This window comes from Loxodonta africana, chromosome 22, assembly GCF_030014295.1.
Source record: "Loxodonta africana isolate mLoxAfr1 chromosome 22, mLoxAfr1.hap2, whole genome shotgun sequence".
Classification (NCBI taxonomy): domain Eukaryota; kingdom Metazoa; phylum Chordata; class Mammalia; order Proboscidea; family Elephantidae; genus Loxodonta; species Loxodonta africana.
Genome location: NC_087363.1, coordinates 32,307,771 through 32,430,920, shown reverse-complemented (window position 1 = coordinate 32,430,920; position 123,150 = coordinate 32,307,771). Strand labels below are relative to the sequence as shown.

Sequence of the window (123,150 nt, the reverse complement as noted above, 5' to 3'; positions counted from 1 at the left end):
CTTCTCATGTCTGTGGCCCTACTTTGCTTGTACCACCCCTGTCCAGAAGCATCCTCTGTCTCCCCCACATGGCAAATCCTATCCCTCAAGGGCTTCAACCTCAGAGTTCCCCACTATTTCAGGGTCCCCAGGGCTCTCTCTTTCTGTCATCCTGGGAAACGGACTCACTGCTGGTCTCCTCTCAAGCCTTAGCTGCTGCCAGTCTAGTGGAGATGGCTACCCTATGGGCACTCTGCTCCCATCCCCACCGTTGCACCTCATGGCTATCCCACCCTGAGTGTGAATGGGCCAAGTTCTCGATGCCCCAAGTACAGCTGTGACCAGGCCGCAACTTTTAACAAAACCTTCTCAAAGGTCCAGGAAAAACTTAGAACTCCTACTACACATGGCCGGTCTCAAGCCCTGAAGCCCAGATCACATCCAGGTTCCTTAGAAGACAATTCTTTCACCTATTTTCTCTCCTGCTTCCACATGGCAGGCACCAGCTCCCCATCCCCCTAGCAGTATTCCTAGTGTGTTCAGTCCCAATTCTTGTTGCCCACAGCAGAGAAAAAAATACATTCTTCTTTTCACCTTAGAGCCCCTGTGCTCTATCGCAGATTGACCTTCCACCATGGTGACCGATGGTGGAGATGACCACCTCTTCAATAGGAAACTTTCTCCTATCTGTAGGGGGATAGACTCCCCTTAAAGCAGTGTGGTCACATCAGAACATGTTAGGCCAGCATCACCCATTTCCCCAAGATCAAGTGGTTTGGTCTTTAACAGCCCCAGGATCAGAGCACCAACAGTGCAGAGTGGGTTAATTTAGCCTGGTGTAGTGGTCAAAGCACTCAGCTGCTAACCCAAAGATTGGCAGTTGGAATTCACCTGCTGCTCCCTGGGAGAAAGATGTGGCAGTCTGCTATTCCATAAAGATTTACAGCACTGGAAGCCTTATGGGGCAGTTCTACTCTGTCCTATAGGGTTGCTATGAGTCGGAATCAACTTGAAGGTAAAGGGTTGGGAGGCTAGCTTCTTTTCATGGTGCTCCCACCACAAGGTGAAGAGCCTATATGATGTCTTTGAGTGTCAGCCCTGGCTTCCCTGTAAACAACTGTTCATGGCAGAAAAGTAGGCAGCAACTCAAACACAGGGTCATCTAAGCCCCAATAAAGCCAAAAAAGGTTTTTCTCCCTCTCTTCAGACATACACACAAAGAGCTTGGTTTTACCCAGGGGATCCATTACAACTGAACTTGAGACATCTTACTTAGGTGTACAAAACTGGACTCCTGGCTTTCTCTCTCCCCACTTTAAGAATTATCTGCAAAGTATAAAGTAAGGAGCACAGACTACTAGTTATCTCCCAATTTTCATTTTTGTGTCCCCTTCGTTCTTAAATCATGTTGTTGTTAGGTGCTGTTGAGTCAATTTTGACTCATCATAACCCCTTGTGACATAGTAGAGCTGTCCCATAGGGTTTTTTTTGGCTGTAATCTTTAAGGAAGCAGATTGCTAGTTCCTTCTCTTGTGGAGCACCTGGATGGGTTCGAATTGCTAACTTTTTGTTTAGGGCCTGAATGCTTAACCACTGTGCCATCAGGGCACCTTTCTTAAGTCATACAACCCCCACATTTTCCCTGGGCACTAAATTTCCCAGCTTATTTTGCAGTGAGGTATGGTCATGTGACCAAGTCAGTGGAAGTGCGTGGGAAAGACACGTGCAACTTTTGAGACAATCTCTTTAAAGGGGGGATCACGCTGTCATGCTCCCCTTTTTTCTCCCCTTGGGCTGGCTGGAATCCGAGCTGACAGATATGGTGGGAGCCTTTTCTAACCATGCAGACGAGGGAACACTCGGGGTAAGAAAGCAACACACAGAGAGGAAGCTCATCGCCCACATCATGGAGTTGTATAGCAACTCACCATCAGGCTATTCTACAAGAGAAATAAACTTGTATCACTGTCTTTTTTGTAATTTTTAAATGCATTTATAATATCTTATCATGCTAACAAAAGAGTTTAAAGCAGTTTACAAGTATAATAAGCAAAATTAAAATATGGGGGAGTGAATAGTGGCAAAGAAGAGTAAGGTAGATAAGATCAGGAGTGGATTGGTATACCCAAACTGCATGCTATGAAATTTTATACCCTTCTAAAGTTGGACCACAATTTAGCTCAGAGCTCTCTAGCAGCCAAGAGTGAGAGAGAAACCTGATCAGCGACCTAATTCACAATGTCAATATGATAGAAGCAAACCAGCATTTCTGGAGGACAACTGTTCCTAGTAGAGACAGATTTGTCTTAGCGGTCCTTATTAAAAACAGTTTATGGGGTAATGACCACTGTCTTACACTACCTCATAGCAGAATGGGAAATTGCACACAGCTGTTTCTTATGACCTTCCCCCAGCATGGGCTGATGACACAGTAAACCACAATCAGTACAAGCTGTTATAATGGAGTGTGAAGTGTGAGTGTGTGTAGTGGGGACGGACGCATGCTGTGGTCCAGGCCTGTAGCACTCTGCAGATCTGCCTTATCCAAATGTGATGAGATGGAGAACACAGAACTTACCAGAAGCCCTTTAGCAGGAGCCTTGTCTTTCTTCAGAAGAAATGTCCTGATGTGGTAAAATTGGGCTCGGTGGGGATGTTCAGTACCAAAAAAAGATGGTTACAGAATTGCTCTACGTAATAAAGGGAGGAGGAATTCAAAGTCTGTATAGGAGGGAGATGGCGAAGGGATGGCGTGGGATCTGGTGCTAGGGGGAAAGAGGAGAGAGGGAAACTCAGTGGCCAAGTGTTCCAGGTCTCCTTGCTCTAAGAAAGTATAGAATGTTGACAGTGACCATGGCACAGGGAAGACAGCTCTGGGGAATCTTGTGTCAGCACTTGGATGTTCTTCACTGGAAATGACACATTACTTCTGCTTCCAACCAATTGGCCCAGTCTAGTAGTTCACCCAATCACAGGGCGCTAAAAAACCTAGTCTTCCATGTGCCTAGAAGGAGGGAAAAGAGAATATCAATGGCAGCAATTATGACTACCCCAACAAAGGCTCTCAGCTCTGATCAGGAAAGTTTTTTTTTTTTTTTTTTCTTTAATTACTAAGAAACAGGTCATTTCCATACCTGTGGTGTGCCCTGGAGCATAGAAAATGATGGAAAGCTTTCTAATTCTTTCTACAAAACTACACAGTTACAGCTCTAGTGCCAAACTTGACAAACGCTGCACAAAACCAAAACTATAGATCAGACACAAAAATGGCAAGGTAAGGAATCGGTAGCTACATTCTCAGTAAGAGGAGGGACATCTTTGTCTGATATCACCACTATTTCTTAACTGTATCAGAGGTTTTGGCCAATGTTCTAGAGCAGGGAATAAGTACAAGCATCGCAAAAGCAGGGACCAAATTATCATTATTTGCAGAAAATATCAAGACGTACGTAGATACCCTGGTGATAAGGCTGCAGAATAATTGTATCTCAAAATCTTTCTAAAAAGCCATTTGTCAATAAGAATCAAGAGCATTTGATCCAGAAATAGTACTTCTAAGTTTTTTCCTAAGGAATTAATTAAGAGTGGGGACTGTAGGGTCGCTATGCGTCAGAATCGACTCAGTGGCAATGGGTTTGGTTTGGCTTGGGAATTGTAGGAGTCATCAGTGCTGCTCATCAATACCTGGTTCTGCACTTGATGGTCCTTTTGTGGTTGGGTGGGACCACATGACCAATTCTAGCCAACGAGGTGTGAGGGGAAGTGAAATACAGCTCTTCAGGGTTAAGGCATTTAATTGCTGGAGCAGGATCCTTTTCCTCTCCATCACGGTAAGCAGCCATCTTTGGGAAGACACTGCTCCGCCAGCCTGGGACCCTGTCTGGCGACAATGAGTAGAGCCCCCTGCTAACCCACACTGAGTATGTGATAGGAGCAAGAAATACATCACTATTGTTAAAAAGCTGCTGAGATTTCAGGGTTGTTTGTTGACACAGTTTATCTGACTGTTACAGTGGCCATACAGCTCTTGTGGATTGAGACAGTGGCCGCAACAACAGGCTCAAGCATAACAACGATTTTAAAGATGGCGCAGGACTGGGCAGTGTTTTGTTCTGTTGTGTACTGGGTCGCTATGAATCGGAACTGACTCAGCGGCACCTAACAACAGCAATAACAATAGGCGTAATTTATAATATTAAAATTTTCGAACAAACAAAATATCAAACAGTAAGGAAAGAGATAAATCAATAATTCTCCACTCTCTCCATTCCAATATCTTCGTTTCATGACAAATACTTTATATTACCCTGTTTATGTCCTCTAATGAAATTCGTAGATCATATTACCAACCTGTTACACATAATCTAAGTGAAATCAATATATTATGCTAACTTTAATACTTTAATATACATAAGAAATAAAGGGCAGGAACTTTTAAATAAAACAACATGTACTTTGTTGTGGAAGCTCTGGGATCAACCCAGGCAGGCTGGCCCTGAAGCAGTTACTTGAACTCAAGCTTTCTCCTCAGTCACCATAGATCCAAGGACAGAGGTGAGGGCTTTTCAAGGCTGTGGTGGGGGAGCGTGTGCCTTTGGCCCTGCCCCACATTCAGGAATGGCTCTAAACAGAGACTCTGAAAGTCAACGCAAATGAGGTGGTGCAGGGAGTTGAGATGTGATTTTCAACCTAGAAGGAGAATGATGCACATTTTACATTTAAATCTCTGTTCTTTCCTTACAGCATACCCAATGATTTAATATTTTTAAAACATCTTGCACAATTACATCACGATATATCTTTAATCATTAATATGCTCCATGCAAATATTTAAAATATTCCACACATTTTGGTAAGCCATTTTGGCATTTTTGTTTTGTTTTGTTTTAATATACTGTTGTTGCTGTTGTTGGGTGCCACTGAGTTGGTTCCGACTCACAGCAACCTTATGTACAACAAAACAAAACATTGCCTGGTCCTGCACCATCCTCACAATCGTTTTTATGCGTTGAACCCATTGCTGCAGCCACTCTGTTAATTATTATGAATATACTGTTAGCCTCAAAACATGGAAGTGGCCTAGCCTCCCCTGAATTTTGAGAGCCCCTGGGGAGAATGATCACATTTTACAGGTAAGGCAACTGAAGCTCTGCCTACTCACAGCTTTGTGTCGGTGGCTGACTCTAAATATCTTCCCCTTTTGCCAGCGGTTCCTCAAAGTGAAGTCAGCAAAACCTGCCAGATATATTTAGCTACGGGGTCAGTCATCTCAGTCACTTGAAGGCCTGTGGCCCTGTGGGGATTTCACAGCAGCCTGGGGTGTGCTGTGAATACGGGGACTGGGAGGCACTGTCTTGCTGGGTCACCAGAAACTGGGCGTGGACATTCATGCTGTTCATCTGTCCTTTGCGGAACAGCGCCTCCTACAGGCCCGTGCCTGGCCAGGTGGGCTCCTGGAAGCTGGACCTGTTGCTCCTGACATTCCTACCTGAGGGAGAACAAGACGCTTCACCGAGGCGCACCTGGGTTCCACACAGCTTTGCTGGCCCTCTACGTCCTGCTCACACTCTTTACAAAGAAAGAAAAGTCCGTCCCTTGCTATTATCATTAGGAAATCTGGGAGTGGAGAGAGGAAGTTTACCCACTGAGGCAGGGAAGTCCCTGGCCTTCCAAGCCCAGCACTGTTGGACCTTCACTGATAGGCAAGCCTCGGTTTTCTCATCGGAAAATGGGAATCGTAATGCCTGCTCTGCTTGCTTCCAGGCCTGTCATGATGAAATTATATCATAGATGTGAGCATGTATATAAGGCCCTAGTAAAACACAAAGGAGTAGTTCCACTAAGCTCTTGGCTGTGCTCTTGCAAATTGCAGATGGGTTCCTAACGATATTGTTGTCCTCTTTCCCGGTACCTCTCAGCCAGGATGTGACCAGGAGGCGGTGGTCTGGGCCCAGGGAGGCCTGTTCCACTTCGAGGCCTGGATTTTCTCTACCTGCCTATGGTCTGCTAGCGCTCCTTGCAGTGCTCCAGGATGGGACCCACTGATGAGACAGTCAAACAATAGTAGCTGGCCACTCCTCGGCATCCGTGTGTGCAAGAGTGAAGGCGTGATGGCAGCCTTTGTATTCCAGGTAAACAGGCTTGGGGTGAGCACCAAACAAGGGGGCAGTGCTGTCGGCAGGCCCTGTGTGACCTTGAAACATCTTTGGAGTTATCGGAGACCACATCGGCATGCCTTGGAATTTTGGTGTTTCATATGTAAATTTGATATTATAAATTTAATATCGAAAAGCATATAGTTCATAGCAGTTGTCTTTTTGTTTTTATTTTGCTGCTGTTGAGAATATGCACAGAACATATACCAATTCAACAATTTCTACATGCACAATTCAGTGCCATTGATTATATTCTTTGAGTTGTGCAACCATTCTCACCCTCCTTTTCTGAGTTGTTCCTCCCCCATTAACATAAACCCACTGCCCCCTAAGGTTCCTATCTAACTTTTCAAGTTGCTGTTGTCAATTTGATCCCATATAGATAGTTCCTAAAAGAGCATAATGCTCAAGGCAGATTTTTTTTACTAATTAAGTTGAATTATTGTTTGGTTTTAAGAAGACTTTTGGGGATATTTCTGGTTTAAGGTTTAAAGATTATCTCAGGGCAATAATTTCAGGGGTTCATCCAACCTTCATAGCTTCAGGAAGTCTGGAATCCATGAGAATTTTAAATTGTGTTTTGCATTTTCCCCCTTTTGGTCAAGATTCTTCTGTGGAATCTTTGACCAAAATCTTCAGTAATAGTAGCCGGGTATGTCTTACTCCCCTAGTACTGCTATAACAGAAATACCACAAGTGGATGGCTTTAACAAAAAGAAGTTTATTGTCTCACAGTCAAGCAGGCTACAAGTCCAAATTCAGGGCGCTGGGTTCAGGGGTCAAAAGGACGCGCTCTGCTCCCAGTGCTGCTTTCTTGGTGGTATAAGGTCCCCAACTCTCTGCTTGCTTTCTTTTTGTTTTATCTCTTGAGAGATAAAAGGTGGTGCAGACCACACCCCAGGGAAACTCCCTTTACCTTGGATCACAGAGGTAACCTGAGTAAGGGTGGTGTTACAATCCCATCATAATCCTCTCAACATAAAATTACAATCACAAAATTGAGGACAACCACACAATACTGGGAATCATGGCCTAACCAAGTTGATACACACATTTTTGGGGAACATAATTCAATACATGACGGAGTACCATCTAGTTCTTCTGGTCTCATGGCAAAGGAGGTAGTTGTTCATGGAGGCAATTAGCCATGCATTCCATCTCCTACTCCTACTTCTGACTCTCCTTCTTCCTCTGTTGCTCCAGGCGAATAAAGACCAAATGCTGTGCTTTGGATGCCCACTTGCAAGCTTTTAAGACCCCAGGCACTATGCATGGAACTAGGAGGTAGAACAGAAGCACTAAACATAATATTAGGACAATTATCTGGGATGTCCCATGAAGCTCTATCGTATTGATTAAGGGTAGGATTTCACAATTGATTATTGTAATTGCTGTCAATAAGTTGTACACCTGTCAGAAGCTGAACTGGCAAAAGTTGTGTGAAAGATATATTTACAATGACAAAAAATGTAGATACTTCCAAATTCATTCTATGAAGACAGCATAACACTGATACCAAAACCAGGCAAAGACATCACAAAAAAAAAATTTACCCAATGCAATGGATCTTTTGATTTCTTGACTGCTGCTTCCATGGCTGTTGATTGTGGATCCAAGTAAAATGAAATCCTTGACAACTTCAATCCTTTCTCCATTTATCATGATGTTGCTCACTGGTCCAGTTGTGAGGACTTTCGTTTTCTTTATGTTGAGGTGCAAGCCATACTGAAGGCTGTGGACTTTAGAGAGGCTGAAAACATTTCCCTCGAGAACAGGAATGAGACAAGGATATCCTTTATTGCTACTCCTAATTAACATTGTGCTGGAAGTCCTAGCTAGAGCAATAATGCAAGAAAAAGAAATGAAGGGCATCTAAATTGTCAAGGAAAAAGTAAAACTATCCTTATTCGCAGATGATATGACACTATACACAGAGAACCCTAAAGACTCCACAAGGTAACTACTGGAACTAATAGAAAGATTCAGCAGAGCGGCAGGATACAAGATAAACATACAAAAATCAGTTGTATTGCTATACATCACTAAAGAGAACTATGAAAAGGAAATCAGGAAAGTAATACCATTTATAATAGCCCCTAAAAAATAAAATACTTAGGAATAAATCTAACCAGGGACATAAAAGGCCTATACAAAGAAAACTACAAAACATTTATGGAAAAGCATACCATTCTCATGGATAGGTAGATTCAACATTGTGAAAATGTCAATGCTACCCAAAGCAATCTACAAATACAATGCAATCCTGATCTGAATACGAACAGCATTCTTTAACAAGACGGAAAAACTTATCAGTAACTTTACATGGAAAGGAAACAGGTCCTGGATAAGTAAGGCATTATTGAAGAAAAAGAACAAACTAGGAGGCCTTGCACTACTTGACTTCAGAACCTACTACACAGCTACGGTAGTCAAAACAGCATGGTAAAACTAAATAAACCTATAAAGAAGAGAGTGAAGAGGTAATGGAAAAACTCCCAGCAACAACAACAAAAAGCCCTGGCCCTGAGTTCACTGGAGAATTTTACCAAACTTTTAGAGAAGAGTTAACACCAGTACTACTAAAGGTATTTCAGAGCATAGAAAAGGATGGAACACTCCCGAACTCACACTATAAAGCCAGCATAACCCTGATGCCAAAACCAAGTAAAGACACCACAAAAAAAGAAAATTACAGACCAATATCCCTCATGAACATAAATGCAAAAATCTTCAACACAATTCTAGCCAACAGAATTAAACAACATACCAAAAAAAAATTCACCATGACCAAGTGGGATTCATACCAGGTATGCAAGGACGGTTCAACATTAGAAAAACAATCAATGTAATCCATCACATAAATAAAACAACAGATAAGAACCACATGATCAATTTTCTGCATCAATTGATGCCGAAAAGCATTTGACAAAGTCCAAAACCCATTCATGATAAAAACTCTCAGCGAAATAGGAATAGAAGGGAAATTCTTCAGCATAATAAAGGGCATTTATACAAGGCCAACAGCCAACATCACCCTAAACGGAGAGAGTCTGAAAGCATTCCCCTTGAGAACAGGAAACAGACAAGGATGCCCTTTATCACCACTCTTATTCAACATTGTCCTGGAGTTCCTGGTCAAAGCAATACAGCAAGTAAAACAAATAAAAGGCATCCAAATTGGTAAGGAAGAAGTAAAAGTATCCCTATTTGCAGATGATATGATTTTATGCACAGAAAACTCCAAAGAATCCACAAGAAAACTACTGGAACTAATAGAAGACTTCAGCAAAGTATCAGGATACAAGACAAATGTACAAAATTCAGTTGGATTCCTCTACACCAACAAAAAGAACTTCGAAGAGGAAATCACCAAATCAATACCAATTACAATAGTCCCTTAGGAGATAAAATTGTTATTGTTGTTAGGTGCCTTCAAGTCAGTTCTGATTCATGGCGACACTACGCACTACAGAAGGAAACACTGCCCGGTCCTGTGCCATCCTCACAATTTTTGCTATGTTTGAGCCCATTGTTGCAGCCACTGTGTCAATCCATCTCATTGAGGATCTTCCTCTTTTTTGCTGACCCTCTACTTTATCAAGCATGATGTCCTTCTCCAGGTACTAATCCCTCCTGATAACATGTCCAAAGTATGTGAGACAAAGTCTCGCCATCCTTGCTTCTAAGAGACGTTCTGGTTGTACTTTTTCCAAGACAGATTTGTTCGTCCTTTTGGCAGTCCATGGTATACTCAATATTCTTTGCCAACACCACGATTCAAAGGCATCAATTCTTCTTTGGTATTTCTTATTCATTGTCCAGTTTTTGAATGCATATGAGGTGACTGAAAACACCACGGCTTGGGCCAAGTGCACCTTAGTCCTCAAGATGACATCTTTGCTTTTTTAACACTTTAAAGAGATCTCTTGCAGCCAATTTACCCGATGCAACACGTCGTTTGACTTCTTGACTGCTGCTTCCGTGGATGTTGATCGTGGATCTAAGTAAAATGAAATCCTTGGTAACATCAATCTTTTCTCCATTTATCATGAGGTTGCTTATTGATCCAGTTGTGAGGATTTTTGTTTTCCTTATGTTGAGGTGTAATCCATACTGAAGGGCATGGTCTTTGATCTTCAGCAGTAAGTGCTTCAAGTCCTCTTCACTTTCAGCAGGCAAGGTTGTGCCATCTGCATAATGCAGGTTGTTAATGAGTCTCCCTCCAATCTTGATGCCCTCTTCTTCATATAGTCCAGCTTCTTGGGTTATCTGCTCAGCATACAGATTAAATAGGTATGGTGAAAGGATACAACCCGATGAACACCTTTCCTGACTTTAAACTACACAGTGTCCCCTTGTTCTCGTCAATTAACTGCCTCTTGATCCATGTACAGATTCCTCATGAGTACAATTAAGTGTTCTGGAATTCCCATTCTTGGCAGTGTTATCCATGATTAGTTATGATCCACACAGTTGAATGCCTTTGCATAGTCAATAAAACTCAGGTAAACATCTTTCTGGTATTCTTGGCTTTCAGCCAGGATCCATCTGACATCAGCAGTGATATCCCTGGTTCCACATTCTCTTCTAAACCTGGCTTAAATTTCCGGTAGTTCCCTGTTGATGTACTGCTGCAGCCGCTTTTGAATGATATTCAGCAAAATTTTGTTTGCATGTGATATTAATGATACCAAACCCAGTGCCATCGAGTTGATTCTGACTCATAGCGACCCTATAGGACAGAGTAGAACTGCCCCATAGAGTTTCCAAGGAGCGCTTGGCGGATTCGAACTGCCGACGCTTTGGTTAGCAGCTGTAGTACTTAACCACTACGCCATTAGGATATTAATGATATTATTCAATATTTCCACATCTGGTTAGATCACCTTTCTTGGGAATAGGCATAAATATGGATCTCTTCCAGTCTGTTGGCCCGGTAACTGTCTTCCAAATTTCTTGGCATAGACAAGTGAGCACTTCCAGCACTGCATCCATTTGTTGAAATATCTCAACTGTTATTTTGTCAATTCCCGGAGCCTTGTTTTTTGCCAATGCCTTTTTTTTTTTTCAGTACAGGCTGGACTTCTTCCTTCAGTACCATTGGTTCCTGATCATATGTTACCTTCTGAAATGGTTAAATGTCAACCAGCACTTTTTGGTATAGTGACCCCGTGTATTCTTTCCATCTTCTTTTGATCCTTCCCGTGTTGTTTAATATTTTCCCTGTAGAATCCTTCACTATTGCAACTTGAGGCTTGAATTTTTCTTCAGCTCTTTCAGCTTGAGAAATGCTAAGTGTGTTCTTCCTTTTGGTTTTTTATCTCCAGTTCTTTGCACATGTCATAATATTTTACTTTGTCTTCTTGAGCTACCCTTTGACGTCTTCTGTTCGGCTCTTTTACATCATCATTTCTTCCTTTTGCTTTAGCTATTCAACCTTCAAGAGCAAGTTTCAGAGTCTCTTCTGACATCTATTTTGGTCTTTTCTTTCTCTCTTGTCTTTTTAATGACTTCTTGCTTTCTTCATGTATGATGTCCTTGATGTCATTCCACAGCTTGTCTGGCCTTTGGTCTTTAGTGTTCAACGCGTCAAATCTATTCTTGAGATGGTCTCTAAATTCAGGTGGGATATACTCAAGGTCGTACTTTGGCTCTTGTGGACTTGTTCTAATTTTCTTTAGTTTCAACTTGAACTTGTATATGAGTAATTGATGGTCTGATCCAAAGTCGGCCCTGCCTTGTTCTGACTCATGTTCATTGCAGCATTTTTACAATAGCAAAAAGACATAAACAACTTAAGTGTTCACCAACAGATGAATGGATAAAAAAACTATGGTACACATACACAATGGAATAATACACAAGGATAAAGAACAATGATGAATCTGCAAAACATCTCACAACATGGATTAATCTGGAGGGCATTATGCTGAGCGAAATAAATCAATCACAAAAGGACAAATACTGTATGAGACCACTATTCTAAAAACACGTGAAAATGTTTCCACACACAAGGAAACAATCTTTGTCAAGGAAGGGGATGGGTAGGGAGGGAAAAACACTAACTAGATAGTAAGTGGTAACTTGGGTGAGGAGTAGGATGGTACACAATACTGGGGAAGTCAGCATAACTTGACCAAGGCAAAGTCATAGAAGCTTCACAGACACATCCAAATGGTCTGAGAGACCGAGTTACTGGGCCGAAAGCTGGGGACCATGCTCTTGGGGGACATCTAACTTAAATGGCATAACATAGTCTATAAAGAAAATGTTCTATATCTGACTGTGGTGAGTAGCAACGGCAATATTAAAAGCCTTTGAGCAGCCATCTAAGATACATCTACTGATTCCATCCCGCTAGAGCAAAGGAGAATGAAAAAGACAAAAGACACGAGGAAAAGATTAGTCCAAAGGACTAATGTACCACAACTACTACAACCTCCACCAAACTGAGCTCAGAACAACTGGATGGTGCCTGGTTGTCACCACCAACGGCTCTAGCAGGGATCAGAATAGAGGGCCCTGGACAGAGCTGGAGAAAAATGTAGAGCAAAATTTAAATTCACACACACACAAAAAAGACCAGGCTTGCTGACAGAGACTGGAGAAACCCTGAGAGTATGGTCCCCGGACACCCTTTTAACTCAGTACTGAAGTCACTCCTGAGGTTCACCCTTCAGCCAAAGACTAGACATGTCTATAGGGCCAACAGCAACAAGTGTGAGGGACGTGCTTCGTAGTTCAATCATGTATACAAGACTAGTGGGCACGCCAGCCCAAAAGCAAAGACAGGAAGGCAGGAAAGAACAGGAAAACTGAACAAATGGAAACAGGGAACTGGAGTGACGAAGCGGAGAGTGTTGACACGTCAAGGGGTTGGCAAGCAATGTCACAAAACAATTTGTGTATTAACTGTTTAATGAGAAACTAATTTGCTATGTAAACTTTCACCTAAATCACACAAAAAAATCTGAAAAACAAAACAAAATGTAGCTGTTGAGGCTGCTTCTATACAACCAAATGCCTCAGGGATTTGGTTCCTTGCTTTGGAGGTTTAGGGTCATGGTAGTCATATTTTAAGTAGAACATTGGATTAACCAGAGCCTTTCCCTTTTTAAGTTCTCATTCATTCATTCAAGCATTCATTGATTCACCTCTTGAAGAGAGGCATTGGTGTAGTGGAAACAGTCTGGTCTTTAGACTCTTAAGAGTTCGAATTACACTCCACCCCTCAGTGGCTCTGTGACTTATGGTGAGGTAAATAACTCTTTAGAATCTCAGTTCCTCACACATACAAAGGGCCCACAAATATTCCCTCAGACAGTTGCCAGGAGGCAGAGCAGAAAGCACAGGGCCCAGCCCAGAGTGGGTGCCTGAAAGTCACACTTTTTCTTTCAATCACCGCATTTATTCACTTATTCATGTGATCAGCGAATGCCTATGGAATGTGGTGGAGGTCCCTGCCAGCACTCCACCCTTACTGCAGCCTTTCAGCTTCCAGGCACACCTGCCCAACCCCAGTCGCCAGGACTTGAAATGATTCCAGTGGGAGCTTTCTCTAGCTGTTGGGTCTTGCTTAGCCCGCGATGCTGGAAGGGCCAGGGAACTCATGTCTCCTGGCAGCAGCCCTCAACTAAAGGCTGAATGAAGGGTTAGTGGTAAACACCTGGCTCTCTTCCCCTTCAGGTGGGATCACTCCGCGGTGTGTTCTACACTGTCTGCCAGGGGTCCCCAGTGGGATTGGCTTCCAGTGCCCACAATGGCCATTTGCTCCATAATGAAGTTTATCAGCTCCTTCCCTTCCCTGTCTCACTTCCTCACCCCTCTAGCAGTGTTTTCTGGGATCACCTCCCAAACAAACTACAGTCAATCCTCGTTATTCATGGATTCCATATTTGCAAATTTGCTTAAATTTATTTGCAGCCCCAAAATCTATACTCGCAGCTTTTTCTTGGTCATTTGTGGACGTGTGCAGGATGGTGAAAATCTGAGTCGTCCTGCGCGCACATTCTCAGCTGAGGTTGAACAAAGTGACTCTCTGCCTTCTTTCAGCTCTCATCCTGTAAGCCAGTGTCCTTTTCTTGGTCTATTTACTGCCCAGTCTTTTGCATTTTTATGCTTTTTCTTGGTGATTTCAATGTTTAAAATGGCCCCCAAGCATAGTGCTGAAGTGCTGTATAGTGTTCCTAAGCACGAGAAGGCTGCAATGTGCCTTATGGGGAAAATACGTACACTACATAATTTTCATTCAGGCAAGAGTTATAATGCCGTTGGCCATGAGTTCAATTAATCAACATTACATATTAAATAAGGTGTCTTCAAGCAGAAACATACTTAGAAAATATTTTGTATTGATCGGTTGACAATGTTGTACCCAGAAGCTCACAGGAGCAATGGTTTAGTATTTGCTATTTCAGTGTTCACAGGGACTTTATAGGTCATAACCACCACAGATAACGAGACTCCACTGTACTTGTACTGGAATTCTTGTCTCAAGGGCTGCTTCGGGGACAAAAGATCTGGGGGGATAACCTAAAGCAAGTGTCTACCATGTGTTAGCTATGTGCTGGAGATGCAGAGGTGGTGGGACCGAGTCACTTCCTTGGGGTGTGCATAGTCAGAGGCAAAGAAATCTAAAATACCTATTCTAATATAGCAAAATGGTGGGAATTAAAAGTGTTACGGGAGTTGAGAGAAAGGATGCCGAAGGGGTCTGTTTAAGACTTCTCAGAGGACAGTAATTTCGAGCAAGGTCTTAATGGAGGCACCGGAATGAGGGCGAGTCTCTGCGGACACCAGTGTGTGAGGAACCGAGCTCCCTGACAGGCCGTGGGCTCTGGATGGCTGGTTGACTTGTGACTTACTCTGTAGGGTCAGTCAGGAAGGGTCAAGGCCACGCCTGTCCACTCTGGGACAGGCCACCACACTCAGGGCAGATGAGGCTTGGTCAGCCAGTTGACCCCAAGGCCTCTGCCGGAGAGGGTGCCTGTGTTTCTCTGAGGAGCAGAAGGAGGTGTGAAGGGGCTGGGCCGACGCCTGGGTGGGTCTGGTGCACCAAGCTGAAGGCTATTTGGAAGAGACAGAGCCTGGCCAAAGCGCAGGATGGGTCTGCTATGCAGAATGACATTGGGAAGCCGGAGCAAACTGAGGAAAAGCATGGGCAGTGAGGCCCACGAGGATGCCCACTTGGCTTAGTGGACAGGCCCTTTCCCAATGGTCTGACCCAGACCCTGGAATCGTCCTTCCGCTAGTGATTTGTTTCATCGAGATTTCAATACTAACAATAAACAAGCTAGCAGCAAACGTTTATTGAGCTCTCACCATCTGTGAGGCACTGTGCTAAGGGCCTGACATGGACCGTCTCATGTAGTCCTCATTCCCATGATGTTATCCCCACTTTACAGAACTCTGCAGCGCAATGGCTTTCTCAAGGTCAGCTTGCCTAACACTTCACTCCCTAACACTGCATGAAACTTCATCATTTACAGGTGTCTTGTGTGTATATCGTATCTGTAGTTTACCTCCAAAAGCTGCAGCTTAGAGAAGCAAAGTGACTAGCACAGTGGTTCTTTGCAAAAGCTGTCAGTGCTTAGCCTGCAGCCAGTCCTTTGTGCTCCTGGGACTGGCTAATGCCTACAGGTAAGGGGAGGGTTTTCAGGACTGGCACACACTGCCTGCCATTTCCCAAGGTTTCGTGGAATGGACCCCGTATCCAGGGGAGGATTATCCAAAAGGCAAGGCTTACTTTGCTTACCAGGTCATTTGCAGTGAACAATTTCACATTTTTTCACCACATCAAAGAGTCTGGCATGGCTGGCATCTGTCTGTCTCCCAACCCTATAGCATCTTCCTATAGAATCAAAGCCTCTTTTCAAATTTATAATCCCTGACAGGGGCAGATGACCCAGTAAGCCAGGTAAGTATGGGCTTACTTATGCTTACTTACTCATCTGTAGTGAACAATTTCACATCTTTGATGTGGTAAAACCCATGTAAAATTGTTGACTATAGATAATATAGTAAACAAGGTAAGCACAATGCTTACCTTGCCTATTGGATAATCCATCCCTGCCTGTATATGGGCATGGAGGTTCCATTCAGATCTTAGCTGAGGCTGCCCCTTATAGAGAGTTCCTACATTCTCCAAGGGCCATACCGCTCTATTATTGAGACCAACTGCTAGTTGCCCTTTATTATTTTTTTGTATTATTATTTATATACTTTTGCTGGTTTATTTATTTTTTTTTGCATTAGAGTTAAGAAAACGAAATGTTTCTTGTACCCATAACTCTGTTGAGACCAGACAGGCCCACCTCAAAATGTACAGAGCCCAGGCCAAGGGTACAAATGGAGGCCCATGAACCATGTGTCTAAATGTTTTAAAATTATAAATTTTAAAATTTATAAATTATAAATCAAACCAACAAACTGTAACATACAGCTCATTCTATTCTCTTGCCTCCTTAACATCTTGGAAGGCCAGGTTCAAATTTAGAATTTTGAGGCTCCTTGGAGTTCCATGGGGCCGTGTGGGAAGAGACAGTCAGCGTCCCTCACCCTGTTCATCTTCATCTTCTGCGTGAGAGGCCCGCACACGCTCCAGAACCAGGCTCGAAGCTGGAGCATGGTCAAGAAAGATTAAGGCAGGGCAGCTGGCTCCCAGTGGATAGGACCCCTCATTCTGTGGGGAAGCTCAAGCTGGAGGAAGGCCAGAATGCAACCCCCTAAAGCCCAGGGGTTTCGGGAGGTATTAGGGCAAAGTTGGAACTAGATACAGATCAAGAAGGCTGTACACTTACAGAAAAACACGGTAAGGCACTTGTGTGTGTGTGTATGTTCCTTGGTGGTCCTTGTTGGAGCTGAATGTCTAGTATTCAAAGTTGTCTTTTGTTGAAATCATATAGTCCAGTGTTTCACTAAGTCTTGTTAGATACCTGGCCTGCATTTGCACCTAACTCTTTGGCCCTGCTCGGCTCTCCTCCATTCGGACCCAGGCTCTGGCTGTGCGAGCAGGCTTCTAGCATAACCCTGGAGGTGGACTTTGCATGAGGTCTCCTGCTTCCAAAATCTCTCCACATCTTTGGATTCTGGGCAGAACACACCAACTGTCAAAAGACATTTTTGAGTCAGTCATAGATAATTGAACTGACTGGGTCTCAGATTTGAATTGAAAGAATTTTTGTTAATTTTGTTAGGTATGATAATTCTTAAGAAAACAGACCTTATTGATTAGACAAACATACTGAAGCACTGAAAGATAAAATGATGCGTCTGCTGGGATGTGCTTTAAAATTGGGTAAGGAGGAAGAGTCTGTGTGTGGAGGGGGACAAGGGAAATACAAGTGAAAAAAAGTGACAAAAACTGGCTGATGGCGGGGTGGGGGGAGGCATTTTACTATTCTCTTTACTTTGTATACTAAAAACCCTTGGTGGCGTAGTGGTTAAGTGCTATGGCTGCTAACAGAAAAGGTTGGCAGTTCAAATCCACCAGGCACTCCTTGGAATTTCTATCAGGCTCTACTCTGTCCTATAGGGTCACTATGAGTCAGAATTGGACAGGCAAAGGGTTTGGTTTTGTTTTGGTTTACTTTGTATGTTTGAACATTTCCATAACAAAAAGTTTAACAACAAATTCTCACCCAACACTCATCATGGAAACTATTAAGCACCAACTAATGCTTTTTTTTTTAATGCCAGGCATCTGGGCATTAGGAATCTCTGGTCTTTACCATAACTCATAACCCATTGCCGTCGAGTCAATCGCAACTCATAGCGACCCTATAGGACAGAGTAGAACTGTCCCGTAGAGTTTCCAAGGAGCGCCTCGTGGATTTGAACTGCCGACCTTTTGGTTAGCAGCTGTAGCACTTAACCACTACAACACCAGGGTTTCCAACTTTACACAACTCCTTAAAGAAGGCATAGTTTCCTCCTTCATAAAATCGGCATGAGATCCTCTCCCAAAGGGTTGTTGTGAGAATTTAGTGCAACAACGGATGGAAGGAGCTAGCACGCGCTCAGTAAAGGCTCCTTGTATTGAGTCTCCAAACCCGTACCCGTGGCCGTCGAGTCCATTCCGACTCACAGAGACCCTATAGGACAAAGTAGAACTGCCCCAGTGGGGTTTTCCAAGAATCGGCTGATGGATTCCAATTGCCCACTTTTTGGCGGCCGAGCTCTTAACCACTGTGCCACCAGGGCCCCAACTGAGTCATAAAACCAAAAAACCAAACCCACTGCCGTCGAGTCGATTTCGACTCATAGCGACCCTACAGGACAGAGTAGAACTGCCCCACAGAGTTAAAGCCAAGTTAAATCTAGTCGGGAGATGCAATGTGACAGCGGCTGTCGCCTCCTACAAGGCTCCCAGCTCTTCTCCCTGAGGGTGGTGTCTGAGCTCCAGGTTTTCAGCTTACTCCGGGGTGGGACTGACTGACCTTCACATGGCACCGCCTCTCCCGTTCCCCTGGGTGCGGGCTCCGACCGCCCCTCTCCTCAGAGGTCTCTCTCTTCCGGGCACAGACCCCAGAAACGGCGGCGCGTGGCCAGCGGCCCTGAGGGAGCGGCGACTCCGCCCCAACGCCCTCGCCTGGCTCGGCGGGCTGGGACAGGGTACGGCGCGGGAGTCGGGGGTGGGACTAGGTGGGACGTCCCGGCCCCTTCCTGCTTCCTCCCAGAGCCCGCCGGGGCTGCCCCTGAGCGCCGCCTCCGCAGCCGCCCTCGGTCCTCGGCGCCGGAGCCCGAGGACCGGCCGGATCCCGCCTTCCCGGCTGGGACCAGACAGGATTCGGGTAAGCGCGACCCTTTCCGCCTGGATGGTGGGGGGCGCGCCGGGGCGGGCCTGGGGGTGGCCGGGATGGGGCAGGACCCGGGAGCGGCGGGGGCGCCCTGGAGGGAACCCGGGGTGGGGTCTGTACGGAGAGGGATTGGGGCGGCTGGGGGAGGGGGAGTAGAGCGGCAGAGTGGTGGAGGTCTGGGGGGGGGGTCCGAGCCTGGGGGAGGGGTCCGAGCCTGGGGGTGGGGTCCGAGCCTGGGGGAGGGGTCCGAGCCTGGGGGAGTCGACGCGGCGGGCTGGCGGGAAGAATGGGGAGGCGGGGGGAAGTGGCCAGCGCAGAGGCTCGGGGGGTGGCTGGCAGGGGGCGCTAGGGGCAAGGGGCGGGGTGGTGCCGGGGGTCTTTGGCTGGACGCACCCTAGCCTTTCATCTACCAGAGGAGCACGGACAGCCCTATGGACCCCCAAAAGGGACCCCCGCCCTTTAGGTAGCTCCAGGACTTGCTCTCCCAAACCGGGGTTTCTGGACTTAACTGACCTGCGCGTTCATCCCCTCCCTTACCTATTCATTTCAAAACCACCGCACACCAGGGCCACGGTTTATGTGTGGGTGTCACACACGTGACCTGTTCACCTCCTCTCTCCCTTACGGTCTGCCTGTAGCCCCTCATCACCCCAAGGAACATTCGCTGCCGTAGATGGAGGTCCCTGCAAATCCGTGCCGCGGGCTCAGCAAATTTGCTCAGGGGGTGAACTTAGGAGAAAGCCTCCAGTGAAAAAACCTACTGGGATGCAAGTAGGGGGTCCTTATCAGAGTCCCACACATCCCGCCAGCCAGGAGAGACCTGGGATAAACTAAAAAAAACCAAACCCGTTGCCGTGGAGTCATTTCTAACGCATAGGGACCCATTAAAATTGAATCCCCTATGGAAGTCTTCCAAACCAGGGCTCTCAAATTGTGGTTCTGGTACAGCAGCGTCTGCATGCCTGAGACCTTGCTAGAAATGCAGGTTCCCCGTCTCACCCAGACCTACTGAATCAGACACGATAACTAGTCGTCCTGGTGATTTGCATGCAGGCTATAGGTTAAGGAACCCTATTCTAAAACATGGGAGCATGAAGAGTCTGAACCGGGGGTGGGGACAGGTGAGGTGCCCTTTGAAGTAGTAATATGACTCCCACCTTAGAGATGAAGCAGTGGAGACTCAGAAATTGTAAGTAACTTTTCCAAGGTCACCCAGCAAGGAAGGGAGGAGCTGGAAGTCATGCCTCGGAATAGGAGTGACCCCTGTGGTGAGGAGGCCCAGACCTCTGAGGCCCCTGAGCAGAGACAAGTGTTTCCAGACTCTCAGCTTGCCCACCCCACTGCACAGTCGGGAACTGCCCTGCACCCCAGCTTTTGGGTGAGCACTGGTCTGTGTGAAGTGCTAGGGACAAGGACAGACCCAGTGTGTAAGGACGGAGCAGGGAGGACCTACCTCACCCTTGACTACTGGCCGTGTGCCTGGGCACATGTCCAGCCTTCCCTGTTGGTCCCTCATCAGTTTTATGGGGATGGACGCTCCTGCCAGGGACCTGGCATTCCAGCTGGCTCTGGCTGGTGGCCCAAGGTGGGCCAGGGTCCATCCTGTTGTCCTTCCCAGCCCCTCTCGAGCCTGGGTGTGAGGGAGGGTCTCCGGGCATACCACTCTAGAGCAGGTTCTCAACCTCGGAACTGTTGGCATTTGGGGGCTGGAGAAGTTTTTGTAGTGGGAGGTGGAGGGGTGGGCTGTCCCCTAGCACCCCCTCCCGGCTGTGAGAATCAAAAGTGTCTCCAGACGTTGCCAAATGTCCTCAGAGAGAAGGTAGCCCCAGTTGAGAAGACTGCTCCAGAGGTAACGCTTTCAGTGTTCAGCCTGTCTCCTCCCTGTGGGTTAAGGCTTTCCTTCGTCCACAGCCCACACTTGCCAGAGGAAGACCCTCCAGCTGGTGCTTTTCTTCAGAGGCTTGGCTTGCTCATTTGTACTGATGTTTAATGATACAGGTATGAACACATCCTCCTTATAAGCCACTCAGTGTTACAGCGAAGTGGACGGTGCCTTTGACCACTGTCCACTGGGATGTAAGATCCCTGCTGACCTACTGGCTGGACCTCTGTCCCGGGGACTCCCCTCCCTCTCCAGAGGTATCCCCTGGCAGACCTTTTCCTCTGGGTTTGCTTACGTGTCTCCTGAAGGTGGGCCGTAGAACAGAATTGTTGGGGCCATCCTGCAGTGCTCTCCTCACTCAGCGATTTCTCTCGGGGACACAGTGCCCCACCTCATTCCTTTGTCTGGATCACAGTGTGGACAGCAGCAGAGCTAAGCACTGGGTGTTCCCATTTGCCGCCCCGTGCCAGGCAAAGCAGCTGTGGAAGCTCGTGGGCCTGCTCCGTGTGCACATGTGCGTGTCATCACACAGCCACTGCCTTGTCGGGGCTTTTAGAGACTGGGTCATCACTGGAGGCATCCAGCCACATGCCCACAAGACGTGTGAGGCGCATTTCTCTCTGCCTTTTCAGCCACTTAGTAACACCGACGTTTTCATCTGGGGCCCGTCTGATGGGTGAATGGGGCCTTTCACAGTTGGCTTTAGTTTCATTTCCCTGGCCCTGGAAAGATGACTGTTCCCTTCTATGTATGGGACATCTGCGCTTCTCCTCTGTTCCGTGCCTGCTTATGGCCTTTGCCTGTTTCTTTGCTGGGTTTTTTTTTTCCTTGTTGGTTGTCTGTTCTACATGTTCCAAATATGTTCTCATTGGCTTTTGCTTGTCTTTTAATTTTTTATAGAACTTTTATCATACAGAATATTTAAGCTTTGATGTAGTCAAATTCATCATTTTTTTCTCTCTGCCTTTGCATGTAACATATATGGTGTTTTGTTTTCTTGTTTTGAAGAGCTTCCCTACCCCAACTTTTAGGGCCTTAAATCCTTGGTTTAGGGGCAAAAATCCTTCTGACAGACCACTTTCCTGGCTGCTTAGGCAAACCAAGCCATGTCCGATTGACACGGGAGACACAGAGCACCCCTCTGTTCTGTCAGTAGGGTGCCGGTATCTGGGCACTGCATGTAGAGACACTGTCTCCCTTTTGAACTTTGTGAACACCTAATTCATTACTTTAATGGAGTTACTGAGCAAGCAGTCTTTTTTAAAGATCTCCAAGAGCCACTGTGGTTACAGCCCATTTACACGGTTAATAAATCATAAACAGATTTAACAAATGCCGCAAACATTTAGATGTTGACTGCGTGTGTATATTTAATCAAATTCTTCTGAATATTTATTTAAAACTATAATGTATCTGATTTTTTGTGGTGTTTTAAATGGGCACACAGTATTATAATGGTTACGAAAGGAATCAGTTCATTTACACCAAAATGGGTTATAAAACCCAAATATCATGGATATGAATTTATATAGTCATTATCTTCATTACTCTTCCCAGTGGTTTTCCTAGAGTGTAAGTACTTTCACTACTGTTTTTGCACCTTCTTAGGGTTTCAGGATTCTCACCAGATCTAAGAGGAAAGAAGTAACGGTCTCGGGCCAACAGAGATAGTAAGAGGAACTGGGCTATCCAGGGATTGCTTCTTGGTTGGGAAATAGGGCCAGGTCATGCATTGCAAAGTGACTCCGATCTCTGTGTCATTGGGCTGAGCCCTGTTTTATCACAAAATTTTCATTGCTATGCCATGAGACCCTTAGGTTTGTGTGTTTTTTTTTTTTCATAATTTATTTTTGTTGTTGAGAATACACACAGCAGAACATACACCAGTTCAATAATTTCTGCATGTACAATTCAGTGACGTTGAGTATATTCTTTAGTTGTGCAGCAATTCTCATCCTCCTTTTTTCCTCCTCCATTAACATAAGCTTACTGGCCCCTAAATTTTCTATCTAATCTTTCAAGTTGCTGTTGTCAATTGATCCCATGTAGATTGATCTTAAAAGAGCACAGTACTCCAGGCTAATTTCTTTACTAGTTAAGCTAAACTATTGTTTGGTTTTGAGAAGCCTTCAGGGAATATTTTAAAGTGCAAGGTTTAAAGATTATCTCAGAGTAAAGTTTCAGGAGTTCATCCAGCCTCCACGGCTCCAGGAAATCTGGATTCCATGAGAATTCGAGATGCTGGTCTGCATTTTTCCCCTTTTGATCAGGAGTCTTCTATGCAATCTTTGATCAAAATGTTCAGTAATGGTAGCCAACCACCATCCGGTTCTTGCCTCATGGCCAAGGAGGCGGTTGTTCATGAAGGCACTTAGCCACACATTCCATAACCTCCTCCTAGTCCTAACTCTCCTTCTTCCTCTGTTGTCCCAGGTGATGTAGACCAATTGTTGTGCCTTGGATGGCTGCTTTCAAGCTTTTAAGACCCCAGGTATTATACAACGAACTTGGAGGTAGAACAGAAGCACTAAACATATTATTAGGCCAATAAACTGGGATGTCCCATGAAACCATGACCCTAAACCTCTAAACCAAGGAAGGTTAATGTCTTTCTTATGGATTTTATTATTATTATTATTTAATTTTGAGACTTGTAGTCTTTCTCAGCAATGGGGAAGTCCTTCCATTTTGCTTGGCTGGCAGCACCAAGCTCCTTGTCCTGACTTTACAATGCAGTGACCTGGTTTCCTGGTATATTTGGAAACTCATTTGTGTCTTACCTGAATCTCAGTGCAATCAGTAGGGTGACCCAGAGGGTCCATTCCTTTGAGGATGAGGGGTTGAGTATGTCATGATGTCTCTCTAATTGGATAGTTCTTGGAAAACATTTTTGGATCCTCTTTTTAATTGGTTATTTTGTCTGACCACCTGTGCTATTCGGCAGCTGAACCTTCTTTGTGCTTGGTTATTCCTTGACTGTAGTTGTTAATCGAGCCTCTATGCTCTTGGCACAACTCCTACTTTTTCCAGTACTGTGTTGACTTGCTCACACATTTTTGTTCACTCTTTTCTGCACGCACAAATCACTTCTTCATGAAGTGACGTGGTATAATTGCATTAACAAAAGACCTGGCTGTGGAGTCAAAACTTCTACCTGTTAAATACAACAAAGAAAGATTTCTACGATAGGATATATTTAATTCTGTATTGATTTTAATTCATGATTGAGTTTGTATGCTGTTTAATTTTATTCATTCTTTATTGATTTTTATACACCCTAATATTAACTTTAACTTTTCTCTTTTGATACCATAATGAACTCATGGTCTTTTATAGATTCAGCCTGTAAAATGATAATTATACTGTATTTAGTGTTGTTTGATTCTTGAATAGTCATTGTTTGACAATGGTGGTCTACTTAAATTTTGCTCCTTTGTCATTTTGGAGCCCTGGTGGCGAAGTGTTTAAGAGCTCAACTGCTAACCAAAAGGTTGGCAGTTTGAATCCACCTTGGAAACCCTGTGGGGCAGTTCTACTCTATCCTATAAGGTTGCTATGAGTGGCAATTGACTTGGTGGCAACGGGGCTTGTTGACATTTTAGCCCCTGCTCTGACACCTTTGAATGCATCTTGTCTTCTGGCAGCAACAGAATATTCCAAAGCCATTTTAATATTTTTTTCTACCCCAGTTTATGGAGTCCATTATCCTAGTGTTAGAGAGAAAAATCTGGGTGCCAAGGTTCGTGGGCCACCCCCATGATGGGGAGATGGCCTGCTGCTATGGACTACTTTTAGAAGTGGGAGAGCTGGAAAACATGTTTTTCAAGGTTAGAGTTCATATTGATTTTTATCACTTCGATATCATGTACCCAACTTTCCTTCGAGCATATGACTGCATCGGTAACTAAGATTTTTCTCCCACATCGACAGTCTTTAGTTCTGTATGCTTTTCCAAACCCAGAGAAAAGTGGATTCAACTGTTACAGAATCACAAAATGGGAATATATTAGTTATCGTTTGGTGCCTAACCCAGTGCTCCAGAACTTAGGGATTTAACACAACACTGATTTATCATTTATCAATATTCTCTGGGTTACCAGGGTGATTCTTCAGCTCCACAGGGGCCACTCATGGGCCCTGGTTCGTTTAGTTTAGTGGGGAAAGCAAGAGAGTGATCTTTAAAAGCAGAGTATATTCTCATGTCACTGTCCAGCTTAGAACCCTCAATGCTGTCCCACATCACACTTGGGATAAAATCCACACTCCTTACTCACCCGGGAGGCCCTTCCTGAGGGGCACTGCTTGCTCTCTGCCCCATCTCCTGCTGTGCTCGTTCCCTGTCTTTGTGTCCCAGGTGTGCCAGCCTCTTTGCCTTTTCTTCCTCAAGGGAAGGAACTTGTTCCTGCCCCAGAGCTTGTGTACTTACTTGCAGCTTCCTCTGCCCGGACAGGTCTCCCCAAACTTTTGCACAGTTGCCTCCTTTTTTGCTGATTACGGTTCAGTAAAAATGTCACCCACTCCTTAAGGGCCATCTTTGATGGCCCATCCAAACCATTCCCTCCAGCCTCCCCAGATGGTGAATTCACTGTGTTAGTGTTCTTCATACTTGCCTTTCTGTTGTTTATTTATTTGTTTACTTGATTACTTCTATTTCTGCCTCTACAAAAAACCTGGTGCCGTCGAGTTGATTCCGACTCATAGTGACCCTATTGGACAGAGTAGAACTGCCCCATAGAGTTTCCAAGGAGCGCCGGGCGGATTCGAACTGGTGACCCTTTGGTTAGCAGCTGTAGCACTTAACCACTACGCCACCAGGGTTTCCTTTCTGCCTCTAGAGTGTAAATTTCCTGAAAAGCAGGGCATTTAATCTGTCTTGCTTTTCACTGTATTGTTGGTGCCTAGAACATGCCCAGCACAAAAGAAAAGAATAAGACATTATTTGCTAAGTAAATGATGAATCAGTGATTCTGAGTATATAGAGAAGGCCACTGCTAGTTTTGTCTGTAAATTTTAATTGCTTTAAAAAATACAATGGAAAGGAAAGAGGCCCCGATAAACAAAGCATTACTGAAGAAACAGCAAAGTAGGAGGCCTCACACTACCTGATCTCAGAACCTACCATATAGCCACAGTATTTGAAACAGCCTGGTACTAGTACAATGACAGACACATAGACCACTGGACAGAATCAAGAACCCAGATGTAAATCCATCCACCTATGGTCAGCTGATTTTTGACCAAGGACCAAATTTCATTAAATGGGGAAAAGACAGTCTTTTTAACAAATTGTGCTGGCAAAACTAAATGCCTATCTGTAAAAAAAGAAACAGGACCCATACCTCACACCATACAAAAAACTAACTCAAAATGGATCAAAGACCTAAATATAAAATCCGAAATGATAAAGATCATGGAAGAAGAAGTAGGGACAATGCTAGGGCCCTAATACATGGCATAAATACAATACAAACCATAACTAACAATGCACAAACACCGGAAGATAACTGGGAGCTCCTAAAAATTAAATCCTTATGCTCATCAAAAAAATAAAAAAAGAACAGAGACAGAATGGGGAAGAATTTTTGTCTATGACATATCTGACAAGGGTCTAATCATAATCTCTAAAATGTATAAAATACTTCAATACCTCAACAACAAAAAGACAAATAATCCAACTTAAAAATGAGCAAAAGATATGAACAGACACTTCACCAAAGACCATTCAGGTGGCTGCTAACAGACACATGAGGAAATGCTTGTGATCATTAACCATTAAAACAAACAAAAAAACACATTGTCATGGAGTCGATTCTGACTCATAGTGACCCTAAGAGAAATGGAAATCAAAACTACAGTGAGATAACCACCTCACCCCAACATTACTGGTACTAATCAAAAAAACAGAAGATAACAAATGTTGGAGAGGTTGTGGGGAGATTGGATCTCTTATGCATTGCTGCTGGGAATGCAAAATGGTACAACCACTATGGAAAACAATATGGCACTTCCTTAAAAAGCTAGAAAAAGAAATACCATACTATCCAGCAATCCTGCTCCTAGGAATATATACTAGAGAAATAAGAGTCCTTACACAAATAAACATATGCACAGCCATGTTCATTGCAGCACTATTAGCAATAGCAAAAAGATGGAAACAACCTAAGTGCCCATCAACAGATGAGTGAATAAACAAATTATGGTACATACACACAATGGAATACTATGCAACAATAAAGAACAATGATGAATTCGGAAAACATCTCAGAACATGGATGAATTTGGAAGATATCATGCAAAGTGAAATAAGTCACTCACAAAAGGAAAAATACTGTATGAATGAGACCACTATTATAAAACCTCAAGAAAAGGTTCACACATAGAAAAAAACAATGTTTGATGGTTACGAGGAGGGGAAGGGTGGGAAGAGAAATCACTAACTAGATAGTAAACAAGTGTTAACTCTGGTGAAGGGAAAGACAACACAGATGTAGGGGAAGTCAGCACAACTTGACCAAGGCAAAGTTGTAGAAGCTTCCTAGACACATCCAGACACCTCGAGGGACCGAGTTACTGGGGCTGAGGGCTGGGGACCATAGTCTCAGGGGACAGCTAGGTCAATTGGCATAACAGTTTATAAAGAAAATATTCTACACCCTACTTTGGTGGGGAGCGTCTAGGGTCTTAAAAGCTTGCGAGCAGCCATCTAAGATACATCTCTTGGTCCCATCCCATCCAGAACAAAAGAGAATGAAGAAAACCGAACACACAAGGAAATATTAGTCCCAAAGGCTAATGAACTACATGGACCACAGCCTCCACCAGCCTGAGCCCAAAAGAACTAGATGGTGCCTAGCTGCCACCACTCACTGCTCTGACAGGGATCACAATAGAGGGTTCTGGACAGAGCAGGAGAAAAATGTAGAATAAAATTCAAATTCACAAAAAGACCGGACTTACTGGTCTGACAGAGACTGGAGAAACCCCTGAGACTATGGCTCCCAGACACCCTGCAAATCCAGCTAACCCAGAACTAAAGCCTCCTCCAAAGTCCATCTTTCAGCCAAAGTTTAGACAGGTCTATAAAACAAACAATAATACACGTGAGGAACATGTTTCTTAGTTCAATCAAGTATATGAGACCAAATGGCAACACCTGCTCATAAGCAAAGACAAGAAGGCAGGAATGGACAAGAAAACTGGGCGAATGGACACGGAGAACCCAGAGTTTAAAAGGGGAGAGTGCTGACACATTGTGGGGATTGCAACCAATGGCAGAAAACAATTTGTGTATAAATTTTTGAATGAGTAATTCACGCTGTGAACTTTCACCTAAAGCACAATAAAATAAATATGCAAAAAATAGTGCACATTCATTGGGGAAAAGTCCAAACAATATAGAAGTGTATAAAATGAAAAGAATTGTATATTCATGTCTTCCCCACCCAAAGTAATCCTTTCTCCTACATTGACTGGCTTGGTACATGGTGGGGACTTCTTATGAGAAGGAAGAGGTGGGAGAGACAGAATTGGAAGAATCGGGAGTTCTGTATTAGCCTTGTGATATTCGAGATGCCTCTTAGATGCCCGAGTCAGCATTTGGTTGTCCAAACCTGGATCTTGGGTGAGGTCAGAGCTGGAGATATAAATAGGAGGCAACGGCACATTGTTGTCCACAGGACTCGATGAGAACATCAAGTGATGGGTTGTAGACAGAAGAGAGATGAGGGCAGGGTCTGGAGCATGCCAACGTTTGGAGGGCAGAGGAAGAAGCAGAGAAAGAGCTGCCAGTGAGGTAGGAGGAAAACGAGGTGACCGTGGCATGTGGAAACCCAAAAAGGGCTGCCAGATAAAATATAGGGTGCCCAGTTAAATTTGAATCTTAGATAAACAACAGACAATACGCTTAGCATAAATATGTCCCATTGCTGATTCTGGCAACCCTAAGCCAGAAGAAGGACTCTCAAGGAGATCCACATGGATGAAAATCAACCAGGGCACCAGTCACATAAACCTTTTTTTTTAGGATGCCAGACACAAGATGGCTCCAAAAGAACTTCTAACTTGGGGAAAGAGAGTGGGAAGTTTTATGTTGTTATTGTTTGCTGTCGAGTTGATTCCGACTCATGTCGTTGTTAGGTGCTGTTGAGTCGACTCCGACTCATAGGGACCTTATGAACAACAGAACGAAACACTGCCCGGTCTCATGCCATTACAACAATCGTTATACTTGAGCCCATTATTGCAGCCATTGTGTCAACCCATCTCGTTGAGGGTCTTTGTCTTTTTGATGACCCTCCACCAAGCATGGTGTCCTTCTCAAGGGACTGGTCCCTTCTGATAACATGTCCAAAGTATGTGAGACGAAGTCTTGGCATCCTCACTTCTAATGAGCATTCCGACTGTACTTTCCAAGACAGATTTGTTCATTCTTCTGGCAGTTCATGGCATATTCAGTATTCTTCGCCAACACCATAATTCAAAGGCATCAATTCTTTGGTCTTCCTTATTCATTGTTCAGCTTTTACATGCATATGAGATGATTGAAAATGCCATGGCTTGGATCAGGCATACCTTAGTCCTTAAAATGACATCTTTGCTTTTTAACACTTTAATAGATCTTTTGCAGCAAATTTGCCCAGTGCAGTGTGTCGTTTGATTTCTTGACTGACGCTTCCATGGCCATTGATTACGGATCCAGGTAAAATGAAACCTTTGACAACTTCAGTATTTTCTCCATTTATCATGATATTCTTATTGGTTCAGTTGTGAGAATTTCGGTTTTCTTTATACCAAGGTGTATCCTATATTGAAGGCTGTGGTCTTTTATCTTCATCAGTGAGTGCTTCAAGTCCTCTTCACTTTCAGCAAACAAAGTTGTGTCTTCTGCATATTGCAGGTTGTTAATAAGTCCTCCTACAAACCTAATGCCCTGTCCTTCTTCATACAGTCCAGCTTCTTGGACTGATTGAATAAGTATGATGAAAGGATATAACCCTGATGCATGCTTTTCTTGACTTTAAACCACGAAGTATCCCCTTGTTCTGTTCGAACGACTACCTCTTTGTCTAAGTACAGGTTCCTCATGAACACAACCAAGTGTTCAGGAATTCCCATTCTTTGCAATGTTATCCATAATTTGTTATGATCCACACAGTCAAATGCCTTTGCAATAAAACACAGGTAAACATCTTTCTGGTATTTTCTGCTTTCAGTCAGGATCCATCTGACATCAGCAATGATATCCCTTCATTCCAAGTCCTCTTCTAAATCCAGCTTGAATTTTCGGTAGTTCCCTGTCGATACACTGCTGCAACTGCTTTTGAATGATCTTCAGCAAAATTTTATGTGTGTGATATTAAAGATATTGTTTGATAATTTCTGCATTCTGTTGGATCGCCTTTCTTTGGAATGGGTACAAATATGGATCTCTTCCAGTTGGTTGGCCAAGTAGTTGCCTTCCACATTTCTTGGCACAGACAAGTGAGCACTTCCAGTGCTGCATCTATTTGTTGAAACATCTCAATCGGTATTCGATCAATTCCTGGAGCCTTGTTTTTCGCCAATGCCTTCAATGCAGCTTGAACCTCTTCCTTTAGTACTGACTCACAGTGACCCTATATAGTGGAGTAGAACTGCCCCATGAGGTTTTCTTGGCTGTAATCTTTATGCAAGCAGATCACTAGGTCTTCGTCTTGTGGAACCCCTGGGTGGGTTCACAGCCAAGTGCTTAACCACTGCGCCACCGGGGAGATACAGGCCAAAACTCACCTAGAGGAGGGTGGCCCAAGTACAGCTAATTTTAAAAACAGGAACAGAAGGGTTGCTCTTATGGATTAGCAGCCACTGCAGGTAGTCTGGACTTTATCCCCACCCATTAACCCATTGCCCTTGAGTCCAGAGGGATAAAAAGGAACTGGAGCTAAAGTCACTGCAGGAGGGGCTAGGGGAGAGCAGCTGGGGGTGGGGGGTGGGGACAAGGAGGTGAGAAGGCCACAGTGAGAATTTCTCAATCTCAAGTCCTTCAGAGTCTTTCACAACTTTAATGAGTTTTTCTGAGAAGTATACTAAGATCAGGAGAGGGAAAGCATTCAGGGTGGCCTTATGTAGGTCGTTGCTGACATTGGCAAGAGCAGTTTCTATAGAGAGGAGTGACAAAATGTGAGTTTAAGAGATTTCAGGGCTGATCAAGGAAAACGACATGCCCATGAGATGGCAGTGTTGCACAACAAGCCATTTATTGGGGCCATGTGTTGGCAAGGGAAACCCTGGTGAAGTAGTGGTTAAGAGCTATGGCTGCTAACCAAAAGGTCGGCAGTTCAAATCCACCTGGTGCTCCTTGTAAACCCTATGGGGCAGTTTTAGTCTGTCTTATAGGGTCGCTATGAGTCAGAATCGACTCGACGGCAACGGGTTTGGGTTTTTTTTTTATTTTGGTTTTGGTGTCAGCAGGAGCCCTGGTGTTGCAGTTGTTATGAGCTTGGCTGCTGACCATAAGGTTGGCAGTTCGAATCCACCAGCCACTCCTTGGAAACCCTATGGGTCAGTTCTTCTCTGTCCTATAGGGTCGCTAAGTCAGAACTGACTCCATGGCAATGGGTTTTTTGTTTTTTAATGTGTTGACAGGTTTTGCACACCGAGGAGATCCCTCACAGCAAAAGAGTCTCCAGAGACAGGAAAGGCACTCTCCAAAGACTCCAGGGGACCACCAGAAGGGGAAGAAAGCAAGGGAACTCCCTGGGGAGAGGACAAGTGGAGGGGGGAGGCTTATGTGTCTGGGTAATGTTGCTCAACAGTGAGATGGGGAGTCTTTGGGTCAGAGAGCTCAGAAGGGCAGCAGCGGCTTAACGTCTTTATCACTGCAGAGTTTGCCTTATCTATGGCTACCAGTTGTTGGGCAGAGTTTCTCTAGATATGCAAAGCAGGCAAGCTTTAAATAGCTAAAATCAGCTTATTTAGGATACTTTTTAAAGCAATTGGATGTCTCCGAATTTGAGTTGGGCACTGGCTGCAGGCTCTTTTAGGCTAAAGGGCTCCAGCCTGCTATGAAGAAATAAACAACCAGGGACCAATACACAGAGGCCATCTTTGGCTCATTTATATGGCACAGAGCCTGATTGAGAGGGGTTGGGGGTGGGGTCATAGAGACATTTGGGACAATTCTTTCTATAATTTTGCTATAAAGAGGAGGAGAGAAACCAGGCAAGAGCTAGAAGGTAGCTTGAGGTCAACCAAGTTTTTTAAAGAGTCAGACCCCAGATCTGCCATTCTGGTAGAGGGGAGGAGCCGAGGAGGCAGGAGGGTGGAGACCCTTGTGGGTGTGAGTCCTTGGGAAGGCAGAGGTGGGCTCTGGGCACAGGGGAGGGCTGGTGCTCCGGAGCTTCTGTAACCCTCCGCTTCCTCTTCTGTATAACAGGGTGATCATAGTAAGACTTTGTTATCGTTGTTGCTAGTTGCTGTCTAGTCCATTCCAACTCATGGCAACCCCATGTGTGCAGAGTAGAACTATGCTCCACAGAGTTTTCAAGACTGTGACTTTCAGAAACAGTTTGCCAGGCCTAATTTCCAAGGTGCCTCCAGGTGGGTTTGAACCACCAACCTTTTGGCTTGTAGTCAAAATGCTTAACTGTTTGTACCACTTAATGGGGATTTTCAAGGATTAAATGAGATAAAGGAGCTCTGCTTGGATAATTGGTAGCTGTATCTATTATTTTTTTAAAGAGATTAAGGATAGGACACTGCCAGGGACCTAGGATCCCCTACCCCTGTTCTGCTAAGCACACTCCCTCCCTGTGGGTTCCAGGGGAGCTGTATGGAGAGGCAGAGTGGGACTTAGAGAACATGCTGGTAGCTCTCCATGGCACTGGCTACTTCCAGTGGTGCTGGTGTTGAATCGTGCTGTTGCAGAGGAGCCCTCTCCCCCCCCACTTCTTCTCCCTCTGTTACCCACATCCCCACTACGGTTAGGCCATAGTGCTTGTGACTCAGGTTACCAGCACTGCTGAGGCAAATGTGGCAGGAATTTAAAGAAAGTGGTTGGCTCTCCCAAGCAGACAAGCAAGAGGGCTGGGGCAAGAAGGCCATGAGGAAGGTGCAGCATGGGTTCCTGTAAATATGTCCCAGTGAATGGCTTGGACCTTGGCCAGTCAGGTGAGCAGCAGCTCCTGCTTTCAGGATCATGGTGGCAGGTGGGGGCAGGAGGAAGGGGTACTGGTGTGGCAAGGACAGATACCTTTTGCCCCTGTTATTGGACTGCTCTAAGTTCTTTAGGTCCCTGGGTGATGTAAGTGGTTTGCCATTGCCAGCTAAACTAAAGGTTACCAATTTTGAACCCACTCAGCAGCTGTGCGGTAGAACTTGGCAATCTGCTTTTGTAAAGATTACAGCCAAGGAAATTCTATGGGGCAGCTCTACTGTAGCACAGGGCGCTGCCATGAGGTGGAATCAACTCAACAGCAATGGGTTTTTCTTTCTTTTTTTTTTTTGGCAAGTCGTTTAGGAAGGTGGGAGTCACATCAGAATAAGTAATTGTCATCTTTGTTTTTGTTGGTTTATTGCCTGTTTCAATAAACCTAATCCTGCCTTGGCTCATATTCTTCAGACTGGGTGGCTGGGGACAGTTGCTGTACCTTCAAGGACCTCTCCTAAAGACTTGAGGCTTCTCCTCTATATTCCTCTTACTCCTGCACATTTGGGCTTTCCTCACAGGCTGCAAGTCTCCTTTGCTGACTTGACAAACCTGCTCCTCACAATACAATGCTCTTACGCCAATGAGAAACAACAGCTGGCCCGCGGGGTAGGTCTGGTGACTTCCACCTACCTGCTGCTACAAGTTAATGCATGTGGTAACATATCCCTGCTGAGTTCTTTCCTCCACTCCTCCTGAATCTGGAAATCCTGTGGGGCGAGAGGTGGGGGTGGATTTTATTAGGGTGGGTAGAGTAAGCCCCCCACCTCATTCCTTGCCTGAAAAGTTCTGAGATCAGCTCGAAAATAAGACGGGAAGGCATAATCATTATATCTATACTCAAATAGAGGATAGGAGGGTATATACATTTTATTATATAAAGAAACAGGATCCAGAACACTGATTTTTTTTTTTTTTAATTAAAATGTGTGTGTAAACATTGGAAAGATATACACTAAACTTAGCATTAGTTACTTGGGGGTAGTGAAATTATTGACTATTTAAACATATTTGAGAAGCCCTCATGGCACAATGGTTAAGTACTCAGCTGCTAACTGAAAAGTCGGTAGTTTGAACCCACCAGCTGCTCTGCAGGACAGCGATTTTGCTCCCATAAAGATTATAGCCTAGGAAACCCTATGAGACAGCTCTGTTCTGTCCTGTAGGGTCACTATGAGTCAGAATCGACTCAATGACACACGATAACAAAATGCTTTTCTGTATTGTCTGAGTTACGTTTCTCGTGAACATATATTACTTTTGTAATCAGAAAAAATTCATTTTTATTTTGAAAAGAGAAGTAAGTCGGAGTGGTCCATCAGTAGAGTAAATGAATTGATGGTAGTATGTTTATGCAGTTGACTTCTATACAACAATAAAATAAAGTGAATTCAGTAGCGTGGCTGAGTCTCAGAAGCATAATGTTGAGTGAAAGAAACCAGATATGAAAAGAAGATATAGAGTGTGATTACACTGATCTAAATTACACGGTAAGCAAAACTCAACTATATTGTTTAGTGCTGCGCACAGAGTTAGTAAAACTAAAGAAGGAAGAACAAACTGAGGACATAATTACCTCTGAAGACAGGACAGAGGTCACCTCTGGTGGGGAGGAGGGGTTGTTATCTGGAACTGGCTCAGAGGGTTTTGGGAGGCTGGTCCTCTTCTACTTCTTAACCTTAGTGGATTATGAGGGTGTTCACTTTAAAATTATCAATTTTTTTGAGCGTATACCAAATATGGCTTTAATAAAAACAAAAATGGGCAATAACAGTGTTGAAAAAGATGCGGTGTAATTAGAATCCTCATACATTGTTGGTGGGAATGTAAAATGGTATTGTCACTTTGGAAAAAAAAAGTTACTCAAAAAGTTAAACATAAGTCAACACAACTGCACTAAAGCAAAAGCAAAGAAGTTTCCTGAATAAACTGAACTCTTCAAAGGCCATCATAGCAGGGGCGGGGGTTTGAGGACCATGGTTTCAGGGGACGTCTGCGTCAACTGGCAAAATAAAATCTGTTAAGAAAACATTCCGCATCCAACTTTGGAGAGTGGCGTCTGGGGTCTTAAGCGCTAGCAAGCGGCCATCTAAGATGCATCAATTGGTCTCAACCCACCTGGAGAAGAAGAACACCAGAGACACAAGGTAATTATGAGCCTAAGAGACAGGACCACATAAACCAGAGACAACATCAGCCTGAGGCCAGAAGAACTAGATGGTGCCTGGCCACAACCGATGACTACCCTGACAGGGAACACAACAGAGAACCCCTGAGGGAGCAGGAGAGCAGTGGAATGCAGACCCCAAATTCTCATAAAAAGACCAGGCTTAATGGTCAGACTGGGACTAGAAGGACCCTGGAGGCCATGGTCCCCACACCTTCTGTTAGCCCGAGACAGGAACCATTCCCAAAGCCAACTCTTCAGGTAGGGGTTGCACTGGAATAAGGGATGGAAAATGATACTGGTGAAGAGCGACCTTCTTGGATCAAGTAGACTATGTTGGCATCTCCTGTCTAGAGGGAAGATGAGAGGGCACAAGGAGCCAGAAGCTACCCTAATAGACACGAGGAGACAGTGGAGGGAAGAATTGTGCTCTCTCATTAGAGGGAGAGCAATTAGGAGTGTATAGCAAGGTGTATGTAAATTTTTGTATGAGAGACTGACCTGGTTTGTAAACTTTCACTTAAAGCACAATAAAAATTAATTAAAAAAAAAAAAGTTAGACATAGAGTTGCCTGTGTGACCCATCTTTTCTACTCTTGGGTATATACCCAAGATAACTGAAAGCATATATTCACACAAAAATTTACACATGGATGTTCATAGCAGTTTTATTCAAAATAGCCAAAAAGCGGGTACAACCCGAATGTCAATTAACTAATGAATGGATAAACAAAAGTGGCATATCCATATAATAGAATGTTAAAAAATCGGCCATAAAACAAATGAAGCACTGATACACACTACAACATGGATGAAACTGAAAACATTATGCTAAAGTGGTATCTCAATGTGGTTTTGTTTTACATTTTTCTGATGACTAACGTTGAAGCGTGTGCTTACTGGCCATTTGTATATTTTCTTTGTAGAAATGTCTATTCAAGTCCTTTGCTAATTTTTATATTGAGTTGTCTTTTTATTGTTGATCAGTGTTATTTATATATTCTGGGTGGACAGATAGACCAACTGCCAGATAACTATCATCTGGTTGACTCTAGATCATGGCGACCTTATGTTCAACAGAACAAAACATTGCGCAGTTCTGCATCATCACAATTGCTGGCATGTTTGAGGATTACACTCCTTTTGTTAAATTTATTTCTATTTTATTCTTCTTGATGCTATTCAAAATAGTTGTTTTCTTAATTTCATTTTTGGATTGTTCATTGCTGGTCTATAGAAATAAACTGGTTTTTGTGTGTTGATCGTGTGTCTTCCAACCTTGCTTAACTCATTTATTAGTTCTAAGGTTATTGTTTTGTTTTGGTTTTTTGTTTGTTTGGGTGTGTGTATTAGGATTTCCTGTGTACAAAATCATGTCATCTCTGAATCCAGATAGTTTTACTTCTTCCTTTCCAATCTGGATGCCTTTTTTTTTTCTTTCCCTTGCTTAATTGTCCTACCTAGAATTTCCTGTACAATGTTGAATAGAAGTGGTGAGATTGGACACCTCTATCTTTTCCTAATCTTAAGCAGAAAGCTTTCAGTCTCTCATTATTAAGTATGATGCCAGCTGTGGGTTTTTAGGAGATGCCCTTATTCAGATTGAAGAAATTCCCTTCATAATCTGTTGAGTAATTTTATCATGAAAGGGTATTGGATTTTGTCAAATGCTTTGCATCTATTCAGATGATCATTGTCCCCCCATTTTTCTATTAGTATCATGTATTACATTGATTGCTTTTCCTGTGTTGAGCCAGACTTGCATTCCTGGAATGAATCCAACTCAGTCATGTTGCATAAGCCTTTTTATAAGTTGCTGCTGGATTTGGCTTGTTAGCATTTTGTTGAGGATTTTTGTGTCTGTATTCATAAAGGACATTGGTCTATAGTTTTCTTGTGATATCTTTGTCTGGTTTTTGTATCAGGGGAATATTGGCCTCATAGAACAAGTTGTGAAATGTTCCCTCCTCTTCTATTTATTGGGAAAGTATATGAAGAATTGGTGTTAATTCTTCTTTAAACATGTGGTAGACTTCACCAGTAAAGCCATCTGGTCTTGGGCTTCTCTTTGTGGAAAGTTTGTTGGTTAGTAATTCATGCTCTTTCATTGTTATAGGTCTATTCAACCTTCTGCTTTTTCTTAAATCAGTCTTGGTAGTGTGTGTGTTTCTAGAACACTGTTCATTTCATCTGTTTTCTAATTTGTTGGTATACATTAATTCATAGTATTCCCTTATAATAATTTTTTTTTTTTGTAATTTTGGTAGTAATGTACCCTCTTTCGTTTCTAATTTAAGTAACTTGTCTCCTCTTTCTCTTTCTTACTGATTATAGGTAGTCCCCGACTTACAATTTAATTGTTTTAAAAAAGCGATTATATCATTTTCTGTCCTGTAATTGAAGAGTTTAAACCATTTACGTTTAATACAATTACTCATAAAAATTTATGCCTGCCATTTTGCTATATGTCTTATGCCTTTTTTTGTTCCTCAATTCCTCTATTACTGCCTTCTTTTGTGTCAAATATTTATTTTCTATTGTGTCATTTTGATTCCTTTGTCATTTCTTTTACTATATATTTTTGGGTTATTTCCTTAGCGGTTACCCTGAGAATTACAATTAGTATCTCAGTTTGTAACAACCTAGTTTGGATTATAACAACTTAATTTCACTAGTATATGAAAACTTTGCTTCTTTATGGTTTCATTTCCTCCCCTTTTGTGCTCTTATTGTCAAACAAATTACATCTTTAAACATTGGGCACCCACCAACACAGATTTATAGTTATTGCTTTATGCAATTGTCATTTAAATTAGATAAGAGAAAAAAGAGTTGCTAACAAAAAAATATATTTACACCCACTAACCAGCTGCTGTGAGTCAATTCCGGTTCATAGTGACCCTATAGGACAGGGTAGAACTGCCCCAATGGGTTTCCAAGGCTGTAATCTTTATGGAAGCAGACTTCCATATCTTTCTACCACGGAGCGGCTGGTGGGTTCAAACTCCAAACTCTTGGTTAGCAGTCAAGTGTTTTAAACTCTGTGCCACCAGAGCTTCTAACAAAAAATACATTTGTACTGTCTTTAACATTTACCTATATAGTTACATTCACTGATGCTCTTTATTTCTTTGTATGGATTCAAGTTACTGTCTAGGGTATTTTCAGCCTAGAGGACCCCCTTTAGTGTTTCCTGTAGGGCAGGTCTGCTAGTGACAAATTCTTGTCAGTTTTTGTTTATCTGGGAACATCTTAATTTCACCTTCATTTTTGAAGAATAGTTTTGGTGGATATAGAATTCTTGGTTGATGTTTTTGTTCTTTCAGTACTTTGAATATGTCATCCCATTGTCTTCCGGGCTCCATGATTTCTGGTGAGAAATGAGCTATTAATCTTATTGAGGATCCTTGTATGTGATGAGTCACTTCTCCCTTGCTGCTTTCATGGTTCTCTCCTTGTCTTTGTTTTTTTTTTTTTTTTTTTTTAACAGTTTGATTATAATGTGTCTAGGTGTGGATTTCTTTGAGTTTCTCCTACTTGGACTTTGTTGAGATTCTTTGACATGTAAATGAATGTATTTCATCAAATTTGGAAAATTTTCATCCATTATTTCCTGAAATGTTCTTTCTGTCCCTTTTTCTCTCTCTCTTCTCCTTTTGCATATGTTGATATGCTTGATGGTGTCCCACAAAACCCTGAAACCCTGTTCATTTTTCTTCATTCTTTTTTTTCTTTCTGTTCCTCAGATTGTCTAATCTCAGTTGTCTTCAAGTTCACCAATTCTTTATTCTCTCTGCTGAAAACGTATGTTGAACACCTCTAGTGAACTTTTCGTTTTAATTAGTGTACTTTTCAACTCCAATTTTTTAATTTGTTTTTTTAAAACAATTTTTTTCTTTATTGTTATTCTTTATTTTGTGAGACATTTTCTTCCACTTTCCTTTAGTTCTTTATACATGACTGATGCTTTCAGTTTTTTGGACATATTTAAAATATAAAGTTTTTGTCCAGTCAGTCCAATGACTGGGCTTTCTCAAGGACAGTTTCTATTAATTGTTTTGTTCTGTTTCCAGTGTATGGGCCATATTTTCTTGTTTTTTAGTATGTCACATATTTTTGTTGTTGTTGAAAACAACATAATGTAGAAACTCTGGATCTCTGGTCCCTCCTCTCCAGGGTTTGCTTTTGTTGTTGCTTTTGGTAATTATTGTTGTTTGTTTGTTTAGTAACTTTTCTGGACTTGTTCTTTAAAGTCTGTATTCTCTGTTGTTCATGGCCATTAAAGTCTCTCCTTAGTGGTCAACTAATGAGACTTCCTTGAACACCATTCCTGAAAGCAGTAAATCTCCTAGTTTTGCTGAGGGGCTCCTTGTGCTTGCTGGGGCACACTTTCAGTGCTCTGTCAGGCAGTTAACAATATGCCTTAGCCTTCACTTCCTGCTTGTGCAGAGCCTCTAGATCAGCCAGACATGAGATCTTAGGGCCTTCTCAGGTCTTTCCTGAGCATGTTCACAACCCACTGGGTATGGGCGCAGCCCCACACATGTATGTGACCTTCTAGATACCCAGGAATGTGTGGGAGCTTTTCAAAACCCCCTGTGGACATCTCATTCTCCAGCTTTTCCTTTGGGGCTTTTTGGTTAGTCTATTTTTAACTCCAGCTATTCAAATCCTCCAGGCGCTCCTTGGAAGCTCAATGGGGCAGTTCTACTCTGTCCTATAGGGTCGCTATGAGTCGGAATCGACTTGACGGCAGTCGGAATCAACTTGATGGCACTGGGTTTTTGGGTGGTGGGCCTTAAGCAACTGTGAAGTCAAACATTTACCTATATAATTGTTTATAACAAACATCCTCGGGGGAAAAAGCTTTTTGCACTTTGAAAACTCCAAGTCAGGTCAAATGCAAACATTTTAGCAGGTGAGGTCTTCCAGTGACACGCCAGACAGATCAAATTGCAGTTCTTTGGGAATAAGGTACTGAAGGGGCTCCAACTCTATTCTGGTCTCTTCAGTCTACTGGCTTTCACTGCAATTGCGGACTGTTAATTTTCAAGGCCACCACAAATCTTAAGAACAGGGAATGGGACTAGGACAAGTTAAAATGCCACAGAACTCCATGTTCTTACTGAGATTCAACAGTTTTTCTTGAATAAATACTTCCCAGGTTGCTTCAAGACTTTGCTGAATTTCCAGACTTCTGAAAAAGTTGATTCTGACAATTTTCACCAGTTTTCATGTTTTTATAGAGGAGAGAATTTTCAAAGGTCTTTACTGTGCCATTTTTGCTGACTTCTGATTCATACTTGTTTAATGCTCTTGTCAGTATGTACAGTTTTTCTCACACACGTGCAAATTAAATTACAAAACTATTGTAACTTGAGGTTGCGGGAGGCCGTGCAGAGCAGGAGCTGAGTAAGGGCTGTGGGTGGGCCTGAATGATGCCAGCCTCTGGCTGGACAGAAAGGCCTGAGGGGTTACAGGGTATAGGCCCCATAGGAGTCTTTTCTACAACTCCTGTTGCTTTGTGTCTCCTAGGTTATAGTTGCCAGAAGCTTAGCTGTGCTGAGATGGATAGGGCAGAGACTCGGCAGCGGAGGCTGGAAGGCTTTGATAAGCCAGAGGAGCTTGGGCTGCCACACACCCAGAGCCCAGGAAGATCCATTGCAGCCTCAGAAGACGGACCTTGGAGTATTCCTGACAGCCAATGGGTGACTCCCAAGCAACTTGGGACTGAGCCCAGCAAAGAGACCACCTTATCCATTGGTGTTCAGGTGACACTGCCCTTCCTGTTTGCAGGCCTGGGGCTGTCTATGGCTGGCGTGCTTTTGAACTATTTCCAGGTAACAGGGAACTAAATGGGGATGGTTGTGGTAGGGAACTTGTCCAATGTCAGCATAAAAAGTGGGCAGCCACACATTGGGTCCAGCTTAAGAGACACAAGGAAGGGCCTCCTCTCCCAAAATATCATTTTTCTCTGTATTGGGCAGGCTTCTCTTAGTTACTGGTGGCAGAGATGAAACTTAACCAAATTTAAGCTTAAATAGACAATTTATTAGGTTAAATAATTGAAATATGTGAGGGGTAGATTTCAGGCTTAGCATGATCCAGGTGCTTAAATGGTAACAAGGTACTGGCTCTTCTCTCTCAGCCCTGTTTCATTTTCAACCAAGTTTGCTCTACCTCGTGGGGAGGGTGGCCCTTGGCAGTCAATCCTTAGTGCAAGTGCTCTTAGAAGAAAAGAGAGACCTCTTTGTCAATATCCATGTCACTCTCCAAAAATTGACCTTGATCTACTCCTCTGAGTTCAGGTGTCTACTGCTGTCCCAATCACTGTTTCCTGAGGGATGACATTCTCTGCTTGGCCGTCCTGCGTCATGCTGTCATCAGTCTCTGAGAGGAGGCAGGGCCCATCAGAATCCTGTCGGTTGAGGAACTAGGAGTTACCCTTCAGAAAATTTACAAATGTACCATACTATTATTCTACTAATAGAGCCCCATCCCTTTCATCACAGCATTCTTCAGACGTCCTCTCTCGAAAGGGACACTCCACAAGAATAGTTTAAGCCATTACCAGCCCCATCTTTCCTGTTAATTGATAACTGGCTGAGAACAAAGACAGTCAGGAGAAGTAGGACTGATGGAGGAGAAATGTGAAGTCCAGCAGCTCTTCTTCTCTGACTCAGTCATTGGTATGGAGGCCTCAGAGTGATGGAGTTCCCCTGTGCCCTTGGTGGGGAACTTAAGCCACACACCTCACTGACTTGGAACCAGTCAGGGTTTGAGTCAGGTTCTGCCATTTAGTATCTGTAAGACTGGTGGTTTAATTTTTTTTTAAGTCAACATTTAAAATCAAGAGATTTCATGTAAAAATCTGAATTCCTATTTTCTCTTGAAAGATTGGTAAATCTTGCAGCATTGGGCCCACATTCCCTCCTGGCTACAGTCAATGGGAGCTGCTTCCTATAGGTGGCTCTGCTCTCTCTCTCTCTGCGGTTTCCCACAGCCCCCACCACTCGCCCTGTCGCATCATCCCACTTCATGCAGTTACCTGTCTGACTCCTGACCCAGACACCCCAGCCGGCCAGTTCCTCAGAGTCACAGTCTCCATTGGCTGCCACCTCAGCTCTGTTCCCCAGGTCCCACTTGAGCCTTGTCCAACACCAGAATGGCTCTCTCAAATCATCACGCCTGATATCCCTCTCTGATTTAGCCCCACTCCCCATATTTGATCTCTGTGGCCCCCAGAACCCTCACCCCTCTCCTTCCTCCCGGAAGCCTCCCATCCTTCTTCAACTCATGGTCAGTCATCATGCTGTGATCATAAGAGCACCTCCAAGTCCCAAGGGCTCTGCATCCCACGGATTTCCTCTTCCCCATCCTCACTGCCACCTCTCGCCCCAGCCCCCTCACCACCCTCCTTAGTTCTGGTCTCACTTCCTGCAGTCCCTTCTCTACACCAGTGATTTTCAGAAAGTTTGTTTCATTGAGTGTTGCTATCAGTAAAACACCTTTGAGCATGTAGCTGCTCTACATGCGCCCACACACAACTGATTCACACACACACTATACATTAGTTTATGATTTACATATATCTCACACATTGATTTATACACATACTTTTTTTTATTAGTTTAGGAACTATATATGCTTACACATTTCTATATGTATATACACACATACACGCACATACACACACATATTCATTTATAAATAACATGTTGAGAAACAGTGTAATGTATTGGTTTAGACCCCAGATTCCACAGCCAGACTGATTGGTTTTGGTTCCCACCTTTGTTGCTTGCACAAGTTAATTTCTATTTCCCAGTTTCCTCGTCTGTAAATTAGAATGATAGGTTGTTAAGAGGACTATCAGGTCGTTAAGAGGACCGAGTGAGGTAATACATGGACAATGCTTATAACAGTGCCTGGCACATAGGCAGCTTTGCTCAGTAAGAGTTAACTGCTATTATTGTTGCCATTGATATTAAGTCACATGTACTGCTGTGCCAGTTCTTAAGAATTTACAGAAAAATGGCAATTAAGGCAGATAACAAACAGCGATGTTCTAGCATTTCTTGCTTGTGTCCTCATTGAATTGTCTTGTCCCAGCATCAGTTGGTATGCACCCCACATGGGAGATCCTCGCTCTTGCACAGTGTCAGGGGACGTCTCCATCAAGTGTGAAAATCTGTCGATTTCTATCTGTGGAATAATATTCAAACTCCTAAAACCAGCATCCAAGCCATCTGGGCCTGCTGCATGGCTGTGTCAGTTAGGATGGTTCAAGCCACAACAGAAAACCAGAACTAAAGTGGATTACGTAAGAAGGAATATGTTATCTCCCCCTGCAAAAAAAAAAAAAGTCCGGGATGGGGGATTGCAAGGTTGGAAAGTGATGTCATCACCAGCCCAGTGATCACCAAGGATGCAGACATTTCCACATTCCTACATGTCATCTGCCATGGGACAGCTTTGTCCTCATGGCCACAGGGTGGATGCTGCAGGTGTTAGGTCCAGAAGGAGAAGAGTGGACCATTTTTTCTGTTTTCTCCTTCTTAAGCACAAGGGCAACTTCCCTATTAGCCCCTAACCTTGTACTGACCAGATTTGAGGCACATTCCCCTCTCACCCAGATACTGACAAGGGGATTAGAATGGCCATAGGAATTTACCCTTGAGCCTAGAAGAGGGTCCCCTGTCCCAATGGGTTGATTCCTATGTGAACTGGGTCTGTAAGGAAGAATGAAAAGTGACCAGCAGAATCTGCTACACTGGGTTGGCCTACTTCCACGACCACCTCTTTCATTGCCCTGCTTACCTGGCTTAGCTTCACCTATGTGTTTACTTCACTTAGCTGTCCTCCCCATACGTGTCTTCTCCTCACCACCCTGTCTGGACCCAGTTTGAGTCGCCTTCTGTCATCCTTTTAACTCTTTCCAGTCAGCTCTTTTTCGCAGCCTTTCCAAGGCACCACCCAAGTCAGCCTTTCGCCTTCCTCCAGGGCATTGCTCAGACAGCCAGTGTAGTGTTTGCTATTGCCTATTGCCACATGTGTTTATCTGACTTTCTCCTCGGTTTGAATGTGCACTCCCTGTGAGTACAAGGCTACACTTTTTACAATTTTTTTTTTCTGGAAAAGGCAAAACATTTGTATGGTTTAGTGTTCAAAGAGCTCACAAGGGTGCACAGGATGAAGACATCTCACTGTTCCTATCCCCAGGCTCCATGGTTCTACCCAGAGGCAACCAATGTGACCCAGATGGTTGTGCTGTCTCCTAAAGACGTTTTATGAATGTACAAGCAAGTATCTATATCTCTATGTTTCTATATATCCTCCCATCTTTTTACACAAGCCATGGCCTATGCTAACTGTTGTGCACCTTGATTTTTTCACTTAACAATGTATCTTAGAGGTTATTCTTTGTAGACACACTGAGAACTTTCCTTTTTTAGTGTTTGTTCAGTATTCCGTTGTACGGATGCACCAAAATTTATTTAGCCATTCCCCTTCTGATGTACTTTTAAGCTTATCAGCTGGAAGTAGCTATTACTAACAAATGTTCCAATGAATCTTGACAAGTCATTTTACACAGGTCTGAGTAATTGTTGCAAGTAGAATTGCCGGATCAAAGGGTATGTGCATTTGTGATTTCAATACCGGTAAACCAGTTGTTGCTGAGTCGATTCTGGCTACCCCATGTGTGTCAGAGTAGAACTGTGCTCCATAGGGTTTTCAGTGGCTGTGATCTTTTGGCAGTAGATTGCCATGCTTTTCTTCTGAGGCACCTCTGGGTGGACTCAAACCACCAATCTTTCAGTTAGTAGCCAAGTGTTTAACTGTTTGCGCCACACAGGGACTCCTGTGATTTCAAAAGGCATTGCCAAATTGCCTACCATAGGGGTCAAACCAGTTGCACTCCCTCCAAGGTCATTGGAATACCTGTTTCCCAACACTCATCAACACTGTTTATTTTAATCTTTCACAATCTGATAGACAGAAAGTGGTATTTCATTGTATTTGTTTCCATTGCAGTGTAATGAATTATCCCAAAACTCAGCAGCTTAAAACAGTGCAGCTTATTACCTCACGGTTTCTGTGCGTCAAGAATCCGGGCACGGTTTCACTGCTTCAGGGTCTCTCATGAAACGGCAGTTGAGGCGTCTTCCAAACTCACTCACATAGTTATTAGCAGATTCAGCTCCTGGTGGACTTTTGGCCTGAGAGCCTCAGTTTCTGCCCGGAGACCACCCTCAGTACTCCTCCAGCATGGCAGCTTGCTTCGTCAAAGTGTGCAGTCTGCCGGCAAGGCAGAAGTCACAACCTTTTGTAACCTAATCTCAGAAGTGACATCCAATCACCTTTGCTTCTGTTGGTTAGAAGCAAGTCACAGGGTCCATCTGACACTTTAAAGGGTAGGCATTGCACAAAAGCCTGAACAAGAGGTGGTGATCATGGAGACATCTTTGAGGGCTGCCTGCATCATTCCTGGTAGTGTAACTGGCATTCCTTATTACAAGTGAGGGAAATTGAGTATCTTTTGATATTTCTGTTCATATTGTTTGCCATTTCAATGGGTTGGGTGTTCTTACTGATATATAGATGCTCTTTATATATTAGGAAAATTTGCCCTTTAATTGGAAATGTTTTCAGTTTTTCCATTTATCTTTTAACTTTGCTTTTGTTGTTTTTTTTTTTTTGCTGTGCATATATTTTTTATGCAGTCATACTAATAATCTTTCTTTTAAGACTCTGAGTCTGTGTCCTCCTTGAAACAGAAGCTACTTCTTATGTAGTTCTCTACCCCCTGAGTGCCCAGCACAGGCAGCACAGTCCATGTATTAGTTTTTTATTGCTGAATAAGAAATTACCAAAAACAGCACTTAAAACAACACCTCTTTATTAGCCTACAGTTTTTGTGGGTCAGAATCCAGATATGACATGCCTGGACTCGCTGCTCAGGGTCTTGAAGCTCAAATCAAAGTGTTGGCTGGGCTGAATTCTCTTCTGGAGGCTCTGGGGGAAAATCCACTTTCTGTTCATATTGTTTCCATGTTCTTGTTGTTGGCAGGATTCAGTCCCTGTGGTTGTATTCCTTGTGGTTTTAGAATTGAGGTCCCTGTTTCCTTGCTGGCTATCATCAAGCCCTTAGCTTCTAGAGACCACCATATTTCTTACCATGCATCCCTTCCATCTACAAAGCCAGTATGAGAAATTTTCGTATTATCCAATGCCTCTCATGCTCTGACTACAGGAAGAGTCCCTTCACTTTAAGGGCTCACCTGATTAGGTCAGGCCCACCCAGGATAATCTCCCTTTTTTAATGTCCAGCAGATTTACTTGTTGGAATGTATGGAGCATGTAAGAATGCCAAAAGTTCCCAGAAAAGAGAAAACCAGGAGTTCAGTGGCCAGGAATCCTGGACCCTGTGTGGGTGGGATGGAGATGAGCAAAATGTGAACATCCTAAGAAAAAGAGGGAGGGTCTTCAGGCAGGGAGCAAAAGACAGGGAGCAGCCTAGAAAGGCTAGGAGGGTTGGCTGGAGGAGAGCAGGGAGGGAGCTGGAGAACACTGAGTAAAGAGAGGCAAGAGTGGATTGGCTGACGCAGGAGGAAATGAGGCCAACCTGTGGAAGGCTGGCTGGGTGTCTTTTCTTTCTGTTTGCACATTCTGTCTGTTTATTCATTCACTCAGCATATACTTACTGTATGTGTGCTGCAGGCCAGGCATGGTGCTAGACCCTGTGGTGATCATAGCAGACAGGCTCTGCTTTCACAGTCGTGTGTGGAGACACAGAGGTAAACACATCGATAAATGTGCAGTCGCAACATGGGCTATGAAGGAGACAGAGCAGGATGATGTGCTGGAGCGAATATGGGAGAGCTGCCTTGGGGAGGAGCCCGAGGAGGCCTCGAAGAGGAGCGTGGAACCCAAGGAGGAGTGTGGAACCCCAGGAAGAGTTTGGAACCTGAGTGTGGAGCCCGAGGAAGAGTTTGGAACCTGAGGAGGCCTTCCTGAGGACGGTGGAGCCTGAGGAGAAGTGTAGAGCACAAAGAGGAGCGTTGAGTTCAAGACGGCCTCCCTGAGGAGCGTGGAGCCCCACGTTCTGAAGGCAGGAGCAACTTCCCAGGAGCAGGCAGGGCTTTGGACAAGAACAGTCATTGTTGTCAGATCCTGCTAGTCTAGATCAGAAGCAGAAAAAATGAAGACCCTTTCTAGTTATTGAAAATTGAATTGCCTGCCCTTGAGACCTCAGCAGGTTGGGGAAGAACTCAGACTTTTAAGAATGACCATTTGTCTCAAAAGCAGCCCAGGCTCAAGCTGACCCTGTGAAAAGAATAGGAGACCGTTTGGAAACTGTGCTCTTAGGGAAAATAACCAACCCCCTTGAAGAGTCAGAAATGAGAGCTAGGGGTGGCGATGTGCATTTCCGAGCCCTCTAGATATCTAGAGATCAGTGGCTCTGATGCCCAAGCCCCAATCTTAAGGATTTGAATTTACCTGGTCTGTGGCCAGGGCTGCATTTTGCAGAAGCTCCCCAGGTGGTTCTGGTGAGTGTAATGGGGGGGAAACCACTGATCTGGTCCTCCCCTAAGTTTGTGGGGTTATGAGGGTTAGAGGCCCAGAGAGGGCAGGTCCTTGTCCAAGGTCACCTGTAAACCACCTGACACCTGACCAGTACAGCCTTGGGATCTAGTTCAAGCTCTTTGAGATTTTCCACTGTGCTACTGAACTAGTTTTAAAATCACATTCTTGATTTTCTGGATTGTGACCCAATAAGCTGTGTTGACATATTTTGTTCTCAGTTGCACAGGACAGTAATTTCTCTCACATAATCACATTTTTTGGGGGGGTGACTTTTTTTTTAATGGTTATGAAAGCAAATAATCAATGCACAGAAAATTATAAAACAAAAATTACCTGTAATCCCACCATGCACAGGTAACCACTTTTAGCATGCTGGTATATATCCCTCTGTACTTTTCACTGCGTGTGTGTGTGTGTGTGTGTGTGTGTGAATGTGATATGGGGGAGTGTGTGTATGTGTGATGCATGTATGTGTGTGTAAGCATGTGTATATGTGTGTGAGTATGTACTTGTCTGGTGCCATCAAGTTGGTTCCAACTCATAGCGACCCTGTGTACAACAGAATGAAACACTGCCCGGTCCTGCACCATCCTCATGATCCTGTAAGTGTATATGTATGTGTATGTTTATATATGTGTGTATGTGTATGTGAGTGAATATATACATGTATATGTGTGGGAGTATGTATATGACCCTATGTGTGTTATCTTTATTTCTCTTTCAATTTGATGGTCGAGAAACATTTTTGTAATGATTTGTCACCTGCTTAATCAGGAACCTCTTTCTAAGTGAGGTTACACAAATGATTGACCTGTTTCCATATCTCCTGTACTGATGAGAACGGCTCAGGAGTCCAGTGTATGATTATACATTATGTTACGTTTGACCACATTTAAAACTATGAAGAAATTGCTGTAGGTGCTGAAGCCAGAAAAAAATGATCACTTGCTTGCGGGCCTCTCCAGTTGTGTGCCTTGGGAATGGGCATCTCGCTACACCAGTTCAGCATCCAGAAAAATTGGGTGAGTTGAGAGGGCTTCTGTCTCAGATGACCTGCCTTAAACCAATTAATGTCTGCAACACTTCCCAGACACTCGCCGTTTCTGTTGGCTTGCCACTGCTTTGCACAAACTAATCCAAACCATGGTTGACAGGCAGTAGCAGGGCTTGGTAGATCAGGGGGAGGGGTGGGGGCGGGCCAGGAAGTGGATCGACAGGAGGTGCAGTGGAGAGGACCTGGGGTGGGACTCAGGAGTTGAAGTCTCAATCCTGCTTCTGATTAACTTGCAATGTGATATTGGGCAAACCCTCCTAGGAGTATTTTGAAGGTTTGGTGATTTACTGAATATGAAAGGGCTTTGAGAAGCATGAACTGCTGAGCACAAATGGAAATAAAGAGGACTCATTCATTCATTCATCGTTTTCAGGTTGTTGAATATTGTGTGTATTTGACCCTTCTGTATGCTCTCATCATTCCTTGGGGTTTCCTTCAAGCACATATCATGCATGGGTCATAGTTACATTTTCATTTTTATGATTATCTGCTACACTGGAAAATTCTAAACATGTCTGTTTGACTCACAAGTGTACCCCAGCATTTAGAACAGAAACTGGCACTAAGCGTTAATATGTGGAGTAAATCAGTTTTCCTTCCTTAGAAGGTTTCAGCAATGAGCCAGATAGACTGTCCTCAAGAGGAACATGCTCTAGGGTGGGAGAATAGATACAGGTGTGATAAGTGCTTTTGTTAGGCGAAAGTGGGACTTATTTTCTATTTACAATAGCATCTAAGAGAAGAAAATACCTAGTAATAAATTCACCCAGGAGTGTGAAAGACTTATAAAATGGAAATTATAAAACACTGCTGAAAGAGACTAAAGAAGACCTAAAGAGATGGCAAGGTATTCCGTGCTCATGAATTAGAAGACTTAATATAGTCAAATGCTAGTACTGCCCAGTCCTGATCAAAATTACAACAGCATTCTTTATGGAAATCAAAAAGCTAATCCTCAGTTTTATATGGAAATAATACAAGAGACCCCAAATAGCCAAAGCAGTTTAGAAGAACAAAGTAGGAGGCCTCACACTTGGAATAGAGTTGAAAATCCAGAAATAAATCCAGACATCTATGGTCAATTCATTTCTGACAAGGGAGCCAAGTACATCCAATAAGTAAGAAAAAGACTTTTCAACAAATGATGCTGTCAAAACTGGATTTCCGCATGTAAGAAAATGAAACAAGATCCATACCTCACACCACACGGAAAAACTAATTCAAATGGATCAAGGACCTAAATGTTAAATTTAAAACCCTAAATTTCTTGGAAGAAAATGTAGAAGCAAAGCTTTGGGCCCTAATTTTTTTCAATGATAGATTATCAAACACAATGATGAATGTATGACAACAGAAAACAAAACAGGTAACTGGGACCTTGTAAAAGTTAAATACTTATGCTCACCTATAAACTTTATCAAAAGGGTAAAGAGATAATCTACAGACTGGGAAAAAATATTTGGGAACCATATAACTGATAAGGGTCTAATATCTAAAATATGTTGAAAACACCTGCAATTTAACCACAAAAAAAGAACCCGATCAAAAGCTGGGCAAAAGACATGAACAGACACTTCACCAGAGAATATTCAAATGGTCAACTGACACATGAAAAAATGCTCAACATCAGTAGTCATCAGAGAAATGCAAATCAAAAAACCACAATGAGGATACCATTTCACTCCCACCAGGATGACCAAGATAGGAAAAAGAAATAAATTTTTAAAAATAACAAGTGTTGGAAGGGATATGGAGAAATTGGAACCTTCAGTCATTGTTGGTGGGAATGGAAAGTGATACAGCTCTTAAAAAAACTAGAGGTAGAGCTGCCATATGATCCAGCAGTTCCACTCCTAGGTATATGCCCTAAGGAATCTAGTAGAAGTGACACAAACAGACATATATACACCTATGTTCATTGCAGCACTATTCACGGTAGCAAAAAAAGGTGGAAACAATCTAAGTGCCATCAACGGATGAATGGTTAAGTAAAATGTAGTACATACATACAATGGAATATTACTCAGCAATGAAGAAAAATGAGTTCCCAAAACATCTTAGAACATGGATGAACCTGGAGGACATTATGTTGAGTGAAATAAATCAATCACAAAAACACAAATATGTTCTCACTTTTATGAAATGATGTGAATGAGTATCTATACAGAACTAAAAAAAAAAAAAAAGTGAGACTTGCTTTAAGAGAAATTCTGGAAAAAGTTCTTTGGGAATTCTGGGGAAGGAAGTGTTAGGCTCTGGCCAGGAAGTTGGAGAGTCCTCAAAGACAAGGAGGCACCTCCATTGTCCTGTGAGCTCTGGTGGGAGCTTGGCCTGGGTGTGTGTGGGAGCCTGCAGAAGGGGCCTCAGGGAGGAGTAGCAGTGTGACGGTGGGTTTGGGGCCACATGAGGGCCCAGTGTGCAGCATATGGCTGCATCCTGGAGAGGGAAAAGACCCCAGGGATGTTTTCTCCCGAATCGTGAGGGGCCTTGAATGCCTGGCCACAAAATCTAAGCTCTCTCAGGTAATGAGCTGACCGTTGTTGAGGATTTCTGAGCAAGCAAGTAACTTTCTTAGAAATGTACATAACCCGTTGCTGTCGATTTCATTCCAACTCATAACAACCCTATGAGACAGAGTAGAACTGCCCCATAGAGTTCCCGAGGAGCGCCTGGTGGATTCAAACTGCTGACCTTTTGGTTAGCAGCTGTAGCACTTAACCACTATGCCACCAGGGTTTCCAGAGATGTACATATGGGGTATTAATATGAAAAGTATGCCTTGCTTTTGGCTGGAGATGGATTAGGAGGTAATCAGGGCTGTGGCAAAGTAGTGGCCATGGGCTGGAGAAGAAGAATAGATGTGGGAGAGAGTTGGGCATAGACAGATTGGATGTGGGGTTAAAGAGGTGGTGGGGAGTCAGGGTGAGGCATAGGTCTCTGACAGTTCCAGTCATTGAGGCAGGACACTTAGGAGAGTGAGTTTGGAAGAGGCGGTCATGAAAGACTGATTGAGTTTGAGGTACCTGTTCCCATCCACCAGGACATTAGATGTATGTTGTGAAATCTCTGAGGAGAGGTCTGAGGTGGAGAGAGAGATGTGGGAGTTATTGATATATCTGAAATAAGTCAAGGATGGTGTTACCCAGTTACCCACTGCTATGTAACAAACCACGTGAACGTTTAGTGGCTTGTTTGAAGCCAGTATTTCAGTCTGGTCACAAATCTACCGTTTGGCCAGGGCTCAGCAAGGACATTTAATCTCTGCTCTGTGCAGCATCAGCTGGAGTGGCCTGACAGTGGCTGTGCCCAGTCCACGGTAGTTTCTTCAAATAGCTGGGAGCTCAGCTGGGGCTGTGGGTTACCACACCTATATGTGGCCTCTGCATGTGACTGCTTGGAATTTCTCAATACATAGGGTTTGTGTTTAAGTATGAGCATCCCAAGAAATAAGAGGAAGTTGTCAGTTTTTAAGATCCGAGTGCAGAAACTGGCTGGCACAGTGTCTCTTCCACTGTATTCTACTGGCCAGGCAGTCGCAGATGGAAGGGGGAGGACAGAAACTCCAACTGTCCATGGGAAGAATGCAGGAAAGGATTACCCAGTGAGCAAGGTATGCAGGGGCTTACTCATGCTTACTTACTAATCTGTAGTGCACAATTTCACCTGTTTTTCACCACATCGAAGAAGTGCTCACTACAGATTAAAAAGTAAACACAAGGAGGCCTGTGCATACCTTGCTTAATGTAAGCCCATGTGTACCTTGCTTACTGGTTAATCTACCCTTGGAAGAGTGCCAAGGGAGTTTAGGACCAGGACCCTATGAAGGGCTAAAAAATACTGGTTGAATGAATGAGTAAATGAATGGTATGAGCAAAGGTGTGGTAAGAGGCTTGGGGGAACAGTTATTGGAGAAGCTGAATGGAGTTTGTGAGGAGGGGGTTAAGCTTGGGATGGTCAGTAGGACTTAGACCTAGACTGGTGAGGTCCTTGAACTCCAGGCCAAGGGAACAGATATGACCTGAATCAGGTAAGGTGCCTAAGATGGTGGTGATGTAGGAACAGGGGCAGGAGTGAGGCCTAGACCAGGGCCAGTACCCACGGGGGGCAGTAGTGGAATGTGAGTTGGACCCTCAGCTTTGGGCCTCTGCTGGCTGTGGCCTGGATCACCGCTTCTGCCTGCCCTCAGGCCTGGACATTCTGTTCCTGGAGCCTGTGGAATGCACAGCTGACGCCCAACAATAGAACCCTGGAGTCAAAGGTGGCTCCCCAGCCACTCCTCTGGGTCAGGTGGTGGTCAACAGGGCGTCAGGGCTGTCTGGAGAAAGAAAGTAAGGGTTGCTTTGGAAGCACAATTACAAGTCTTCAGGGCTCTAGAGAGAGAACAGGGCTGTGTTTCTTCTATGAACATAGCCTCTTCCTGTGGCAATGAGTCCCTGAAAACTTAAGTCAGGGTGACCACAGGGCTCCTTCTGGGGACCTGCAGGCTAATGACCTTAAGGGAGAAAACTCATGGGGCTGTAGACCTGGCCTGAGGAGGTAGGTCCTTTCTGGCTGAGATCTCTTTAGATCGAGGCACTCAGAGCATGCGTGCAGCATGGGTGCCTTCTGTGGGCCTCCACATGGGGCGGTCTCCAAGGCCAGGTTTCACGTAGTCTCTTGTTCCCTGGGTCCAGCGTGAGCCAGCTTGCTGGACTGCTGAATGATGTCAAGGTCAGTGCTGAGGCACAGTGAGCCTCCTCACGGCAAGCTGGCAGGGGAGGTCCCAGCTAACAAGGGGCCACTATCTGAGGGAAACTTAATCTGCAGGGAGTGGACAGCACGAGTTGGTGGGAGTCTCCAGAATGAGGCATTGGGTCACACTGGGCTTTGTTCCTCACGCCCTGCTCCCACTGTCTCTCGGCTGAGGGGCAGCTGGGAACCCTGCACAGGTGCAGGCACCTGCCGACTGGGAATCCTGTCCCTGCGTGGACTTCTCAGGAAGAGAGTGCTGGTGTGGGTGTGGAGAGGAGAGGACAGAAGATGCCCCTGGGCCCAGACTCCTAGGAAGGTGGCCTTGCACCTGTTCCACTTTTGTTCCTAGGAATGAGGCTGGTAGCCTGACCATGGGGGTCACCCAGCTGAACCTGGAGTTCCGCTTTCAAGGCAAGAAGCTGAGAGGCTTCAGTTGTGAGCTCATCCGGTCCCCCTACGGGGTCTTCCCTGAGAGGGTGCTCACCACTGCCTGCCAGATCGGGGTGCCCATTCTCCTCTCCGGCCTGGGCATGATGACCGCTGGCCTGGTGATGAACACAGTGCAAGTGCGTACTCGGGGTCTGAAAGACATCTTGAGGTCCTGATGGGTGGGATGGGTGGAGAAACCAGGGCCTTGACACCATTGGAGAGGGCACAGTAGGTCTGGGCAGTGTGAAGGGCTCAGTGGTCGGGGAGGGGACTCCTGAGGCCGTCTCCCTCTCTGGAGCCCCCGGGATTGATTGTGCTAACAGCAGGGTCCACTGAATACCTAAGTACCTGCAACTCACAGAGCTCCGAAAGCTCTGATGACCCCCAAAGGTCAGCTGGGGCAAGCCTGTTAGCCCCAGAGGTCAAACTGCTTTCCTTCCAATGAAGTTGGACTAATTAATTAATTAGAAGGGCTTGAGCCCTGGGTCTGCCACTTACCATCTGGGTGAACTATTTAATTGCTCTATGCCTCAGTTTTCTCATCCGTAAGTGCGCCCGCTCACAAGTTGTTACGAGGATCACATGACTTGGTGTCATAACTCTATGGGGGACTGCTGTGATAGGCCCATCCCTCCCAAATTCCTGCGTGGGTCTTCAAGGGAAAGAGAAGGTCCTGAGCCCAGCCTGAGGGTTCAGGCAGGCCAGTGGACATGGCCGTCTAGACCTGAGAAGGCCGCTCGGGTGCTGGCCGGGAGACGAGGAGGCATGGCTGGCAAGCGCCCGCGTGCTGTTTCTGCCATGGGTTCAGATAACATTGTTTGGATGATTGAGGGCTTTTTCTTATCTGTCTACTTAAAACGTTATTGCAGGGCTAGTGTATTATTTTAGAAAAAGTAGAAAAGATACATGCATGAAGGAGGTGGGTACCTGTAAGTTAACAATTGCACGCAACTGCCATCCACACCTTGGTGCATGTCTACCAGGGCTGTTTTCTACATGCTTTAACATAAAAGTAAAAGGAATCACGCTATGTAATGCTGCCTTGTAGTCTGGTTTTCAGCCAATGGTACCCCTCTCATATAGCATTCTGTATCTCTAAGCATACATGACGTTCCCTTTGTCGTGGCTCTTCAGTGTTCCTGGTGTGCCTGCCTGTCTCAGAGCTGGAGAGGGGCAAGCCACACCCACGTGGCCAGTTAACTGAGTGCTGGATATCTACCCCGGAGGCTGCCAGGCTGCGTCTTTATATGCCCCTCAGTGACTGGGATGTTCACCACCTCTTGGGGCTGGGCAGCCTATGTTCTGCTGGCCAGCTGGGTTTGTAGAAAGCCTGGGCTTATCTGGGCTTGCAGCATCTCTCCTGCCTGATGTCTTCACCCTTGGAGCTGTTCTAAGAGTCTCTTTCGCCTCTTCCCCAGGATCATCCTGTGAATCTGGGGAGAGAGAGAGATGGTATGCCCTAAGCCCTCTCTTTTGGACCTCTTCCATGGCTCCCTCCTGTGGAACTTGGCTTTGAACCCCTCGGCCTCATTGCTGACATCCTAACCCCAGTCCATCCATAGCCCGTAAGGGTTGAGCACGTGAGAACACCCTCCTTCTCTTTGTATTTCAATCGATGCAGCCTAGGAGGGTGTTTTAGTCATCTAGTGCTGCTGTAACAGAAATACCATAAGTAAATGGCTTTAACAAAGAGTTTATTCTCAGTCCAGTAGGCTAGAAGTCTGAATTCAGGGTACCAGCTCCAGGGGAAGCTTTCTGTCTCTGTTGGCTCTGGAGGAAGGTCCTTGTGATGTATGAGCCTTTCCTTGGTCTGGGAGCATCTCAGCATAGGAACCTCAGGTCCAAAGGACACGCTCTGCTCCCAGCACTGCTTTCTTGGTGGCATGAGGTCCCCAACTCTGCTTGCGTCCCTTTCCTCTTATCGCTTGACAGAGAAATGGTGGTGTAGGCCACACACCAGGGAAACTCCCTTTACACTGGCTCAGGGAGGTGACTTGGTAGGGGTGTTACAATCCCATCCTAATCCTCTCTAACATAAAATTACAATCACAAAATGGAGGACAACCGCAGAATACTGAGAGTCATGGCCTAACCAAATTGATACACGTATTTTTGGGGGAACATAATTCAACCCATGACAGAGGGTATTGTCCAGTTGGCTGGGAGGACTAGGCAGGGTCAGTAAGATATGATGGGGTGGGGTGGGCTGTTGATGGAGGCAGCAATAGGAGTCTGGTCCAGAAAAAGTCCAGCTTGAGGGCAGAATGGCTTCTTTCATATCTGTCTTGAGATACCATCTGGGAGGCCATCCTAGAGTAATGGGGTGTTGGAGATAGGTCCAGAGCATGCAGGGGGAGATTGTCTTTACAAATTCAGACCTTGACCTATTCAACTTCTGGAGACCCAAAAACTGGGAGGAAGAGAACACTGGGATGAGGACGCTGGCAGGACGCCATGCTGTGGCCAGAGCCAGGACCTAATAGGGAGGGACTGCGAGGAGAACTCAGGCCAGTGAACAGGCTAGTGCTAGCCTCTGGAGTGGGCACCAACTGTCACTTTTTTCCCAGGTCGATGCCAGCTGAGGGGAGGGAGGAAGAGGCTGTTGCTGGAGCTTTGAGGCAATAGTGAAATGCAGTTGCGTCAACCCAAGTGTCCATGGGCTGCTGTGAAGCCAAGTCTTCTTTTCTGAGGTAGCTTAATTCGTGGACCCAGGGGCAGGTCCTGACACTGTCCTGGCTGTGTTTCATTTTGTCAGGTCTCTGAAAATATGTTGAGCCATTATTTGTCACCTCCCGCTCCCAGCCCTCTTCCGACTGTTATTCTATAAATCTGCTTTAGCCAAACCGTTTTTAACAATGTTAACCATGACTGGCTGCCCACAGAGCCTTATAGCCCACCAGTGGAGACCTCTCCCCAGAACTGACTTTCTCATTCAGGAACGTGTGTTTTCAAGCACCGGTATATGCTGGGCACTGAATTTCAGCTGAGCACACTCCGCGTATGCTGTTTCTGTAACTGCAGTACAGTCCACCTCGCCCGTCTATTTGGTGGGTGGACATTGCTGAATCTCTGCTACATTCCAGGGACCGTGCTAGAGGTGTAGAAGCAGAGGTAGGTGAGCTGCGTATGTTCCTTGCCCTCAGGGACCACCCGACTAGCACTGGGACCCACCTCCAGGCTGTGAGGTCTGTGCAGTGGTTGGGGTCTTCCCCGGTGTGTGCTATGGGAGCATGGAGGAGGGATGGCCATCGAATGACCAGTCTGGGAAGTGAGTCTCAAGGGTCATTTCTGGAGGAGGTGATGTCTGAACTAGCGTTGAGAAAGTGCATTCTTGGAAGAAGGAGCCACCAGGAAAGGCCCGAGGCAGGAAATAGCATGGTGTGTGTGGTTCTCAGCTCCCTGCAGGTGGGGCTTCACTCTTACACAGAGGCTGGTAGGGAACAGGTCAGCAAGGGCCTTGCAGGTGTGGGAGAAAGGGTGACTTGACTGACTTCAAGTTGGGAGGGTGGAATCGGTGGAGCCATGGCTGGGGGACTGTGAGGGGCTGCGGTCAGCACAAGGTAGGGGATAGTCCAGGCTGAGACTAGCAACACCTGTTGACAAGTGAACACCTGTTGACTCTGAGTGGAAGGGAGATTCCTGAGTGTGCCTCAGGACAGAACTTCAGAGGGGATGAAGTGCTCCACTTTGGGTATGGGCAGCCTAGGTGCCACCAGGGTGCCAGGTGGACCTGTCAGGAGGCTAGAGTCCCTGTGTGAGTGCCACCTCATCAACACGGTACTGGAGCCCATGAGGGGAGGACACACGGAGTGGGAGGACAAAATCAACTTAGCCCTGACGCCATCCACAGTGTGGCTCTACTCTAACCCTAACCACCAAATTAGGTCAGGCTTCTCAAGCCCCAGCCACCCTCCCCAGCCCCCACCGCCCTCCCCAGAGGACTTGCTAATACCGCCTGATGGGTCTTTCTGACCAGGCCAAGCCCCATCATGAGGCACGTCATTAGCATAAACCCTCAGGTGTGGTCCAGGGCCCTTCACTAGTAACAAAGACTCTGTCATCACTATGGAAATCCCAAAGTAGAGGTTACCTCCCAGGAACCAGAGACAAAGGCCAAATCCCTTGGGTAAAGTAATTTTTCACCCCACAGAGACCCAGGGGACATTTTGAGGGTGTGGGAGCTAAAAGGAGATTGTCAGAGAGGTGAATGAGGAAAGTGTAATGTCAAGGAAAAAGAGCTTCAAGGAGGTGGGAATGGCCCATAAGCTTGTCTAGAGCTGAGAGATCCTTTAGACCAGAAAATGGCCTCTGAGGTAGTCAGGGAGTGGGGGGTAGAAGCCAGATGGAGGTGATGGCGTAGGTGATAACAGGGGTGTGGGGAGTAGAGGCCAGTCTTAGTTCATCTCAGAAAGAGCAATAGAGTTGCTGGGCAGCTTGAAGAAAGATTACCAGGGTAAATATATGTATGTATATAAATATAGTATATATTTTATTCAACAGATATTTATTGGTTATTTGGAATGTGTCAATGAGTTTTCTAGGCGCTTGGGATATGTTAGTGAACAAAACTAACAAATTCCTTGCCCTCCTTAAACTTCCATTTTAGTGGAGTGAGACAATAAGTGGAAAGCATAATTAGTAAGGAAATTAGGTTTCCTAAGAAGATAAACCAAAAAAGCAGCTGCCATCAAGTCAGTTCTCTCAGATAAGTACTGTAGAAGTATATGTATGTACACACACACGTACCTGTATCTGTGTTTATACCTGTATATACGGTATGTCAGGGCAACGCCTTCTGTTGTGTTGGGAGCACGTGGAGGGAAACTTGCTGAGGAGTCCTCACTTGGCGATGGTCGGTGTGACTGGTGGTTGCTTCTCTGACAAAGGGGACACGTGTCAGGCTCTGTCCCCTGTGGAGTCCCTCATGAACCACAAGTCAGCTTTGTGGCTGAAGGACTTTTCACACGCCTTCGCTATGAAGGGCTTCTCTGGCGTGTGAATTTTCTGGTCATCCATAGATCTAGTGTCCAGAAGAAGCCTAGATGACACTCAGCACAAGCAAATGGCCTCTCCTTCCTGTGTCCTTCTCTGGTGGGCGTCCAACAGAGAGGACTAAAGAGCTTGAGGCTGTCATCTCATCTGTAGGATTGTTGGGTTCTATGGAACCTTTCTCCATCTCCTCCAAGTGTGAATCTCCTCTCACTACTCTGGTAGGGAAAACCTTGGTGGCGTAGTGGTTAAGTGCTATGGCTGCTAACCAAAAGGTCGGCAGTTTGAATCCACCAGGCACTCCTTAGAACCTCTATGGGGCAGTTCTACTCTGTCCGATAGAGTCACTATGAGTCGGAATTAACTCGACGGCAATGGGTTTGGTTTTTGGTTTTGACTTTGGTAGGTGGGAAACCCTGACCCCACCTCCACTGGGACATCTTGGCAAGAGATTCCTGCCAGGGACCCTTCCTGAACCAGGGACTCCAAGACATTAAAATTGATTTTTTTTAAGGCTACTTTTAAAAAAACTTTTACTATGGAAAATTTAAAACCTTTACAAAAGTAGAAGAAATTAGTCAAATGAATTCCTGTGACCCTATGACCCAGCTTTAATAGTTATCATCTTATAGACAACCTTGTTTCGTCTGTATATCCCCCACCTACATTATCCTTCTCAGCTCGGGATTGTTTTAGAGTAAACCCAAGAAATCTAATTATTTCTTCCATAAGTATTTTAATGTATCTTTAAAATAAAAGACTTTCTTTTAAATACAAAAACATAACCACATTATCATGATCCCATCTAAAAATCATCAACTTTTAATACTTCATCTGATCCTACTGATTTATTTTATCTGTCTGGCGCACATAGATCTCTGTGACCCCTGTGCTAGAACGTCCTCCTGGTTTTGGAATGCTTACCCATTTTGGAATGCCAGACCTAAAAAAAAAGGTTCCCGTTTTGCCTGCTAGGGCTGCTTTAGAGATGGCTCTCCTGCACCCCCTAGAGGCTACAACAATGATGTACAGATGTCTTAAGTGCTCAGCAGCTACCCAAAAGATGGGCGGTTGGAGCCAGCTCTGTGGGAGAAAGATGTGGCAGTCTGCTCTTGTAAAGATTACAACCCTGGAAACCTACGGGGCGGTACTACTGTCTCCTGTAGGGTTGCTGTGAGTCAGAATCAACTCAACACCACACAACAAAACACAGCTCTTGTGTGGGAGAACCGGGACTAGACCTCAGGTCCCACCCAGTCTCCTAGCCGACAGCGGCAATTGGCAGTCTAATTGCATATTAATTAAATAGGAATAGTTTTCACTGCCACAAAGAAATTTTTTTCTCTTCCAATTTTCTTAAAACACATCCCTTTAATCCTGCCTTTTAATTAATTAATTTTTACTTTGGTAGGGACATATCTATTTTGAAAAATCAAGAGCACGAGCCTGATGCTAGATGGTGACTTCCACTCAGGGACATATCTATTTTGAAAAATCAAGAGCACAAGCCTGATGCTAGTTGGTGACTTCCACTCAGCTTCAGAGCCTGGGGGCCGGCAGGAAGGGCAGCCTGAGGAGTGACTGTCCCTGATCAGCTCAGCTTATCTGGCCAGGCGTTACCAGGGCTCCCAATTTATGAGAACTCTTCCATCTTTTAGACTGGTTACTAATTCATATTTCTATGAACACTTTGCACAGATCAAGTAAAGCCCCTTTTCAGGCTGGACCCAACCCCTCAGCCTCTGACTAGCCCAAACCAAAAAAACCAAATTCGTTGCCATTGAGTTGATTCCAGCTCATAGCGACCCTATGAGTAGAACTCTCCCCATAGCGTTTCCAAGGAGCGGCTGGTAGATTCAAACTGCCAACCTTTTGGTTAACAGCTGAGTTCTTAACCAGTGAACCACCAGGGTTCCCTGACTAGCCCAGCCTCCAATTATCCTCGCTTCTGAGGACCAGAGGATGAAAGAGGTATGCTTGAGGCCACTAGTGTGGATCCATTAGACAATGTGCAAAAAAATTCAATGGCTTCATCATTTTGTTCTTAATTTAAAGCACTTTAGGAAGCTACTTGTCTCACTTCTTCATTTTGAGGGAGTGAGAAGCAACTTACTATAAGTTTTCTCAGAGAATGTACAGAGATGTGCCAATATGTGCCTGTGGATTTATCTCCTTGTTCTTTCTCACCAGCACTGGCCTGTGTTCGTGGAGGTAAAAGACCTTCTGACCTTGGTGCCACCCCTGGTGGGCCTGAAGGGGAACCTGGAGATGACGCTGGCTTCACGACTGTCCACAGCTGTAAGTCACCATCTGGGCCACAGCCCCCTGTAGTCCAGAATGTTCCCCTCAGCAGCTTGTAGGAGGGTGGGTTGGATTCTCAGAAAACTGCCATTGGGATTAGGTAGAAGGACCAAGACAAGTGATGTTGGATTCTGTTATCTCATTATGCTCTGCCTGGCCACTCCTCCCAGGCCCTGTGCCTGTTATCTCCTTTAGCCAGGATGGAAACTGGTACCCATGTCCCTGGGCCTGAATCCAGCTCCTTCACACTTGCACAAAAGTCCTGGTAAGCAATCAAGCTGAATAGAAGATTTCAGAGAAGATCAAGGACAGCCCCAAGCCACCTAACTTAACAGTATCTGCTGGGGCTTGCTGCTTTCTAGAGGCCACTGTGAATGCCCACCACTGGAGGCGTCTCTCCTTGAGCACTATAACCAACATAGCCCCTAGCTTTGCCAGCTCTGCTCTCCCCTCCTGGCTACCCCAGGGAATTGAAATTCTTTTGTTTCTATTGTGTAGAATGGTTTCTCCCTTTCTCTGATGCCTGTTTAATGTGGCCTGTGGTGGAGGAGACGTGGGGTATTCAAAGAACTGAGACAGTGCAATGTAGCTAGAGTTCAGAGGGTGGACTAAGAGGCTGAGGAGATAGGTGGAGTGTGGCTGATGACTGGCCCCCTAAAGACACCCAGGTTCTAATCCCTGGAACCTGTGAATGTTACTTTATGTGGAAAGGGTCTTTGTAGATGTGATTAAGTAAGGATCTTGAGATTGGGAAAGGACCCTGGATTATCCAGTGGGCCCCATGTAATTACAAGAGTCCCTATAAGGGGGAGGCAAAGGGCAGTTTCAGACAGAAGAGCAGGCCATGTGACAGAAACAGAGAAGGTGTGATGCCCCTGGCTTTGAAGATGGAAGAAGGGGCCATGAGTCAAATAATACAAGAAATGTAGACCTACGTACTGGGAAAGACAAAAAACAGATTCTCCCCTAGAACCTCTGGAGGGAGCACAGCCCTGCCAACACCTTGATTTTAGCCCTATAAGATTCATTTCAAAGTCTCTAGATGGTGCAGGAAGGAGCCCTGGTGGCATAGTGGTTAAGTGCTCTGCTGCTAACCAAAAGGTCGGTCTTTCAAATCCACCAGTCGCTCCGCAGGAGAAAGATGTGGCAGCCTGCTTCTGTAAAGATTACAGCCTTGGAAAACCCTATAGGGTGGTTGTACTCTGTCCCATAGGGTTGCTGTGAGTCAGAATCTACTTGATGGCATTGGGTTTGATTTTGGTTTAGGTGGTACAAACAGTTTGCATTCTTTGGTTAACCTAAAGGTTGGTGGTTCTAACCCACCCAGTGGTACCATAGAAGAAACAGCCTGGTGTTCTGCTTCTGTTAGGATTACAGCCAAGAAAATCCCATGAAGCAGTTCTACCCTGTAACACATGGGGTCGCCATGAGTTGGAATCGAGTCCACAGCAACCAAAAACAGCAAGACTCATTTCAGACTTCCGGACTTCAGCATTGTAAGAGAACAACTATCTGTTGTCTTAGGCCACTGAGTTTGTGGAAGTGTGTTGCAGCAGTACTAGGACACTAACATATGAGGCCAGATCATATAGAGCCTTGAGGGTCATTGAAATGTTTTAAGCAGCTGCTAACATGATGCAGATAAACACACACACTCATACTCACATATACACATAATTCATTGGTTGGTATTTGGGAGGAAAAAATGATGATCTCTGTCACAGTGGCACTGCAGGTATTACAGTTTGATTTTGTAATGCTTACCTGCATTGTGGAGCCCTGGTGGCACAGTGCTTAAGAACTTGGCTGCTAACCAAAAGCCAACAGTTCAAATCCACCAGCTGCTTCTTGGAAACCCTGTGGAGCCGTTCTACTCTGCCCTGTAGGGTTGCTGTGAGTCCATGGCAATGGGTTTGGTTTGGTTTTTACCTGCATTGTAGACATTTCTTTACAGTGATTGTGTCTTAGTGTTGTAATTCTTTTAAAATGCATAAACATGGAAGAAAAAGAGAACTATCAGTATAAGTAATTACGAAAGACTGTCCAAGGAAAACAGCCATATGATCATCACAGTAGAGCTTTTAAAGACATTCAGCATCCATTCTTTTTTTTTTTTTTCACATCACTGTATTAAGGTTTGATCAATACTAGAGTCACAGATTTTTAAAGTACAGGTCAGTGACTTTTGACCCATATAGATCCTCATGTAACTGTTACCCCAGTTGAGATATAAAACATTCCCACCCGCCTGGAACTTTCTTTTGTTTCTTTTTGCAGCCCAGCCTCCCCTACCACCCCATCCCAGGCCACCGCTGATCCAGTGTCAACCTCTGTAGGTTAGTTTTGCGTTCAACACCCACTCATGATAAAAAAATACTCTTAGTGAAACTTGAAATAGAGGTTGTCGTTTACATTGTTCTGGATATTCTAGTTGATGTGATAAGATAGGAAAAGGAAATAAGAGCCTTAAACATTGGAAGCGAGGAGAAAAACATGTTATTTTCTATTGATATGCTTGTCTTCCTGGAAAATGTGAGCAAAACAACTATAAAACTATTAAAACTAATGAACACTCACTAAAGTGACCCAGTTTCAGAATATCTAAATGAAATTTTAAAAATATATGTTAACACATGTACGTATGTATCTACATATTCCCCCCATGCTAGAAATAATCATTTACAAAATGGAAAAGAGGTATTATTCAAACTATTAAAAAATTTGAAAAATTCTCCAAATCAATCTAAAAAGAGACGTGCAGAACTGATACAGAAAGGCCTACAAAACTTCATGAAAAGAAATACCACTTTGGAGAGAGGACGTTCACGAGTAGGCAAGTCAATGTTATAAGGTTATCAATTTGTCCTGTTTTAATTTATAAAATTCATGCACTCGCTGTCAATATTCTAAAGGGACTTGGACGGAAGCTTGACTATGTATTTTAATTTTTATCTGGAAGAATAAATAGTAAAGAAGAACAAAGAAAGTATTGGTAGGAAAAAGAGAAGGAATACTGGTGGTGAAATTTTATTTCCAGATTTTGAAATGTAATATAAAGCTACCCATTGCTGTCGAGTCGATTCTGACTCATAGCGACCCTATAGGACAGAGTAGAACTGCCCCATAGGGTTTGCAAGGAGCTCCTGGTGAATTTGAGCTACTGACCTTTTGGTTAGCAGCCACAGCTTTTAACCACTACACCACCAGGGTTTCCTATAAAGCTATAGTAACTTAAACACTTTGGAACCATATGTATCATTAGAACAAAACAGAACATCCAGAAATAAACTCAGATGTATGTGAATATGTATATGTAGGATAATACCAAACTTTCAGAGACGATAATAGGATGCTTTCAGTGAAGAAAGGCTAAATTATTAATGAAGGATGCTAATGGGTTTAGTTCTTTAAAAATAATTTTTTATTTCATATCATACTTCAATGTATATTTTGAATGAAAAATTAATGCATGATACCAGGAAAAAACAGGTATTTTTAGAATCTGGTGATGGGAAATGCTTTTTAAGTAGTAACACAAAATGCAAAGCATGTAAAAGAAACATAACGGTCTTGTCTCAATTAAATTTGAAGCTATGCCATAATTTCCTTGCATAAATTTCAAAGGGGGAATGACCAACAAGGAAAAAAATTGTCATATTCAAAGTTAACAGTTTGTATCCTTAAATATCTAAGTAGCTCTTATGTATCAATATGAAGACAACCCCCCACAGAAGACTGAACAGAGAACTTTAATAGTTTACAAATAAATGAGAATGTAAATCAGTAAATGAGAACAATTCAATCATGCTAGTCATCAGTGAATATTCTTGAACCAATGCTATATATTAAAAAAAAATTTTTTTTTAAATTTTATTCCATATCAGATCAGTTTAGATGAATACGAATGTGAATGTCTACTGTTGCTGACAGTGTAGGAAAATGAGAATTCTCATTGCTAATGGTGGCAAGTGTAAATTGCTAGTCTTTCAGAAGATGTTTTGTAAAACCTTAAACGTATGTAAACTCTTTACCCCATAAATTCTGTTTCTAGTAGTTATCCCAAAGAAAACAAAAATGTGCCCAAAGATATTCTCATGTAGTTTTTTAAAACTTTTTATTTTTAATTAATTACGGATTTACAGGAAGTTGGAAAGATAGTACCAGAGATGCCGTGTACCCTTCACCCAGCTTCGCCCAATGGTAGCTTCTTGTGTAACTATAGTACAAGGTCAAAACCAAGAAATTGGCATTAATATAATGTGAGTGTATAGTTCTATGGCATTTAATCATGTGTAGATTCCTTTAACCATTATCATAATCAAGATACAGAACTATTTCATCGCCATAAAGATCTTCTTGCTACCTCTTTATAGTCCCGGCAACCTACCTTCCCCCACTCCACTACCTCTAATCCTTGGAAGCCACTGATCTGTCTCCATCTTTATAATTCTGTCATTTCGAGAGCATTATATAAATGGAATCTTATAGCATGTGACCTTTCGAGATTGGGGCTGTTACAAATCAAGCTGTTGTGAACATTTGTGCATAGGTTTTGTGTAGATGTAAATTTTCATTTCTTTGGGTTAAATGCCTAGGAATGAGATTGCTAGGTGGTATGGTAATGTTATGTTTAGTTCTTAAAAAACTTGCAGGTAGTTTTCTAAAGTGGATGTGTCATTTTACATTTCCACCAACGGTGTATGAGCTATGTAGTTTCTCTGCATCCTCACCAGCATTTGGTATTGTCACTGTTTTTTATTTTAGCTGTTTTAGTAAGTGTGTAGTGATATCTCATCATGGTCTTAATTTGCATTTCCTTAATGACTAGTGATGTTGAACATCTTTTCATGTGCTTATTTGCCATTCGTGTATCCTCTTCGGTGAAGTGTTCCTTTGTGTCTTTTCCCGATTTTCTAATTGGATTGTTTGGTTTTTTCCTGTTGAGTTTAGAGGGTTCTTTATAAATTCTAAACGTGCGTCATTTGTCAGATGTGTGGTTTGTAAAAATTTTCTCCCAGTCTATAGCTTTTCACCCCTCTGACAGGATCTTTTCAGTCTCTTTCCACAGATGCAGTCGATTTGATTCCTGTGTATTCCCTCTGCTGAGGTGCACGTGTATAGTCAGTCATCTTTTATGTTGTTGAAAAAAGGTATTTGCAATGAATAAGGCATCGGTCTTTCAGAATTCTATCCTGCTATCTCTGGAGTCATTTCTGTTACCAAGGCCATATTTTCCAGCTACTGATCCTTCTTTGTTTCTAACTTTTGCATTCCAATCACTAGTAATTATCAAGACATCTTGATGGCATGTGTGATCAATTTCTGACTGCAGAACTTGATAACAATCTTCCATTTCATCATCTTTGGCATTAGTGGTTGGTGTGTAAATTTGAATAATAATCACCTTAACTGATCTTCCTCGAAGGCGTATGGATATTATCCCATCACCGACAGCCTTGTACTTCAGGATAGTTCTTGAGATGTTCTTTTTGACAATGAATGGGATGCCGTTCCTCTTCAATTTGTCATTCCCAGCATAGTAGACCATATGATTGTTCAATTCACAATGGCCAATACCAGTCCATTTTAGCTCACTAGTGCCTGGGATATCAATCTTTATGCATTCCATTTTATTTTTGATAACTTCCAATTTTGCTGGATTCATACTTCTCGTACATTCCACGTTCTGATTATTAATGGATGTTGGCAGCTGTTTTTTTCCTTTTGCGTTGTGACCCATCAGCAGATGAAGTTCCCGAAAGCTTTACTCCACCCATGTCATTGAGGTCGACTCTACTTTGAGGCGGTAGTTCTTCACCAGCTGTATTTTGAGTGCCTCCTAACCTGAGGGGCTCATCTTCCAACATTCTATCAGATAATGTTTGCTACTATTCATAAGGTTTTCACTGGCCAATTTTTTCAGAAGTAGACTGCCAGGTCCTTCTTCCTAGTCTGTCTTAGTCTGGAAACTCTGCTGGAACCTGTCCACCATGGGTGACCATACTGCTTTTTGAAATACCAGAGGCATAGCTTCCAGCATCACAGTAAGACACAAGCCAGCACAATACAACAAACTGACAGACCATTGAAAAATGCCTCATAATGTGGTGAAGTGTAGGTTCTTTTACTACATTTATTCTTTTGTTTCTTTAGCACATATTTGTTCCATGTCTACAAGGCTAACTTTCCTAGGCACTGAGGATCAGTGATGAACAAGATAGACAGACCCCAGCCCAATTCTGTTTTAGAAGTAGAGACTAAAACTAAACAAATAACAGATGGTGATAAGAATAGGGTAGGAGCTGGAGGTAGCCCTGTACGTGGGGGTAATAACAAGGGAAAAGGATTTCTCAGACAGGCTCATTTGAAGCAGTAACCCAAACAAAGGACATGAATGAGTGAGCTGTGGGAATAGCTGGGGAATGGCATTTCAGGAGACGAGCAGCAGATGTAAGGGTCCTGAGACAGGAACGATTTTGGAATGTTCCAGGACCACAAAGGCACAAATACAACAAATACGGCTGGAGTGCATTGAGAGGCGGAAAGAGTGGTGTGAGATGAGTCTGGAGAGGTAGAGAGGAGCCGGATATCAAAGATCTTAATAAGGTTTTTATTTTATTCAAAGAAGAGTGGGAAACAATTCCCTCTTTAATGGACATTGTTATTTTTATTTGAATGATGTATATCCTATTCTGTTCTTGTAATGATCAGCCTTAAAATTTCTCCTTTTCTTTTTATGTAAATATATTCCTCTCAGATAATACAAAACATTTTTATTCCTCCATATTGTCCCTTAACTTTACCAATTTCCATGTTGAAGACAACTGGGTATTTTTCTCCATAATCAACGCATATTTAGACTTAAGTGTAAGTCTTCTTTTCCTTTTCTTCTACTTTTTCTATTCCTCAGCTTCCTTTTGAATTAGTTTTTTATTTTTCTTGAGTGCAGTCTCTAGAAATTCTTTCAGTGACGTTGTTTTGCAGGTAAGCTTTGTGGGCTTTTACAATATGAAAACGCTTTACTTTATCCTCATGATTGAATACCAGCATGGCTGGCAAGAGAATGCAATGTTCTTAATTATATTTTCAGTGTCTTCTGGTATCCATTGTTTCTGATGAAAGCATGTCTTTGGAGTCTCACTTCTCTTAGTTAATTTGTGTTTTATTTTATCTTTATCTGGAATTTTTAGCATTTTTTTTATTATCTATGTTCTGAAATTTTACCATGATGTTTCTGGCATGAACCTTTTCTAATTATCTTGAATGTATCTTAATCAGATCTTTCAGTCTAAAGGCCTATGTTTTCATCTCTATGAAAATCTTTTTTTGTTTGTTTTTCTCCCTTAATATTCATTCGTATTCTCTCTCTCTGCCTCTTTCCTTCCCTCTCCCTCTTTATCTCTCATCCTGTAATTCCTAGTGGGTACATATTGTAGCTTATAGATCTGCTTTCTGAGTTTCTAAACTTTCTTTTCATATTTCCCATATCTAGTTGTGCTTCATTTTGGAAGGATACTTCTGCTTGATTTTTCATTTCACTAAATCATTCTTCATCTTTTGCTGTTCATCCAGTGTGCTACTGGGGTTGTTTTGTTTTAAATTCAAAGATTACATTTGTACAGTGCGATTTCAAATCTTTTTTTTTTTTTTACTTAGGAGAGCACCATTTTCTTGCGTCTCTTGTAATTTATTTATTCTAGAGTCTTACTCGATTTCATATTTTTATTCTGTTTCCTTAGGTTTTGGGGCTTCTGTTTGTTGAGTTTGATGCATTTCTTTCGTGGTCGTACTTTTCCTTGGTTGTAGTGATTCTTAGTTGTTAGAGCATCATTTTATTTTATTTTTCTTCTTCCCGATCTGTAAATGCTGTTTTTCTTTACCACAGGTAACCTTAGTGATGGTGGGGGAGAGCCAGAATGTGTTGCCTGAAGGTATGTGCCAGTAATTGGTCTTATAAGTATGGGGGCTCTGTGTCTCCCGGGTGCTGGTCATTGGCACACTGCCCTGCATCTCTGACTCTCACTGCTTCTGCTTGGAGCCAGGTAGTCAAGTTTCCCGTTGTTGGCACAGACCAGGCGGGCAAGTGGACAGGTCAGCTCTCCTTGAAGCTCCCGCTATGCTGTCTGAATCAAATACCATTTTAGTTGTTCCAGGCCCCCTTCTGCTCCCATCATCCTCTGGGCCACCTCTACCTTTTGCAGTAGACTTTTCCTGCTCTTATTTTCAGTAATAATTCTCCACTCAACCCAATTCATCTGCTTACTATTACTCATGGATTTTCTCTTGATTTGTGTTGCACTGTAGAAGATAGAATAGGGTCACTATGAGTCAAAATCGATTAAAAGATAACGAGTTTATAGAAAACTCTTCTTGTTTTTCAGCACTATTGTGCATTTTAAAAAGCTTTCTCCTCCAATGCTAGAAAGAATTCTATGATACTGGAATTAGAGTAAGAGATATTAGTATGAACTTATCTTTATTTTAATATGTATGCAGGTAGATTCAAAAATAACTGTAGATATATGTATATACATGGGTTAGTGTATACACATACATTTCCTAGCCAGGTTCACTGAGAGGACCTAGAAGTGGCAACACCCCAGTAGCAATGAGCACACTTAGTGCCCAGATCTTCATTTCTAAATACTACTCTTCAATAAAAGGAGTTAGCTCCCTTGGAAAAATAGCTCATTCTAGGGCAGGGACAGGGAAATACAAGATAAACCTGGCATATATGATAGCACCAGAAGGTAAGGAAGTGCTAAAAAGAGGAAGGCGTTTAGAGGGTAGTGATGGAACACGTCAGAAAGAAGCAGGAGCCAACCTGAAAGAGCTCCCAATGCCCAAAGCTGGAACAGTTTTACCAACAAGATAAATAATAAAAAAAAAAAATTTTTTTTTTTTTTTTTTTATTAAGGAGCTTAACCACAATGGTTAAGCGCTTGGCTGCTAAATGAAAGGTAGGCAGTTTGAACCTACCAGTGGCTCTGTGGGAGAAAAAACATGAAGATCTGCTCCTGTAAAGAGTACAGCCTAGGAAACCCGATGGGGCAGTTCTACTTTCTCCTATAGGGTCACTGTGAGTCAAAATCAACTCAACAACACATAAAAAAATTGGCTTATAACCTCAGGAACAGATAACCATCCATAAATCTATACTGATATAAATAAATAAATGGGGAGGAGGATCTTCTCTACCAAGCAGAAAATTTTTAATTAATAAATGTAGAAGGATTGAGGGAAATATAAAATCACCATTGGAACACCACAGTTGCAGACAGGATCCACTGATGGATTTTGGGGTAGAACCTTAAGGAGAAATAATTTGGATAGCCTCAAAGTACCTCCCCCAAATATTTTATGAATTACTGTGGTAGTTTTAACATCTGTCCTCAGATCTTTGATCTTCACTTTTTTAGGAGATGGGGCTTAATTCCCCTCCCCTTGGGTATGGGGCGGACCTAATGACTCACTTATAATAGAGCTTGAAGAGGGAAAGATAGTTACTTTACAGTGATCAACGTTAATGTTACCAGTGAGTAGCCATGTTGGTGTCATGCTCCCACTGATATGATGCGGTGAGAAGGCTCTTCCTTCACCTCTGGGTCTTCTTCCCCAAAACCCGTAGCACCTGTGTAATCATTAGAAACATCAGACAAACACAAATTGAGGGACATCTTACAAAATATTTGACCGTCACTCTTTGTTAGGGTCATGAAAGACAAAGAAAGGCGAGAGAGTCACAAATTGGAGGAGACTAAGGAGACATGACAACCAAATGCATTATAGCCCTGTTATGGATTGAATCTTGGAACATAAAAAGGATACTAGTGGAAAAACTGGGGAAATCCTACGACATTTGGTAGTTTAGTTAATAGTATTGTACCAGTGCTAATTTGTTAGTTTTGATGATTATACCATGGTTATGTAAGATGTTAACATCAGGAAAAGCTGGGTGAAGGGTATACCAGGACTCTCTATTATCTTTGGAACTCTTGTCTAAGTCCAAAATTATTTCAGAGTAAAAAGTTGTAATAGTTGTCTCCCCACACTCTCCAATTTGGGGGAAGAGAGGATAGAAAAGCATGTCCAGTCCTTCATCTTAATCCAGTAAGTATTTTTTCATTATTAAAGAAAAAAATTGCAAAATAATGACAATTTTTTTTATTGTGGTAGTATATATATAACAAAAAGTTTGCCATTTTAACCATTTTTAAGTGTACAATTCAGTGGCATTAATTACTGTGACCATATTGTGCAACAATCATCACCATCCGTTTCCGAAAGATTTTCGTCACCCCAAATAGAAAACCTCTTAGCCTATCTTCAGCCCCTGGTAACCACTAATAGACTTTGGTCCCTGTGCATATGCCTATTCTATATTTATTCTACCACATAAGTGGGATCATAGAATATTTATCCTTTTGTATTTGACTTAGGTCACCCAATGTAATGCTTTCAAGGTTTGTCCATGTTGAAACATGCATCAGAACTTCATTTATCTTTATGGCTGAATAATATTCCATTCTATGTATGTATTACATTTTGTTTATCTGTTCACCTGTTGATGGACACTTGGGTTGTTTCCACCTTTTGGCTGTTGTGAATAATGCTGCAGTGAACACTGGTGTACAAGTATCTGTTTGAGTCCCTGCTTGCAACTCTTTTGCGTATATACATAAGAGTGGAATTGCTGAGTAATTCTGGAGTCCCTGCGTGGTGCAGACAGTTAATGCACTTGACTGCTAACCGAAAGGTTGGCGGTTTGAGTCCAACCAAAGATTCCTCGGAAGAAAAGCCCGATGATCTACTTCTGAAAAATCACCTGTTGGAAATCCTATGAAACACAGTTCTACTCGGACATACGTGAGTTCACCATAAGTTGGAGTAGACTGGACATCGCCTGATTTAATTAGTATCGTCATTCTATGTTTAACTTTCGGAGGAACTGCCAAATTGTTTTCCACAGCGGCTGCATCATCTTACCTTCCCACCAGCAGTGGATAAGTGTTCCAGTTTCTCTACATCTTCACCAACACTTGTTATATCTATTTTTCTGATAATAGCCATCCCAGTGAGAGTGAAGTGTATCTTACTGTTTTTTTTTTCTTCGTGCCTTTCATTTTCATTTCCCTAATGGAGCCCTTCTGCTGCAGTGGTTAAGAACTTGGCTGCTAACCAAAAGGTGGGCAGTTTGAATCCACCAGCCACCCCCTGGAAGTCCTATGGAGCAGTTCTATTCTGTCCTGTCGGGCTGCTATGAGTCAGCATTGACTTGACGACAATGGGTTTGGGTTTGGGTTTGGAATGATTGATGATGTTGAGCATCTTTTTATATGCTTATTGGCCATTTGTACACCTTTTCTGGAGCAGTGTCTATCCAAGTCCTTTTGCCCATGTTTTTAATTGGAGTGTTTGTCTTTTTGTTGTTGAGTTGTAGGAATTCTTTATATATTCTGGCTGTTAAACCTTTATCAGCTATATGGTTACCCAAAATTTCTCCAATCTGTAGGTTGTCTATTTTCTTGATAAAGTCCTTTGATGCACAAAGGTTTTTAATTTTGAAGTCCAGTTTACCTTTTTGTTGTTGTTGTTGCTTATGATTTTGGTGTCATATCTCAGGATCCTTGTCAAGAACTGAGTCTGTTTTCTTCTAAGAGTTTTATGGTTTTAGCTCTTATATTTAGGTCTTCGATCCATTTTGAGTTAATTTTTGTATATGGTGTGAGGTACGGGCACTTCGTTCTTTTGCATGTGGGTATCCAGTTGTCCCAGCACCATTTGCTGAAGAAATATTTTTTCCCTGTTGAATGGACTTGGTACCCGTGTTAAAAATCAGTTCACCGTATATGTGTATATTCCTTAACGTCTGCCTCTCCCACAGCTTCTTTCCCTCAAGTGCCCTTACGCCCTTACCTCGATGAGACCTGTGTCCTCACCTAGTCCTCCACACCCCCTTGTCACTTCTTGGTTTTACCTCCTTTCTTATCAGCTGAACTGAGTCATATACTTGTTGGGTACCGGTAAGTACCTTTATACCCAGCAAAAATAGGGCCCTTGTCTCATGAGCTGTACAGGTTATAGATTTGTATGTTTATTCAACAGCTTCACAACAGATGGAAGGAAAGTGTCTTCAGGGAGGAATGCCTTTTTCTGATTCATATTAAGGGGTCATATGGGCTAGAAGCAACCCCATTATCTGATACGATCAGCACCAATGTTGGAGTTTCAGTGATTAATAGAAAACATCAGTTAAACAGGGAATGGGTACACCTGAGAACTGGTAAACACACAGCTCCACTGTGGGAGCAAAGAAGAGTGGCTGTTTGAGAAATGAGCCCACCAGCCTTAAGGGTTCAGTGTGTCGTGGGCTTCTGCCACTATGTTTTGCTATTCCTTATACCTATTATACCCACAAGAACACTGTGAGGTGCAGTACGTATTTTAGGTGAGAGTAGACAAAGGCTTATAGAGAGTTAAGTGACCTGCCCCAGGTGGGACAGAAAGCTCCCCTTATTTCTAAAAAATGAAAAGAAAATATCAAGTTTGTTAGCAGTAGGCCCGTTTTCATATTTCTTTCCTTGGAGTTGAGGAGCTTAATGAACAATGACTTGGTACAAAGGAGCTAGGGAAGCATATTTTTTTTCAGATCTTTTTATATCTATGTCTTGGATTTTGCTGGCAAATGCTTTACTGTTAAGAGCAGACTACCATTTTTAAAGGACAAAGTTGTGTTTCTGATCTTATTGTTTTATCCTAAGAGAAGAGGGACTTACAGGCGTTCAGAGAGTAACTTTGCAGAGGTGAGATTGAGCAGGGTTGGTGGTCATTTAAGATCTGACTGGCTGGAGGGTGTTTCAGGTGAAGGGAAGAAGATGGCCAAAGGCTTGGCTGAGGGGAGCGGCCAGGTTCCTAGTCAGATCTGTTACCCTGTGGCCCATGGAAAAACTTTGTAGGCAAGGTGTACGTGTACATTCTCATGCTTTTGCACACGGGAAAATGGTCCAGGACATCCATCCATTTTACAAAGGAACCTGTGTCCTTATCCCTCTCCTCTTTTCCCTATAAAAAGTTGGCTCACTACTGTGAAAGCTGGGCAGAGTAATTTATTCTGACATCAGTGAGATGAGATTTGTTGACTTTTCTCCCAAGAGACTGCCTTTTCCAGGAAGGATTTCACTTGCTTTGGTCCCAGACAGACTGACCCTTTTTTCTTTTCTCTCATCCTAGGCCAACACTGGACAAATTGATGACCCCCAAGAGCAGCACAGAGTCATCGGCAGTAACCTTGCCCTCGTTCAGGTGAATCTCCACTTTATCAGATTGATGAAGCTCCTTCCCCCTTTTTGAATCTGCACTAGGCCCACTCCAGGTAGGAAGGGTGAGGGCTAAGTGAGCTTGTATCCCTGCACTCAGACCCCATTACTTTGGGTAAAGTCAAATTCTTTACCCCTCGCTGACCATGACTCTTCCTCCTAAAACCCTTTTGAAGATTTTCCCTTGTCCAAGTGTGAGCCTAGATGGCCTGGCCCCTGCCCACCTCACAGTCCTCATTTGCAGTCAGCACCCGCCCCCCACACACACATACACAACCTTCTTGGGGTCCTCATCTTTGTCTGTACCTCAAATGCTTCACACTCTCCTCAGACTTAAACTTCCTTCTGTCAGATGCTTACTGGGCTAAGTTTCTATCCTGTGAGCCTATCAGAGTCAGGAAGCCTAAGACCAGAGATGAGGGAGACATTGGCTCCAACACATGCGGAGAAGATGGGCATCAACCTAAGCAGGAAATAGCTTTATTTTAGAACATATTTTTCATATGCATTTTTATTATTAATCTTTTAAGCTTTCATTTTACCTAGTCTGATAGGTAAAAAAAAATTGATCTCATTCATTCATTCACATATTCATTCATTTGGTGAGCATTTGAGAATAACTGCTGAGTGCTAGGCCGTGTTCTCAGACCTCGGGACCCCAGGAGAAAATAAAAAAACCAAACCCGTTGCTGTCAAGTCGATTCCGACTCATAGTGACCCTACAGAACAGAGTAGAACTGCTCCGTAGGGTTTCCAAGGAGTGCTTGGTGGATTCGAACTGCTGAGCTTTTGGTTAGCAGCCAGGCTCTTAACCACTACACCACCACGGTTTCCTAGACAGTGCTTGTCTTTTAATGGAGCCCTGGTACTAGTATTAATATTTGAGCAACATCTGAATTTGTCTCTCCATAACCTCACCAGCACTGAAAGTATTCTTCCAAACCACTTTTTGCATTTCCGTATACTGTATTTTTACTCAAGTAACGCATGCATTCTCCGTTTGTTTGCTAGCCACTTCCTCTCCCTGTGAAGTATTTTCACAAGTGCCGGTATGTTGGTTTTTTTTTTTTTACATCTTACTGTAAAAAAAAAAAAAAAAATTAGCATAGGGTGCTGATGAAAATACGTCACATCAGGAGGGAGCAGTTGACAAACGAATGTAGAAGGCAAGTGTTATTTGCGTAAAAATTACGGTATATGTATTTTTCCATAGATAATATATGGTATGATTTTCTGTGTTTTTTATACATAAAAAGCATTACACTGTACATGTAATACTGTCATTTGTTCTTTTAAGAATGACTTGATGAATGAATTCACGTAGAATAGAGCATGGCATATAGTAAGCAATAAGTATGTGCGCTAGTCATAACGATTGTTATCCTTATTACCTGGTTCTTTGTACACATGTACAAATGTTTCTCTGGGAAAGATGCTGGATCATAAGGTATGTGGATAATATACAGCCAAATTACCCCCAAAATTCCTGTACCAATTTTTACCACCATCAGTGTACGAGAACAATTTTTCCACGTATTTGTCACTATGTACTTTACATTATCAACCTTTTAAGCTTTCATTTTACCAAGTCTGACAGATTGAAGAAAAACTGTGTCTCATTCATTCATTTGTTGAGCATATGAGAGTACCTGCTGAGTGCTGGACTCTGTTCTCAGAGCTGGGAACTCCAGTACAAAATAAGGCGGTGTATCTTTTAGTGGAACCCTGGTGGCATAGTAATAAAGAGTTCGGCTGCTAACCAAAAGGTCAGCAGTTCAAATCTACCAGCCAGTCCTTGGAAATACTATGGGGTAGTTCAGCTCTGATAGGGTCGCTGTGAGCCGAAATCAACTTGATAGCAACAGGTTTGGTTTATCTTTTGATAGAGGAAGACCAACATCAGTTACAAATGAATAAGGTATCTTCAAATTGGGGTATAATTTTGAGTTTTCTTAATTTCTACGGAAGTCTTTTCATATATTTCTTAGCCATTTGTAATTCCTTTTCTGTGAGTTGCCTATATACATCTCTTATGCATTTTTCTGTCAGTTTATCTTTTTTTTTTTTTATTCGTAAGCTAGACTTACATATAACCCCAAACCAAACCCACTGCCATCAAGTTGATTCTGACTCGTAGCTACCCTATAGGGCAGAGTAGAGCTGCCCTATAGGGTTTCTAAGGCTATAAATCTTTACAGAAACAGGCTGCCACATCTTTCTCCCGTGGAGCAGCTGGTGGGTTCGAACCACTGACCTTTTGGTTAGCAGCCAAGCACTTTAACCTTTGCTTCACCAGGGCTCCTCTGGACTTACATATATGTTTGAAATATTTTGTATGTTATGTAAATATATTAGAAATATTTTCTCCCTGTGTATTCCTGTCTTTGAACTTCTATCATTTAGAAGTCATATTTAGACATACACATTTTATCTCTATTTTGCTGTATGGATTTCATGTGTTGTGTCTTTAGGAGACCTTTCTAATCCAAAGTCTTAGACATATTATTCTATATTTTCTTCTGTTTCCCACTTTGGATTTTTATGTTGAGGAGTGTGGGGGGGGGGGGGCGGGTAGGAAGAAGAGATCCATTTATTTTCCCCAAATATCCAGTTTCCCTTATCCTATTTATTTAATAGTCATCCGTTCCATACTGATTGCCATCTTTATTGTATTATACTTTCATATATTCATGATTCTTTTCCTGAATTCTGTCCTATCCTACTTGATCTATTTGTTTGTCTTCTGCCAGTACCATACTGTTTAATTACTATAGCTTTAAAATACATATTGATAATGAATGTGACAAATACTCCTCTTTGATTGTTTTTCTCAAAGTTGTCTTGGCGCATTTACTCATCCTTATGAAATTAAAAATCAGTTGTCAAGTGCCATGAAAAATCTTATTGGGACTTTGATTAGAACTACGTAAACTTGGGGAGCATCTTTTCATCTTTAAAAATGGCTTTTTCTCATCCATCTACCTGGTGGAGCTCTTTTTTTGTTCAACCTTCACTAATAAATGTTTCATTTGAGACATTCTGAATTAGGAGTGCCAGTACTGGTGTTCAGGTCTGGGGCACATCCTGGTACAGGATCTGTGCAAGCAACAGAGACATTGTCCTTACAAGGATAGAGCTGGGAGCTCAGGCCTGGGAGTGGGTGGGATTTCCCTGGAGGAGAACACAGAGAAAGGGAAAGTGCCAAGGAAGAAAAGTCCATGAGAGAGGCAGAAAGTGTGCAGGACGGCCTCAGAGGTTGTTCTGGGACCGCAGAGGTTCCCATTTTGGAAGCGTACTGCAGAGACGTGAGAGCGGTTTTGCTTGGAGCACTTAGAGGGGTTCCTGAACAGGAGACTGGGTGGCCTTGATGGAGTAGAAAATATAGATTGCACAATTAAAGGTGGTGTCTTACAAGGGTGTGAAGGTAGAAAGCAGTGGTTTCTAAGGGACCTGGCCTGAAGGAAGGTTTTGTGTCTTTTCCTGGGATGAGGGGCCTTTAGCAGTTGTAAGGGTGAGGAGAAGGAGGCAGTGGCTGGTGACATACCCTGCAGAGTCCCGAGGCGATGTAGTGAATGGAGGAGGGTAGTGCGCCAGGGGAACCTTGCTTCATGTTTCTGATTTCTGCCCTGACAGGTGCAGGCCACTGTCGTGGGGCTCCTGGCTGCTCTGGCCGCCCTGCTGCTGGGAGCTGTGTCCAGTGAGGAGGTGGACTTAGCAAAGATGGGGCTGCTGTGTGCCAGCAGTGTCCTCACTGCCTTCCTCGCCGCCTTGGCCTTAGGTGAGCTCACACCCCCCCCAGAATCCCCCTGCCAGCTGCTCGCCTGTCCACCTCTCCGGGGCTTTGTGCCCAGCTGACTGCTTTTTTCATTCTCGGAGATTCCAGAAACGGGGATGCCAAAGCAGGGCTTGAGGCATCCTGTAGGGGTGGGGAAGCATGCTAGGTTCTCACAACTGTCATGCGGGCAGGAGAGGAGGGCACACGCCCCTCTCCTGGGCAGGCTTGTGGGCCAGAGGGAGCTGCTGACTCTGCCCCTCCCCCTGCCCCGTTGTTGAAAGAAGTGGCCTTTGCTCTGCAGCCATGTTTTTCCTGTGGTCACTCTTGATCCACGCTAGCTGCTCTCTCACTCCATCTTCATACGTTTCTTGAGTCCAACTGCACTCCAGGCTCTGCAATCGCTCAGGCTTCAGGCTGGATTCCAGGTCTTCAGAGAAGCCTCTCCTGATCACCCTTTCAACAGTTCCATTCCCTTCCCCTTCCCCACTGCTGCATTCCCCACCGTCTCAGTCACCTAGTGCAGCTATAACAGAAATACCACAAGTGGATGGCTTTAACAAAGAGAAATGTATATCCTCACAGTAAAGTAGGCTAAAAGTCCAAATTCAGGGCATCAGCTCTCTGTCGGCTCTGGAGGATGGTCCTTATCTTCAGTCTTCCCCTGGTTGAGGAGCTTCTCAGGTGCAGGGACCCTAGGTCCAAAGGATGCGCTCTACTCCTGGTGCTGCTTTCTTGGTGGTATGAGGTCCCAACCCTCTGCTTGCCTCCCTTTTCTTTGATCTTCTGAGAGACAAAAGGTGGTACAGGCCACATCCCAGGGAGACTCCTCTTGCATTGGATGAGGGAGGTGACCTGAGTAAGGGTGCTGTTACAATCCCACCCTAATCTTTCTAAACAGAAAATTACAATCACAAAATGGAGGACAACCACATGATGCTGGAAATCATGGCTCACCCAAGTTGACACATATTTTTGGGGGGACATAATTCAATCCATGACACCCACCATATCACCGTTTTCCTTTTAGAGCACTTATGAGCATCCAAAATTATCTTGCATGGTTCTTTATTCATTTTCTGTCTCACCTACCTGCTCAAATGTTGGTTTCTTGAGAGCAGGGACCTAGTGTCTCCTATTATAGTGTCAGACACCACAAAGCAAACCCATTGCCGTCAAGTCGATTCCAACTCGTAGCGACCCTATAGGACAGAGTAGAACTGCCCCGTAGGGTTTCCAAGGAGCAGCTGATGGGTTCAAACCACTGACCTTTTGGTTAACAGCTGAGCTCTTAACCACTATGCCACCAGGGGTCCCATACATAGTAGGTGCTTAGTGAATGTCTATAGCGGCCAGAGACGGAGCCATTGCAGACATAATCTTGTCCTTAGGGAGGCACCCACTTTAGTGGGGAAGCCACAGTTGGCATGCCTATAGAGTATAGTGTCATTATTCAGTCTTCTATGTGCTAGTCACTGTTCAAGGTGCTGAGGATACACTGGTGAGCAAAGTGCACAAGGAACTTGTTGTTTGATTTGTATTTGTAGTGCAGAGGCAGACGGTAAATACGTGAGCACACAGGTAATTTCAGGTGAGTGTTGACTGTCACTCCGCACAGGTGGCCTTCTCTGGGAAACCCTCTGAAGTATCCTCCTTCCCCAGGCACACTTTACCTGAGGTTCCTGTTTTACTTAATTCCAAATGCTTGTTCATTTACTTGTTTACCATCTGTTCCCCACGCCGCAAGCGTGCATGCTATGTGAGCACAGGGCCCTATTTCTATTCTCAGCACTTAAAGCAGGGCAGAGCATCTAGCCAGCTCCTACAAGTTTGCTGAATGATGTGCTTTACCCTGCTTCCCTTCTGGGCCTGACTGAGTGCTGTGTCTCTGTATACCTTGCCAACAAGTGCCTTGTTTTTTGTGCGATACAAAAGGAACAAAGGGTAACTCCATGGAGTGACTTCTACTTACCTTCTATCCCCCATCTGATTGCTCATTAAGTATCTTTGATCTCAGGTGTCTGTAGGTCAAAACGGAGTTGTGTGGTGGATTCTTGCCCCTACTGGGAAGCCTACCAGTACATTCATGTGCTAGTACGTATGATCAAGATGGAGCTGGGACTCGAGAAAATGCAGGAAATACAGGAAAGCTCAATTACAGATGTGCAACCTGAGCTCCCCTGGTCTAGATGTTTGCTGACGACCACTCCAGGCCACATACCTGCATATGTGTACACAGAGGTTGGAGGCCGTTAGCAAGTGCGGCCAAAACATGGAGAGTGAATAGACCACACCTTCCAAAGAAGCAGAGCCTGGCAGACGTGTGGCATGAAGTCCGTTCTGAAAGTAATAAAATGCCAGGGCCTGTGGAGCACAACAGTGGTTAAGAGCTACGACTGCTCTCCAAGAGGTCGGCAGTTCAAATCCATGAGGCACTCGTTGGAAACTACAGGGCAGCTCTACTGTGTCCTATAGGGTCACTATGAGTTGGAATCGATTCGACAGCAATGGGGTTTTTTTTTTCTTTTGTGGAGCACACCATTCCTACATCCTCGTTTTACATATGGGGAAACTGAGGCCCAGAGACTGGAGACACTCATCAGCAGGAACCTATCATAGTTGTTCCAGAAATGTGTGAAAGTTCAGAAACAGTGCCAGGGCTCACAGTGCAGCCTGGAAGTGACTGTAACATAAAGCCAGGTGCCATCATCATCATGGTTAATCAACACCCCCAACCATTGATTTCCTTCATGCAGCCCTTCACTTAGACTGACATTTCAGGTCGTAGCCGTGGCTGGTGGTAGAAATCAGGCACCAGCTGCAGGTGATAATTTTAATTATTTTTTAGAATTACAGGATCCTGGGTAGTGTTAAATACCAATAGCCAAGGTACAAAGTATCTTCTTAAAGAAGTAAATAAAATTCTTTTGAATTAAGTGCTAGGAGGTGATGTAGTGGGGTAGAAAGGTGAGCTGTGTTGTTAACTTTCTGAAACAGTCAGAACCAAGTGGAATTTCAGAGATATGGTACCAAAAAGATTGACCACTCAGCTCTCTGACTGTGTCTGACAGCTAGCTGTTCTGCAGTCGTCACTAAGGGCACTCTCAGCCCCCACCTGGGTGCTGCAAGCTTGAGGGATGTGACTTGAGGGCTCCTCACAGCCTTGCTCATGGCCTTAGCACTGCACTGCCTGTTAAGGTCCTTATACCTCCTTCTTCCCTTCTTTCCCTCTTTACTCCCCAGGGTCCAGCCAACATGGCGCTCTGGCCATTCCCAGTTCCCTGCCTCCCTCTCCATTCCCAAGAACAGGCTTGGCCCTACTCATCAGGCACTCTAATCCCACCTTGGCGTCTGCTTCTCAGAGGATCTGGACAGACAAGGGAGGCCTGTACCCAGTCCCTCGGGCACCATTGCTCGGAGCAGTTTTGGAGTAGCCTTCAAAGCAGCAGTGGGCTGCGAGCCCATGTCTTAGTAGTTACAGGTGACCTGCCTTGGCTCGCTTCCTAGTTGGCTGGAGGGTATCATCAAAGCTTTCTGGCCACATCCAAGATACAACGGTTAGTCTCTGTCTGCCTGGAGCAACAGAGGAAGAAGGAGAGTCAGGAATAAGAGGAGGAAATGCAGTTGCCCCCATGAATAACTGCCCTCTTTGCCATGAGACCAGAACTGGATGGTGCCTGGCTACCATTACTGAACTTTTGTGTGTGTGTGTGTGTGTGTGTGTGTGTGTGTGTGTTTTAGGTGAAAATTTATACCCAAATTAGTTTTTCATTCCAAAAATTTATACACAAATTGTTTTGTGACACCAGTTGCTATCCCCACAACCTGTCAGCACTCTTCCCCTTTCCCTTTCCACCCTGGGTTCTCTGTGTTCATTCTTCCAGTTTTCCTGTCTCTTGTGATCTAAGAAGCACATTCCTCACGTGTTATTGTTTGTTTTATAGGCCTGTCTTATCTTTGGCTGAAAGGTAGACTTCAAGAATGGCTTCAGTTCTGAGTTAGCAGGGCGTCCAGGGGCCATAGTCTGGGGTTCCTCCAGTCTCTGTCAGACCAGTAAGTCTGGTCTTTTTTTGTAAATTTGATCATTTGTCCTACATTTTTCTCCCACTCTGTCCAGGACCCTCTATTGTGACCCCTGTCAGAGTGGTTGGTAGTGGTAGCTGAGAACCATCTAGTTCTTCTGGGCTCAGGCTGGTTGAGGCTGTGGTTCATGTGGCCCATTAGTCCTTTGGATTAATATTTTCCTTTTGTCTTTGGTTTTCTTCATTCTTCTTTGCTCTGAACGTGATAGGACCAATAGATGTATCATAGATGGCCACTCGCGAGCTTTTAAGACCCCAGATACTACTTACCAAAGTAGGATATAGAACATATTCTTTATGAACTGTTATGTCAATTGACCTAGATGTCCCCGAGACCATGGTCCCCAGCCTTCAGCCCCAGCAACTCCATCCCTCAAGGTGTTTGGATGTGTCTAGGAAGCTTCTATGACTTTGCCTTGGTCACGTTGTGCTGACTTCCTCTATATTGTGTGTTGCCTTTCCCCTCACCAAAGTTAACACTTGTCTACTATCTAGTTAGAGATTCCCCCTCCCCATCTTTTCTCTCCCTGATAACCATCAAAGATTTTTTTTTCTGTGTGTAAATATTTTCTTGGGTTTTTATAATAGTGGTCTCATACAATATTGGGAGCCCTGGTGGCATAGCAGTTGTAAGAGCTCAGCTGCTAACCAAAAAGTCGGCAGTTCAAATCCACCAGCCACTCCTTGGAAGCTCTATGGGACAGTTTTACTCTGTCCTATAGGGTCTCTATGAGTTGGAATGAACTTGACAGCAGTGGGTTTGGTTTGGTTTTTTGGGTCATACAATGTTTGTCCATTTGTGATTGACTTATTTCACTTAGCGTAATGCCCTCCATATTCAACCATGTTGTGAGATGTTTTGCACGTTGAACTTTTGATTGAGGGTACTACAGAAGATTCTGCAGACTCTCTGGAACCATGGAGGCTGGATGAACCGCTGAAACTATTGCCATGAGATAATCTTTAATTCTTAAACCGAAAATACCCCTGAAGTCTTCTTAAAACCAAACAATAGTTTAGCTTAACTAGTAAAGAATGTCTGCCTTGAGCATTGTGCTCTTTTAAGATGTCTGTATGGGATCAAACTGACAACAGCCTCTCAGAAGATTAAATAGGAACCTCAGTGGGTAGTGAGTTTATGTTAATGGGGTAGGAACAACTTGGAAGAGGAGAGTGAGAATGGTGGCCCAACTCAAAGAATGTAATCAATGTCACGGAATTGTACAGGTAGAAATTTGTTGAATTGGCGTATGTCCTGCTGTGTATATTCTCAGCAGCAACAATAAAAATAAAATATAAAAATTGAAGGGGAAAAAAAAAAAGCTTTCTGGCCACTTCTTAGCATCTCTCTGCAGTCTCAAAGTAGATCCAACTTTTCCAGTCTCAAATTAGATCCAGCTGTTCCAGCTGTTTTAGGCATCCAGGGTAGTGGGAGAGACTCTGAACGCATTGTGGCAGCCTGGCTTCAAACCTAGGCTTGGACAGATGTCCAGCAAGATAGTAGGGAGCCTCATGGCTCACTTCTGTCACATCACCATGCCATAGCCGCTGTGTCCCCAAGCCTTCTTAGAGTCATTGACTTCCTGGAATCTGAATCTCCTTTCTCTCCCGTCTGTCTCTGCAGGAATGCTGATGGTCTGTATAGTAATTGGAGCTCGGAAGTTCAGAGTCAACCCAGACAACATCGCCACCCCCATTGCAGCCAGCCTGGGAGACCTCATCACACTGTCCATTCTGGCTTTGGTCAGCAGCTTCTTCTATAAACACAAAGGTAGGGAGGCCCCAAGGAAGAGGAGTCTCAGGGCAGGTCACCACCAAGGCTGAGTGAGAGCTTTTGTACCCAGCCAGCATCATTCAAATGGGCTTCACACCCACAGCCAGGAACCCAAGGTGTCGTGGGGCCCAAAACCCTCCTTTTATAGACGGAAAACCTGAGGTCATACAGCAAGTAAGAAATGTTCCGATCAAGTGCTCTTCAAACCGTGTGAGGGGGAATAGCAGCCCAGCTCCTCAGAAACACCGGTTGTTACGTCACGCTTTACGACAGAGGGATTCAGGGAGAGCCAGGCAGGGTCTGAGGGTAGAGGGCTGGTCTGCCACTTGGACATATCCTCGCAGGGCGATCTGCCTCCTGGGGAAGGCAGTTCTCACCAGCTGCAAGTAAACAGCCTCTACCAAGGAAATGGTTGTGGGAGAAATGGGGGAGCCACAGCAGAGTGCACTCTCCCCGCAGGCACAAGGTGAGAGAAACTCAGGGTTCCTCAGAAGGTTGCCTAGTGACAGGGTCAGAGGGTTGAAGGACGTGTCCACATGTCTTCTGGCCCAGGGCCTCGTGGCCTTAACTTCACCATAGAGCAGAGATGCCCCTTGGGGAACAGTGCTTTCTCTCATGGCCAGGCAACATTACCCTGGAGCAGATGATCCTCCCCTTGCTGGGTTTTCACAGTTGACCAGTCCCCCCTGAGTGTTCCATTTCTGCCTCAGAACATGAAGGCTTTCAGCCTGGTCCAATCTCCCTGATACAGGTCTACACAACTTTGGACTAGTGTGTTGTTGATTCAGAGCCTGGTTGCTACCTCACATGCCTGTGGGAGGGAGCATCAATGAGTGAGGTGGACAGGGATGAGCCTGTAAGGAGTGGTGGGGTGTATGGCAGTGGTTAGTTGAAGGAAATTCCCTAGCTTAAGGCAACAGCCTCAACAAAGCTCCAATTCAGTGTTGCCATGTTTTTTTTTTTTATGTGGGAACATGGACCCAGTGACTTGTGAAACAACCTCATTTTTAAATGTTCCCAAATGCAGTGCTGAAAGAACACAACTATGATTTAGAATGTAACAGCACTGGAATCCTTTTCTGTCCCAGTTCTGGGGCCGTCTCATTGCCATCCTTTGTCTTGCCTGCCATCAACGATAGCTAATGGTTTGGAGATACCTGGAAGATTCTCGAAGCTCAGGTAAATGGCAATGGTCAACTGCAGGAATTGAATAAGATCACCTGATTATATTTTTACATCAAACTGGATTTGAAAAAGATGATTTCCATTTGCACTAATTACTTGAGCTTGGTTTGCAAAATAAATGAGTTACATGCCCCCATACCTTCCTCTGTATCCCCTACTGTACCGCTCACGTATTTCCACACATGCCTCCTTAGATGGTAAGCCGTTGTCGGGTTGCCTGTCTTCAATGAGGCGATGGGTTTGTCTTTGCTGCAGTAAGGGAGTCGCCAGGCCTGGCACACAGGAAATGACCTTCCATGATTGAGTGAGCGAGCAGCGGGCTGTAGTTCCTTTCTGGTGGACAGGCTTACTGAGTTGTTGAGAAGACAAGCCACACTCCTTAAGATGCTGGGAAGAATATGAGCCAGGAACCTCTGTGGGGGCTAAACCCAAAAATCTGTTGCTGTTGAGTCAATTCTGACTCATAGCGACCCTGTAGCACAGAGTAGAACTGCCCCATAGGGTTTCCTTCCAAGGAGTGGCTGGTGGATTTGAACTGCTGACCTTTTACGGTTAGCAGCCGAGCTCTTAACTACTGTGCCACCAGGGTTCCTATGGGGGCTAGTGAGTAGTTATTTTAAAATTGGACTGGACTCAAAGCCCTGCAAGTAAATGCCCCAGAGAGCTCAAGATCTGCTCTAAGCTTGCCATCCTCCTATCTTCTGGGATGGTAAAGAGGTCGGCCATTTCCACCATGATGTACTTGTTCGTAGCCAGTCGCAGGCATTGGTGGCCTGTCCTTCCTTCCAGCTGCCCATGAGGACAGGCATCCCTTGTGGCAGAGGAACTGACCATAATTTTTGGATGCAGTGGAGGACAAGAGGGGAATTCCTAATGATCCTGCCCAGAGAAAGAGGATAAGGGACCCAGACTTGTGCCTGGGCACATGAGTATTGGAACCAAGTCAGCAGGTAGGCAGCGCACCACCCTGGAACCTGTACTCTGAAGGATCAGCTCTAGAGAGTGTTCTGGAGAAAGCCAGTATCTAGAAGATGCTCTCTTGTTCTGTGTGTCTGGAAGATGAAACTCAGATGCACAGAGTACAAGACTGTAAGAAAGTGGTGCCCACACGTGTGCTGAAGTGTGCCAGGCCCATCCTGGGCCCAGGAAGTGGGAAACTAACTTGGACCCAGGGCAGTCATCACTGGCCGCACACCGGTTGAAGAAGACACTGCAGGGGCGGGGAAGCTGAGGAGCCGACTGTGGACTGGGACTCAGCAAGGACCAGGGCAGGGCATCACCTGGTTGACTCTGGCTGTGTCAAGCTCTTCTTCGCTGTGGGCCCTGGGTAGGCTTCTCTTTAACTTCTATCTCCTCAGGATGACATCTCAGCAGGTTGTTCAAAAGATGAAAGTAAATCACACGAGTAAAGTGCTTAGAACAATGCTGGCACATATCACACTCCCATTAATGATAATCATAAAAATGATGATAAGGTTGGGACAGAAGGAGACAGAGGCTGGAAACACAGCAAAAAGTCACACAAGTAGCAGTGATTACGGTAGAAATTCCGGAGATAGAGAGGAAGGAACTTTTCTGGGTGCATAACGGGGTGGTGAACATTCTTTGGGACTGGAGTCCATCCTAAACTGACAAAGAAAAAAGTGCTTCCTCAGACCTGTAGTGCCCTTAATCCCAAGCCCCCCTACACATCTCTGACCCTGCTCAGGCCAGGACTGACCTTCCCCACCCCTCAGCGTGGCATCCTGTCTTCCTCTTACAGACAACTGGTACCTGATGCCACTGGTCTGTGTGGCCTTTGTTGCTCTGACCCCAGTGTGGGGCATCATAGCCAAGCAGAGCCCACCTATCGTGAAGATCCTCAAGTTTGGGTGGTTCCCCATCATCCTAGCAATGGTCATCAGCAGGTGAGCATGAGCAAAGCCACTGTCTCCTTCTCTTCTGCTCCTCTTGCCACCCGTGGCCTCTGGTCTGGCAGCAGCTGAGGACAGTGGTGCCCCTGGAGGGAGGGTGGCATTCACTACCTCGATGGTGAAGGTTGGAATGAAGGGTGACTTTCATGACTTCGTGAACTTCCCAGTCCCAAACTTCTTCACTTTATCGTCTGTGGGAAACCTCCTTGAGGCCACCCTCTCACCCTGGAGCTTATTCACTCTAAAGGAGGCAATCCTGTTTACAAGGGCCAGAGCACCAGGGAGCCAGGAGGAGCCCAAACTGGGAAAGTCAGATGCATCCACTTGCACCACGGCCCACTGCCACACCTGGTTGCTGTTGGACACCAGGTCTCACATGGCCTGTGCCCAGCAGAGGTCCTGGGGGACCAGACTCCTGTTAGGCTGCAGTGGGTCCATCATGGGACCTCAAGGCTGCAGCTCTTTTAATTCCTTTGCCTGCCCAGGCAGTGTTTCCAAAAGCATGGCAGCTGATGGGACCTAGAGGGGCTGTGCAGGTAGTGCCCCCTTGGGCTCTCAGGCCTAAGCTGAGACCAGGGCCCTGGCTCTGAGCACTTTCATCCTCAGAGCTGTTTCCTGCTAGGACAACTTGCTCAGGGCCACCCGGGTATATTCTGGCATGTTTTCCTAACTGAATCTCGGGAAGAAGAGGTCATGGTCTAGGTGTCTTCCAGAAGGCTCCTTATTGGAAATGGATCTAACTTCTTCAGGGCTCTAGTTCCAAGGGCTGGGAAGGTCTTGCTGCAACGTTTTCCTAGAACAGCAGGCCTGTGATGCTATTCCTGAGCTTCTCAGTTGCGGTGGAGCGGCCGTGGGACAGCCCAGCCAGCTGAGTGACCCTGGAAAGGCTTTTTTTTTCTTTTTTTTTTTCAGACGGATTGACGTTATCTAGTGGGCTCCCAGAATAGCTGAGACTCAGAACAGAGGTGGAGATGGAATATATGCAGTGTGAGGAGATCACTGGGAGACTAGCTTAGCCCCAACATATATTTCGTGTAGGGAACAGGAAAGTGGGCCCTGGGCTGGGAAGTAGGCTGACAGACGGCTCAGACAGGGAGGGTTGCAAGGTCCCGTGAGTGCGGCCTGCTGACCATGGGAACACTGTGTGCTGTCTCCCAGTTTTGGAGGAATCATCCTGAGCAAAACCATCTCTGAGCCGCAGTACCGAGGCATGGCCATCTTCACCCCCATCATATGTGGTAGGTACTCAAGGCAATCTGCCTGTGTCCCTGGGGTCCCCGGGCAGGGTTGGCTCCCAGGCATTGGCTGCACCTGAACAGAAAAGACTTCAGAGGTCCAGCTCCAGGCCCTCAGAGGCAGCATTCAGGACCTCAGGCACAGACATACCCCGCCCTGCAGGGGACCTGGGTGAGAAAGCCCTGCCCGCCGTTCTCATCAACTTACCCTGTTCCTCATAGGTGCCAAAGGGCTCTGAGCACCCTGACAGGGCAGCAGCTTGGAGGGCTGAACCCAGAACCTGCTGGCTGCTTACAGACTGAGCGTGGCCTTTAGAACTGGGTTGTTGGGCTCTCATGCTTTTGTTGTTATTTTTTATTATTCAGATTCATTGATGACCTTTAAAAATCAGACACTTATGCACAAAAATCGATATTTTTGTCTTCTTAACAATTAAGGCTGCGACAATACTTGATTTGCATTCTGGGACTGAAACAGAGCCTCGGCTGCTTCCACCCTGCCTTGAAATAGGACACGTGCTTCTCAGTTTTGCCTCAATCCCCACCACTCCCTATTGTCTTACATCTGACCCCCTTCACTTATTTACCACCCAGGTTTAGACCTGTAGACATTTGTGTTTATGACTCCTGTTTTAACCAAAGCTTGACTTTGTGTCAGGTTTCTGATAAGGCTCTGCAAATGGAACTGGCCAATCAGGAGAACAATGAAATGTGGTAACTTATTGCCCAGTTTGCTTGGTCCCCAGGCTCTGTCCTTATGAGACTGCAGATACAGGCTTTAGAGACCCTCAGGCAGCCCCATGCAGGTGCACAGCACTCAGCTGTGGGACCCAGGCCTGTGTTCCTTGCATGGCCCAGTCCTGGGGTGTGCTTTTGTCACAGACAAGCCAGGCACAGTGAGTGAAAACAGTGACGCTAGGTCATGTGCAGATGGCCATAAGCTCAGGATAATTATCTCCGATGTCACCAACTCAGATGCCTGCAGGTGCCACGTAAGCAGCACGAATGAGTTAAGCAGGCGAGACAGTAGCTAGCCAGTAAGGAAGGGTAGGGAATGCGGCAAAGTACGGGGCGTTTCAAGTCTGAAGGGAGTAACGACTACTCAGCTCCAGCCAGTTGTTGCCTTGTGGGAATGTGGACTCAGAGTTCCAGGAGCTGATTTGTTAAGAGAAGCTGGGAATCTGGATTTTATATAAACATGCCTATTTGGTAAATGCTGCCAATCAATATGAGAGTTCCCCCTCCCTTTTTTTTTTCTTGTATATATCATGTGCAAACCAAACAAGATTGATCTGTAGCCATCCTTGGCCCACAGACCATTCTTTGCATCCTCAGGAACAGCTGAGGCAGTCCACTTTCTGCCCCTGGAGGTCACTGATGCCTATCCGGCCCAGTGACAGATTGCCCTCCCTGGGGCTGAGGAAGTAGGATGGGGGCAACCCACCCCCCTTCTCTCAGCACTCTTTCAAAGAAACAGTTACCGTGGGCTCTACAGGGATACATCAGCTCTCCACACCCCATGGAAGCCTGGGGTCTCAGCAAGGAGCCCCAGAATTTCTGGGGAGCAACACGTATGTATGTGTTTTCTTGACTTCCGACTCTGCTTCCGGGCACTGTCCATATTCTGTGCCCCATCAATCTGTTCATAACCTCTAGCTCTTCTAAATTTCCCCCAAAGAAATCCCCTTCCGCAAGCTTATCCGAAGCGGCATGTATGTATGCAGGAGTGTATGCTAACCACTTGGGGGCCCCAGAGAGGGGACCACACAGCATGCGACCTGAGATGGCACAGCAGAGAACGTCTTTTCCTAAAAGCCTCTCCGGCCACCCAGCCATGTGAGGTTTCCAGTGGTGCTTCACTTCGTGCCTCTCTGTCTCCGTAGGGCGGTGTCCTCTCCTTTCACTGCCCTGCTCTTATCCACTGTTCACTTTCTTCCCCTTCCCACCTTCGAGTGTAAAAAATAATGATTTTCTCAAATTTTCCAGCTTAGCCATCTTTCTGAGGTTTTGCTTTCTTAACCCAGAGTGGCTTGTCAAGCTGTTTTCCCATAGACTCATCTGTCCTGTCTCCTGCCCTCATCCTGGCTCTCTTCCTGAATTCCGTCCTTCCCTTTTACCCTCCCTCTATTCAGCAAATATTTATTGAGAAGCTATTTTGCCAGACACCGTCCCCTCACCTTAAGAGATGCCAGCTGTTAAGGTGATACAGTTATTACCTCAGAATCTCTTTGACAAGGTCTGGGCCACCTTTGCTTGGTGGCAAATACCATCTGTGGTCCAGGGGGAAGGAAGGAAAAGACATCAAGACCTGAATCAATTAAGGAAGGCTTCCTGGAAAAAGCGAACTTAAAATAAGGGGTAAAACTCAGACACTGGCATGCAGAAAGGGAAACCAGCTTCTTTTTCTCCTTCCAGGTGTTGGTGGCAATCTAGTGGCCATTCAGACCAGCCGGATCTCTACCTACCTGCATATTTGGAGCACACCTGGGGTCCTGCCCCTCTGGATGAAAAAATTCTGGCCTAATCCATGCTCTACCTTCTGCTCCTCAGGTGGGTCTATTGCCTTCCAGAGGCCAAAGGGCCATTTCTTTGAACAAATTACAAATCAATGTAATTGGGAAAAAAAAAATCGATGTCATTGGAATCTGGTGTTTGTAACAATGGAAGCCTAAAGCCAGTGCTGACCTCAGCGTTGGTCATTTTTGGGACCCCAGCATCCCAAAGACCTTGACTCTTCACCCCTGCTTTAATTCATTCATTCATTCATTCATTCACTCAAAAAAAAATTTATTGAATGTCTATGAGGTCACAGTGGTGAAACAGAGAAAGCTGATTCTTTCCCTCATGGAGTACTTAGTCCAGAAGGGCAGATAAACATAAAAGAAATAAACACATAATTACACACTGTGATGTTCTAAAGGGCAAAAACACAGGGTGCAGTGAAATACAGTTGCAGGAGACACATATTTGGGATTAGAGAATTAACGTCCTCTCTGAGGACCTTCAAGGCAGAGGGAACACGCCCAGCAAAGGCCTGGAGGCAGGAAGGAGCTCGGCAAGTTTAGAGAGCTGAGCACAGTGAGCAGGGGAGAGAATGAAGGAAAACTGAGGCCAGAGAGCTAGGAAGGAGTTGATTCTATAGGACCTTGAAGCTTGAGAAAAGACTAGATTCTATTCTGAGAACCAGGGGAAGCCATTGAAGGTGTCCGATCTTTTTATTGCTTTTATAAATTGGATCTTTTCTCCCATTTTATTTTATCATTTCCTTTCTGTTTGAAGAACTACCTTTAGCCATTCTTCTGGGTTAAGTCTGCCGGCACATTCCTGAAGGATATTTTTGCTGGATATCGAATTCGGGTTGGTCATTAGGTTCTTTCAACACTTGAAAAATGTGGTGCCACTTCTTTCTGACCTCCATGGTTTCAGATGGGGCGTCTGTTGTAACTTGATTTGTTTTTCCTGTGTAAGTAGGATGTCATTTCTCTCTTACTTATTTCAAGATTTTTTCTTTGCCTGTGGTTTTAGAAGTTAGATTATGATATGTATTGGCATGGATTCTTAGGGTTTATCCTATTTGGGGCTTTCTCAGCTCCTTAAACCTGTAGACTTATATCTTTTGTCAAATTTGGGAAATTTTCAGCCATTATTTTTTTTAGTACTTTCTCAGCTCCACCATCTTTTGCCTCTCCTTCTGGTACTCTGAATCACAGGGTTGTTAGATTGTCCCTGAGGTTCTGTTCATCTTTTTTTTTCCAGCCTATTTTTCTCTCTATTGTTTAGATTGGATAATTCTTATCATTACATCTTCGAGTTCACTGATTTTTTTCCTTTGTCCTCTCCATTCTGCTGTTGACCCTATTCATTGAGTTTTTATTTCAATTATTGCATTTTTTTTTTTCAGTTCCAAAATTCCATTTGGTTATTTTTGTATCTTCTGTTTCTTTGCTGACACCTTTTTTTTTATTATTATTTTAAGTGTTTTCCTAATTGCTTGTTGAAGCATTTTTATGATGGCTTTATGAAAATAATTTCCAGACAGTTCTAACATCCAGGTCGTCTTGGTGTTGGTGTCTTTTGATTGTCTTTCTTTTTTCTGGTTCTTGGTATGATGAGTGATGTTAGATCGAATCCTGGACATTTTGGGTATTATGAGACTCTGGACCATATTTAAAGCTTCTGTTTTAGCTAGCCTCCTCCTCTGACACTGTGTTAGGAGGTAAGGGAATGTACTGCTTTCTTACCGCCAGGTGGATATGGAGGCTGAGACTCATCACTAAGCCTCCACTGACACCATCTTGACTGGGAGACATGGGAGTGCCTGTTACTACTTACAACATGGCCTCTACTGACACCGTGGTGTGGGGAGGCCTCACTGTCTCTGTGTAGTGGTGACATTACAGCATTTTACTTGGTCTCCTCTGAAACAACCTTGATGGGGAGGGGGATAGTGCCTTGTTACTATAAGATGGGGGTGGAAGTCTAAGCTCCTTACATGGTCTCCACTGACACCATGGGAAGAGGGCCTCATTACTGCCCAGCCTTCTCTTATACCGCCTCAGCAGGAGGCGGTGGGTGCCACACTATACCTGAATGATCATTATGTCTAAAATGGCCCCAAACTTCCTCTTCCTCCATTCTTCTCCATCTCTGTAATGGTACCCTATTTATCCAGTTGCTCAGAGCAAAAATCCTAGAAGTGATCACTGATCTTTCTTTCCCTCCCTCCCTATGTCCAGTCCTTAAAAAAGTTCTGTTTGCTGTCTCCTCCAAATATAGCTCTTATCAGCTTACTGTTTCCATCAGCGTGTCTTTCAGGTGATATCAGTGATCTCTGCTTCTCCTTATATCCATTCTTGCCACCTGGAATCCACACAGTAGCCAGAGTGCTCTTTTTAAAGCATAAATGAGTTCATATCCCTGTCTGCTTAAAATCTCCCAACGACTCCCAACATACTTGAAATTAAATCCAGTTTCCTCAACCCCAATTTGCACAGCGCCTCCTGCCTTATCTTGTGTCTCTTCCCAGATCACTATATCTACACACTCTTAACCCTTTTTTTCCTTATTTCCAGGTTCCTAAGCCCCTTGCAGAAACCCCAGTGGCATAGTGGTTAAGAGCTATGGCTGCTAACCAAAAGGTCGGCAGTTAAAATCTACCAGGTGCTCCTTGGAAACCCCAAGGGGCAGTTCTACTCTGCCCTATAGGATTGCTCTGAGTCAGAATCGACTCAACGGCAATGGATTTTTTTTTTTAAACCCCTTGCACATTCCCTTTCCTCTGCCTAGAGTTTGCTGTCCACCTCCCTTATCCATGCAGGATCTCAGTTTACATGTCATCTCCTTGGAGAGCTCTTCCAGTCTCGAGTAACTCATTCCCACTAGTGTATATTTCATTCTTTATCATGTTACCCTGTTTTATTTTCTTGATAGTATTTGTCTGTTTGTACTTACTCAATTATTGTTTGTCTCTCATCTCTAAAATGTGAGCTCCATGAAGGAAGGGACAGAACTGTGTCCCCATCTGTTAGAGCAGTGTCTGGCACACAACAGATGCTTAATAGACTTGTGGGATAAATGGGTCAGTGAATGTGATTGTCACATCCCAAGGTCGCCTCTGCTGCCAGGCACGTCACGAGACCTTCTTGGTTTTATTTCTTCCAGAAGTCAATTCCATGTCAGCCAGAGTCCTGCTCTTCCTGGTGATTCCAGGCCATCTGATTTTCTTCTTAGTTATCCACCTGGTAGAAGGTCACTCGGTCACAAGCAGCAAGACCTTTCTGGTGCTGTATCTGCTGGCAAGCCTGATCCAGGTAAGGATGGCCGCAGCAGGAGAGCAACATTCATTTGGTTAGTCAGTCAGCAAAGGTGACCCCCTTCTTATTCCCAGTCCTGAGTGAGATACTGAGAAAGGAGCAGATGGCTTCTGGACATACAGGGCATATCTCCCTCTTCCAGGAGTTCCATCAACTTGTTCAAGTCCAAAAACATGTTCCAAACATGAAGACTTTGTCACTCATTGTCAGAGGGTCAGGGAATAGTGCTGGGATGCAGCATGTGATCATGGAGCAGTCACGGAGCAGGCAGCTGAGCCGACCCAGCAGAGTCCATTAGCCCTGTACATCTCTGCAGCACAGACCAGCCCCTGTTGGGGTCCTACTAAAAGACATACATAGTCTTCTGTCAGGGATGGATGGTGATAAGGTTGGTGGCAGAGGAGGTTAAGCTGGTGTGCCTGTACCAAAAGAGTACTCTGAGCAGCCTGTCTGCTGAGAATCTAGCTGGCTGATGTCCCAGGTGGGCAAGGAAATGTGGGCCCAGGGCTTCTGTAGGGAGAACTGTGGGTGCTGGTTGGTGATTTCATGAGAGTGGTGCTAGTATAGGGATTTGCACTTCCAAATCTCCCAGTTTAAGGAGGCTGGCATATGCAATCCCAGCATATTCCTGACCCTGAAGGGCAGGGGTCCCCAAGTCCCTGAAGCTGCTCTGATAGCAGCATATGTATGGCTCCAACTAGGGAGAAAGAGGGGAACTGGGGTGAGCCCAGGACAAGGGACCGTGGAAACCTAAGCCCTGACCAGGCTGTATGGACCACCCCATGTCACCTTCAGGAAAGGCCAGCCATTGAAAACTCCTTTCCTTGAAAGGATCTCAAGCAAACCCAAATTTAAGTACTAACAAGATCCATGTCTAAGGTTCCAAGTCCTGAGAGGAGTGGGGCATTGGGTCACAGAGAGGTCCAAGGATTGTGAGTGGCACAGGTCTGTCTGGGCACAGGGAGCAGGGCTTAATCACCAGAAAGAAGACTAGGAAAGTGTGGATGAGGGTTGACTTCTCTAGCCTGCTGTATGAGTTCAGGGATGAGCTTCAGACCCCAGGAGAAGCTGGAGAAAGGGGACTGCCTGGGGTTGATACTGTCCACCTTGATTTCTGCCCTTGAAACTCTGATAGTGTTTCTTGGCCATACTTGGCTTTCTGACTCGATTTTCTCTTCTATATCTGCCCCTTATCATCAGGTGACAATCCTGCTGTACCTGGCAGAAGTGATGGTTCGTGTGACTTGGCACCAGGCTCTGGATCCTGACAGTCACTGTATCCCCTACCTTACAGGACTGGGAGACCTCCTGGGGACTGGCCTCTTGGCACTCTGCTTCCTTCTTGACTGGCTAATAAGGAGCAGAGCAGAGCTCGATAGCCTCTCAGAACTGGTGTCTAGACCTCCCTAACTGAACCTGCCCAGCCCCAGTTGCTCAGTAGAATTTTCCCTCTTCCTCCCTTTCTGGGGCCTCAGGATGGATGGCTGACACTTTGCCTCTCCGCTGGCCCTTTGTCAGTCTGCTCACACACATCGACTCTGGAGTTGATAACTGAGCCCAAGATGGAGCCCTGAAATCAGAAAGCATTGTTTTGTGAGTGTATGAATGCAACCAGGTGTGCTTAGGCATTAGTGTGTGTCCCTGTGCCTGGGTGAATGTGTGAATGAAGGTGGACATATGTGTGGGGAACAGGGCGCTCTGGCCCGAAGAAGCTGAAAGAAGAGGCACATCTACTCTACTTTGAGGGGTGTGTCTACACTGTCCCAGGCCTATGCAACCTCGATTGGGGTGGAGCAATCTGAGTCATGGCTAAGGCCCAGGCTCCATGGGCCTCCTGAAGGTATGCCCTGCAGTGTGTGCAGCCCTTCCCAGATGGGGCCTTGCACGCCTTCATCTGCTCCCAGTAGATTCCTGCATTTCTTTTCACTACATACATTTTTTTTTTTTCCTTTTTTAAAAAAATGTGTTCCTTTGTTTTTTAGCAAAACCCTCTATCTAGATTTCAGTGATCAGAGAGGTGTAAAATAAAACATAGATTATATCGTACCGGTCTTCTGTGTCTTTAAAGATGGTTAATGGAACCAAGAGACTTGGGGTCCATAAGTAGCAAAAGGCTCTGGCATTTCTCTAGTTCAGTGTTTCTCTCTGTGATCTCCAGTCTAGGTGCATCAACATCAGCAGAAAACTTGTTAGAAATGCCAGGTATCCCACACTCTTCCTGACCTACCAAATCAGAATCTCTTTTGATGGGGCCCAACAATCTGAATTCAACACGCCTTCCTGATAGTTCTGATGTGCGTTCATGTTTGAGAACCCTGCTCTAGTATCTCATCTTTAAAAGTGTCCACTTCCTGTTTCTTATTAACCCATCGTAGTAACCTGACGCATGGTCTGGAATGAAAATTATTATCTTCATATGATAAAATGGACTAAGATGAGTGAGGTGATTCCACCCATTCATTCAACAAACATTGACACAGAACCTCTTGTATCTGTCAGGGTCCCAGAAGGATGTAGATGACAAACTCCACTGGAGCAAATCAATGGTTGAAGAAGGGACAGTTTATAAATATATGGGCAGATAATAGAAAACAATAAAGGGTGGTGCAGTGCCCTGGGGCTGGGCATAATGGGGGAATTGTAACTATGGGCCTAAAAACAGCAAGGTATGCGTTCACCTGAATAGTAGAATAGTCGCATAAAAGTTGCCTGACAGGATCAGTGGTCTCTAATAAGGAATCACAGCCGCTACCAGATTGTATCCTGGCAGGGAAAGAGGGTAATCCCAACTTCATTCTCTGCCCTCCCTTTGATCTGCCAGTGTCTACCATTGACCAAACTCAACCAGAAACCAAAGGACCAGGGAGCCTGTGGATTGTCCATAGAGGTTGGCCTCCTGGGGAACAGAGCCAGGCAAAGGTGAGGAGTAGAGACTATCCAGCACACAAGATGCCAAGACCTGGTGTAGATCCTGGTGATGCCCTTGGGGGAAGACCACATATCATCCCTGTCGCAAAGGTCTATGGGGAGAGAAGGTCAATAATAACATCACGTAAATAAGTATTAAACTCCAACTCCAATAAGTCCTGCAAAGGAGAAGCACGTGGTGCTGTGAAAGCATGTAATAATGACAGCTAAGATTTATCAAGCACTTACTATATGGCTGGCCATGTTCTAAGCACTTTACGTGTGTTAGCTCATTATTAATAACAGGCTCACAAAAACTTAATGAGACAGATATTATCCCCATTTATAAATGAGGAAACTGAGGCATAGACAGGTTTCTTAACTCTCCCAAGGTCCTATGGCTAGTGAGTGGTGGAGCTAGGATTTGAACCCGGGCAGTCTGGCTCAGAGCCAGGCTATTCATGTACTAAAGAAATTTGACCAAGGCAGAAGTTCAGGAAAGATTTGCATCAGGAAATGGCATTTAAGTTCTAAGGATGACTAGAAGTTAATTAGGCAATGAATGAAGAGGTCTGGGGTGGGATAAAACCAAAAAAAAAAAAAAAACAAACCCAGTGCTGTCAAGTCGATTCCGACTCATAGCGACCCTGTAGGACAGAGTAGAACTGCCCCATAGAGTTTCCAAGGATAGAGAGTGGGAAATAGAGCAGTCAGGTAGATGGACCTCATCATGTGTAAAGAGGAGTGGTGTCAGGCAAAGTAGAGGCCCAGGGCTAAAGCTTAAGTTCCTACAACATTTAACGAAGATGTAATAGAAAAATATTCCTGTAATGCAGAGGCAGGGAAGGGACATCAAGGGAGGCAAGGATATTCATACATACAATAAAGCACATAGGGGCCACAGTTACTGATACTTAGACATAACCAAACACCTCAAGGGATTGGATTTTGGGGTTTGAAGGATTAGGACCATAGTCTCATGGGACATCTTGATCAATTGGCGTAATATGATTCACAAAGTTATGTTCTACATCCTAGTTCGGTGAGTAGTGTCTGGGTCTTAAAAGCTTGTGAGCAGCCATTTAAGATACAACTATTGGTCTCTACTCATCCAGAGCAAAAGAGAAAGAAAGAAACCAAAGGCTCAAACAACTAGCCTACAGGACAAATAGTCTACACAAACCAAGGCCTCATGTACTCTGAGACCAGAAGAACTAGATTGTGCCCGGCTATCTCTACTGACCATTCTAATCTGGATCACAATAGATGGACCCTGATAGAATGAAAGAAAAATGTGAAGCAGAACCTCAAATTCCTAAAAAAAAACACAGACTTAGTGGACTGGTTGAGACTGAAGGACTTCTTGAGACTATTGCCCTGAGATACTTTTCAAACCTTGAACCAAAATTAACCCCCGAGGTTACCTAATGGCTAAATAACAAATTGGCTCAAAAAACAGTATCATCCGTAACTACTGCACTCCTTTAAAAAATCACCTATATGAGAATGTAAAGGGCCAGGGAAACTAGATTAATGAAAATGGAACAACCTGAACAGAAATAATGAAAATGTTCATGCATTGTGAAGACTCTAACCAATATCACTGAACAATTTGTGTAGAAATTGTTGAATGGGAACCGAACGTGCTGTGTAAACCTTCACTGAAAACACAATAATATATTACTTTTTAAAATGACAAAATTTCTTTGAAAAGGTGAAAGCTGTAATGAAAAGTCATTACAAAAGTAATGCAATTGGAAAAAGTAGTTTGGTTGTTTCTGTGGCATGCAATATTTTAAAATAACTGAAATTATGACTGATAACACTACACTGTTGTCTGGTATCAGGCAAAACAGCAGTAGGATTATCTCGTGGACAGTGAGAGCACTATCAAATATATCAAATTTCTGAGATATATTAATAAGATTTCACAATACAAATTTACCCTAAGGAAAACTAAGCACTTTTTCCGATTTGATAAAAATCCCCATGCAATTCATATCAAATAAAGCTAATTATTCCTAATACCTTTCTTTTTACATGGTGAAAGAAAAAAATCCTTTGTGATTTTCCAGGAACCTCCGGGAAATCTCAAAAGACAAATTTTAGGAATGAAAGGTACCATCTATGATTAGCAAAATATGAAAAATTGTCAGGAAATTTTAACATCTGACTTAGCATGATCATGGGCTACCGAGAAACAATACTTGGATACCCAAAAAACCCAGGGCCGTCGAGTCGATTCTGACTCATAGCGACCCAATAAGACAGAGTCTTGGATACAGTAAGTGTAAATACAAACTAAATTGTATATATACAGTGTTCCCTGGTACAAAAGGGAAAGATAACCCATCTCTCCTTTTTCTTAAATTTTAGAAACCTTGTAAATTCTTTTGGTGCTTCCATGAAAATGTATATAAATCTTTTTAAAGGGCTAAGTAAGCTTCTTGCCAGTTTTCCAACTGAGGAATGTTTTTGAAATGTAAATGCCAAGGAAGCTAGTGCTCCTCTCTCCCATCTCCTTGGGTGTTTAAGTTAAGTGGCTGGCTCCAAAGTGTAAAAAGATCTACCTGTCATAGAGATGTGAGAATTTTTATTATTTCTTTGGTAAAGGCAATTAGCAAATGCACAGGGCCACCCCAATTACCAGGTGAATTTAGGATAAACCATGTGTGATAAATGGTGCTTTCAAGTCCTTTTATTTGAGGACTAGTAGTCTTTTATCTTGAGAACATCTATGAAATGAATTGCCTCTGTCTTTGCAAACTCTTTAGCAGATGTCCTGTGTTTCACAAATTTAATGTTTATTCAGTAATAAAATTGTTTTCATTCTCTTCTACCTTTGTGGAGAAGTTGTCTGGGTTGGAAAAAGGTTTTCTTTTCAATTATATTTAATTAAACTCAACGATTTCTATTAACCAACCAAAACCCATCGCCATCAAGTCAATTCCAACTCATAACAACACTATAGGACAGAGTAGAACTGCCACATAGGGTTTCCAGGGAGCAGCTGGTGGATTCGAACTGCAGACCTTCTGGTTAGCAGCCAAACACTTAACAAGTGCGCCACCAGAGCAGTTACAGTAAAATATTTAACAAGTAAGTATAGGTGTTAACCTGATTGTAAACCCTCACACCTGTCTATCAGTTTGTCGTACTGTGGTGGCTTATGTGTTGCTATGTGCTGGAAGCTATGCCACTGGTTTTTTAAATAAGAGTAGGGTCATCCATTTCAGCAGAGCTTCCAGACTAACGCAGACTAAGAAGAAAGGCCTGGGAATCTACTTCCAAAAATTAGCCAGTGAAAACCTTATCCAACAATGTCCAGCTGGCTTGCTTTGGACACATCATCAGGAAGGATCAATTCCTAGAGGAGTACATCATGCTTGGTGAAGTAGAGGGCCAAGTGAAGGTATGGGAGACCCTCAGTGAGATAAAGTGGCACAGTAGTTGCCACAATGGACTCAAACATGCTGGTGATCGTGAGGATGACACAGGACTGGGCAACGTTTCATTCTGCTGTACGTAAGGTCGTCATGAGTTGGAGTCAACTCGATGGTGGCTAAGAACAACATCAGGATTTTAAAAACTTTAGCTCTGTCAAAAGCAAGAAGACTTGGCTCAATTAAACAATCAAGGACATGGTAAAGTCAACATCTAAGACACTGAATTTTTTTTAGGCAGGTTACTCAGAAAGTAAAGATAAACATTTACAACCTCTTCTTACTAGGAACAAGGCAGTAATTCAAGAAAATGTCACTGTAACAGAGAGAAAACTAAATTCTCTATTATTTGGTACCCAAGCTCTTTTAAAATCTTATAAATAAACCTATCGAATCTGAGCTAGCTTTGACCATGAGAAATAACACTCCTTTTCCACAAACTTTTCATATCCTTTCAGATTTTGTCCTATACTTTCCTCTTTGTCATTCTGGAATAACCAGTTATTTTACTTTAGGACGAAATTATACTCTTTTGCCTTAACAAAACACATCCTACTTTGCATACTTATCTAGACTAAGTCCAATATTTTAAGTTACAAAAAAAAATACTGGAAACTATCTTTAAGCCAACATACTAAACCCAGAAAACCAAACCCAGTGCCGTCGAGTCGATTCCAACTCATAGCGACCCTATAGGACAGAGTAGAACTGCCCCATAGAGTTTCCAAGGAGTGCCTGATGGATTCGAACTGCCGACCTTTTGGTTAGCAGCCATAGCACTTAACCACTACACCACCAGGGTTTCCAGCCAACGTACTACAAAATATAATTACTGTTGAAAATAAAATTTTATCAGAATAAACCCACTTGCATTAATTTCTGGGAATATTAGGGATATCCAATTTATATAGGGGCTTATTTATTTCTAAATCAATTAGAATAGAGCTCCTTGAAGGACTATTATAATCTAATTTGGTAATACCATTCAGAGGGAAGAAAATATTGCATATAAGCTTTATATCATATATAGATATACATACAGACACAGAGACCCCATAACTTCAATTCCAAAATCCCACTCATAAATCAGTCATAAGCACAGAAATTTTCATCCCACACTTACATTTTTACCAGGTTTATTCTTCTGTTAGATGGGATCAGTTGAGGTTACTTGTGCAACATGAGGGTTAAAACATGCCCACCAACAATTGTGGAGGAGACCAATGAGATATCCCCTGCCATAACATACAATTTTCCACAGAATGTAGACTTAATTTTGGGCTTGGGACTGAGGGTTAGGGTTATGGTAAATGTTAAGTTTAGGTTTAGTGTTAGGGTTAGAGTTGTGCTGTAGGATTGAGTTAGTTTAGGTTTAGGATTAAGACTAAGGGTAGGTTTAGGGTTAAGGTTAGGTATATGGCAAAGGTTAAGATGAGGTTTTTGTTTAGTTTTAGATTTAGGGTTAGAGTTAGGGTTAGGGTTAAGTCTAGGGCTATGGTTAGGGCAAAGATCAGGTTAGGGCTAGGGTTAGTGTTATGGTTTGGGTTAGGTTAAACGGTACGTTAAGGGTTAGCATTAAATTTAGGGTTATGATTTAGTTTAAGCCTAGGTCTATCGAGGGTTAGGGAAAGGTTAGGGCAATGGTTATGTTAGGATTAAAGTTAGGGTTGAGCAAAATATAGGGCTATAGTAAAGATTTTGGTTAGTTCTAGGACTACAGGTATGGTTTTGTTTGGGCTAGGAGTAGTCTTAGATTTAGGGTTAGGGCTATGAGCAACCTAGAGTTAGTGTTAGGGTGAATTTTATGGTTGGGATTATGATTATGGTTAGGGCTAGGTTTAGATTTATGGCTAAGTTTAGGGTTAGGGCTATGTTTAGGGCTAGGGTTAATTTGGGTCAAAGGCTGTATCAAGGACAAGAGTTATGATGAGATTTAGGATTGGGGTTGGAGTAAAGGCTAGGTCTTCAAGTAGGCATAAGAATAGTATAGGAATATGGTTGGAGCTAGGGCAAATGCTAGATATAGGTTTAGGGTTTGAGTTAGGACTGGTCTTAGAGTTAGTAGTAGGGTTAGAGTTAAAACTATGACTACTGTTAATGGTATGTTTGGGTCTGCTGTTATGGTTATGGTTAGGGCTAAATTTAGGATTAGGGCTAGAATTGAACATCAAGTGAAACAAAGAAGAGAAAGCTCCCATCCCATTCTTGAACTAATAAAATTCTTTGTACAGATATTCCCATTCAAGTACACGAAGTCAAGAGTGTTGTCCTGGTTTCCAACATACATTGCATGTGACAAGGACATGAAATTTCCACATACATTCTTGGATTGAGAAAACACTATGGAGATTCTTCCATTCAATTAAATAAAGTCAATATAGGTTTTCAAAGTGCATCTTATATTGTGAGCATGGCAAAGTTACCAATACATTTTTTGACTGACACATCACTACACAGATTCTTCCATGCAAGTAAATGGAGTCAAGTGAGTTACCCTATTTTGCAAGTACATCGTGTCTTACGAGAACGGGAATGTTCTTAATACATTCTTTGACTGAGAAAACACTATACAGGTTCTTCCATTCAAATGCATGTAATGAAGAGAGTTATCCTATTTTCAATGTACACTGTGTGTAACAATGATGGAAAAGTTTCCAACCCACTTTTTGTTTGACAAAACTTTCTGCACAGATTCTCCCATTTAAGTACATGAAGTTAGGAGAGTTTCTGATTATCAAAGTGCATGGGAATAACAAGGATGAGAACTTTCCCAACACGTTCTTTGAATGGAAATACAATATAGATTTTCTTCCTTGCAAGTCTATGAAGTCAAAATCATTTTCCAGGTTTTCAAAGTACATCTTGTATTACTTGGAGGGCAAAGCTCCCAAAATATTCTTTGACTGACACAACACTACAAGGATTCTCCCATGCAAGTACGTGAAAACAAGAGAGTTATTCTGGATTTCAAAGCACATCACGTGTAACAAGGAGAAGAAAATTCCCAACCCTTTCTTTGACTGAGAAAACTGTTTGTACAGATTTTCCCGTTTAAGTACGTGAAATTAAGAGAGTTATCCTGGTTTTCAAAGTACACCTCGTATAACAAGTACGTGAAATCTTCCGGTACATTCTTTGACTGAGAAAAAAAAGTACACAGATTCTCCCATTCAAGTACATGAAGTTAGAATAATTCTCAGGTTTTCAAAGTAACTCTTGTGTAACAAAGATAGTAAAGGTCCCAATACATGGGTTAACTGAGAAAATACTGCACACATTCTGTCATGCAAGTACATGAAATCAAGAATTATCCTACTTTTCAAAGAACGTCCTGTATTACAAGGACTGGAAAGTTCTAAATACATTCTTTGACTGAAAAATATTATACAGGTTCTCCCATTCAATGCATGAAATGAAAAGAGTTATCTTAATTTTCAGTGGACATCGTCTGTAATAAGGACAGGAAAGCTCCCGTTCCATTCTTGAACTGAGAAATCTCGTTGCACAGATATTCCAATTCAAGCTTATGAAGTCAAGAATGTTATCTCCTGGTTTCCAGCATGCATTGCGTATGACAAGGACATGAAATTTCCACATATATTCTTTGACTGAGAAAATACTACACAGATTCTTCAATGCAAGTAGATGTACTCAAGAGAGTTATCCTAGCTTGCAAAGTACATTGTGTCTTACAAGAACAGAAACATTCGCACCATATTCTTTGACTGAGAGAACACTGTACAGATTCTCCCATTCAAATACAAGTAATGAAGAGGGTTACCCTAATGTTCAAAGTACATCACCTGTAAGAACAGGAAAGTTCACAGCACATTGCTTGACTGAGAAGACTTTTTGCATCGATTTCCCTAGTGAACTACACGAAGTCAAGAGAGTTATCCTGGTTTTCAATGTACATCATGTGTAACAAGGATGCAAAAGTACCCAACACATCCTTTGAATGAGAAATACTACACAGACTTTCCTAAAAAAAAATGAACAATTAATTCAACAGAGTATTTCAAGTTTTTAAAGTGCATAGTGTATAACAAAAAAAAAAAAATTTTTTTTTTTAAGGGAATGGAAATTTCCCATACACTCTTTGACTGAGGAAAATTTTTACATAGATTTTCACATTCAACTACATGAAGTCAAGAGAGTTATTCTGATTTTCAAGGTACATCAGTATAACAAGGATGAGAACTTTACAAATATGTTGTTTGAATGGAAGCGCAACATAGATTTTCTTCAATTCAGGTACATAAAATCAAAATTGTTTTTTCAGATTTTCAAAGTAAGTCTTGTATGACTTGGAAGAGAGAGTTCCTAAAACATTCTTTGACTGAAAAATCGCTACACAGATTCTGCCATTCAAGTAAATGAATTCTATATATGTTTTCAAAGTTCATCTTGTATTGCAAGAATGGCAAAGTTCCCAATACATTCTTTGACTGGCGCTGTACTACACAGGATCTTCCATGCAAGTAGACAAAGTCAAGAGAGTTATCCTTGTTTTCAAGGTACATTGTATGTTACAAAGACAGGAAAGTTCCCAATCCATTATTTCAGATGATACTACACAGGTCATCCATTCGAGGACATGAAGCCAAGAGAGTTATCCTGGTTTTCAAAGTACATCAGTGTAACAAGTACTGAAAGTACCCAACACATTTTTTCAGTGAGAAATACTAAACAGATTATCCAAAGAAAGCATTTGATTTCACAGAGTTTTTCAAGTTTTTAAGGTACACTGGCTGTAAGAAGAACATGAATATTTCCTATACATTCTTTGGATGAGAAAACACTACCAACATTCTCCCACGCAAATACATGAATCAAGAGAGTTATTCTGGATTTCAATGCACATCCGGTGGAACAAAGATGGGAAGGTTCCCAACGCATTCCTTGACTGAGAATATTCTTTGTACAGATTTTCCCATTCAAGTACATGAAACCAAGAGAGTTAACCTGATTTCAAAGTACTTTATGTTGTACAAAGAAATCTAACAACTAATTCTAAAATTACTTCTACCACTAACTGTAACCCTATCTGTAGCCCTAGCCATAAACTTAACACTAACTGCAACCCGAAAAGTAACCCTAACATAACCCCAACTCTAACCCTAGACCTAAGCCTAACCCTAACACTAGCCTTAGCCATAAATCTAACCCTAAACCTAACCCTAGCCATATTAAGAATCCTAAACCATAACTCTAGCCATAATCCTACCCCTGATTCTATCCCTAAACCTAGCCCTAATCTTAGCCCTACCCCTAACTTGAACTGTAGCTGTAGCCCTGATTATATCCCTAAACCCAACCCCAACCCTATCCATAGTCCTAACCCTAGCCCTAACCCTAATGGTAATCCTAACCCTAACTGTAACCCTCAGTGTAGACCTAGCCCTATCCTTAATTCTACCCCTAAACCTAATGTGTACCCTAGCCTTAGACATAACCATAAATCTAACCCAAACACTAGCCCTAGCCCTAACCATAACCATAGCTAGGGTTAGGGTTAGGCCTAGGCTTAGGGTTAGGTTTAGGGGTAGAATTAGGGCTAGGGCTAGAACTAGGGTTAGGGTTAGGGGTTGTGGTTACTGCAATGGGTAGAATTAATGTTAGGTCTAGTGCTATGCCTTAGGTTAGGGTTAGTATTAGGTTTAGGGTTAAATTTAGGGTTAGAACTACAGGTATGGCTAAGGCTAGGCTTAGGGTTAAGGTATAGTATTAGAGTTAGGTTTAGCACTAGGATTACGCTAGGTTAGGATAAGAGAAATGCTTAGGGTCAGTTCTAGGGTGAGGTAGGGATTAAAATTAGTGGTATAATACTAGCTAGTGCCTATGCTGGGGTTAGAGTTAGGCCTAGGCCTAGGTCTATGGTTTGGGTTAGGTTTTTGTCTAGGGTTAGGTTAACATTAGGACTAGAGTTAGGGCTAGTGCTAGGTTTAGGGGTAGAAGTTAGTGTTAAGGTTAGAATTATGTTAGTGTTTATTATAGGGCTACAGCTATTATTAGGTTTTGGTAGAGGGGTAGGGCTAGGGTTAGGGTTAGTGTTAGTGCTAGGACTACCGGACTTGAGATAGGGTTAGTGTTAAAGGTGGGATCAAGGTTATGATTAGTATTATTGTCTAGGGTTAAGGTGAGGATTAGAATGGAGATAGTGTCTGGTGTTTGGGTTAGTTTTAGATTTTGGGGTAGTATTAGGGATATAAAAAAAAATGGGTTTAATGTTAGGGTTTGGCTAGGGCTATGCGAGATCTACCGTTAGGGTTAAGGGGAGGGTTTGGTTTAGTGTTAGTGTTAGGCCTAGGGCTAGGGCTAAGGCTAGGGACAGGATTAGTGTTGTACCGCATGTTCCTTCTTTCCTTCTTTCCTTCCCAGATTTCCTGTGTCCATTCAACAGCTCCTATCCGTTTCTGCCTTCTCATCTAACCTCTGGACAGGAGCTGCCCGTTTAGTCACATGTATCTACTTGAACTAAGAAGCACACTCTTTACGAGTATCATTTTATGTTTTACAGTCCGGTCTATTCTTTGACTGAAGAGCTGGCTTTAAGAATGGTTTTTGTTCTGGGTTGACAGAGAGTCCGGGGCCCATGTCTTCTGGGGTTCCTCCAGTCTCAGACCATTAAATCTAGTCTTTTTACTAGAGCTTGAGTTCTGCACCCCAGTTTTCTCCTGCTCCGTCAGTGGTTCTCTGTTGTGTTCCCTGTCAGGGCAGTCATTGGTGGTAGGCAGGCACCATCTAGTTCTTCTGGTCTTAGGCTGATAGAGCCTCTGGTTTATCTGGCCCCTTTTGTCTTTTGGGCTAATATTTTTGGGTGTTCTTCATTTCCCTTTGCTCCAGGTGGATTGGGACCAATTGATGCATCTTAGATGGCCGCTCACTAGCTTTTAAGACTCCAGACGCCACTCACCAAAGTGGGTTGCAGAACATTTACTTAATAAACTTTGTTATGCCAGTTGACCTATATGTCCCTTGAAACCATGGTCCCCAGGCCTCCACCCCTGCTACACTGTCCCTCGAAGCGTTTGGTGGTATTTAGGAAACTTCTTAATTTTTGGTTTAGACCTGTTGTGCTGACTTCCCGTCACCTAAGGTAATTCTTTTTTTTTAATCTAGTTAGTGAATTTCCCTCTCCCTCCCTCCCCACACTTGTAACCATCAAAGAACATTTTCTTCTGTGTTTAAACCTTTTCTTGAGTTCTTATAACAGTGGTCTCATACAATATTTGTCCTTTTGCAACAAATTTCACTCAGCATAATGCCTTCCAGATTCATGCATGTTATGAGATGTTTCGAGGATTCGTCGTTGTTCTTTATTGTTGTGTAGTATTCCACTGTGTGAATATACCATAATTTGTTTGTCCATTCGTTCATTGATGGGCACCTAGGTTATTTCCATCTTTTTGTTATTGTGAACAGTGCTGCAATGAACATGGGTGTACATATATCTATTCATGTGATGGCTCTTATTTCTCTATAACCTGTACTTTTAACTTTTAAAACTTTAGTCTTAATTGTGAGGTATTATGTTGCCTTTAAATATAGAAATTTCAACCTCTAAAACCATCACTGTAAGATGACATCAGTAATTACACTGACAGCAAGAGATATTAGCATGAACTCAATATCAAAAATAAATCAAGAATAATGGGAGTCAAAGAAAACTGGCAGTGGAACAAAAGAGGTGAATACATTTGGGCTCTTCTTTCCTTGGGTTACTTTTTATTTTAAAGTTGTGGACCTACCCAAATTTGCTCTTCTAAGAAAAAATATGATAGGTCACGGAAAGGCATTTGTTGCTTTAGAAAAACCAATGAAAATATGGTATTTGGGAAAATTTTTAATATTCCACTCTGACTCGACGGCATTGGAGCTGGGTATATTCATGTAACAAAAATAGAGTGATATAACCATATCCAGATGTTGACCATTTCATATTTATTGGTCATTTGCTGTTTGTTTGTTTTGGTGAGCTTGAAATACATATCATTGACCCATTTTTCTACTACGTTGTTCCTCTTTTAAATTAAAAAATTTTTTTGAAAAAAGTAAAAGATTTTAAATAAGTCTGTGTCCGGAGGCCCTCTATCTGCTGGGGTCTTTAGAGGGCTTAACAACCCCAGGCTGCTGCAGGATTCAGGGACAGACATGGCTGGCCAATGACAGCACAGCTGCTAGTCCTGGTCCTGCTGACTGCAGTGTGGGGTGCCCAGCCCGGGAATATATGGTCAGGACTTAACTTCTCAGTGTCTGCATGGACTCCAAGCACCACAAGGAAAAACCAGGTCCTAAAGACCACCTTTTTAAAGACCACCTAGGAGCCCTGGTGGCGCAGTGGTTAAAAAATCGCCTGCTAACTAAAAGGTCAGCAGTTCGAACCCACCAGCTGCTCCTTGGAAACCCTATGGGGCATTTCTACTCTGTCCCATAGGGTCTCTACAAGTCAGATTCGACTCGACAGCAACGGGTTTTAAGGACCAACTGCATGAACTGTGCAGTCACTGAAAGAAGACCTGCTGCTCCAGGAAGCCTATAAGGACACATCCCATCTGTACAGGCTCAACTGGAGCCACTGTGGAGAGAGGGCAACTGCCTGCCAACGTCCCTTTATTCAGGATACCTGCCTTTATGAACTCTCCACCAATCTGGGGCCCTGGACCCAACAGGTGGAGCAGAACAGGTGCAGACAGCACATCTAAACGTGCCCCTGTTGGCACTGGAGGGAGTACTACCACACCTCCATCATCAGCAAGAGCAACTGGCACAAGGGCTGGAACTGGGCTGCAAGGTATGACCAGTGTCCAGTGGGGGCTACCTGCCACCCCTTTGATTTCTACTTCCCTCTCCTACAACTCATTCTGTAAAATGAAATCAGGAGTCTTTCCTACAAAGTTAGCAGCTACAGCTGAGGGAGCAGCTGCTGTATCCAGATGTGGCTTGACCTGGCCCAGGGCAACCCTAATGTGGAGGTGACAAGGTTCTATGTTGTGACCACGAGCACTAGGACTGTGCCTTGTGGGGATGGTCTCTCCTGCTCACCCTGCCCCTCATGCTGCTCTGGTTGCCCAGAGGAGCTCCTTCTACCTTCTGATGGCTGTTCAGCTCCACAGCTCCCAGCCACTCAGTTCCTGCTCCATGATGGGGTCTCTGACAGCCAATTTATGTAAATAGATACCTTTGCTCCCAATACAAAAGATTTGCAAAAGGGAATGTGATGGAAAGTAAGTTTCCTTTCAATGATATACTATATTTTGTTACTTATTAGGATGGGAATGCTGTTTATAATGTTCTTCTGAAATGTTTTTAGATATTTTAAAGGTATTTAATATTTCCTCCTCTTTTTTGACTAGTAAAATTTCAACCTTCTTTCTTAGTTTATTGATCTCCCCAGCAAAGCAACACAACATAAAATTGCAGGTGCCCATTTCCCATCAGCCAATGCCTTGCACTCTGTTTCCTATCACGGCCCCTCTAGCCGTGATATCTGAGTCTCAGGTGTAAGACTGTCCACTATATGCCATCTTCCAAGAAGTCTTAGCTCTTGTCTTTCTGCGCTTCACCCCAAGTGATACTCCTTAAATTCTTCTAATTTGGTTTCATTGTGCTTTCTGCAGAAAACATGTCCTCCCTTGCTTTACTAATTTTGTTTGGGTCTTAGAGAAAAATTAATTCTTTGTTTTGTTTTGTTTTGTTTTGTTTTGTTTTTGTGGGTAATTGGAGTAAATTGTGATGTGTAGTTAAAAGGAAAACTGCTCTAGGACATTGAGAAATTCAAGGAAAGCCGATCAAATAGCTGTCACATGTCTCCCCAAGGTATGGCATAGACCTGCTTTGGAGATCTTTTGCAGAAAGAGCCTTGTCTGAAGGGGAGAGAGTCCCTCAGTCTAAAACAGGGTCAGGATCATCTACTCGGTTTGCTGTGACCAAAGTTTTCCATGGCTTCATCACAGGAGATTACATATGGGTGTTTTGAGCATCTCCTAGAAACAGCCTGAACTCTGGGAGTCTGGTTTGGACAATTCATTTGGGCCTGTTACGGCAATCTAAGGAGCCCTAGTGGCACAGTGGTTAAAGCAATTAGGCTGCTAACCAAAATATCCACAGTTCAAACCCACCAGCTGCTCCACTGGAGAAAGATGTGGCAGTCTGCTTCTGCAAAGATTTACAGCTTTGAGAACTCCATAGGGCAGTTCTATTCTGTCCTATAGTGTCGCTGTGAGTCAGAATCAATGGCTGTGGGTTTGGTTTTTGGTTTATGGCCATCTACTTCCGAAGAATCAGCCATTGAAAACCCTATGGAACACAATTCTACTCTGACACACACCAGGTTGCCATGAGTTGGAGTCGACTCCACTGTAATTGGTTTTTATTGTCTTTGGAGTCCTCTGTTCCAGGCTGAATGATGAGTTTTGAGTTTTCCTTATTCCCAGAAAAGCATTTAGCTTTCCCATATAAACTTCCAGATAAACATGGTGGTATCTGGCTGGACTGCTGGTAGGGAGACGGGGAGGTGGAGAGGAATTGATGGGAGTACGGTGAGAATCAATCCAGTTAGGTTCAATAAGCCCATCCCCCTTCCCCAGGCCTCAGGTCATCCCTGGAAGCTCCAGGTCCTGTGGAAATTGGGGATGAGGCTTGGTGATAAAAAGGGGAATAAGTTGAAAGTATGCTTACAGGGTGATTAGAACCCTCAGTCTTCTCCCCCAACCTTGCACAGACAAGTCACAGGAGAAGAGAGGCGTATTCTCTGGAGAAATTAGACCTGAAAGTTTTCACACTTGGTAACACATTGTGTAGTGGAGGATGTGTGAGGCACTGGGCTGAAAACTGGAAAACTGAGAGGATTAAATTCTACATACTGAACTGTGGGACTGTCAAGGTGGCATGGCATCTGACCTTGTCTAACTTCACAAGGAGGAGAACAGAGAATCAAGATAAACAGCAGCCCAAGGCTAATTCCTATGAGGTGGGGGTCAGACATGCCTCGTCTGTCCAACTGTTATGGATTGAATTGTGCCCTCCCAAAATATGTGTCAACTTGGCTAGACCATGATTCCCAGTATTGTGTGGTTGTCCACCATTTTGTGATCTGATGTGATTATCCTTTGTGTTGTAAATCCTAACCTCTATGATGTTAATGAGTCAGGATTAGGGCTAGCTATGTTAATGAATGTTAATGATTAAGGACTCAGTCTATAGGATTACACTGTATCTTGATTCAATCTGTTTTGAGATACAAGACAGAATCAAGCAGAGAAGAGAGAGACCTCATACCACCAAGAAAGAAGTGCCGGGAGCAGAGCACATCCTTTGAACTCAGGGTCCATGAGCTGAGAAGGTCCAAGACCAGGGGAAGATCAATGACAAGGACCTTCCCCCAGAACCAACAGGGGAAGGCCTTCTCTCTCTGTTGGCTCCGGAGAAAGGTCCTTGTCCTCAATCTTCCCCTGGTCTAGGAGCTTCTCAGGTGCAGGGACTCCGTGCCCAAAGGACATGCTCTGCTCCTGGTGTTGCTTTCTTGGTGGTATGAGGTCCCCAACTCACTGCTTGCTTTCCTTTCCTTTTATCTCTTAAGAGATAAAAGGTGGTGCAGGCCACGTTTCAGGGAAACACCCTTTACATTGGATCAGGGAGGTGACCTAAGTAAGGTGGTGTTACAATCCCACCTTAATCCTCTTAACATAAAATTACAATCATGAAATGGAGGACAACTACAGAATACTGGGAATCACGGCCTAATCAAGTTGATACACACATTTTTAGGGGGACATAATTCAATCCATGACACAGACCATTCTCACAGTTATGGGGTTTATTAGGGAAGTAACAGGCTACAATTCAAGATCAGGATCAACTTGGAAGTAACAGGAACAACTCAAGATTGCAGTTCTTTGATCAGAACAGCTTCATCTTGGCTGCTGCTGCCGGCTCCCACTCTTGACCTTGTCTCTGCTCTGCTTGGGCAAGTATTAAACAAAGCTCTTTAGCTCTGCAGTTAAGTGCCCAGAGATATCCCGGTCTTCCAGGAAGTCCCCTACTTAAGGTGCTCAGTTTAAGCTTAGCAGAACGGCAAAACTGACCAATCCCATCATTACGGTTCCATACAATTTATTTGCTGGTCCCACCTCCACAAGGGCTCCAAGCACCTTATATGCATTATCATCAAGCTGTCCCCAATCCTCTTGGTGGGCCACAAGCACCTTTATGCATAATCCCACCCAATCATTTCTCAGGAGTCACAAAACCATGGCTAAAAGGGTCATATTAAAGTAATTCACCACACAATAGGGACTTTTAGCTCTCTTTTTCCATCCCGGTCCCAGAATGCTGGCAGCCAATTTTACATTCCACCCCACCACCCATGCCCCATTGCACCCAGGAAGTGACTGGCAGATTCTTATTTGGACACACTGGCTCCAGAGAAAAACTTTTCAGATATTGACACTTGGAAGTTTCTCAATGAAAAAGCCAGTCACCTTGCAGTGAAGACAAGCAGCTGACAACTTCTTCACACACACACACACGCACACACACACACAATCCAAACTCAATGCCATTGAGTTGATTAGGACTCATGGTGACTCCACGCAGGGGCAAATTATCAAATAAACAAGATAAGCATGATGCTCACTTTGCTTACCAGATCATCTGTAGTGAACAACTTCTCATTTTCTCACCACATCAAAGAGTTAGCTCCTAGGTATGGCTGACACCTGTCTATCTCCCAATCACATAGCACCTACCTACAGAATCAAGGCCTCCTTTCAAATTTACAATCCCTGACAGAGGCAGATGACCCAGTAAGCAAAGGAAGCATGGGTATACTTGTGCTTACTTACTAATCTGTAGTGAACAATTTCACATAGGCTTTACCACATAGAAGATACTCGTAACACTAACAAAACCATAACATCTATATTTAACCATAACCCTAACCCTAAAACTAACCCAAATCAAATCCTAACCCTAACCCTAAAAGAAACCCTCACTTTACCCTTAGCCGTATCTCTAGCGCTAATTATACACCTAAATTAAACCATAACACTAGACCTAACCCTAAACCTAACCTTAACCCTAGACCTAACCATAACATAAACCAAACCTTAACCTTAATTCTAATCCTAGACCTAACCCTAAACTTAAACCCAATGCCACCCGTAAACCTAACCCCAACCCAATCTTAACCCTAGACCTAACCCTAATTACAGTCCTAAACCTAACACTAGCCCTAGCCCTAATTCTACCCCTAAACCTAAACTTAGTGCTAGACTTAACACTAATCATAATGCTAACCCTGACTTAGCACTAGCCCTAACCCTAAGACTAGCCTGAAATCTAACCATAACCCTAACTTTAAGCCTAACCCTAGCCTCATCTCTAATCATAATTCTACCCCTAAATAAAGCCCTAATCCTAGACCTAAATCTAACGTTTACCCTAATCCTAAGCCAAACCATAACACTAGCCCTAGCTCTAGCCCGAAACAAAACCCAAACAATAAATCTAACCCTGGCACTAGCCATAATTCTACCCCAAATTTAATTCATACCCTAAGCCTAGACCTAATTTTCATCTTAATCTATCCCTATACCTCACCTTAACACTAGACCTCACCTGAAACTAACGCTAAACTTAGACGTAACCCTGATGCTAAACCTAACACTAATCCTACCAGTAAGCTTAGCTTTAGCCCTAGCCCTAATTCTAGTCTTAACCCTAACAGTAACTCTAACCTTAAACCTATTCCTAGCCCTAGTCCTAATTCTATCCTATATTTAAATTGTGCCCTAACACTAGATCTAAACCTAACACTAATGTTAACCCTAACAGTAACTGTACTTGTAAGTGTAAACCTGACTCAAGCTCTAGTACTAGTCCAGGGCCAAATTGTAACCTAATTTTGTTCCTAACCCTAGCTGTATCACTAACCCTAACTAAACCCAACACTACCCTAATCCAAGCACTAGTTCTACTTGGAATTCTAACCCTAACCAAAACCATACTCTAACAATTACCTAGCCAACATTAAACCAAAACCATACTCTAACAATTACCTACCCAACACAAAACCTAGACCTAATCCTAACACTAACCCTAGCCCTAAAACTAACCCTAACCCTAGTCTTAGCCTTTGACCTGACCCTAACTCAAACCCTAAACCTAATGGTAACCCTAACCCTAATCCTAACAATAACCCTAACTTTAACCCCAACCCTAAACAACCCTAAACCTAGCCCAAGGTCTAGCCCTAGCTCTAAAGAAACTCGTATACCTAACTCTAACCCTAATCCTCGTATTACCACAACTTTAATTCTGCCCATAAACTGAGGCAGTACTCTAACCCTAGCCCTAATCCTAAATCTAACTTTAACACTAATACGAATCCTACTCCTAACCCTCGTCCTAATTCTACCACTAAAAGTAGACCTAAAAATAGACCTAACCCCAACTCTAACACTAGCCATAACCTTAAACATAACCCTAAACCTTTGCACTAAAATTAACCCTAACCCTAACTCTAATCCTAAACCTAACCCTAGCCATAACCCAAACCCTCACCCTAGCCTTAGTCCTAATTCTAACCCTAAACATAACCCTTAAACCTAACTCTAATACTAACCTTACACCTAATCCTAACTATGAAATTAAAACTAATCCTACCCTTAGAAATTGTCCTATCCCTATCCCTAGTCCTAACCTTAACTCTAGCCCTAATTCAACTCCTAATTTTTATCCATGCCCTTACCATAGACCTAACCCTAATCCTAGGATTTACACTAGCCCTACCTGTGACACTAACTCTAACCTTATTTTAACCATAGCCTTAGCCCTAATTCTAATCCTAAACTTAACCTTGCTCTAGCCCCAGCGGTAGCCATAACGATAACCCTAAACTTAACCATAGCCATAGCCCTGACCCTAACCCTAACTGTAACCCTAATAGTCATGGATTAAATTGTGTCCCTCCAAAATGTGCATCAACTTGGCTAAGCCATGGTTCCCTAGTATTGTGTAGTTGTCCTCTATTTTGTGATCTGATGTAATTATCCTATGTGTTGCAAATCCTAACCTTTACGATGTTAATGAGGCAGCATTAGAGGCAGTTATGTTAATGAGGCAGAACATAATCTATAGGATCACATTGTATCTTCAGTCAATCTCTTGAAATATAAGACAGAGAAGCAAGCAGAGAGGGATAAGACCTCATGCCACCAAGCAAGAAGAGCCAGGAGTGCAGAGTGTCCTTTGGACCCAGAATCCCTGCTCTGAGAAGCTCCTAGACCACTGGAAGATTGACGACAAGAACCTTCTCACATAGCCAATAGAGAGAGAAAGCCTTCACCTGGAGCTGGTGCCCTGAATTTGAACTTCTAGCTTCCTAAATTGTGAGAGAATAGATTTGTTTATTGAAGCCACCCGCTTGTGGTATTTCTTTTACAATGGCACTAGATAACGAAGACTTTAACCCTAATATTAGCCCTAGCCTTAGCCCTAATTCTACACCTAAACCTAACCCTAGGCCTATTCCTAACCCTAACCCTAACCTTAACCTGGTCACCTTATAGGTAGGGGGGCAGCAACTAGGGTCACATAAGAATGTGTATATAAATTTTTATATGAGAAACTAACTTGAGCTGTAAACTTTTACCTAAAGCAGAATTAAAAAAAAAAAAAAAAAAGACAGGTTAGCAGGCTACCTGTCACATCTTTACCACCCATTGCACAGATAACTGACTTTTCTAACTTTGTTCCGTAGTAATTTTTAAATTATTCCATTATTCAAAGGATAATATTTTGCTCTGTCCTCTTTTGTATAAAGAACAATAGGAAACAGTGGGATTTAAAAATGCAAGAACAAGAGAAAGGTCTTGAAGATGAAATGTGATTCGTTTATCTCTCAATTTTGTCCCCTTCTTGTCATCAGCAGGACTTTAGGGCGGGACCCCAAAGAATCAGAGTTCTCTCTTATCAAGATGCAACATAGCCAGCTACCTTGATTGTGTCCAAACCCATCGGAGCTATTGTAACACCTTCGTAGGTCCAGAGCATTCTTACCTTTGAAAGCACCACCCACGCTCTTATCAAATCCATTAAAACATACCCACAAAACAAAAATTTATTAACGTCTGCTTTGTCCTAGCCATTGTTCTAGGCACTTGTAATATACTAGTGAACAAAGCTAAGACCCTGATTTTTGTTTGAACTTTGATTCTATAGCATTTATATACAACTAAGGAAGAGTTTTGGAGCCCTGATGGCATAGTAGTTAAGAGCTCACCGGCTAACCAAAAGGTCAGCAGTTCAAATCCACCAGCCACTCCTTGGAAACCTTATGGGACAATTTTACTCTGTCCTACAGAGTCACTATGAGTCAGAATCAACTCAATGGCACCCAACAACAAAGAAGAGTTGGGCTGAACTGAGTCGGGTATAATTGAATGGGTAGCAAAATGTTATGTTAGACATTTGTATTACTTAGGTTAGGCTAGATTTGTTGAGGTAACAAACAATCCTAAATATCTCAGTGGCTTAACTTTTTTTTTTTTTTAACATAGCACAAATTTATTCTTGACTCACACCACATGTCCAGTGTAGGCTGGTGAGGTGCTCTGCTCCATGCAGTCACTCAGGAATCCACGCCTGAGAAGGTTTCACTACCTCCTAGCTGCCTCAACGAGAACATAAAACCTCCTCAGTCTCCACTACTGGGAAGGAGTAAGCTAGAGAGTCCTGCACTGGCTCTTACATGCTTCATACTAGAAGTGACAAAGCCCACTTATACTCACACCCACTGGCTGCAACTAGTCACAGGGCCCTGCCTAACTGCAGAGGGACTAAGAAATGTGGGAGAGCCCAAGATTTGAGCAGTAACTGTCCCTGCCACAAAACTTATTTAATATTCATTGGTTTTTATTTTGCTGTTTTCCTTTTATATTTTAAAGCCAATACACATTTTTTCAAGGTTTAAATACTCGCCAAAAGTTCATAGGCCCTAAGCACTGTGCATACAACTATAATCGTTTGCGTTTAGTAAGAACTTGTTATATGTCAGGCACTGTTTTAAATGCTTTATATGTATACATAAACATGCCACTCATTCTTCACAACTACCCTCTGACATTCCTGTCGCCATTTTACAGCTGAGAAAATGGAGGCGCAGTAAGGGTAAGTCATCTGTTCAAAGTCACACAACTAGTAAATGCCAACTCCTAAGTTTGTACCACCTAGTTATACTGCCTTTAAGGCATGATGGATAAAATAGCCTGTGGGACATGCAATTATTTTCTCTGTCTATACTGACACTTAAGATAACAATAACAAAAGAGGGGAGAAAAAAGAAGGAAAAAGCAAGACTACTTCTGCCAAGGAAACCCTGGTGGCATAGTGGTTAAGTGCTTGCTACCACTGCTAACCAAAGTGTCGGCAGTTCGAATCCTCCAGGCGTTCCTTGGAAACTCTATGGGGCAGTTCTACTCTGTCCTCTAGGGTCGCTATGAGTCAGAATCGACTCAACAGCACTGGGTTTGGTTTTTTGTTGGTACTCCTGCCAAACTCAAGACCAGTGGTGAGCAGTTCTCATTTTCTTCCGGGTGTGTTTCTCCCCAGTACAGTGCATTAAAGACATGTCAGATAAGAGTTGGCCCTCATCCTTTAAAGGCTTAAGGTTATAAGATCTACCTGTTATGTATGCTTCCGTAATGAGTGTTCTCAAACCACATATGCATAAAACAAAAAAACCAAAGCCACTGTCATTTCGAATCAATTCCATAGGGTTCCAAGGCTGTAAATCTCTAAGGAAGTAGACTACCACATTTTTCTCCCACCGAGCCGCTAGTGGTTTTGAACTGCCAATATTTTGGTTAGCAGTGGATCACATTAACATGTACAAGTCACTGTGAATTTAGATGACCTAAGAAATAGAAGTATGCGGTAACATTTCTTTACTTATTTTAAAATAAAATCCTACAAGACACCACAGTCTGCATTCTGATAAAAAGGGATGAAGCAGTTACTCGACAAGTGCTGTCCCAATGGAATTATACATATATATTTTCTAAATAAACATTTAATGTGATTAAAGAATGGGAGTTATTAAACAAATAGCAAAATTTACCGAGGCAATGATTTTTGCTACTGTGTCAGAAACAAATATAAAGGCAGCCAACTCATTCAAGATGCCGCCTTACCCCAAACCTGGCAATCAGACACCTGTAGAACACCCATGACTCAGCACATCCATTCACAGGATTGTTGTTTATCTCTGCTTTTTTATTCAGTGTGTCACCAAGAAGGGCAAAGAAGACTCAGCAGCATACAAGCATGTACCAACACGCTGTGCCCATTACCTAGGGTAAGAAGCCAGCTCAAAAGCACATACTGTGGAAATCCATTTAAGCAAAGTTCAAGAACAGGTAAAACGTACCTGTGGTGATATCAAAAGAGTGATTACCCTTGGAAGGAAATATAAGGTAAAATTCTGGGGTGCTGGTAACGTCCTATATCTTAAACTGGGTGGTGCTAACCTCGGTGTCATTGTATTTAGTGAACACTTAAGACTTGTGCATTTTACTGCACATAAAGCATACCTCAAAAACCTACTCCACTCATCTCTCCAACTCCCCAAAATCACTAAACAGGTAGCATATAACTCCACCATACTGGAGTCAGACAAACCAGGGGTTACCTTTACCACACATTATCTGGGTAACCTCTGGAAAATCACTTAATCTCACTAAACTCCAACTCACATCCATAAAAAGGATCTAATCTCTGTGCCTACCTCCAGATGCTCCTACCTAAACCCTCTTTATTTCTAGACACAAAAGAATCTATAATATATTCGTGTTTGTGCGTGTACGTGTATGTGTGTTTAATACAATATCTCTTGCTGGCCCATCAGTACTGAAGACAGAATTGTCAGCTTACAAAAACTGGTTCAAAGTTTCCTGAAGGTGGGAAGAAATTAATCTTCAAACAGTTCCAGAGATGAGTGGGAAAGGGCACAAGGAGGTGAATACCTGGGACCCCAAGTTTGGGAGCTGATCCTGTAGAAGTTACCCAGACAAACAGGCAGGAGGCAGGGAATGTGCAGTTCTAGAAACCTGTGGGTCTAGCCAGGGCCAGGACCACTCGCTTCAGCTGTGTAGGTTGTACACTGCACAACCCCAGGGGTATAGTCTATGTGGATGCTGTCCCTTGTAGTTGTGTTGTGCAGGATCACAACTAGAAGGTTGAGGCCTCACCAGGTGAATGTCCAGCTTGGTCCAGAAAGAGAACCTCTCAGGTCAGAACCTCTCCTTGGGTGCATTAGCCCATCTCAAAGGAGCAAAGCCCATCACCAAGTTTGGTCATTGTTTCATCCCTGAGTGCCCCATTCAACTCCACCCAACAATATTCAGGAAAATTTAAACACAGTGATGCTTTGGACATCCATGAGGGGTGGAGGTATAAAACTCTGCAACTGTATTTCAGGCGGGGGTGGGGGGGTGGAAGGTTCTCCTGAGCTAGGTTATGGTTAGTGACACATCAACTGCTGTTGAGTACACTCTGACTCATGGTGACCTCATGTGTGTCAGAGTAGAACTGTGCTCCACAGGATATTCAATGACTGATTTTTCAGAAGTAGATCACCAGGCTTTTCTTCCGAGGTGCCCCTGGGAGGACTCGAACCTCCATCCTTTTAGTTGGCAGTCAAGTGCATTAAACACTTGCACCACTCAAGGTCTCATGTCCCCATTATATTTGCTGATAATAGTATTATTATTGGTCTATTAGATCTCTAACTGTGGCCTATTTGGGCCTTTGATGTGGCAAAATATTACGTGGGTACCCAGAACAGGGTAGGAGAAAGGACTGAGGATATATCATACCAGAACTCATCCATGTCTGTATTTTTTAAATTTGTAAAGCCTCAGAAAAATTAAATCATTTTTGCAAACTTCCCCATGCCTGATGAAGTGTGAGGTGGAAGGGATCATAAATCCAAACTGTTAAAAAATGATGAACCAAAATAAAGCATGGACAATTTTCTTCAAAGGGGCAATACTGAGCTTTCATTGTCTCACCCCACGTGTTACAGGAAAGGGGGCACTTTCAAGTCCTCCAACTGAGGGCACTTAGATCTTTGGGGAGTGACAGTGGTAACGTGGGGGCGGGGGGCTGGGGAGGGGAATGAAGGGGAGGTTGGGCCTTGAGGAACTACGGGGAGGGCTGGTTTCTTTTTCCATTAAAATCTTGCTTTCCTCCTTATAGAAACATGTTAACTTCAGAGAGAGAGGCAACAATGATTGCCTAACCTTTAGAATGGCATAGGACTGGGCAGTGTTTCATTCTGTTTATACAAGGTTGCTATGAGTCAGAGCCGACTAGACCACACTGAACAAGTCTTTAAAAATTAATTCAATAGGCAGTTTATTCATTCCTCTCTGTGTCACGCTGCTTTTTTTTTTCCTTTTACAAAACTTTTGGTGGATTTGCTATGGGTTTTGTTTAAAAGTGATTGTTTAAGCAACTAGGAAAAAAAAATCGCCAAAAGGGATTACTCAGCTTTTCTCAAAATTCCACATGTATCCTAGGTTCACTCTGGGGGAAGTAGACTTAGAAAGAGCTTTTCAGAAACATATGAACGCAAGGAAAGATGGGCTAATGGTGAAAATTCTTGTTTGGCAACTTCTGGTTTATATGCCTCAAAACGTACACATAAGAGTGTATGTGTGTGTATATTTTATTGCTACTATTATTTGGTGAATATTTTGTAAAATAGGTTGAGACTACAACTTTCAGGTGAACAATTCACTGCAGACATGGAATGAAATCAGTAAAACACCTTTAAGTTTCCTTGACAAATTAATTTACCAAGTGATAAACCTCCTTCCAAGTGTAATAATAACACAGAAACCAATATTAATAAGTGCTTAAGTGTCAGGCACTGGGTTAAGCATTTTATATACATCTGGTTATTTAATTCTCAAAATAACTCTGAGTCATATATAATCCTGAAAAAAAATTCTTTTGCAAGCTCTCTGCATTACATAATCCTCAAAAATGTCTTTTATTAAAAGAGTAATTTTATATAAAATTTTTTTATTTAAAAGAAAAAGCAAAAAGGAGCCAAATAATTAACTCAGAGTCACACTGGAATGTAGCAAGAACTCACAGGCAGGCATCCTGCCCTCAGGGCATATCTCTGACCCTCTACCAGATTACATAGTTTTGTTTACCTGTTCCATTATGAAGTCAGTTATAATAATAGTTCTTTTATCAGAGGCTCTCACAACAGGCCACTCTGGACATTTAGACGGCTTTTAAAGAGGCAGCAGAGAAGCTTCTTTCTGAGACCATGAGTTGGAGAAAAAAATAAAGCCACTTCTGAGAGCCCTCATCCCCTGGCCTGTGTCATACGGTAGTAAGGAGTCTGAATTTACATATCTGTGCAGTGCCAGAAATGTAAGCCAAGAAATTACCATAAAACATGGTTGAGGACCTTTGAGGTCCCTAGGCTTCCTGCAAACACAAACTCAATATTATAGAGAAACTTTCTTAGCCCATGGTTCACAGAACTTCCACTGAGAAAACAACCTGTCTTAGAAGATGACTTCAAAATCAAACTTTACAAACAGTAAGAGGAAAGATTATCACCATGAAGCAGGATCACCAGATACAGCAAACAGAAGAATTAGTACTAGTATCACTTAAAACAATAGAATAACCTGAAAGATAGTAGAAGATTATGCTGTTAATAATTATTAAAGAAATAGAAGCCAAAATTAAAGTATAACTTAAAACAATAGAATAACCTGAAAGATAGTAGAAAATTAGGCTGTTAATAATTATTAACGAAATAGAGACAAAAATTAAAGACTAGGATTAAAAGGAAAATAAGCAGATTTGAAAAAAGAACCAAGTAGCAATTCTAGAAATAAAATATGATGAAATAGTAAAAGTCATCGAATGGTTTAGGGTACATATTAGACACTGTTGAAGAGAAAATTGTTGAACTGGAAGGTTGATATGAGGAAGTTATCCAGAATAAAACACAGAAACATAAAAAATAAAATAATTTAATTTAATTAGAAAAACTTAAAGGCATGAGGTAGAAAAAGAAGGCCCAACACACTTCTAACTGGAGTTCTAAAAGAAAAAAGTAGAACATATATGGCAGAGGCAATATTTTTTAAAGATAATAATGAGAAGATTCCAAAATTTAAGATATGACTCTTAAAATCAAAGGATTATGCAGAGTTCCAGTAAGAAAAAAACTAAAAACAAATTATTAACTAATTTTGGTGAAGTGGCAGATCAAAAATGATGACAAAAACCTTAAAACCACCTAAAAAGAAAAGACAGATTATCTCAAATTAAGCTACAATTAAATTGACATCACTTATCATAAATAATAATAAATGACAGAAGACAATGTAATGTTTCAAAAGTGCTGAAGAAAAACACTG

The 123,150-nt window shown here is 43.4% G+C and overlaps 1 protein-coding gene across 6 annotated transcripts; it reads left to right on the top strand.

Moving 5' to 3' along the window:
- The first annotated feature begins 18,822 nt into the window (after positions 1 to 18,822).
- On the top strand, positions 18,823 to 96,379 carry SLC41A3 (solute carrier family 41 member 3). 6 transcript variants are annotated; one of them, XM_023547843.2, is made up of 12 exons: positions 18,850 to 18,925; positions 20,843 to 20,929; positions 40,700 to 41,004; positions 61,143 to 61,250; positions 74,484 to 74,555; positions 78,203 to 78,347; positions 84,048 to 84,194; positions 87,145 to 87,289; positions 88,454 to 88,533; positions 90,946 to 91,080; positions 94,192 to 94,340; positions 95,544 to 96,379. In XM_023547843.2, exons 2-12 carry the CDS (start codon positions 20,914 to 20,916, stop codon positions 95,751 to 95,753), a joined length of 1,512 nt encoding a protein of 503 aa, XP_023403611.1. In that variant the 5' UTR covers positions 18,850 to 18,925; positions 20,843 to 20,913; the 3' UTR covers positions 95,754 to 96,379. The 6 variants fall into 6 exon arrangements, with proteins under 6 accessions (XP_003409770.1, XP_023403611.1, XP_023403612.1 ...); XM_003409722.4 differs by lacking the exon at positions 20,843 to 20,929 and having other exon boundaries at positions 18,823 to 18,925; XM_023547844.2 differs by lacking the exon at positions 18,850 to 18,925 and having other exon boundaries at positions 19,307 to 20,929; positions 40,700 to 40,935.
- Positions 96,380 to 123,150: the final 26,771 nt, after the last annotated feature.

What these genes read in the sequence shown, in the direction of transcription:
- SLC41A3 (XM_023547843.2), top strand. An exon ending in TGCTTTTGAACTATTTCCAG is followed by an intron (nt 41,005 to 61,142) that starts GTAACAGGGAAC and finishes CTTTCTCACCAG; the next exon opens with CACTGGCCTGTGTTCGTGGA. An exon ending in CTTCACGACTGTCCACAGCT is followed by an intron (nt 61,251 to 74,483) that starts GTAAGTCACCAT and finishes CTCTCATCCTAG; the next exon opens with GCCAACACTGGACAAATTGA.